Source organism: Emys orbicularis, chromosome 13 (genome assembly GCF_028017835.1).
Source record: "Emys orbicularis isolate rEmyOrb1 chromosome 13, rEmyOrb1.hap1, whole genome shotgun sequence".
In the NCBI taxonomy this organism is placed as follows: domain Eukaryota; kingdom Metazoa; phylum Chordata; order Testudines; family Emydidae; genus Emys; species Emys orbicularis.
The window spans coordinates 11,540,223-11,678,511 of NC_088695.1; the positions used below are offsets into that span (position 1 = coordinate 11,540,223).

At 51.0% G+C, this 138,289-nt stretch overlaps 6 protein-coding genes, 3 non-coding genes and 1 pseudogene across 9 annotated transcripts; 6 read left to right on the forward strand and 4 right to left on the reverse strand.

Moving 5' to 3' along the window:
- Window positions 1-13,039: 13,039 nt before the first annotated feature.
- LOC135887413 (E3 ubiquitin-protein ligase TRIM7-like) lies at window positions 13,040-40,088 on the forward strand. The gene is made up of 6 exons (XM_065415182.1): window positions 13,040-13,465; window positions 19,309-19,404; window positions 22,071-22,301; window positions 26,569-26,591; window positions 28,901-29,016; window positions 39,577-40,088. Exons 1-6 carry the CDS (start codon window positions 13,040-13,042, stop codon window positions 40,086-40,088), a joined length of 1,404 nt encoding a protein of 467 aa, XP_065271254.1.
- A 10,942-nt stretch (window positions 40,089-51,030) lies between these two features.
- Window positions 51,031-57,927, reverse strand: LOC135887414 (butyrophilin subfamily 2 member A2-like; annotated as a pseudogene).
- A 102-nt stretch (window positions 57,928-58,029) lies between these two features.
- On the reverse strand, window positions 58,030-64,112 carry LOC135887415 (zinc finger protein RFP-like). Its single transcript, XM_065415183.1, has 5 exons — window positions 63,566-64,112; window positions 61,803-61,895; window positions 60,299-60,535; window positions 58,887-58,909; window positions 58,030-58,060 (listed from the first exon to the last, which is right to left on the reverse strand). The coding sequence occupies exons 1-5, from the start codon at window positions 64,037-64,039 to the stop codon at window positions 58,030-58,032; spliced, it is 858 nt and encodes a 285-aa protein (XP_065271255.1). The 5' UTR covers window positions 64,040-64,112.
- A 219-nt stretch (window positions 64,113-64,331) lies between these two features.
- Window positions 64,332-72,386, forward strand: RACK1 (receptor for activated C kinase 1). The gene is made up of 8 exons (XM_065416183.1): window positions 64,332-64,585; window positions 66,170-66,341; window positions 67,515-67,662; window positions 68,579-68,674; window positions 69,246-69,356; window positions 70,431-70,571; window positions 71,300-71,410; window positions 72,249-72,386. The coding sequence occupies exons 1-8, from the start codon at window positions 64,477-64,479 to the stop codon at window positions 72,312-72,314; spliced, it is 954 nt and encodes a 317-aa protein (XP_065272255.1). The 5' UTR covers window positions 64,332-64,476; the 3' UTR covers window positions 72,315-72,386.
- A 6,377-nt stretch (window positions 72,387-78,763) lies between these two features.
- On the reverse strand, window positions 78,764-91,687 carry LOC135888405 (E3 ubiquitin-protein ligase TRIM41-like). Its single transcript, XM_065416213.1, has 7 exons — window positions 90,800-91,687; window positions 86,818-86,913; window positions 84,402-84,632; window positions 83,690-83,712; window positions 81,689-81,816; window positions 80,271-80,660; window positions 78,764-79,513 (listed from the first exon to the last, which is right to left on the reverse strand). The coding sequence occupies exons 1-7, from the start codon at window positions 91,685-91,687 to the stop codon at window positions 79,152-79,154; spliced, it is 2,118 nt and encodes a 705-aa protein (XP_065272285.1). The 3' UTR covers window positions 78,764-79,151.
- Window positions 91,688-101,415: 9,728 nt separating this feature from the next.
- Window positions 101,416-103,851, forward strand: LOC135888406 (zinc finger protein 501-like). Its single transcript, XM_065416214.1, has 3 exons — window positions 101,416-101,542; window positions 102,144-102,260; window positions 102,635-103,851. The coding sequence occupies exons 1-3, from the start codon at window positions 101,416-101,418 to the stop codon at window positions 103,750-103,752; spliced, it is 1,362 nt and encodes a 453-aa protein (XP_065272286.1). The 3' UTR covers window positions 103,753-103,851.
- Window positions 103,852-111,652: 7,801 nt separating this feature from the next.
- On the forward strand, window positions 111,653-111,725 carry TRNAK-CUU (transfer RNA lysine (anticodon CUU)). The gene has a single exon. It is a non-coding gene; the product is annotated as a tRNA-Lys (tRNA).
- Window positions 111,726-113,791: 2,066 nt separating this feature from the next.
- TRNAV-CAC (transfer RNA valine (anticodon CAC)) lies at window positions 113,792-113,864 on the forward strand. Its single transcript has one exon. It is a non-coding gene; the product is annotated as a tRNA-Val (tRNA).
- A 1,738-nt stretch (window positions 113,865-115,602) lies between these two features.
- Window positions 115,603-115,675, forward strand: TRNAK-CUU (transfer RNA lysine (anticodon CUU)). Its single transcript has one exon. It is a non-coding gene; the product is annotated as a tRNA-Lys (tRNA).
- Window positions 115,676-127,691: 12,016 nt separating this feature from the next.
- On the reverse strand, window positions 127,692-134,023 carry LOC135887416 (zinc finger protein 845-like). The gene is made up of 2 exons (XM_065415184.1): window positions 134,014-134,023; window positions 127,692-130,105 (listed from the first exon to the last, which is right to left on the reverse strand). The coding sequence occupies exons 1-2, from the start codon at window positions 134,021-134,023 to the stop codon at window positions 127,692-127,694; spliced, it is 2,424 nt and encodes an 807-aa protein (XP_065271256.1).
- Between the last annotated feature and the right edge of the window lie 4,266 nt (window positions 134,024-138,289).

The window sequence follows — 138,289 nt, forward strand, 5'->3', positions numbered from 1 at the left end:
GGTCTTCTGGTAGCCTTGTCTCAGCTCCTTGATTTTCACGCGGCACTGCGTTGCATCCCGGCTGTATCCTCTCTCTGCCATGGCTTTTGAGATCTTCTCGTAGATCTTTGCATTCCGTCTTTTCGATCGCAGCTCGGAAAGCACGGACTCATCGCCCCACACAGCGATCAGATCCAAGACTTCCCGATCAGTCCATGCTGGGGCCCTCCTTCTATTCTGCGATTGCACGGTCACCTCTGCTGGAGACTCTGCATCGTTGCCAGTGCTGCTGAGCTCGCCACGATGTCCAAACAGGAAATGAGATTCAAACTGCCCAGACAGGAAAAGGAATTCAAATTTTCCCGGGGCTTTTCCTGTGTGGCTGGTCAGAGCATCCGAGCTCGGACTGCTGTCCAGAGCGTCAACAGAGTGGTGCACTGTGGGATAGCTCCCGGAGCTATTACCGTCGATTTCCATCCACACCTAGCCTAATTCGACATGGCCATGTCGAATTTAGCGCTACTCCCCTCGTTGGGGAGGAGTACAGAAGTCGAATTTAAGAGACCTCTATGTCGAACTAAATAGCTTCGTTGTGTGGACGGGTGCAGAGTTAATTCGATGTAACGCTGCTAAATTCGACATAAACTCCTAGTGTAGACCAGGCCTAAGACATAAAGTCATGTTATGTTGCAAACTTGCATCAAGAGTAGTTATCTTTTTATATAACTTCTCTGTGTTTTATGCCATGAACATAACAGTTTCTTCCTCTCTCTCCCCTCTACTATGTCATAAACCTCTCAGTCGGGTATGTTGCTCCTTTTCACTGCCCCCCACCCCCGATTTCACTATGTTGGCAAGCTGCTTGGACACAAGTGGCCATATTTTCATTGGGAGCAACTGGGAGGCTGAGCCGTGTCCCCAAGGAGAACCACCAAATGTGTGAGGCAGGGATGCACTTTAGATACAAACCACGTCCCATGTAATTGACTCCTGGAGCTGTTGCTTTTTTATAAGACTGGATTTCTCCACCCCTAGGTTGGGATTCTTAACCTGGGACTCTGAACTAATTAAGTTTTACCCCTGGAGAACTGGCTGCCTCAGGATTTTGGGGATGGAGTATAGGCCCTTCACTTCTAAATCTCCAGCGCCACCTTGCGATCAAATGTCATCACACTGCTACAGCTGCCCTATGTGTCTTTGGGCACTGGGCCTCCATTCCCCATCTGTAAAATGGGCATAATAATATTTCCCTCAGCTCACAGATGTCTTATGTAGATAAATGCATTAAAGACTGTGAAGTACTCATGCACTATGGTAATGACAGCTCTATGGGTACCTACATAGCTTACAACTAGGCTTGGCAGAATTTGATATTTTCTTATTTTTATATAATTTTGATGAATAATCTCTATGTTTATTTTTAAGCCTATTTTTAAATTTTTATCGATTTTAAATTTTCAGTTGTGGAAAATTATGGGGGAGGGTCAGACAAAAGGGGTGGGTCATGACTGTCGATGCTGAGATTCAAAAAGCTAAAGCCATATAACCATTAACACACTCATTGTTGACCTCATGTATCAAAATATACAGATTAAATTTCCTTAAATCAAACTCTAAGAAGTTCTCACGCAGCGTTTTCTTACTTTGCCCATCTGTACATTTTGATTGTTATCGATGGAAATATTTTTTCATTGGTTTTTGTGTGTATGGTGAAATGGACATGTCCCAATTGAAATCTAATCCCTCCAAGGCTACTTCCAACCCAGTGAGTCTCTGGTAACCTGTGTGAAATGAGCTGGAGGGGAGCCGTCTGAGTCCAGTTGGACAAGTGGACAAGTGCTGCCATACCAAAGGCTAGGAGGTCCATTGGCTCTTCTTGCCTTGCTCATTGACATCCATGGTATAGAGACCAAAGAGTGAACAGGACATGGAGGCAGAAGTCCCATCTTATCCACAGAGATGCCTTTCCTTTCCCAGTTCAAAGGAGCCATTCATTCTCCTGGGCGCGTTCTCTGACATCTTTCGCAAGAATGAAATTCACATAAAAGTGGATGACAATACAAACCATTAGCAATACATTAAAATGACTATAATTTTCTTCTTTCTAGGTGGGAGAAGTGGAAGTCCCAGCAGCCAGTGGAGATTTCTTCTGGGCTGGAAGAGGGAATCCATATTTTCATGAATAAATATACCATTCTAAAGAAGACTCTTCAGAAATTCAAAGGTACTAAGGAGGGATCTAGGATGTCAAACTGAGAAGGGGTCTGTGATCCAAATCCACAAAGGTACTTAAATTCATAGGTGCGGAAAAAAAATTAGTGGGTGCTTAGCACCCACCGGCAACCTGCCAAACTGCCCCCTTTCCCCCCAGCACCTCTTGCCTGCCAGCGGCTCTGATGATGAACTCCTCCCCTCTCCCTCCCAGTGCCTCCCACCCACTGTGATCAGCTGTTCCATGGCATGCAGGAGGTGCTGGGAGTGAGGGGGAGGAGCGGCGATGGGGCGCGCTTGGGGGAGGGGGCAGAAAGAGGCAGAGAAGAGGCAGGGCAGGGTTCGGGGCTTGGTGGAAGGAGTGGAGTGGGGGCGGGGCATAGGGCTGAGCGGGGATTGAGCACCCCGCAGGACAATTGGAAGAAATGCAAGATTAGAATCAAAGGAGCAGTGTCACGTCCTCCCGTCTGACAGCCCCAAACTGGGCGTGGTCCTGAATATGCATAAATAGACAAGAGCGTAATCAACTATTATTAAATAAGAGAGAGAAACTAAACGAATCCAGCAGATGGCGTCAGGACATCTGGGTCCAATTCCAGCCACTGATTGGTTATGTGACCTCGGATTGGTTATATGGCAGTAGATTGGCTTGAGCAGACTCTGCCTGTAGGTGCCAATCATAGGGCATCCCTTCACTGCCATTGGGGTGTAGGATTCTAGCGCACGTAGACACACCATGGTAGCATTAATCTACTTACCTTGGATACCAATAGCAGTGAAGCTGCGCTGCCGCACTTCAGTGAGGGCTAGCCACCCAAATAATTACAGGGTCCCAGGCGGGCTCATACAGCCCGTACTGAGGCCCATGTTGCCGAGGCTTCATTGTTATCAGTACGTGAACTAGCTAGATTGATGCTGTTTATCGACACATACTGCAATCACACACTCCAACTACAGGATAGACATGCCCACAGATGAGTGGCATACAGTGCTGGGGGTGAGAGTCTCACTCCGTAACTTCCCTGAGACAAGGAATATGTCTCAGGACACGTCTACACTAGGAGCACTTTGCCAGTGTACATATACCGGTACAGCTTATTTCCCCTTCCTCACCCCTTCCTCACCCCTGTCCTCCAACACATGGACACACAAAAGCAAAATAAGCTATACCAGCAAAAGCACAATTTTGCTAGTATACATGCATCTACATTAGAGTCTTCTGCTGGTACAGCTGCGTCAGTCACAAGTTATACCTCATCACGCACCTGACTGACATACCTATGCTGGAAGAATTTTGTAGTGTAGACCTGGCCTCAAGTCTAGGGGCTGCAGGGACTGGGAGACCGCTTCCCAGGAGCCATGGAAAGCGCCACTGGGACCTCACACCCTCTCCCACACCCAAAGCTCCTGCCCCAGACCGGAGTCCCCTCCTGCACCCGAACTCCCTCCCGGAGCCCGCACACACCCCAACACCTCAATTCTGCCACAGCCCCCTCCTGCACCCCAACACCTCATCCACGGCCACACCCCATAGCCCACACCCCCAGCCAGAGTCCTCACCCCCCACACCCCAACCTCCTGCCCCAGCCCAGAGCCCCCTCCTGCACCCAAACTCCCTCCCATAGCCCACACCCTGAACCCCCCTGTACCTCAACCCCCTGCCCCAGCCCAGAGCCTGCAGCTTGCAACTAAACTCCCTCCCAGAACCCACCCCAGCCACCTTCTGGCCTCCTCCGGAGCTGAGCTCCAGCCTACTTGGGGGAGAGGACAGAGCATGGGCGGGGCTAGGGCCTGGATTAGGGGAGGTTTAAACTCCCCTGGCCTATTATACCCACTGCCCATGATCTTCCTGAAAGAGACTCTGAGAACTGACAAGGGATCTAGGAGGGGAAAGTGAATTGTGTTTCTGTGCGGGTCTGTTTAGACTGCAATCCTGGGCTGTGAACGCATTATGTGTAGACGTATCTGAGCTAGCTTTAATTTAGCCAGCTTGGGTCCTGGAGCAGTCAAGCTGTGGCAGCCGGAGGGGTACAAGTGCACTCCAAACCTTGGGTAACTAGTCGCAGGAATCGCCCATGCTGAAGTGTGCGCTGCTGCGGCCTCATAATGCTTTGAGATACCCGAGATAGCTAGCTAAGGTATATCTATGTGAGCTGCAATCACACCCTGTAATTGCCATCTAGACATGCACTGAGGGTATGTCTACAGTACGACATTAGATCGAATTAATAGAAGCCGGTTTTATAGAAATCGGTTGTATACAGCCGATTGTGTGTGTCCCCACATAAAATGCTCTAAGTGCATTACGTCGGCGGACCGCGTCCACAGTACCGAGGCTAGCGTCGACTTCCGGCGCATTGCACTATGGGTAGCTATCCCACAGTTCCCGCAGTCTCCGGCGCCCATTGGAATTATGGGTTGAGATCCCAATGCCCGAATGATGCAAAACAGTGCCGTGGGGGGGTTCTGGGTACATGTTGTCAGGCCCCTCCCCCTCCATCACAGCAACTGCAGACAATAGATTTGCGCCTTTTTACCTGGGTTACCTGTGCAGACAACATACCACGGCAAGCATGGAGCCCGCTCAGCTCAGCTCACCGTCACCATATGTCATCCGGGTGCCGGCAGACGTGGGACTGCATTGCTACACAGCAGCAGCAGCTAACTGCCTTTTGGCGGTAGACGGTGCAGCATGACTGGTAGCCTTCATCGGCGATCTGGGTGCTGGTAGCTGTGGGGCTGGCAGCCATAGGGCTGCATTGCACCAGCCCCTTACCTTTTGCCTTTTGGCAGTAGATGGTTTATTACGACTGGTAACCGTCCTCGTCATACAGCAGTGGCTGTCAATCATGGGCACCTGGGCAGACATGCTCTGTCCTATCGAACTGTCTTGACAATGATGGCTATCAGTCGTAGAATGCTATTTTCTGCCAAGCGCCCAGTATTTTCTGCTAAGCACCCAGAAGAGGCCGAGGGCGATCTGGGTGCTGGCAGACATGGGGCTGGCAGACGTGGGGCTACATTGCTACACAGCAGCAACGCCTTGCCTTTTGGCAGTAGATAGTATATTATGACTGGTATCCGTCGTCATCATACTGCAGTGGATAACAGATCGTGCAATAGGCCTGAAGGCTAACTGCCAAGCGCCCAGTATTTGCTGCCAAGCACCCAGAAAATGCCCAGGGCTATCAGTCATGCTGCACCGTCGTCTTAAGATGTAAAAAATAGATTTGTTCTGTATTCATTTCCTTCCCCCCTCCCTCCGTCAAATCAACGGCCTGCTAAACCCAGGCTTAGGAGTTCAATCTCGGGGGGGGGGCATTCTGTGTGACAGTTGTTTGTGTTTCTCCCTGATGCACAGCCACCTTTCTTGATTTTAATTCCCTGTACCTGTACGCCATGTCGTCACTCGCCCCTCCCTCCCTCCCTCCCTCCTTCCCCTGGTCCTTCAGATACTAGTTTCGCGCCTTTTTTCAGACCAGACGCCATAGCTAGCACTGGGATCATGGAGCCCGCTCAGATCACCGCGGCAATTATGAGCACTATGAACACCACGCGCATTGTCCTGGAGTATATGCAGAGCCAGGACATGCCAAAGCAAAACCAGGACCAGCCGAGGAGGAGGCGATTGCAGCGCGGTGACGAGAGTGATGAGGAAATGGACATGGACCTAGACCAAGTTACAGGCCCCAGCAATGTGGAAATCATGGTGTTCCTGGGGCAGGTTCATGCCGTGGAACGCCGATTCTGGGCCCGGGAAACAAGCACAGACTGGTGGGACCGCATCGTGCTGCAGGTGTGGGACGATTCCCAGTGGCTGCGAAACTTTCGCATGCGTAAGGGCACTTTCATGGAACTTTGTGACTTGCTTTCCCCTGCCCTGAAGCGCCAGAATACCAGGATGAGAGCAGCCCTCACAGTTGAGAAGCGAGTGGCGATAGCCCTGTGGAAGCTTGCAACGCCAGACAGCTACCGGTCAGTCGGGAATCAATTTGGAGTGGGCAAATCTACTGTGGGGGCTGCTGTGATCCAAGTTGCCAGGGCAATGAAAGACCTGGTGATATCAAGGGTAGTGACTCTGGGAAACGTGCAGGCCATAGTGGATGGCTTTGCTGCAATGGGATTCCCAAACTGTGGTGGGGCGATAGACGGAACCCATATCCCTATCTTGGCACCAGAGCACCAAGCCACCGAGTACATAAACCGCAAGGGGTACTTTTCAATGCTGCTGCAAGCCCTGGTGGATCACAAGGGACGTTTCACCGACATCAACGTGGGCTGGCCGGGAAGGGTACATGATGCTCGCATCTTCAGGCACTCTGTTCTGTTTCGAAAGCTGGAGGAAGGGACTTTCTTCCCGGACCAGAAAATAACCGTTGGGGATGTTGAAATGCCTATCGTGATCCTTGGGGACCCAGCCTACCCCTTAATGCCATGGCTCATGAAGCCGTACACAGGCAGCCTGGACAGGAGTCAGGACCTGTTCAACTACAGGCTGAGCAAGTGCCGAATGGTGGTGGAATGTGCATTTGGGCGTTTAAAAGCGCGCTGGCGCAGCTTACTGACTCGCTCAGACCTTAGCGAAAAGAATATCCCCATTGTTATTGCTGCTTGCTGTGCGCTCCACAATATCTGTGAGAGTAAGGGGGAGACATTTATGGCGGGGTGGGAGGTAGAGGCAAATCGCCTGGCCGCTGATTACGCGCAGCCAGACACCAGGGCGGTTAGAGGAGCACAGCAGGGCGCGGTGCGCATCAGAGAAGCTTTGAAAACTAGTTTTGTGACTGGCCAGGCTACGGTGTGAAACTTCTGTTTGTTTCTCCTTGATGAAATCTCCGCCCCCCCACCCACCCGGTTAACTCTACTTCCCTGTAAACCAACCACCCCACCCTCCCCTACCCTCCCCCCTTCAAGCACCACTTGCAGAGGCAATAAAGTCATTGTTACTTCACATTCATGCATTCTTTATTAATTCATCACACAACTAGGGGGATAATTGCAAAGGTAGCCCGGGATGGGTTGGGGAGGAGGGAAGGAAAAGGACACACTGCAGTTTAAAACTTTAAAACTTTAACACTTATTGCTCGGGAAATCATCTAGGGTGGAGTGACTGGGTGGCCGGAGGCCCCCCCACCGTGTTCTTGGGCGTCTGGGTGAGGAGGCAATGGGACTTGGGGAGGAGGGCTGTTGGTTACACAGGGGCTGTAGCGGCGGTCTCTGCTCCTGCTGCCTTTCCTGCAGCTCAACCATACGCAGGAGCATATCAGTTTGATGCTCCAGCAGCCGGAGCATCGACTCTTGCCTTCTGTGTGCAAGCTGACACCACCTCTCATCTTCAGCCCGCGATTCAGCACGCCACCTCTGCTCTTCAGCCCGCGATTCAGCCCGCCACCTCTCCTCTCGCTCATATTGGGCTTTTTTATAATCAGTAATTGACTGCCTCCACGCATTCTGCTGTGCTCTGTCAGCGTGGGAGGCAGTCTGTAGTTCTGTAAACATTTCATCATGCGTCCTTCGCTTCCGCTTTCGAATATTCACTAGCCTCTGTGAAGGAGAAAGATTTTCAGCTGGTGGAGGAGAAGGGAGAGGTGGTTAAAAAAGATACATTTTAGAGAACAATGGGTACACTCTTTCACGTTAAATTTTGCTGTTCACAGCACACAGCACATGTGCTTTCGTTACAAGGTCGCATTTTTCCTCTTATATTGAGGGCCTGCCGGTTTGGTGTGAGAGATCACTCACGCAGTGCCAGGCCACAGATTTCAGCTTGCAGGCAGCCATGGTAAGACACAGTCTTTTGGCTTTTTTAACCTTGTTAACATGTGGGGATGGTTTAAAACAGTACTGCTCTCATTAACCATACCAAGCACCCGTTGGGTTGGCCATTTAAAATGGGTTTGCAATGTAAAAGGAGGGGCTGCGGTTTCAGGGTTAACGTGCAGCACAAACCCAACTAATTCCCCTCCCCCACACACCCAATTCTCTGGGATGATCACTTCACCCCTCCCCCCCACCGCATGGCTAACAGCGGGGAATATTTCTGTTCAGCAGAGCAGGAAGGGGCACCTCTGAATGTCCCCTTAATAAAATTGCCCCATTTCAACCAGGTGACCGTGAATGATATCACTCTCCTGAGGATAACAAAGAGCGATAAGGAATGGATGTTGTCTGCATGCCAGCAAACACCGGGACCATACGCTGCCATGCTTTGTTATGCAATGATTCCATACTACGTACTACTGACCTGGCGTGGTAAAGTGTCCTACCATGGCGGACGGGATAAGGCAGCCCTCCCCAGAAACCTTTTGCAAAGGCTTTGGGAGTACATGAAGGAGAGCTTTCTGGAGATGTCCCTGGAGGATTTCCGCTCCATCCCCATACACGTTAACAGACTTTTCCAGTAGCTGTACTGGCCGCGATTGCCAGGGCAAATTAATCATTAATCATTAAACACGCTTGCTTTTAAACCATGTGTAATATTTACAAAGGTACACTCACCAGAGGTCCCCTGTGTGCCCACAGGGTCTTGGGTGAGTTCAGGGGTTACTGGTTCCAGGTCCAGGGTGATAAACATATCCTGGCTGTTGGGGAAACCGGTTTCTCCGCTTCCTTGCTGCTGTGAGCTATTTACATTATCTTCATCCTCATCTTCCTCGTACCCCGAACCCGCTTCCCTGTGTGTTTCTCCAGTGAGGGACTCATAGCACACGGTTGGGGTAGTGGTGGCTGCACCCCCTAGAATGGCATGCAGCTCCGCGTAGAAGTGGCATGTTTCCGGCTCAGCCCCGGACCTTCCGTTTGCTTCTCTGGCTTTGTGGTAGGCTTGCCTTAGCGCCTTAATTTTCACGCGGCACTGCTGTGCATCCCTGTTATGGCCTCTGTCCTTCATGGCCTTGGAGACCTTTTCTAATATTTTGCCATTTCGTTTACTGCTTCGGAGTTCAGCCAGCACTGATTCATCTGCCCATATGGCGAGCAGATCCCGTACCTCCCGTTCTGTCCATGCTGGAGCTCTTTTGCGATCCTGGGACTCCATCACGGTTACCTGTGCTGATGAGCTCTGCGTGGTCACCTGTGCTCTCCACGCTCAGCAAACAGGAAATGAAATTCAAACATTCGCGGGGCTTTTCCTGTCTACCTGGCCAGTGCATCTGAGTTGAGAGTGCTGTCCAGAGCGGTCACAATGAAGCACTGTGGGATAGCTCCCGGAGGCCAATAACGTCGAATTCCGTCCACACTAACCCAATTCCGACCCCCTAAGGCCGATTTTATCGCTAATCCCCTCGTCGGAGGTGGAGTAAAGAAACCGGTTTAAAGGGCCCTTTAAGTCGAAAGAAAGGGCTTCGTCGTGTGAACGTGTCCAGGCTTAATTCGATTTAACGCGGCTAAAGTCGACCTAAACTCGTAGTGTAGACCAGGCCTAAGACTGTCAAGGAGATGGACTCAAGCCAATTACCTTCTGTTTCTCCACCTTCCAATTAGGACGAATATTTTACACAGAAACAAACTGTTGTAAAATGGAGTTACGCAGTCGTGGCCTATCAGTAAAAGAGTGTAATAAATTACTTGGCAGGTGGCATGTAATTATTCCAACAACAGGCGATATAAATCCAGGAAACTCAGAGTTAAGTTCAACGTGTCTGCATTTCTTTAAATGTAATGGCTGGAACGACCAGGTAGGACAGCGAAAGAATCTTAACGCTGCAGTGTGTCTGTAGTGACAGCATAAATAAAAGACTGCATAATTAATGCCTATCGGCATTAATGGAAAATAGGCCTGTCAAACTTAATATGGGGCAAAATGTTTAGAAGTGCATTGAAAGTCAGTGGGACTTAGGATCCCTCAGGGTACATCTGCACTGTGATCAAAGAGCCAGGGCACAGCAGCGATTGGGCCGGGTCAGCTGACTTGAGCTCATAGGGCTTGGGCTGCTGGACTATAAAATTGCAGTGTAGACACTCAGGCTGGAGCCTGGGCTCTGGGCCCCTCCCCCAGAGCCCAGGTCCCAGCCCGAATGGGGTCCTGCAGGGTCACTGGGAAAACTCCTCCCTCTAGAGTCTGGGGTTTTGGGGGATGCGAGGTGCCCTTTCTGGGGGTTCGAGACATGCCAGATTTTTTTAGAAGGTAAATCATCGAAAACACAAATTAAGCACAGGCACGTAAGTACAACTACTTTGTTTCATCAGACCTATGTATTTATTAACATTATACATTTTTTAACGATTATTGTAATATAGAAACAAATATAGTTATGATATATCTAGGTTTAAAGAACTCACCTACTTCAACGATTTTTGAAAGGGGTGCGAGAACATATTTTGAGAACCAAAGAGGTGCAGGCTGTAGTAAAGGTTAAGAACCACTGCTCTAGACACTGTTCCATTAGAACTGGAGACAGAATGGGATAAGGGGTAAGGGGAGTGGCTTTTTTCCTAAAATGAAGATAGAAGAACAGCTCATGTGTGTGTGATTCTGGCTTGACTGTCAAAGAAGCTCTTGGGATCAAACAAAACAGAAGCTCTTGTACAGATGGAGCATTACAGGACCAGGAAAGGACCTTAAACACCCCAAATAACTTCCTAACCCCCAACTATTAGTGGGTGGGGGAGGTTTTGTGACCTGGGATGGGCAGGGGGTCAGACTAGATGATCATGATGGTCCCTTCTGACCTTAAAGTCGATGAGTCTAACTGTTCTTATCACATAGCAGGCACGAGAGGTGAGAGAGAGAGAAGGGGGCTGCTTTGCTATTTAGAGACTGATTCTGACCGAGAAGGGGAGCGATACACCGCCTGGCCCTGGAGTGGTACTGACCCTGTTTTCACGTGACCCTCCTGGCATCGTCGGTGATTTTCCCCGCCCTGCCCCCCCCAGTATCTCCATGGACATCGTCCCCATGACCGAGCGCAGGTAAGCCTGCACTCTGGTCACTCGGATGTTAATCAGTTCCCCTTGTCAAAGCTGACAGGGAGTAATTAGACAATCAGGCTGGATGGTCTATGGAGCCAATTATCAGTCCAAGGCTGATAAAGAGGCAGGAAGGAAGTGAAGGTGAGGAGAGAGAGAGGGGACCAGGGCTAGTTGAGCTCAGTAACATGGAGGCCTCAGGGGGAGGAAGACCTCTCTTCCCCTAAGGTCCTAGGGAGAGGGCCAAAAAGTGCTGTTGATGCTCCTGTAGAAATGATGGAGGGAAGGCTACAGTGAAGGCACAACCACTGGGTTTGGTGCAGTTACCACGGGGAAGAAGGCAGGAGAGGAGCCTATCAGTAAACTGTGACGGTCCCCTTCTCTGTCGCTTCCCCTCCCTCACTGATCCCATGGATCTCCCTTTTCCCTTCCTCCTGGGATGCTGGGTCTCCAGCTAGACCCTGCCCTTCACCCTGTTCTTGGGGGCTCTCCGCTGGGGGCTGCCTCCTCTGTGCTTCCAGCTGGGTGAGGAGGGGTCTCTTCATTCTGTGCCCCCGGCTATTCCTTTCTCCGGGGCTGGTTGCCCGGCCCTGGTGTTCCCCCTGCATCCATCTCAGGGAGCAGGGCTCACTCCTCTTGCAAGATCCATTGCATCTTACTCTTACCCCACCCGGACTGCACAGACTGTACGCTCCCCTATAGATTGGGGCTTGCCATGTCCTCTAGGGCCTCCAACGTGATTTCACCCTGGGTCTGCTGCCTCCTCTGCTGTGTCCCGGCCACAGGCGTCTGGTTAGTACATCTGACCAGACACTGTACAGGTCCCCTTTCAACTGGACTTTCCAGTCAAAAACCAGACACCTGGCACTCCAGACAAACGCAAGTCTAGGATCCATGGCTCACATTTCCCCTCCAGCAAAGCAAGACCAAGCAGTAATTCCAAACTCAGTCTTGGTCCAAGGGGGAAGAAATGGGGGGAAAGTATTTTCCCCCTCCTCTATACTGAATGTTGTAAAAAAATTAAAACTACGAGCCTCTTTCTGAATCTTATCTGCAGTCTCCATGGGTTGGGCTATACATTGACATGGTAGAGTCATAAAATTTAAAACTTACAATTGCCCTTCAGTTTAAAGGTTGCTCCCGATTTAATTATTTACTGAATTTCATGGTCAGGATGCAGATAAGAGAACGTATTTATCCGTCCTAATCCGAATCAATGAAGTGCAACCACCATACACCTCGCTGCTGATCCACAAGCTCTTAACGCTGGAAGTGACTGTAACGCTGACAGTCCCAGGGACAGGTTAGCTGTTCAGTGAGACACAGCAAATCAAGCACGACATTGTTTTTTTTAATTCAATCCCATTCCAGCAGTTCTCAAACTGTGGGTGGGGATCCCAAAGTGGGCCATGACCCAGTTTTAATGGGGTTGCCAGGGCTGGCGTTAGACTTGCTGGGGCCCGGGGTTGAAGCCCAACCCCAAACCCCACCACCTGGGGCCGAAGCCCGGGGCTGAAGCCAAAGCCCAAGGGCTTCAACCCTGGGCAGTGGGGCTCAAGTTACAGGCCCCCCGCCCAGGGCTGAACTCCTGGGCTTTGGCTTCGGTCCCCCCTCCTGGGGTCATGTAATAATTTTTGTTCTCAGAAGGGGGTCGCAGTGCAATGAAGTTTGAGAACCGCTTCGTAGACTTTCCAGTGTCCGTGTCTGTGACTCGCTCATTTCAGATTAAGAGTGTCCTTGTTCAATTTAGCTTGAGGGCTTTTTGTTTTTTCCCCGTCTATTCATCACCCACCCTTTCATTTCCTGTGTTCTTTCCAGCTTCCTCCCCTCCCATTCCTCCTCTTCCTCCTCATCCCATATTGTTTCCACTTCCTCCTTTTCTTATCTTTTACCTTGCTGCTCCTCCCAGAGTAGAGAGCAGAAGGCAGAGATCCCAGCAGCCATGGCCTCAGGGACTCCTGAACAGGAAATCACAGAGGAACCCATATGTCCCATCTGCCTGCAATATTTCACAAAGCCAGTGAGCGTAGACTGCGGGCACAACTTCTGCCGGGGCTGCATCACTCGGTACTGTAAAGAATGGACAACGGGAGACTACGGGCCTTTGTGCTGCTCCGTCTGCAGAGCTCGGATCCGGACAGGGAATCTCCGGCCCAACCGGGACCTGGCGCATATAATAGAAAAAATCCAAGAAGAGGGTTTAAAAGCAGACGAAGCGGGAAAAGAGAATCTGTGTGCGAGACACAAGGAGAAACTCAACCTGTTCTGTGAGAAGGATGGGGAAGCCGTGTGTGCGGTTTGCGAGAGATCCCCAGAGCACAGGTCTCACCCGGTGCTTCTCCTTGAAGTGGCTGCCTGGAAATATAAGGTAGGAAATGAACTGGATCTTGGTTAATTCAATCCTTCCCTTTTCAGCACGATATGGACATTCCTCCCAGAGGAGCTGGAGTTTTTCCAAGTCTCTCAGAGCCACCAAGTCCCCAGTTTCCCAGATTTCCCTCCCCCCCTCAATATCTCCAGCTCTGACAAAATCTCTCCCCTGCAGGCCCCACTCTTCTGTCAGTTGCAGAGAGCCCTGGCCATTGATGCTGTCCCAGCCAATCAACCCGGCTCTGTTCATTAGGGCATTAGAGCTCAGTGTGTGGTGCTTTCTCCACCAAGGGGGTTGAAGCAAGATGTGGCCGTGCTGCTGGCAGGCCAGGAATAGAGAGAACAAGCTGTTCTCCCTCCACACCCCTGATAGCCCAGGCACCGCCAGCAGGCGTTCACATTCAGGATGCAACCCTCACTCTGCTGCATGCAGCATTTACAGTGCTGCGTTAAGGCAGAGACACTAAGGACACCTCTCTAGAGTCCCAGCTCCTGGAGTCAGTTGCTTTGCACCAGAACCTCCTCGGTTTCCTTTTAAAAATAATAAAATTAAGTAAGTGGCTAGCCCTCCTGTTTGCAGAGGAAAAGCTTGAAAATGGGAACCCACCATAAATTCTAGCCCTCATAGTTATGAAGCAGAGGCATCGACTTCCTGCTTTCCCGGGGGGGGAGGGGGACTTGACTCGCGCTTGGGCCCAGGCCCCACCGCCCACTTCACCCCTTCCCTCAAGGCCCCACCCACGCCCTGCCTCTTCCTGCCCCTGCTCTGTCCCTGCCCTGCCACTTCCTGCCCTGTTCCTCCCCTGAGCGCACCCCTCCCTCACTTCACCTCTTCCTGCCCTGCTCCTCCCCGTCCCCCCAGCACCTACTGCTTGCCGCTGAACAGCTGATCCTCAGCGGGCAGGAGGCCCTGGCCGGGGCAGGAGGAGTTGATCAGCAGGGCCTACCAGTGGGTGCTGAGCACCCACTATTTTTTTTATGTGAGTGCTCCAGCACCCATGGAGTCAGTGCATATGTTATGAAGAAATCTTGAAACTATTCCCCAAGTTTAACGCACGCAGCAACATTTGCCTGAGTCTTCAGAGAGCCTGAGACAATAGTCCTACCCCATAGATTTTTTTAAGAGAGTGTTAACTACCACCCACAGCACCCCAGCACCGCACCAAAGGGCTTTGTGCCTGGCAGAAGTGGAGGAGCACAGGGGGTCACCCACCCGCCCAAGCAGATATGGCCTGGCTACAGCGAAGTCCTGAGTGATGGGGGCCTGCTGAACCCAGGACTCTTGTGGGAGAGGATAGTGGGGGTCTCTGTAAGTAGTGGGGCACAGGGGTCTTCTTGCCATGGGGATTGTCAGCAGTGAAGTGGGAGATGTCTGTGGGCTTAATGAAGGGTAAGTGAAAGTTGAGTGTTGGATGACCATGTGCGTGAGGGTGCAGGGGTTGTACAACTGGTCTTTGGAGTAGGCTAAGTGTTTGAGTAGAGGGCAGATGGTAAACGTCTCTCCTTTTTATCATGTTCTTTCTTCCCTCTTAGCTCCCCTCCTCCCCCCCCTTTCAGAGTCAACTGACCATTAGCTCATCGTAGTCCCAAACTGACCAAGGGAAGGGGGAGTGACTCACTGGAGAGTCCAACAGATCTTTTGTTGTTGCCTAGGCCAGTGTTCTTTGTTCCTGTGAGGCTGAGCTGGGTTTGTCCCATACATGCCCTGATGAGGTGTGAACTGCCCCTCTGCTCCTGGAGAGTTTTGCCTGGGCTTGTTTTAAGCCATGGGGGCACATTTTCAGCCTCATAACTATATATATGAAATTACAACCTATAACATCACTGTAACAATAACAACAATGCTCAGTGCATCATGAGCCTTCCGAAGACACCCAACATGACAAACTTTGCATTGGATACCACACAATCCTATTATAAGAATGAACATGGGGGTGCAGGGTGTTCCCCCGAGGTACAGAGCGTCATACTCCCAGTGGCCCTGGCTGGGGTGAGGTGGGGGGGCTGAGAGCTCAGTCGGGGCCACTGGGGGAGGTGGGCTGAGAGCTTAGCCCCGGCTGGGGTCGAGCTCTCAGCCTCGGCTGGGACCACAGCACAGCTCTTGGCCCTGGCTGGAGCTCTGAGCCTGGAACCCCTCCCCCGTTCCATCACTTGCCCCCGGCCCTGACCCCATTTTTCCCACGGCCCCAGTCCCATTCCTCCCCTTCCCCTGTGGCCCTGCCCCCGTTCAGCCTCCATTCCGCCCCTTCCCCCGTGGCCTCATTCCCATTCCGCCTTCATTCCGCCTCTTCCCCCCTAAGGCGCCGTCCACACTCACTCCTTCCCCACCCCCGCTGAAGCCTCAAGACCGGAAATGCTTTGTGCCCCAACCTGCATTACGTGCCTCCCCTGGGTATTGGCACATGGGGCAGCGTTCAAAGAGGACGTAGCTAAAGTTGCGTAGGCACGTACTGGAAGTCGGTATTTCTGGTTTGCACATATTTGCATTTGGCTGGACTTAGTGTTCTGGAAGGACACGCTATGCCTCCAGACAACCTGAACTCTGCCTTGAGTAGGGTGACCAGACTTCCCGATTTTATTGGGACTGTCCCGATATTTGCTTCTTTGTCCCGCGTCCCGACCAATGTTTGGTCGGGACACTGAACAAAAAAGAAATTTTGCCCTCCCGGAGGGACTCTCGCCCCCCGCCCCAGCTCCGCCCCCTCCTTCCCCCATTGGCTCCCTCCCCAAATCCCCGCCCTGGCCTCGCCTCTTCCCCAACCATGCAGCATTCCTCCTCCCTCCCAGGCTTGCAGCTGCATGGCAGCGCAAGCCTGGGAGGGAGGAGGGTGGCGACGGTGCCTGAATCCTGGAGCTGGTGAGTCAGCTCCGGTACCCGGGCACCGGGCGGGCGGGCAAAGGGGGGCTGGCAAGGGAAGGAGACAGGGGGGCTCAGCTCTGAGCCCTCCGCTGTGCCAGAGGGCTCCTGCCCAGCCCCCAGGCCGCTGCACATGGGGGCCGGGGCCGGGAGCGCAGCCTGGAGGCTGCTCCAGCCCTGCAGCCCGCGGGGCAGCGCAGTGGGTCCGGGCAGGGACAGCGCGGAGTGGGCAGGGGCCGGGTGGGCGGCGCGGGGGCGTGGGCCTAATCCCCGCTGCTGCCGGGGAGCCCTGTGCCTCTCCCTCCCGCTCGCAGCTGCAGCTCCTTCCCGGCGGGAGGGAGACTAGGCGCAGGGGATGAGTGTCGCATGTGGGCGGGGCAGCGGGAGGCGCGTCCCGCCGGGAAGGAGCCGCAGCCGCGAGCGGGAGGGAGAGGCACGGGGCTCCCCGGCAGCAGCGGGGATTCGGCCCGCGCCGCCTACCCGGCCCCTGCCCACTCCGCGCTGCCCCTGCCCGGACCCACCGTGCGCCGCATATGCCCGTGGCGGGCCAGGGGGCGGGAGGCTCCGGGGGAGGGCAGCACGCGCAGCTGGGGCCTGCCAATGCCCCCGGCTCCTTTGAAACTCCCTTTTTTTTTTTTTTTTTGCTCCGCCCCCCCTTTTTTTGCTCCCCCCCCCACCCCGTGTCCTGATATTTTATAGTGCTGATCTGGTCACCCTAGCCTTGAGGGAGGTTTTAAGGGGTGAATTTCAAGATTTTGACCACAGAGAGCAATGTTGTGGGTAGGCGGTAGGGCCCTTTAGGCAGTTATAATTATTATGTAAGTTTGCACTTGTGACACGACTGTGGCCAGATAATGATGATAATACTTAACCAGGGATGCTGGAACGGGGCGGAGGGCCATGGCCCCCCCTTTTAAAAGTGGGGGGAAGAGGCGGCACGGAAGCGGGGCCTCGGGAGAAGGGACAGTACGGGGGTGGGAGCTTGGGGAGAAGGGGCAGCGCAGGTGTGGGGCCTCGGGGAAGGGGTGGTGTCAGGGAGGCCTCGGGGAAGGGGCCTCATTGAAGTCCTGCATCTAAAGGCCCCTCTCCCAACCTTACAGGAGGAGCCACTGAACCCGGGGTTCAACTGAGTGCGGGGGACAACTAAGAAATAACAGGATCGGGAGTGGGGGTCATAGGTTCAAAATTCCCAATTTTCAATTTTGCTGCCCCAAAAGGGTTATTTGGTAGACTCTGAAAAGCTGTTTTCTTCAAGGGTCTGTATCTTAGAAACTCCTTGGTCAAATGACCCCAACTTTAGATCACTAGCTCGACCACACAGCCTCATGAAGCACAACAAATTTCAATGCAGTCTGAGCAACTGGGCAGATTTTACAGGGGTTATAATAAGCACCCTTTAAACAGAAAGACGTGCTTAACCTTCACTACAGCAGAGGTAGTCCTCTGCTATGTTTATGTCATATCTGTGCTGAGAATTTGCATGTGAAGAGTGTCCCGCTCTAAAGGATTCACAGTCTATAAAAAAATATAGAGGAGGTAGAAAGTGAACTGGGAGCTGCACCTCCCATCTGCTCTCTGTTTGAAACATGCTCTGCAGGGTCTGCACGCACTTTGCATTAAATAGACCAGAGTCATTTACTCTCCCTCCTGGTGTCACGTTCTCTGGAGTGGCTTAGGAATGTGAGTGCCGACCTCAGGGCAGACGGGCAGAAAACCGGGCAGACACCCCATACTGATGGTGAGTTCTATAATTAGATTTTACCAAGACAGTAACAAAAATGAACTCCTGGATCACTCCACCAGTCTTACCATGGAGTCACAGACATGCCCCTTAGGCTCTCCAGTCTATCTTTCAACCCAGACAAACTGGACTTTGTGATAAATGGTCACTTATACCAAAAAACATACCTTATTTGGGTTGCTTCCAGTCCCAAGAGACCAGTCACTTACCCCAGATCAACTGGATCATCCAACCAAAGATGACACCTGTAGCCAATCCTATCTAAATATTTATTAACTAGGAAAAAGGAATAGGGTATGCTATTCAATGTCCTTCATTTGCATTCCATGCAGCTTCTTACGGGGTATACACAATGGAAATGTTCGCTACTCCATTATAACAGGATACAGATAAGTGAAAACAATGCAAGTAACATCCCATTAGTTCTCATGAAGTTTAAACACCAACTACGTTCTTATACGTTTAACAATCGCTTTGATCTATACTACTACACAAGTGAATTGGTCTGGCATGAGCTGGCACCTGGTCTGCCAGCGTCACACCCGGCACAGCTGAGTTCAGTGCAGGATCAGAGAGTGGGGGCAGAGGTGGCTGTCTGACACCTTTCCAGCTCCTGGTAGTATCTGCTCCTCCAGGGTCCTGCCTGGACCCTCAGCCCCAGGGGCTGCTCTGACTCACCCTCTGTTCTCTGGGTGATTGTAGCAGCTGAGAATAGGCAAAGTGCAGCATGCTTCAGCCACAACCCCTGCCTTCCCAGCGGGCCCCTATGAAGGAGGCTTTGAGAGAGCTGGTGAATGGTCATTCTGCTGGCTCACTGCCATAAAGGATTCCCCCTGATGCCGGGGGATTCCCCCATTTGTCTATGGTGCTCACTTCAATTCCAATAAAGGAATCACCCATTTCTGGGACCAAACTATCCTGATCACTCAGAGCCAGGGCATCGCTGGGTGCAGGGCCCCTTGCTGCTGTGCATTGGGCAGCCCAGAACGATCGCTGTCAATATTACTGCCGGGGAAGGGGATCCAGGGGAATTACTAGAGACAAACCTCCTCCCACCCAGCACCTCCGTCTGGCCAGTGGGTTTTCAGGGAATTGGCATCACATCCTCCTGCCGATGGCGACAGTTTAGAAAGAGTTTCATCAAAGACCAGATTCTATCCACACTGGATATATATTTTTTGTTGTGGTAGGAACAAGTCCCACACCATCACACAAATCACACGCATCATTTTTCTCCACTCAGAAACAAACCCTGACCCAACTGAAGACTCTGAAGAAAGAGCGAGAGGAGCTTCTGGGATTTAAGGAGACCGAAGAGAGGAAAATGAAGGAGTACCGGGTAAGTGCCCATAGTCAATACCCAGCATTTCTCTGTAGTGTTGTGGGCATGGGGGTGTGTTTCTCTGTGACCCTTCTGGGTCACGGTTGCAGAGCTAGCAGCACCTCTGTCCCCTTTCTGGTGTCCCTGAGTGCACGCCTTGCACCTTTACCTGTCCTGACATGGAATTCTGTAATTTTCCCACTCGTAGATTGGGCCCTGGGCTACATAACCTTGGGTATCGACCATTCTCACGCTGTAGGCCCAGCTGTGTTCTGGCACCTGTAGTTCTTCCCTCCAGGCAGTGGCGAATTAATGAGCCCCTGCCTAGGGGCCCTAGCCAATTTGGGGGTTCCTGCAGGAGCGCCGGAACCTGAGTAAAAATGGGGGGGCCATTGGGGCTCTCTCACCTGGGAACTGACGAAGGCTGGAAGTCAGAGAGGAAGGCAGAGCATGGGGATGGAGTTCACTACAGCTTGGCTAGTGCCTTGCCCCAGAATGGACTGTGCTTTAACCTGTATGTCCCTGTGCTAACCTATGGGCGTCCCATGCTGTGTTCTAGTCCACTAATAAACCCTACGTGGTTTGGGGTGTCACTGCAAATGTTGGGTGCCTGAAGAGTGGACAAGTCTCTATCAGGAGGGCTGGAGCCCAGGATCTTAGTCTAAGGAAGTGGTGAGGCCGCGTGGTCCATCCTGAAGGAAGAGTGAGACCCCTCGGGGGGGTCTGGCACATCTAAGGGGTTCCTCCAACCAAGAGACTGTTCAAAAGCTGGGGCATAGCACCGATCCTGTGGACCTGTGACAGCTCAGTGTACACCTATACTGCAGCTGGAGGCATAACTTCCAGCTCAGGTGGGCGTATGCACGCTAGCTTTGGTTGAGCTAGCGTGCTAAAAATAGCAGTGTACTCACAGTGGCAGGGTTACCTGCCTGAGACCCAACCTAGGGTCTCACACAGGACTGTACTCAGGCAGGGCTGGCTCCAGCATTTCTGCCGCCCCAAGCAAAAAAAAAAAAAAAAAAAGCCGCGATGGCGATCGGCGGCGGCAATTGGAGAAAAAAAAAAAAAGCCGCGATCGGCGGCGGCAGTTCAGCGGCAGGTCCTTCACTCCTAGAGGGAGTGAGGGACCTGCCGCCCCCGAATTGCCGCAGGTGCCGCCCCTCTCCCTTGGCCGCCACAAGCACCTGCTTGTTAAGCTGGTGCCTGGAGCCGGCCCTGTACTCAGGGCAGCTACGTTGTCCCACCGCCTGAGTCCTCTCCAGCTGGAAATGACCCCTCCAGCTGTTGTGTAGATCAGTGGTTCTCAACCAGGGGTACATGTAACCCTGGGGGTGCACAGAGGTCTTCCGGGGGTACATCAACTCATCTAGATTTTTGCCTAGTTTTACAACAGGCTACATAAAAAGCACTAGCAAAGTCAGTACAAACTAAAATTTCATACACACATCTTTATTTATACTGCGCTATGTACTATACACTGAAATGTAAGTACAATATTTATATTCCAATTGATTTATTTTATAATTATATGGTAAAAATGAGAAAGTCAGCAATTTTTCAGTTGTAGTGTGGCTGTGACACTTTTGTATTGTTATGTCTGATTTTGTAAGCAAGTCGGTTTTAAGTGAGGTGGAACTTGGGGGAATGTAAGACAAATCAGCCTCCTGAAAGGGGGACAGTCATCTGGAAAGGCTGAGAGCCACTGGTGTACATGTGCTTCAGTCTGGTTTCCCCAAAGAACTCCCCCCCCCTTCAAAGAATTTTTTTTGCCAGGGGCTATATTCCTTTTGATCGTGTGTGTGTGTGTGTGTGTGTGTGTGTGTGTGTGTGTGTGTCTTATTTGGAACCATTCTATTTCCTTCCTGCTAGATTTTTTCCCCTTTCAGCTCCCCATGAAACTACAGCAATACATTCATACAGTAAACGTTCTAGTAAACACAAAGCAGTCACAATTTTTACAGAACAGCTCCATTTCCATCTCACCTTGTATTACCACATCTGAAAATGTGTGTATATTTGTGTGTATGTCTGCTACTCCCTGTGGGTGTAGCTATGTTTCTGTTTAACACTTTGTGTGTGTGTGTATTATTATTCAGTTACTGTTGTCAGGATAGCATGATTTCCTCACTTACGTTTTGCTGCTGTGCAGTTTTGCGTGTGTTCCCCAGTTCTCTCTCCCCAGCCACCCATTCCTGTGTGGTTCTGAGTCCGGCTCTTAGATCAGGATTGTCAGAGGTCGGTGATATCACATTATTCCAAGCATGCCAGACGTTGCACGCCGGTAACTGAAATTAGGCCTCATGAGGGAGTTCTAGAAAAAAATTATTTCGCATCCACAAGGAATGTCTCACAAAGTGCTGAATTGCAGAGGTCATGGGGAAGTACTCCCCTGGCATAACCAAGGCTCTATGAAATGCCTCATGTTTCTCTCCTTGTCCCTGCTCTTCCTTTTCAGTTGGTCTGGCTACTTCCACCTTTTCATGTTCTCTGTATGTATAAATATCTTCTTGCTGTATGTTCCATTCTATGCATCCGATGAAGTGGGCTGTAGCCCACGAAAGCTTATGCTCAAATAAATGTGTTAGTCTCTAAGGTGCCACAAGTACTCCTGTTCTTTTTGCAGATACAGACTAACATGGCTGCTACTCTGAAACCTTTTCTCTATTTGTGTCTCTTGACTAAAGGACAAAAAAGAAGCCGAGAGGCAGAAGGTTGTGTCTGAATTTGAACAGCTGCACCAGTTCCTGGAGGAACAAGAGCGACTCCTGCTGGCCCGGCTGGGAGAGCTGGAGCAGGAGATTGTGAGGTGGCAGAACGAGACTGTCACCAAACTCGACAAGGAGATTTCCCATCTCAGCGAGCTGATCAGTGAGATGGAGGGGAAGGGGCAGCAGCCAGCGAGGGAATTCCTGCAGGTGAGACTGAGATAGAGACACCTCAGATCCCTCTGCCTCTCTAAGTATTTATCCACAGTTGAACAGGTTCAACAGGAGAGACTGTGAAAAAACCCATGTAAGAATATTCAAGGGCCCAGTGGTTAGAGCCCTCTCCTCAGTAGCGGATTTGCCATGGAGCCACTGGTGCCATGGCGCCGGGTCCACACTCCAGGGGGGCCCCGGCCAGGGCCACTCTTCTCTGCCCCCTGCTCTCTCCTGTGGGGGGCAGAAGCTTGGTGCTCCTGGCACTGAGGCTCCTGCTGCAGTAGGGCAGCCAAACTCCCCCTCCCCTGCCTCCTCTCACAGCTTGCTCCGTTCCTGCCCTCCCCCTCCCTGCCACCGATCAGCTGTTTGCCGGCAGAGGTGGGGCGTTGGGGAAGGGGGGTGGAACGAGCATACCTACTCTGTGACTGCAGAGCTGCACAGCCAGGCTGAAAAAAGAAGGTGCTGCTCAGCTCTGGGGACTTTGCAGCTGGACACCACCTTCTGGGTCCTAGGGCTGGTTGAGCTCCCTTCTGTGTGCTGGGAGCCATCCTTCATCTTGTACAACAGTGAGTGCCCATGGTGGGGCAGGCAGGGCAGGGGGACAGAGGCAGTGGGGAAGGAAGGGGGTGGGATGGGGAGGAGATGGAGTAGTGGGGAAGGGGCATGGGATGAGGAAGGGAAGGGGACAGGGCAGGGATCGGCAACCTTCAGCACGCGGTAAGCCCCCTGGTGGGCCGGGCCAGTTTGTTTACCTGCCGCGTACGCAGGTTCAGCCAATCGCGGCTCCCACTGGCTCCAGTTCGCTGCTCCAGGCCAATGGGGGGCTGCAGGACAAGGGATGTGCTGGCCGTGGCTTCTCACAGCCCCCCATTGGCCTGGAGTGGCAAACCACGGCCAGTGGGAGCCGCGATCGGCCGAACCTGCAGACGCGGCAAGTAAACAAACCAGCCTGGCCCACCAGGGGGCTTACCCTGGTGGGCCGCATGCCGAAGATTGCCGATCCGTGGGATAGGGGAAACGGGGGCCCAGCATGCGGATCCCCTTGGCAGCAGCTGGGGCTCCCCTGTTAAGCAGGTCCATCAAACCCTCATCCTGACAAGCCCCACCTCCCCTGAATCTGTACCACCCAGTGAGCCTCCCCAGATACCCTCCCCACTGAGCCCCAACCACCTACACCTAGACCCCCACCCAAATGGACCCTGTAGATAAATCTCTGTATTAAGCATCTTCACATAACTTTCATATGACTTTGTATTATGCCTCTCTATATAACCTTATATTAAGCCTATCCATATGTAACCTCTAACTTTCATATGACTTTGTATTAGGCCTCTTCATATAACCCTGTATTAAGCTATTTTCATACAACTTTGTATCAAGTCCTTTGATATAGGAACTTTGTATCAGATCCCTATGTAGAAAAACTTATAGAAAACTTTGTGTTAAGCCTTGGTATAATGTTATAGCCCCTAAGAATAGTTAAAGTAGAAGAAAAATGTCTTTTTGCTAGGAGTAGAATAAGATCTCTCCCCCCTCCCCCTTAATCAATTGCCATGTTGAATGAATGAGGTGTGAATGAGCAAGGCGTGGAAGGCAAGCACCTCCAGACAGCTAGTTGGAGAGGGGATGGAAGCCAGACCCAAGGACAATAAAACTTGTCAAGTGGGCTCACTAAAGAAGAGCAGACATATTGATGGCCTGGGAGGGGGGGGGCGGGAGCGTGTTAGAAGCAAGCACCTTCTTTTGGAAACACCCTCTTTGAACAGCAGTGGGACAACACCCAGAAGGAAGCAGCACAAAGGACCAACTGACACAGACACAGATTTTGAATCTGGTACAGATTTGCATGAGAGGGAAGCTGCTATAAATGTGAGGTGTCTTGCAGAGGACCCCGGGTCTCGTCTTGTCAACATCGGAGCATCGATCCGGATTGGCAGAAGCTCGGCTCCACCCCTCCCCCATCTAACTCACCTGGCCAGTGAAGTTAAGGGGAGCAACTAGTTGGTAACAACAACAAGACAGAGTGTGTTTGTATGTGAGTGCATGAGTGTAATATAGATCAGTGTTTTTCAACCTTTTTTTGGGCAAAGGCACACTTGTTTCATGAAAAAAATCACGAGGCACACCACCATTAGAAAATGTTAAAAAATTTAACTCTGTGCCTATATTGACTATATATAAAGTAATTCTCTTGAATAGGAATCAAATAAACACAAAGAAAGTATTTTATAATTACTTTATTATGAAATAGTAAGTAAACAGAAATATGAAAAATTATAAAATACTTTATTCAGTGCGCAACCTGGGCCTGTTTGGCTGAACACAAAGCTGATATTCTGAGCTATTTATAGTCCTTAACATCAGTGGTGGGATTCAAAAATTTTAGTAACCAGTTCCGACATTCAAGCATGGTTTAATATTTTTTTCCCACGGCACACCAGGCAACATCTCGCGGCACACTAGTGTGCCGCGGAACAGTGGTTGAAAAACACTGATATAGATCATATGCATATGATACAGTGTTGATTGATGCATGTATTACCAATGAATGTGGTGTTTGCCTTATTCCCCCTGAAAAGATCCTGTGCAGTACTTTAAGTACAACAACCCCCCCCCCCGCCCCGCCCGCTGAGCTCCAACCACTTTCACTTGGTCCCCCCTGCCGACTCCCATTGCCCCTGCACCTGGCACCTCCCTGTGCATCCAGATCCCCCACTGAGCTGCCTGCACCCAGACTGCCCCCCACAGATCCCTCTTACCCCCATCTGGATCCCCCCACACTAAGTCCATCTGCACTTGGATCCTGCTGCCGGGCTGAGCCTCCCTGCCCACATCTGGTGTGCCTGCACAAAGGGGCAGGGCCCCAGGGTGTTTCTGTGGCAGGCCTGGCCCTTGTGCTGTGTCAGGGTCAGGGTCAGTCTCACTGCCAAGTCCCTGTCCCAGAGGGGTGGGGGAGGCTGCAGGGCTCTCCCATCTCCATGCAGCCAGTGGCCTGTGCTCCCCACTGCCGTGGTGGAGCTTCCACATTTATTTATTATAAAAAAAATTCAGAATTTTAAAATATTATGCACAGAATTTGATGCAGAATTCACTCAGGAATATGGGGCACTGTACAGCTGTGCTGGTGGGACTGTGAAGGGGATGCTGGACAGTAGGGGATCTGTGGGTGGGGGAGCTGGGCAGGGGGATGGTGTGCAGGGTGCTGTGCAGTTGTGGTGGGAGGTCAGCGGGAGGGGTCTCTAGGCAGGGGGTGCTGGGCATAGGGATCTGTGGGGGAAGTCTCTGGGTGAGGGGGCACTGGACATAAGGGCAGGGCACTGGGGGAGGCAGGGGGCAGTGTGGAAGGGGCACACTGGCAGCACTGGGCTGGGCAGGCCAGTGTGCATCTAGCAGTTTTGGGTTTGTAAACAGTGCCCTTGTGCTGGGCTGAGTGGGGCCACTTCCACTGTGCCTCATTGCCCACAACCGGCCCCTCGCTCCGCGAACCACCCCCCCCCATCACATGCCCTATTTGCCCAATGGGGGCCCACAAATATGTTTGGCGCCGGACCCACAAAAAGTTAATCCGGCCCTGGTGGGGGACCCCCTGTTTGAACCCTTTCTTGGCACAGGGGGGAACTGAAAGTAGGTCTCCCACCTCCTGGGTGAGCGCGCTAACCACTGGGCTAAAAGTTATATGGGAGCCACCCCTGTTTCCTCCTGTCTTCCACAGAGATCCGGCCTCCCTGTAGTAAGGTGAAAAACTCTGTGAAAGGGATGGGGCTTAGGGCACACCCCACTCGTCAACTTCTCCCATTGGCTGTCGCCGCCCAGCCTGCTGACTTTGTACAGCCGGGCGCCTGTCTCTCTTCATGCATGGCATTGGGAGCCTAGGCACCTAACTCAGGCTTCCTGGGGCACCTGGCATTGGCCACTGTTGGGAGACAGGATACTGGGCTGGATGGACCTTTGGTTTGACCCAGCCTGGCCGTTCTCATGTTCTCTTATGTTCTTTGTGGATCCTGTCACTCTAGTGGTTTTCTAGGTGCCCAAAAGTTAGGCACTGCAGCGCCTCGGTCCGTTTGTGGATCCAGGCTGTAGCTCGTTGGTTTCCATGTGCTACTTACACACACACGTCCCAATTCCAGACAATAGAATGTGACCAAATAATTGCAGGAGATACACAGTGGCCAGTTAGGAAAATCTGGCCAGAGCAGGAGGGAGCCCCCGTGTGTGGTATATGGGACTGAGCTTCCTTCTCTCTCTCTCTCTCTCCCCATAGGACTCCAGAAGCACCTTGAGCAGGTACGTGGCTCCTCACTTTCCGTTCACATTTCTGCATGGGTGGCGGGTGAATGACCCCCTTCAGGGAGGCTAGCCTTGGCCACGCGCCTACCACCCAAGGCCTCTCCCCCCACCCGCCAGAGCCTCGCGCACCCCCCGCTGCAGCCAAAGGAACCCCGGCTGGCCCGCCCCAGCCACGCTGGCTGACCCGACCCCCAGGCCAGGCTGAGCTGTCCCAGGCCACTGTCTGGCCTGAGCACTGTCCCAAGCCACCCCCACCCTGGCCAACAGCCCGAGCCCAGGCTCCAGGCCGCTGGCAGTAGCTGAGCCCCCGCCGGCTTCAGGGAAAGGGGGAGGGAGAGCAGGGCCTTGGGGTTGAGCGTGGGTGGGGCCACGGCAGGGGTTAGGGGAGGCTTAGCCTCCCCTGACCTTCGATAGCCACCACCCATGCACGTCTCTGTGCCACTTAGGGGCTTGAATAAGATGTTTAAAAAAATCATCCCAGGACACAACAGTAAAGCAGGGCAGGGGTGACAAATGGGGTCAGAATCTCCCTCTGTTTAATACAAATGGGGGATTCCTGTGTTTCCTATAAAACTAAACGAATATAGATATTTTTATAATCACCTGAATTCCAAGGGCGGGGGAGATGCCCCAGGGCTCTGGGGGTGGAGTATGGACCTTTCACCTCTAGGGGTACGTCTACACTACCCGCCGGATCGGCGGGTAGTGATCGATCTATCGGGGATCGATGTATCGCGTCTCGTCTAGATGCAATACATCGATCCCCGAACGTGCTCCCCGTCGACTCCGGAACTCCACCAGGGCAAGAGGCGGAAGCGGAGTCGATGGGGGAGCAGCGGCCATTGATCCCGCCCCACGAAGACGCAAACTAAGTCAATCTAAGTCGATCTAAGATATGTCAACTTCAGTTACACTATTCTCGTAGCTGAAGTTGCGTATCTTAGATTGATCCCCCCCTAGTGTAGTCCAGGCCTTAGACTCTGGTTCTGTCGTGTCCAGGTCAGGAGTGAAGAGAAGTCTTTATGACCTGTTAATTATTTGGAGACTTGTGTGCAGGGGCAGTCAATAGGTGGACTGTGGGCCAAATCCAGACCACTGATGCTTTTGAACGGATCCCAAAATCTTTTTCATTTACTTCTTCTTATCATTATTGTAATTACCGTATATACTCGTTCATAAGCTGAATATTTTTGGTAAAAAGGTGACGCATCGAAGAGTGGGGGTCGGCTTATAAACGGGTCTACCCCCAAATTTTATGATTTTAAACTCTATGGAATCATTGAATTGAATATCTAATATATTGTTGTTTTGTTTACCTGGAGCGTCTGCAGGCATGGAGCCCCTCGGCTCCCTGTGGCCGCGGTTCGCCATTCGTGAATGCTCCAGGTAAACAAAATGTCCAGGCCCGCTAGAGGCCTACCCTAACGGGCCAGGAGTCAAAGTTTGTGAACCCCTGAAATATAGGGTCAGCTTATGAAAGGGTCATACAGTTTTTGCTATTTTTACCTAACCATCTTGGGGGGTCCGCTTATAAATGAATGGGCTAATGAACAAGTATATATGGTATTTCTTTTATTATTTTCTCTGGAGTCTGGACCTTGACTATACCTTGACCAAGTAATTTGGACCATGACAAAAAATAATTGACTACCCCTGAGGAACGAACTAGGGCAGTGGTCCCCAAACTGTGGGGTGTGCTCCCCTGGGGGGGGTGGAGGAATTTTGGGGGCCAGGCCCCATAGGGTGGGAGCGGGGAGGGAGCACCACCCAACTCCTCTCCATGCTGGGCCCAGCTCTGCCCTCATTCCCTCTCAGCCCCCAGGACAGATCCACCTTCAGCCCAAGCTCTGCCGCTGAGCCAGTATTGGGAGTGGGAATGGGGTGGGACAGATTCCACTACTGGTAAGGCGGAGGCACAACAGGAAAAGTTTGGGCACCACTGAACGAGGGAGACAAGAGTTGATCTCAGTCCAGCCTCTGTGGCGCAGAACACAAATTTCATCAGGAATATTGGAACTGATTGGCCATCAGAGCAGGAAGGCCAAGGAGTGGACGGCCATGGGGATTGAACTCCCTTCCTATTCCTTGAACTGGTCTCCCTGGATCAGAGTTGAAACAAGTTAATGGGCTACTGGTGAGGGGACCTTGCACTGCCATTGCCTGGACTGTACCTCATCTGAGCACTGGTATGTACAAAGCAATTCATTCTCCAGCCTCCTTAGTTCAGCAACATTCGCTAGTTCGACATTCGGAGTCAAATATGAAAATCCAATGATCTTCCATTAACAAAATCTGTTGCGGTCTAGGTGCAAAAAAGGGAAGTTCCAGGTGCCGGTGAAGATCTCTCCTGTGCTGGAAAAAAGACTCAGCATTTACTCTCAACAAACTCTTGCTCTAAAGGCAACTTTGAGGACCTTCAAAGGTATTGAGAAGGGGAAACCGAAACGTGTCCGTGACGCTGAGAGACGAAGGGCTCTGGTCAATTATTTCATGGTTAGATGCTGATGGAAAGTAGAAATAAATGAAATTGACGCATTAAATCAGGAGAATGGGCTGGGGCTGGGGCATTGGAATGGAGGGGGAGCCAGGGGGCCATGGCACCACCACATTTTACTGGCCGTAAGGGCGAGCAACGGCAGGGAGAGGGCAGAGAGGAGTGAGCCGGGAGCAGGGCTTTGGAGGAAGAAGTGGCTCAGGGGTGGGGCCTCAGGGAGAAGGGGCAGTGTGAGGGTGGGGCTTGGGGGAGAAGGGGCAGGGCAGGGGCAGGAGAGAGGGATGGCACAGGGGCGGGGCCATGGTTTTAAGAAGTTTCTGCCGCTCCTGGCCTGGGGGGGTTTCCAAGACAAAATAAATTATTATTCAAAGTCAATAATCCGTGTGAAGGGGATTCATTTTCCCCGCAAACAGATTTCTCCTAAACCATGGAAATATGGGGTCCAGGTGAAGGGAGCCGGATCATATGTTCCTGTCTGACAGATTCAGTTGTGGCATAATCCTGGTCATACATAGAGCCCTGCAAATCTGCAGATATCCGCTTTATATACGTGGCTGCGGATGCGGATATCCGCGGACCATGTCTGCGATCGGATGTGAATACAAATTTTGTATCTGCACAGGGATCTCGTTATAAATGGAGACTGGAGCCGATAAACCGCTATTTAATAACAGAGAGAAACTGTGACCGGGGTCTCAAGGGGGTCCACAGTGAGGTTACTTAATTAGGGAAAACTGCAAAGAATGGGGCAGACAATCCCCAAAGCTTGTGGTCATTCCAGTACTTAGATCCACCAAGCTAGCCTCAAACAATTTTATAATACCTCTCCGGTTACCCAGAAGCCAAAACACAGTTCCCTTAAAGCAACCCAGCCTTAGGCCTCCATCCAGACACCCAAGTCAAATATAATGAGGATTACTGAAAGTCTTATTCATCATATAAGAAAGTTCTACCAATCCCAAAGGATCGGACACATCACCTCCCAGGTTAATGAATATTCCAGATCTTACCCAAATACATGCTTACAGCCAATAAATTAAAATTTATTAAAAAAGAAAAACGAGAGATTATTGATTAAAAGATCAGTATGCATACAGACATAAGTACAGTTCTGAGATAAGATTCTTAGTAGAGATGATGAGCTTTGTAGTTGCAAAGAGTTCTTTCAGAATTAGTCCATAGGTTATAGTCCAATGTCCATATTCTGGGTGATCCGATGGGACTGGATATCTCAATCTTATGACTCAAGCTTCCCCTGCATAAAGCATCGAGCAGATCTGAGATAAAAAGGATCAGGACCCAAGAGACCTTTATACAGTTCCAGGCCTTCTCTTGACAGCTAGGAGTTCTTAGGTGAACAACAGACAACCATGGAGACTTTGAAGTAGACCTATTTCCTAAGCATCACTAATTAGCTAAAGGGATTAACAAAAGACAATTGACTGTTTTCCACCATTTGCAGGTGATTTGCTGTACATTTCAAAGAGAGACGAATACAGTAATATCACTATATTTACAGTTCATTTAAATATTAAGATCTCCTTTTGATCTCTGAATTAACAGAATACAGCACAGACAGGACTGTTTTATTACATTGTTAACCTCTTGATTACATTGTAAACACACAGTTAGTATCACCTCTAATTCTCTAACAATACAGGTTTGCATTTCAAAGTTCTAGCCTATCTAACATGAAATGGCCCTAATTACCATTTACATACTTTTCTAACATGTCACTAAAAAATGACTCTGGGTCATTTATCCTGCAGGATGCTTAACCCTTTCTGGCCATGCGTCACAGAAAGTAAACAAATCCAGCAAATAATGCATGGGTCTGGGAGTCAGGAGAGCTGGGTTCTGTTCCAGCTCTACCACTGATTCACGGTGTGACCATGGCCGAATCAAGTAATGGCTCCCTGCCTCAGTTTCCCCCATCATCAAAAGCAGGGAGGGTGATCATAACTGCAGACCTCACAGGAGGGTGTTAGTCTGATGCTTAACCTGTGGCTGTATTAAAATGCTTCCAGCTCCCTGGATGTAAGAAGCTCAATGGACCTGATTCTCAAATGTAATTTTCCCAGTGGGTGCTCCACCCCCATGGCCCATCCTCATTCCGCCTCTTCCTGTCCTGCTCTGCCCCCTCTCCTGAGGCCCTGCCCTCGCTCTGTCTCTTCCCACCCCTGCTCTGCCCCCTCCGCGCGGGCCCCCCGCCAACCCACCTCTCCCTCCTCTCTGCCCCCTCCCCCGCGTGCCGCCCACCCTCGGAACAGCTGATTGGCGGCCAGCCCCAGGGCCGGAACCAGTGTGGCTGGCGGGTGCTGAGCACCGCCTGTTTTTATTTTCCATGGGTACTTGGGCCCCGGGGCACCCATGGAGTCGGCACCTACGGTTGTGGGTGATCAAAGCCTTAGAAAATGAGATCCTGTGTGTGCAGAGGGTCTATGTGAAATCCTTGGAGGAAACAAGTGATATAGGTCCTGTTTCTTGTTTATGTTAAGGGTTCTTTACACCTTTACCTCCCTGGCAGTTTAAAGGGGCTTTAAAGCTGGTATAAACATCTCACTACGCTGCCAGAGAGGCGTAAATGACAATCAGGGCCCTAGTCATGCGCAGTGTGCAGAGAATATCTGTGATTCTCATTTATTATCTTTTGTCCTGTCCAGAAATTTTCCCAGAGTGTCTTCATTTCTCTGCCTGGTTCCATATCTCTACCATTTTGTTTGTTTCAAAATCAAAGCACAAATAAATCAAACAGTAAAAATTTTGCCATAGACACAGCAGCATGAAATCTCCCCTCTCTCCTCTCTCTCTCTAGACACACTGTCATCTGACCTGAAGAGAGACTGGGGACTGTCTCCAGCAAGGGGTGTGAAAAAACTATACAAAAAGGGTGAGTTTTCCCAGCGTTTCCCCCTCCACACACACACACTCAGATTAAGAGTAAATTGGACTCTCAATTAATGTGCAAAAAAACTTTCTGGGATCAACCCCCCAGAGGCCCAGCTCACCCCGATCTAGGCACCACATGCAAGTGAGAAGGGAGCTGCTGTGACACACACCAACCGCCTCTCCCTGCCCAGGGGTATCCAGTGCTGAACACACACTGCCTGTGATCGATGGGGGGCTGCTGTACCCCAGACAGGGCTGGCTCCAGGGTTTTGGCCGCCCCAAGCAGCCAAAAAAAAAAACAACCCGCGATCGCGATCTGCAGCGGCAATTCGGCGGAAGGTCCTTTGCTCGGAGCGGGAGTGAGGGACCGTCCGCCGAATTGCCGCCGAATAGCTGGACCTGCCGCCCCTCTCCGGAGTGGCCGCCCCAAGCACCTGCTTGCCAAGCTGGTGCCTGGAGCCGGCCCTGACCCCAGACAGATGGACACTGATGGAGAAGGGGGCACCTGGACAGACTGACTCTTGCTGGGGCTGGGCTGCAGAAATAATATTAAGTCTAAAGTCTCCGTTTCTCTCCCTCTCTTGTAATCAGTGGCAGTGATGTGAATTGCTCTGTAACCCTTTCACTGCCAGGTCAATGTCTGAGCAGGAAACACTGAGGCAATTCAGGGCTTCCCAGCTGTTCTGTTCGTTTCGAGGCCCTGAGGCCCACATCGGGACACGGGGGTTGCCATGCTCAGCTTTGCAATGCCTGACATGGAGGCACTTAGGAACTGGGTTAGGCGAAGAGGTGACACATAGGGAGGGCATGGGGCGGGTCAAGTGCCCCCCCAGATTGGTCTTCTGGGGAGGGAGAGGGGCTCTGTTCTTCTCTCCCTGTGCCTCCCCCTGGCACGTTGGGCCCCTCTCCCTGGCAGCCGGGCGGGGAGCGGGACGGAGCCACTTCTGCCTGAGAGCGCCTGGCTGGAGAGGCAGCTTTGTCCCGCTCTCCACCCAGCTGCCAGGGAGAGCAGCCGAACGTGCCGGGGGGAGACGAACGGAGAGAAGGACAGAGAAGTGGCCCACCCCCCGCAGGTAACGTGGGGTGGGGAGAGCGCTATGTCCTGGCTGGGCGCAGGGCGGGAGGGGTCACTGGGCAGGGGAGATGTGGGGCAGTCACATGTCCTCTCCATTAGCTTGCGCCTCGGTTATGTATGAGGAGAGAGAGGTGCCTGAGAATGGGATCCACAAAAACCAGCCTCCTAGCTAGGGAGCCACCGAAGCTAGCCAGTGGGAGACCCCCACTCCTGAGCATTTTATGTGGAGTTAGTAACCCCCAAGCAGGCTGTCAAACTCCTACTATGCCAGTGCAGGCTGTGTGGAACAGCTCAAGAGCATGAGTGCCAACCTCGGGGCAGACTGTTAAGAAGCAGGGCACACCCCCCAACCTGGCTGTGCGTTTTACAACACTTAGACTTCACCCACCAAGTATCGAGTGTGAACCCCTCAGGCACTAGAACAGTCTTCACGTGGAGTCACAGACTGTCCCCTTGGGTGCTCCAGTCTATCTTGCCACGCAGGCAAGCCGGCCTTTGCGATAGAGGGTCCCTTAAACCAAAAATCACACCAATATTCAGGTTATGCCCAGTCCCAAAGAACCAGTCCTTTATCCCAGGGAAATTGCACCTTAGATCTTACATCTTATATTGGATTTGTAAAAGGTTCAGAAAAGGGCCACAAAAATGTTTAGGGGTATGGAACAGCTTCCATATGACGGGAGGTTAATAAGACTAGGACTTTTGAGCTTGGAAAAAAGACGACTAAGGAGGGATATGATAGAGGTGTATAAAATCATGATGGGTGTGGAGAAAGAAAATAAGGAAGTGTCATTTACTCCTTCTCATAACACAAGAACTAGGGAGTCATGAAATGAAATTAATAGGCACCGCACAGTCAAACTGTGGAACTCTTTGCTAGAGGATGTTGTGAAGGCCAAGACAATAACAGGGTTCAAAAAAGAACTAGATAAATTCATGGAGGATAGGTCCATCAATGGCTATTAGCCAAGATGGGCAGGGATGGTGTCCCTAGCCTCTGTTTGCCAGAAGCTGGGAGTGGGCGACAGGGGATGGATCACTTGATGATTTCCTGTTCTGTTCATTCCCTCTGGGGCACCTGGCATTGGCCACTGTTGGAAGGCAGGAGACTGGGCTAGATGGACCTTTGATCTGACCCAGTAGGGCCGTTCTTATGTTCAAAGACAATGCTAGTAGCCAATCCAATAATAAACTATCTAAAGATGTAGTAATTCAGAAAAAGAAGTGGGAGTTATTTACAAGCTTAAACACACACACAAATAAGTCAGAGTCTTAGTTTCCGAAAGGAGGTAGAATCTTCTTGTAATAAGCTCCCACATCTCTGGGCAATGTTGAATAGACTCAGGCCTGGTCTACACTAGGAGGTTATGTCGAATTTAGCAGCGTTAAATCGAATTAATCCTGCACCCGTCCACACAACGAAGCTATTTAGTTCGACATAGAGGTCTCTTTAAATCGATTTCTGTACTCCTCCCCGACGAGGGGAGTAGCGCTAAATTCGACATGGCCATGTTGAATTAGGGTAGGTGTGGATGGAATTCGACGCTAATAGCTCCGGGAGCTATCCCACAGTGCACCACTCTGTTGACGCTCTGGACAGCAGTCCGAGCTCGGATGCTCTGACCAGCCACACAGGAAAAGCCCCGGGAAAATTTGAATTCCTTTTCCTGTCTGGGCAGTTTGAATCTCATTTCCTGTTTGGACATCGTGGCGAGCTCAGCCATGCAATCGCAGAATAGAAAGAGGGCCCCAGCATGGACTGATCGGGAAGTCTTGGATCTGATCGCTGTGTGGGGCGATGAGTCCGTGCTTTCGGAGCTGTGATCGAAAAAACGGAATGCGAAGATCTACGAGAAGATCTCCAAAGCCATGATGGAGAGAGGATACAGCCGGGATGCAACGCAGTGCCGCGTGAAAATCAAGGACCTGAGACAAGGCTACCAGAAGACGAAAGCGGCAAACGGACGCTCCGGATCCCAGCCCCAGACATGCCGTTTCTACGAGGCACTGCATTCCATTCTAGGTGCGGCCGCCACCACTACCCCGCCACTGACCGTGGACTCTGATGATGGGGTATTGTCGACGGCCGCTTCCTCTGAGATGTTCGCGGACGGGGAAGATGAGGAAGGAGATGAGGACGACGAGGCAGTCGACAGCGCATACAACGCTGATTTCCCCGACAGCCAGGATCTCTTCATCACCCTCACGGAGATCCCTTACCAACCCTCCCAAGGCGTTAACCCTGACCCTGAATCAGGGGAAGGATCAGTCGGTAAGTGTTTTAAACATGTAAACATTTATTTTGATCAGAACAGTAATGGAATATTAACAATGGGTTTTTCATGATTACTTTGCCCTAGGCGCTTTACTTTTTAGTCCTTGCCAGTGCAACGACTGCAAAAGTATCTCAAAATGTCCGGTTTTGCATGATTACTTTGCCCTAGGCGCTCTACTTTTTAGTCCTTGCCAGTGCAGCTACTGGAAAATTGTGTCAATATGTCCGGGGATAGAGCAGAAATCCTCCTGGGACATCTCCATGAAGCTCTCCTGGAAGTAATTTGAAAGCCTTTGCATTAGGTTCCTGGGGAGAGCGGCCTTATTGCATCCTCCATGGTAGGAAACTTTTCCACGCCAGGCTAGCAGCAAGTACTCCGGGATCAGTGCCTCGCACAGCATGGCCGCATACGGCCCTGGTTTTTGCTGGCATTCACGCAGCATGAGGTCTTTCTCTGTGTCCGAGATCCTCATCAGAGTGATATCACTCATGGTGACCTGCTTTAAATTAGGGGAATGTTAGTATTGGGACTGATTGCCTGTTCCTTTACATAAGTGTAACTGGCGGTTTACCGCCACGCGGTGGAGGCGGGTCAGGGGCAGCATACAGGGATCTTTCCCGGGGACAGCCGCGAGGGGGGTGGGACAGGGGCAGAGTTCATGCTGGCCGGATTGCCGGCAGCAGGAACTGGCCAACGCTAGGGGCATTGCTTTGAACGTGAAAGGAGGGCACTGCTATAAATTAAGCTTTCAGCAGCCAAAAGTCTACGGCTTACCATGTCTGCCTGCTACCCGAATTCCGCTGTCCTGCCCCGCTTCTGTGATCTGTACTCCAAGACCCCAGGCACTGAATGGGAAGGCCGAAAATTCGACCTTGTCCTGAGTGCGCATGTGATAGGTGTTGTGCATGGTCTTGTTCACAGAGAAAGACTATGTTCATTGTTCACAAAAATGTATCTTTGTGAGGAATTCACTCCCTTTTCCCCATCCCACAGCTGCGAGTGTCTCCCGACCTACCCCGGCATCCCCCTCCCAGAGGCTGGCGCAGATTAGGCGCCGAAAGAGAAGGACACAGGATGAGATGTTCTCCAAACTTATGGGCTGCTCCCGAGCCGAGGCGGCACAGCAGACCCAGTGGAGGGAGAACATGTCGCAATACCAGCGATCACACAGCGAACGGGAGGACAGGTGGCGGCAGGAAGACCAGCAGGCGACTCAAACGCTGCTTGGACTAATGAGGGAGCAAACAGACACGCTCTGGCGCCTTGTAGATGTTCTGCAGGAGGCAGAGGACAGAGCCCCACTGCAGTCTATCTCTAACCGCCCTCCCCCGCCACAAAGTCCCATCCCCCCCTCACCCAAAGTCCCAAGAAGGAGGGGCGGCAGGGGCCGTGAAAACAGTCACTCCACCCCTGCAGACTGCTCAAGTACCAGACGGCTCTCACTCCCAAAGTTTTGATAAGTCATTTCCTTCACTCCAAAAGCACCTCACCCAAGCCCCCGTCCCAGTGTCATCCCCTAACTGTGTAGTTGTTAATAAAAAATACGTTTCTGTTAATTACTGTTCCTGTCAGGTTCTTTTAGAGGAGAGTGTGTTTGAAGGGGGGAAAGGGGGTTGGTAATTGGAGAGGACAGTCACCTTTACCAGGGTACAGACACGGGGGCAGGTTCAGCAGCAGGTCACACGCACATTACAGTCACTAGGCACCCTGGTCAGTCTGGGAGGTGGTTTTCATGTTCTGTGGGGGGCGGCTATGTGAGTTTGTGGCGGGGGAGGGCGGTTACAGATCTTATGCACCGGTCCTTAGCCTGGATGACAGAGCCACGCAGTAGGTGATCTGTAACCGTCCTCCCCCGCCACAAAGTCACATAGCCCCCACACACAGAGTCCCGAACAGGAGGGGTGGCAGGCTCCGTTGAAACAACCAGTCCACCACTGCGGACCGCTCTAGGAGCAGGAGCCTGTCATTCCTCGAGTTTAGAAGCGTCCTTTCCATCGCTACACCCGCTCCCCACCACAGTCTGCGTCCCAGTTTCAACCCTTTACCACGAAACCCTTAATAAAGAAAACGGTGTTAATGAACAAAGTTCCATTTATTTTATTTTTAAAGGTGTGTTGGAAGGGGGGCAACGGGGTGAAGGGGGTATGTCACTGGAGAGGATAGTCAACATTAAGTGGGTAAAGAAGTGGGTAAAGGGGTCAGGTTCAGCTTCTCTTTAAACAAACTTAATAGTCACAGGTTACCCTGCTCACTGTGGAACCTAGCTTTCAAAGCCTCCTGGATGCACAGCGCGTCCCGCTGGGCTCTTCTAATCGCCCGGCTGTCTGGCTGGGCGTAATCAGCAGCCAGGCGATGTGCCTCAACCTCCCACCCCACCATAAACGTCTCCCTCTTGCTCTCACAGAGATTGTGGAGCACACAGCAAGCTGCAATAACAATGGGGATATTGGTTTCGCTGAGATCAGAGTGAGTCAGTAAGCTTCTCCATCTCCCCTTGAGACGTCCAAAAGCACACTCCACCACCATTCTGCACTTGCTCAGCCGGTAGTTGAAGAGTTCTTTTTCACTGTCCAGGGCGCCTGTATAGGGCTTCATGAGCCAGGGCATTAGCGGGTAGGCTGGGTCCCCGAGGATCACTATAGGCATCTCCACATCCCCAACAGTTATTTTGTGGTCCGGGAAGTAAATACCTTCCTGCAGCCGTCTAAACAGACCAGAGTTCCTGAAAACACGAGCGTCATGAACCTTGCCCGACCATCCGACGTTGATGTTGGTAAAACGTCCCCTATGGTCCACCAGTGCTTGCAGCATCATTGAAAAGTAGCCCTTTCTGTTAATGTACCAGGCCAGCCTGGTGCTCCGGTCCCAGGATAGGGATGTGAGTTCCATCTATAGCCCCACCGCAGTTTGCGAATCCCATCGCGGCGAAGCCATCTATGATGACCTGCACATTTCCCAGGGTCACTACCTTTGAGAGCAGTAGCTCAACGATTGCGTTGGCTACTTGCATCACAGCAACCCCCATGGTAGATTTGCCCACACCAAAGTGGTTCGCGACTGACCGGTAGCTGTCTGGCGTTGCAAGCTTCCAGAGGGCTATGGCTACTCGCTTCTGGACAGTCAGGGCTGTTCACATCCAGGTGTCCTTGTGCTTCAGGGCAGGGGACAGCAACTCACAAAGTTCAAGGAAAGTTCCCTTACGCATGCGAAAGTTTCGCAGCCACTGTGATTCATCCCAGACCTGCAGCACTATGCGGTCCCACCAGTCCGTGCTTGTTTCCCGGGCCCAGAATCGCCGTTCCACAGCATCAACATGACCCATTGCCACCATGATGTCCAGTTCTTTCCCCCAGTTCAGTCTTAGTTGTTTCCAGCTTAGTTGTTGTTGGATGGGGTAGCAGGGGAAAACTGACCATCAGGATTACCTCACTCCCCACCCTTAAATAGCATTTGCATAAGGTGGGAGTTCTTTGTTTCCCTAGATTGACCCCCGTCTCCCCCTCTTACAATGGATGGTTACAAGAAGTCCCAGGTAATGTTTTTGTATCAGGTCACAAGACCACCTGACTATGTAGGATTACAGCATCCATGATTCAGGGGCAATATGGAGCATCCATGGGAAGGCCAAGCTTTTCACAGTTCATTGTCCTTACTGATGGGCCATCCGCCCTGTCTGGCTTTTCCATTGTTGTACCTGAAGTGTTGGCAGTGGGCGTCACCCAGAGTAGCATAGTTGAACTACAGATATATAGTCAATATTCCTAACGTCAGGTACAGAAATGATACATGCATACAAATGGATAATCACATTCAGTAAATCATAACCTTTCCAACGATTTCTCACATGAGCCATCTGGCATAAAGTATATCTCAGTTATGTCATATTCATATCATAAGCATATTTTCATAAAGAATATGGAATGACACGTCACACCGAGTGTGAAATACTGGTTTACCAAAAGAGGTGTCATCTCCTGCCCCACAAAAGGAAGGCCCTTGGACACCAGACAGGTCATTGTGTAACATCAGAGGACAAAAGACTTTGTTGATTGATCCCCCAAACCCCCATGAAAAGGAGACCTTCATGAGGACACGTCCCATCAGCTTGAACTCTAGGGCCAGGACAGAAAGGCAGAAAATCTGGGAATGTCCCAACCAGAATAGGGCTGCTGGGGAGTGTGAGAAATGGTCCCAGTCTCCCACAGGGCTGAGCTCTGCCCCTAATGCTCTGATTCTCTCTCTCCCCAGAGAATGTGACTCTGCATCCAGACACGGTTTATCCCGGACTCGTCCTGTCTGAGGATCGGAAAAGTGTGCAATGTGGAGACACCCGGCAGGATCTGCCTGACAATCCCGAGAGATTTGATCCCGTTCCCTGTGTGCTGGGATGTAAGGGGTTCACTTCGGGGAGACATTGCTGGGATGTGGAGGTGGGAGGTGGGGAACGCTGGGCCGTGGGGGTGGCTAGAGAATCACTGAGGAGGAAGGGACTGATCGACTTTAACCCTGAGGGGGGGATCTGGGCTGTGGAGCGGTGTCTGGATCAGTACCGGGCTCTCACCTCCCCTGAGGTCCCTCTCTCCTTGAGCCGGAACCCCAGGAGGATCCGGGTTTCTCTGGACTATGAGGCAGGGCAGGTGGCATTCTGCTATGCAGATAACGAGGCCCCAATCTTCACTTTCCCACCAGCCACTTTTTCTGGGGATAGAATCTGCCCTTGGCTCTGGGTCTGGAAATCCCAACTCCAACTGTGTCCCTGAGACGGGGCGGGTGGTGGGGAGAGAGATATCCCACTAGAATCCCATCAACAGATGGGCTTCTCTAGGACCTATCATCACCTGGAGGCTACAGAGGGCTTCTGCCTCATCAGAACAGGAAGAAGATTGTGATGAGGCTAGACCAGAAACTGATACTGACCAGCTTGTTCAGCACTTGTTCTCTGCGTCCCTGGAGGACTCTAACATTCAGCAGGGTCAGAGACTGAGATGGGCAGATCTGGTGGAGGGGAGGAGAAGGTGAGGACTGGAGAGGAAACCTTTTGTGCTGGGCGGGGGGAATTAATAATCTCCACAGAGTAGGAATGTTGTATATAGAATTTTACAAGATTATTTTTTATTTTTATGCAGTGGATCTTACATTGTTGTTATTCACACAATCGTTGTTGTCTACAGGGAAAGGTTTGTTTGTTGTTTGGGTTTTTTATGTATATTAATTCTATAAAACCTCCCTTTCTTCTGGGTGTGGGGTTTAAGATCCCAACTCCATAGGCGCCGACTCTGTGGGTGCTCCAAGGCTCAAGCACCCCCGGAAAAAAATAGGGGGTGCTCAGCACCCAGGAGTCAGAGCTTGAGTGTGGAATGTGATGAATTCTGTGCTGCTAGCAACTTCTGTCCGTGGGGCAGGGAGTTTGTTTATAAACAGAGGCAGGGTGATTTAAGATAACAAAAGGCTTGTCATTAAATTAAATTAAATTAAATTAAATTAAATTAAGGATCATTAGATGATCCTGAAAGCATTTCCAGGCACTCCAGCTAAAAGATAGGAAACAAAGGATAGGAATAAATGGTCCATTTTCAGAATGGAGAGAAGTAAATAGGGGTGTCCCCCAAGGGGCTTGTACTGGGGTCTGGGACCAGTGCTGTTTGACAATATTCATAAATGATCTGCAAAAGGAGTAAACAGTGAGGTGGCAAATTTTGAAGACGATACAAAATTACTCAAGATTGTTAAGTCCAAAACAGACTGTAAAGAATTACAAAGGGGTCTCACAAAACTGGGTGAATTGGCAACAAAATGGCAGATGAAATCCAATGTTAAATGCAAAGTAATACACACGGCAAAATATAATCCCAATCATACATACAAAATGATGATACCCAAATTAGCTGTTACCCATCAAGAAAGCGATCCTGGAGTCATTTACAGAACTCTTCAAATTCATAAGAATCCTTCTCACTGTGCCTGTATCATCCTGAACTCATTCTCCAGCTTCAGAAGATTTAAAAATTATCTCCTGTTAACAATGGGACAGATGCAACTGAATAATGTAACTGTCCTTCACGTGCATCAAAACAATACCAGGGAACTAGATGTAAATAAGATTGCTGACAATTTCATCCAGAAAGCTACAGTGAGACGTAATGTTTTTAAATGGGGATGTTAGGTGATTGCAATGATTTTAATATACTGTAATTCAGGAGAATGTAATTATGTAGTTCATAACAATTGAATCATTATTAAAATTTATTTATTTTTATTTTTTATTTAATTTAAAATAGTAAAGATACCAATGATAGACTGTGACGCTCTGTACCTCGGGGGAACACCCTGCACCCCCATGTTCATCCTTATAATATGATTGTGTGGTATCCAATGCAAAGTTTGTCATGTCGGGTTTCTTTGGAAGGCTCATGATACACTGAGCATTGTTGTTATAGTAATGTTATAGGTTGTAATTTTGTGTATATAGTTATGAGGCTGAAAATGTGTCCTCGTGGCTTAAAATAAACTCAGGCAAAACTCTCCAGGAGCAGAGGGGCAGTTCACACCTCATCAGGGCATGTATGGGACAAACCCAGCCCAGCCTCACAGGAACAAAGGACACTGGCCTGGGCAGCAACAAAGGATCTGTTGGACTCTCGAGTGAGTCACCCCCCTTCCCTTGGTCAGTTTGGGACTGCGATGAAGTAATGCTCACCTGACTCTGAAGCGGGGGGCGCAAAGCCAAGAGGGAAGAAAGGACGTGATAAAAAGGAAAGACCTTTGCCATGCTCTTCTCTCTTCCACCTCCATCTACAGACACCACCACCAAGTGATTGAAGTGCTGATCAAAGGGAAGAGCCTGGCTGACGGGCAACCAGCCAGCCTGTGGTGAGAAGCATCTAAATTTCTAAGTATCAGGGGGTAGCTGTGTTAGTCTGTATCTACAAAAACAACAAGGAGTCTGGTGGCACCTTAAAGACTCACAGATTTATTTGGGCATAAGCTTTCGTGGGTAAAAACCTCACTTGGCATGGAGTGAAAGTTACAGATGCAGGCATTATATAATGTGTCAGACTCCTTGTTGTTTTTTTAAGTTTCTAAGGGCACTGAAAGTGTTAAGATCAGCTTAGAATATGTTTTGCTTTTATTTCACTTGACCAAATCTGACTTGTTGTGCTTTGACTTATAATCACTTAAAATCTATCTTTTGTTGTTAATAAATTTGTTTGTTTATTCTACCTGGAAGCAGTGCGTTTGGTTTGAAGTGTGTCAGAGGTTCCCCTTGGGAGAACAAGCCTGGTACATATCAATTTCTTTGTTAAATTGATGAACTCATATAAGCATGCAGCATCCAGCAGGCATAACTGGACACTGCAAGATGGAGGTTCCTAGGGTAGTGTCTGGGACCAGAGATATTGGCTAGTGTCATTCGGTTGCACAATTCAAGCACCTGCTGGCCAAAAGTGCTCACTGCCATTGCTGGGAGCAGCTTACATGCCAGAGGCTGTGTGTGAACAGCCCAGGATTGGGGGTTCTCACAGCAGAGCAAGGTAAGGCTGGCTCCCAGAGTCGAGGATTGGAGTGACCTAGCAGATCACTGGTCCAGATAACATCAGGGGAACATCACATAGGCACATATTCAATAACTAGAATATGAAAGAAGTGTATAAATACGCTGAAAATAGCTTTCCCCCCCCCCCCAACCCCAAACACACACACCTCTTCAAAAGCACCCACTGACAAAAACAAGTCAGCACTTATGCCGAACTCAGATGTGCCGCTGAGACATGGGATGGGAGGAGGGGGGAAATACCTGTCTCCAAGGCTCATGAAATGGATTCTCTGGGCTCTGACATCCCCATGTCTCTGACCCTGCTGGAGAAAGTATGCTTCTGACCTGCCAAAGAGCAGAGAGATGTAACTGATCAGGCGAGAGATACGCTGGGCGTTGACCAGCCAGTGTGTATAAAAAATACTCTGTGAGTGCAGGGCCGCTGCTGACCAAAATCAGAGCATTGGGGAGGTCAGGAGATGGGGCCTGGACAGCAGAACCTGGGAGGAAATGGAGGGTACTAACCACCTCCATGCTTGAAGATGGTTCCCCAGCTGTGCCCCAGGTTTTCAGCTCAGCTTCCACAGCTCTTTGCCATGTAGTTTTGGGGCAGCCGCGTTTTCGCTTGCCTTCAGGTGTCCATCTTATTGCTACTCTGGTGATGGAATCAGTTTCCATCTGAAGCACACGACCAATCCATCTCCAACACCTCCTGGCAATGATGGTGCTCCGATTCTCTGTGCATTGAACCACTGAAAGACTTGCCAGAAACAGACAGGAGTGGAGGAGCTTTGTCGCTGCCCTAAACACCAGAGGCGTAATGGGGACAGGATCATGATGCTTGAAGAATAATATTGCTTTTACAAGGTGTTTTTTAAGCAATTCCCAGCTGAACAGAGAAGCTGGACTTCTTCAGCCACTGGTCCAGTGTCATAGGGGGACACTGGTCCTTTAACGGGGAGCTGGGCCTGTGCCTTATCAGCTCACTGCAGCATGGGGCTTAAAAGAGGGCAGCTGGGCCCTAGATGAGGCGGGTCCGGGCCCCTCTCTACCAAAAAACTTCATGGCTTCATGACTTGACTTGTGCATCTAAAGTGGGAACTTCAGCCCTGAAGTCACAAGCCCCGACCCCTTGCCTTAAAGCAGAAACTCCTTTGAGCTGTGAGCCATGAGCAGGTTGTTCATGACTGGGGCTGGCCACTAGGGGGACATGATCTCTTGCACTCAGCCAATGTATGAAATAACCACATAAAGCCAACCAGAGGGGACGTAGCCTAGCACTGCCCTTGTCTCCTCCAGCTCTGCTTTTCCCTGGCGGTGCCCTGAGGTTTCTTCTCTGCAATTCTTTCAGCAGGATGTGCAGAGAGGCAAGGGGCTGCAGGTTTGTGAGCTAGTGGCCATGGGGCGAGCCCCTAGGATGAGCAGGCAGGAGATGGGGAAGCTGAGGCTGGAGGAGAGAGAAGTCCTATCAGACTCCAGTCTCCTGCTGTTCAGATCAATGAGGAAATAACTATCAAAGCCTATGGGATTAAGGTAAAGGCAGCGGGTGGAAGGGAAAAAAAACACACACAAACCAGGGTCAAGGGATCATGTCTCAGACATTCTGAATGAGGCCGAGACACATGGGCCAGCCTCTCCATGGGAAGCTGTAGCCATTTCTGTTTAAGGGCAATGGACCAAATTCATCCCTGCCCCTAAGTGGGTGTGTGATGGGATCCCCGGGGTGCATCCTGGGACCATGGGACCACTGTACCCCCTTAACTCTCTCCAGCCTGGGCTGTCTCTCCCAATGCCTTGCTAGTGACAGCAGCAGGCCCCTCCAGGTGCTGTGAACACTTAGCACAACAGCATGTGGAGCCCAACACCCAGATAGATTGCATGAATGCTCCCAGAGCTACTCATGAATCAAACAGAGAAAGGCACCAGAGCCAAATCCCCCCAACTCCCAGCACTGTACCTCAGGAATATACCGTCTTGCACTGCTCAAGATGAGCAGTGCACATTTATTAATTGGTTCACCACTTCATCAATGGAAAGTGGATATACACCAGCCTTTGTCAAACCTGAGCAAAGACCCTTACCAAACGCTTCAGGCAAACTCACTAGTAAAGATAAACAGTTAAACAAATTTATTGACTACAAAAGATAGATTTTAAGTGATTATAAGTGATAGGCAAGAAGTCAGAGTTGGTTACCAAAAGAAATACAATATAAGCACGCAGTCTAAACTCTCAACCCTATTAGACTGGGCAACAACTAGATTAAGCCTTTTTTCTCACCTCACTGAATATTGCAGTCTTTAATATACAGGTTTGTCGCTTAAACCTGGTCCAATCTCCTCTGCTGGCGTCTTCAGTCTTGAGTGTCCTTGTTGCTTGCAGCATAGGTGAGGGCAGGAGAAAGGCCAAGCATGTGGCCACTGTGCTCTGGGACCATTCAGGCAATCTATCTGGGTGTGGGGCTCCACATGTGGTTGTGCTGAGTGATAACAGCGCCTGGAGGGGTTTGTTTCTTGTCACTAGCACCAGGGCCGGCTTTAGGCCGATTCAGCCAATTCCGCTGAATCGTGCCCCGCGCCTAAGAGGGCCCCGCAGCTGTCCACCCCGCCCCCAGCTCACTTCCCCCTCCTCCCCTCCCCTGAACGCTCCGCCCCCTGCTCCTCCCCCTCCCCTTCCTGCGAACATCTGATTCACGGGAAGTCTGAAAACAAGCAGGGGCAGGCGGCAGCAGGTAAGCTGGGGGGGGGCATGAGGAGGGATCCGGGGAGGCGCGGCCCAGTCCGGCCCCGGCCGAGCGGCTCTCTCCGGCCCCGGCCGAGCACCCCCGGCCCCAGCGGCTCTGGCTCCGGCTTGGACCCCGGGGTGCCAGCCCCAGTTCCAGGTGACCACGCCGGCCTGGCCCTGCTGCTCCGGCCCCGGCGCCAGCCGAGCACCCCCGGCCCTAGCGAAGGACCCCGCTTCAGGGGCCCCGGAAAACACTCGTGGGGGCCCCTGCAGGGCCCAGGGCAAATTGCCCCACTTGCCCCCCCCCCCCCCTCGGGGCAGCCCTGGCGCAGTGAGCAGGCTGAAATACACAGCTTGTTGTACTGAGCAAGATTTGCACTTCATACACTGGTGTAAAGATTTTAAGTGAGGCTTTCAGTGTGGTGGCTAAGGACAGTCAGGAGAAGGCTACCGGTTTGTTATTTTCTGTTTGCTTATTTTGGGAAAGGGAAGTAGGAACAGAAAAGCAGGAAAATGAGTGAAAGCAGTGAAGCGATTACGAAGTTGGAGCTTTTTAGGCTGCAGGTTACAGAAAAGGAGAGAGAGCACCAGAGATTACTGCAACCGAAAGAACTGCAGATAAAGGAGAAGGAAAAAGAGTGGGAGGAAAGAGAGAGAACAAAAACACCAACTGGACCTGCTAGAGAAGAAGAACCAGAACCCAGTGACCCCAGCAATTCCCATCACTACAAAAATCCACAATTGGGACCATTTATGTCCTGCATACAATAAGGCAGACAATATTGCTGAATATCTGACTACCTTTGAAAGGCTGTGTGCAATGCATGAGATCCCTGATGCCAAGAGAGTTCCTACCCTGATTGCAAAATTAACTGGTAAAGCTCTAACTGTATTGAAAGAAATGCCCATTGAAGATGCTTTAGACTATTGTAAATTCAAAAACACCGTTTTACAAAGGTTTCAAATTACCCCTGAAATGTAAAGAATTAAATTTAAGAATCTTACGAGGGATATTGGTATGAGTAATGGGAAATATGTGAACAGAATGAACGATTTGATGGGAAAATGGGTGAGGTGCAAAGGTGTTAGAAGCTTTGATCTGGTTGCTCAAGAGCGTTTCCTAGGCATATGTAAGGCGGATGTGAAGCAGTGTCTATGGGACAAAGACATGAAGTCTGTGGCTGAGAAGGCGTCTCTACCTGATGCCTTTGAACAGACCCAGGCATCTACTGAAAACAAACCACTGAAAGAGGTGTTTAAAGCTGGTGGGAAGGGAGGATCCCATTTTATCCCTAGCAAAAAGGAGGGTGGCTGGGAGGCTGGGCACTCACCTCCCCAAAACCATTCCTCTAACCCTCATCCCAAACCTCCTGTAAAAACAGAAGAGCCCAAAAGGTGCTATCAGTGTAATTCCACTGACCTTCTGAGGAATAAATGCCCTGTGCTAGGAGGAACAAGGCAACCAATAGCTCATGTTAGTTCTGCTGCCTCAACACAGAACCCCCCCCCCCCCCCCCCAGGCAATTGGAACATATCATATTGGTTTTGTGAGATTAGCCTCTGCAAAACCAGATATGGAACATGTTAAGGCTGCCAGAATTAATGGCAAGGAGAACATGGGGCAGAAGGATACAGGGGCCCAGATCTCTGGTTAAGCAGAGGGCAGTCCCAAAGGCTAGTATATTACCTGGCCAAATGGCAGAGATTGTGGGGTTGGGCAAAACCAGATTTCTCCTACCACTAGCTAAAATCCATGTGGTATGGAAAGTGTTTTGACCGGGGGTGTAATGGAACACCTCCTAGTTGACCTGCTTCTTGGTAATGATTTTTTCCGTGTAGCTCAGGTTAAAGTATTTGCCTGCAGCAGGAGGGAGTTTTATGCTGGGACCCCCGAGGGAAAGGGTAAGGTCTCAGGAACTGCTGAGGGAATGGGAGAGAGTCTCCTTGATTCCTCTGCAGCAGGGGGAAGCCACCTGCTTCCAGGTATGGGGTGGTTGAGACCAGGTCCTGTATTGCAGCTGGAGGCAACACCACATCAGGAAAAGATGGGGAAGTCAGCACCTATGGCCACTACTGGAGCAAGCCTGGGTGTTATGCGATTTAACTCTCGGTAGCCAACCATGAGGCACCAGGTTTTTCGGTCTGCCTTTAATACCAGCCAAATCAGAGAGTTGCAGGGACTCTCCACTTCCACAAGCACCCCTTGCTGTGAAAAGTGGTATTTGTATGTTTGTTAATATCACTTTTCACAGCAGACTTAGTAGCTAGCTAGGAGGCTGTGAAAATATTAACAAACATACAAATATCACTCTTCACAGCCATAGAAGTACTAGCTAGCAAGTCGGGGGGGGGGGGGGGGAAGCAACCAAAAAAAGCAAAAGAAACAACAAAAGACAAGAACATGCAAAGCACCTTATCTGTGTTTCTATTCTGTGTAGGTCCAGTAAAGAATAGAGACAACTGTACATTATTTTTATTATTGAGTCTGCAAAATATATCCTACATAAATAAATGACAATGATTTGGAAATGGATATGTGCATATTTGTTTTTCCTAAAATTCATTATTTTAGGAAAAATTGTCAGAGTGGCCACCAGCAAGAGCCCACCAAAAAATGTGTTGTGAGAACCCCACAGGACCATATTCCCCTTCGTAAGCCAGGAACAGAACCAAAGAGGCCTAATTTTCTCACAGCTGCTCTAACCCCCAGTTCATTCTTCCTTCCACATCTGGGAATAGGAATTTGGGTTCTGACTCCTAGGCCTTTTGCTCTAACTAGTAAAACACGCCCCCTCTCCCCCCAAAGTCAGGAATGGAACTCAGGATCCTGCTGTCTCGTTCTGTCTTGTTCACTGGACCCTGTTGTCTCCTCGATGCCTGCAGTAATACTGGCAATGACGGTCCACATCCAGAACCTCAAATCACAACTTCTTCCAAAGGCAGGGGGTGGATGGGCAGCCTCGGATCAGAGCTAGTCACTGTGAAAATGGGAGAGCTGTACGGGATGAAGGTATCTTGTGAGATAGACTCCTCTCTATCCCTGAAGCAATTTGAGGGAAGAATCTGGACACATCTTCCTCTCCCCCACATCTGCTCAGATTTAGGGTAGGGGAGACACAAACACACCCATAAAGGAGTAAGGCCCACATGGTATTCAAGCACCTGACTGCTACTGAAACCAAAGGGAGATCGGCACCTTTGAGGATCTGGGCCTAACTCCTTTAGCACCAGAGGTAGGAGCAAGTCATTTTGCGGCTGAGGGTCCTAGTTTGGATCCCTATTAATAACCATTTTCAGAGGGGTAGCCATGTTTGTCTGTGTCAATAAAAATGAGGAGTCCTGTGACACCTTTGTCAGGGTTCCCTCCCCACTCTGAACTCTGGGGTACAGATGTGGGGACCCACATGAAAGACCCCCTAAGCTTATCTCTACCAGCTTAGGTTAAAAACTTCCCGAAGGCACAAATTCTTCCTTGGCCTTGGAACGGTATGCTGCCACCACTAAGTGAGTTAGACAAAGATTCAGGAAAAGGACCACTTGGAGTTCCTGTTTCCCCAAAATATCCCCCCCAAACCCCTTCACCCCCTTTCCTGGGGAGGCTTGAGAATAATCTACCAACCAGATAGGTAAACAAGGTGAGCACAGATCAGACCCTTGGCTTTTTAGGACATTAAAAACCAATCAGATTCTTAAAAAAAAAAGACTTTATAATAAAGAAAGAAAAAGTAAAAGAAGCACCTCTGTAAAATCAGGATGGAAGGTAACTTTACAGGGTAATAAGATTCAAAACATAGAGGATCCCCCTCTATGCAAAACTTTAAAGATACAAAAAAACAGGGATAAACCTCCCTCTTAGCACAGGGAAAATTCACAAGCTAAAACAAAAGACACTCTAACGCATTTCCTTGCCGTTACTTACTATTTCTGTAATTTTAGATGTATCATTCAGTAGGAGCTGAATACTTGCTTGGTCTTTCTCTTTGTCTCCCAAGAAGCGCGCGCGCGCACGCGCACACACACACACCCCCCAAAAGCAAAAATCTTCCCCCACAGATTTGAAAGTATCTTCTCCCCTTATTGGTCCTTTTGGTCAGGTGCCAACCAGGTTATCTGAGCTTCTTAACCCTTTACAGCTAAAGGAGGGATTTTATGCTACCCTTAGCTGTATGTTTATGACAACCTTAAAGACTACCAGATTTATTTGGGCATAAGCTTCAGTGGGCTATAACCCACTTCATCAGATGCATGGAGTGGAAATTACAGTAGGCAGGTACAAATATACTAACACATGACTAACTGTGATGTCTGTCCCGATGCCTGTACCCGGGGCCTTGACTATGCTCCACCAAGGCTTCGAGATACGGCTCTAGCAGGCTAAACAAAGCACAACAGGGCAGGATACGTCGTAAACTGACAAAGGGGGGGTGTGGCTCGTCTGGCTGCAGCTGCAACCCATCTTGGGGACAAGGAATGTTTCAGAAAAGAAAGAGAAGGCGGCAACTCTTTTTTTGTTCGCTCCCATGTTTATTTCTGTATTTAATGCCACACGGCCCAGACAAGAGAGCCCTGTAGCATCCCCTAGAAATCCTGTTCTAAAAACACTTTGGTCCCGGATTATGTGAACCATAAAAAATAAAAATAACATTTGCTAAAATAACCCTGTCAAATGCCCACCAAACCCTCCTTGCAGCTGAGGATTCTTAATTTCTAATTGGCAGGAAATCCTGTAACACACAAAAGGTGCTGAAAAGAAACAAATGCTTCAAATGGCAAGTCATTCATTAGTGTTATGATGTGTTACTTGGATCGTGTTAGCACGTGCCGGTACAAGTCGGGGCTCTGGGGCCCATGGTGCTGTATTTCAAGACAGCCTGTGCCCCGAAGAGCTCACAATCTTTGTATGTGAGGAGAGGAAAGCAGGGAGATACAAACAAACAAACAGAGGGAGGACTCCGGAACGAGCATGCTTAGCACAATAAGCAGCCACTGCACAGCCGCGACCTAGGCCCTTGCCCATAAAATAAACAGAGCTGTACAGTACAGAAACCCCAGCCCTGTTCACACAGTGACTGACACTCCAAACTCTCCCGAGTAGAGGGGCTCTGCCCCCTCTAGTCACACAACTGCCCAGTGCTAGTTACCACCCTCATAACCCAAGGAGTGACTCTAGGGCGGCAGAAGAGAGGCTAGTTCTTTAGCTGGAAGGTGAGTTACAGAATTCCAGCTCCTCCCTGGCTGGCCATCCCCAGCCGCCAGGGCCCACATGGGCCTATCTCCCTCCGCAGCACCCAGCTTCTCTCCAGGGAGAGAAAGTGGCTCGTTCTGGGCTCTCTCACTGGGAGCCAGTTTCTAGCGGGTGAAGGGGAGCAGAGCAGCTGGGGACTCGAGATCGTTACATGGGGGCACAGGGACAGTGAGGAGCAGGGCAGTTGGAAGCTATTTATATCACCACAAATTGAACAGGGAATCCAGAGAATCCCTTTCTCTGGGCCAAAGGGGCTCTGTCCCAGCTGCAGGGCAGGTGGCACAAGCTGGCCAGCGGTGGATCCCCCTCTGGGGACGACGCATGTTTGGCCTCGGTTTCCCTTGTTGGAAGGCACTGGGCTGAGAGCTGCCTGAGACAGGGGTTGCGCACTCCGCTGAAGCAGTGGCTAGGTTTAATTTGGTGTCGCTCTTTCTTTCTGGACTGTGGAGAAATCGTGGGGGTGCAACGCAGACATGACGGTGACCTTTATGGGGAATGACTGGTGGGGTTGTGGATTTAAACCCTCATCTCTGAAGGAGGCAGTGTGAGCTGGACACTTTCCCCACACACACAAAAAGGGAGGACTCTCTCCCCAGTGAAAGAGGCCCTCTGGTAGGGGAAGATGAGGGACTCATTATCACCATCAAAAAATGTCACCAGCCCCTCTTCGTAATCCAGAGAAACCCAGATCCTCTGGGGGACCCAGCTCAGAGGCAAGATGACTTTCTTAGGCGAGGTGAGAGCCCAGTACTGACCTCCAGCCTGACCTCCAGACCAGATCCCCTCCTCGGGGCTAAGGCTGATGTCTCCCTTCCTCCCCACAGACTCTCTGGCCACCCCCACAACATACACTCCCCCACCCCCCACCTCCACCTCCCAGCAATGTCTCCCCGAGGTGAATCCCTCACAGCCCAGCACACAGGCCCAAGACTCAAATCTCTCAGGGTTGTTGGGCAGATCCTGCCATGTGTCTTCCCATCTCACACTTTTCCCATCCTCAGACAGGACGAGTTGGGGATGAGCCGTGTCTGGATCCAGAGTCACATTCACTGGGGGGAGAGAGAATCAGAGTGTTAGAGGCAGAGCTCAACCCTGGGGGACACTGGGACCATTTCTCACATTCCCCAATAGCCCTGTCCTGGCTGGGGCCCTCCCTGATTTCCTGCCCGTCCCAGGTTCTAGGGAACTGCCCCGCTGGGGGCTGAGCAGTGATTTCACTGCAGCTCCCCCTGACACTGGGTGGAAGGAGAGACCTCCCCCGCCCATGGGGAAGGAAGACTGGTCTCCCACAGGGTTCCCGCTCGCAGCCCATGGAAGGGCAGGAGTGTGGGAATACAGCAGCTGAATCCAGGAGGAAAAAAAGACAGGAAAGCCATGGGACTGGAGCAGAGAACGATGGGAGTCGTGCCCCCCTGAGACACTGGGGGATGGTCAGGCTGGCCCACCACCCTCACCCAGAAGAGGGCGGAGACATCACATCACTGACTCCCAGTCCACCTGTATATGGCACCACAACCCCCTCCTCACTCGTGTGCTTAGATCGGTGATGGCCTCTCAGCCCCGCCCCATTCCTACAAGTCTCCAGTGGTGGGAAACTGCCATGAGGAGCCCCGCTCCTTCACCACAGGTCCACGGGCCTCCAAGTTGGGACCCAGCTACCACCTAACAGCTTGTTAGTAGGGGGTGGGTGAGTGGCCGATAGAACCCAGGCCCCACCGGTGGCACGATCCACAGGAATCTCGGGCAGAGGAACACCCAGCTCCACCCCTGGGTCCAACTAAACTAATTAAGCCTGACTCTTGGCTGGAATCTGACTATGGCTCTGATATTTGGCATTCAGCCTCTGACTCCAGTTCTGACCTTTGGCTCCCGTTCCTGGGTTGGACTTTGGCTTGACCTTTGACTCTAGCATCTGGCCACTGACTCGGGTGCTGACCCTCCGCTTTGTTTTCAGGCCCCTGTTCTAACCACCCTTGTCCTGGTCCCTAACAACGGCTCTGTTTGAGCCCAGAATTTTCTTCTGCAAGTGAATCTGAATCCACAAATGCATCTCCTCTTTGGTGGTTCTCCTCATGACAATATCCACAGGAAAACTTACCCCTTTCACCTACGTTTTCCCTCTCCTTCGCCAAAAATTGATTCCATTTCTTCTCCGTGCCAGATAGCAGACTGTCTAGAGAGAAGGGGGTGGGGGAAAATGTGTTTTCATACTCTCATATTTATGACAAGATTTCCAACAACTAACATGCTTCATTTCTGTGACACAAACACAAGGGAAGGGAGCTCAACTACCCCGAGAGAAATGAAGGGAGACAGTGGAAAATAATGAATTTCACTTATTGTTGTTGGTTCTTTATTGTATTTTCTCTTCCCTGACCCTTCCCAGGGTCTCCCGGGAACGTATAATCTTTTTATTTACTACTGTTGAGTTGGGCTTGACATTAACAGTTTAGCCCAGGGGTTGGCAACCTACGGCATGCGTGCCAAACACGGCACGCCAGCCAATTTTGAGTGGCACGCTGCCTGCCCGGTGAGAGGAGGAGGAGGAGGAGGGGCGGAGGGGCCAGAAAGCGCCACGCTGGGGGAAGAGGGGGAGGAGGGAAGCTTGGCTGCCGCAGGACCAAGCTTCTGCCTCCTGCCCCGGCAGGGGAGAGCGGTGGGGGGGGGGGGGGTGTTCCCGGCCCCCTGCCCCACTCAGCCCCCCCGCTCTCCCCTGCGGGGGCAGGAGGCAGAAGCTTGGTCCTGCGGCAGCCAAGCTTCCCCCCTCCCCCACTTCTTCCCACAGCTTGGTGCGTTCCGGCCCCTCCTCCTCCCCCTCCCCCTCCCTGCCCGCGATGGCCCTTGCAAGGGGAAGGGGGAGCGGAGCAGAGCCGAGCGTGCTCGCTGCTCCGTAGAGCAGGCAGAGAGAGGTAGGGACGGAGCCTGGGGGAAGGGGGTGGAACAGGTCATATCCCTCCCAGCCCCCTGCCATGAGCCGCTCAGGGCAGGGGGCTGGGAGCACCCCCATACCCCCCAGCCCTCTGCCCTGAACCCCCCCACCCAACACACACCCAGCCTTCTACCCTGACCTCAAGTCACCCCCAACACCCAGCCTTCTGCCCTGCACCTCCACACCCCCCCAGCCCTCTGCCCTGACCTCGAGTCGCCCCCAACACCCAGCCTTCTGCCCTGTACCTCCACACACCCCAGCGCTCTGGCCTGAACCCCCCCACACCCAGCCTTCTGCCCTGCACCTCCACACACCCCCAGCCCTCTGCCCTGACCTCGAGTCCCCCCCAACACCCAGCCTTCTGCCCTGTACCCACACACACACCCCCAGCCCTCTGCCCTGACCCCTGAATCCCCCCACACCCCCAGCCTTCTGCCCTGAACCCCCCACATTCCCACTGCTCTGACCTCTGAACCCCCCCCACACACCCAGCCTTCTGCCCTGCACCCTCTGCCCTGACCTCTGAACCCCCCCACACCCAGCCTTCTGCCCTGCACCCTCTGCCCTGACCCCTGAACCCCCCCCCCCCCCCCCCAGGTCTGGGGTCACGGCTGTTGGCCCCTTGCCAGCCGGTGTCCCGGCCACAGGCCCTGCTCAGCCCGCTGCAGGCCTAGGTGAACAGAACCCCAGGCTGGAAGCAGGCTGAGCAGGCTGGCGGCGTAAGATCAGCATTTTAATTTAATTTTAAATGAAGCTTCTTAAACATTTTGAAAACCTTGTTTACTTTATATATAACAATAGTTTAGTTATATAATATAGACTTAGAGAGACACCTTCTAAAAAACGTTAACATGTATAACCGGCACGTGAAACCTTAAATTAAAGTGAATAAATGAAGACTCAGCACACCACTTCCGAAAGGTTGCCTACCCCTGGTTTAGCCAGAGCCCATGTCCTCCCACCGTCACATTTTGATTCATCCTTCTTGATACCTTTGATACGCCTCACACAATCATTTAGACTCTTCATGGAAAGGAAGAACTTTTTCCACCTAAAAGGACTCTCCACCACCTGCGGGACCTTCTCATTCTCACACCTAGGAAGAAACAGGCTTTGCTAAGGAATCGCCGTTTGCTGGGTAATTATTTCTTTTAGACGCGACTCTCTCTCGTTCACTATGTTCTGATCCTCTTTAAAGCGAAAACTGTGGAGTCAAGCAGCCTGTAGAATAACTTGCTCTATTCAGGGCAGGTAGACCCAGGTACTTGGGCAACAAAACCCCAGACTTTGGTGCCCATGCCCCGATTTCAGGCGCCATAGCCATCCACAAAACCCCTCTCATCTGCCTTCTAAATCTGTAGGTGCCTAAACTGACTTGGGGCTAGATTCACAAAAGGACTTAGGCACCTGACACTGTGTGCCTAAATCCCAGCATCAGGCCTCACTGAGATCCACAAACTGGCCCCCTCAGCTGCCACCAAACCCTACAGGCACCTAAACTCACTCAATACCTACATTTTTGCAGTACAAGTGCCCAAGGTGCCTATGTTCTTACTTCAAACCAGGCATAGATTCATAGATTCTAGGACTGGAAGGGACCCCGAGAGGTCATCGAGTCCAGTCCCCTGCCCTCTTGGCAGGACCAAATACTGTCTAGACCATCCCTGATAGGCACTTATCTAACCTACTCTTAAATATCTCCAGAGATGGAGATTCCACAACCTCCCTAGGCAGTTTATTCCAGTGTTTAACCACCCTGACAGTTAGGAACTTTTTCCTAATGTCCAAACTAAACCTCCCTTGCTGCCGTTTAAACCCATTGCTTCTTCTTCTATCCTTAGAGGCTACGGTGAACAAGTTTTCTCCCTCCTCCTTATGACACCCTTCTAGATACCTCAAAACTGCTATCATGTCCCCTCTCAGTCTTCTCTTTTCCAAACTAAACAAACCCAATTCTTTCAGCCTTCTTTCATAGGTCATGTTCTCAAGACCTTTAATCATTCTTGTTGCTCTTCTCTGGACCCTCTCCAATTTCTCCACATCTTTCTTGAAATGCGGTGCCCAGAACTGGACACAATACTCCAGTTGAGGCCTAACCAGCGCAGAGTAGAGCGGAAGAATGACTTCTCGTGTCTTGCTCACAACACACCTGTTAATACATCCCAGAATCACGTTTGCTTTTTTTGCAACAGCATCACACTGTTGACTCATATTTAGCTTGTGGTCCACTATAACCCCTAGATCCCTTTCTGCCATACTTCTTCCTAGACAGTCTCTTCCCATTCTGTATGTGTGAAACTGATTGTTCCTTCCTAAGTGGAGCACTTTGCATTTGTCTTTGTTAAACTATACCACATCCACAGCTTCTCCCTTATCCACAAGGCTCGTTATCCTATCAAAGAAAGCTATCAGATTGGTTTGACACGATTTGTTCTTTACAAATCCATGCTGGCTATTCCCTATCACCTTACCTCCTTCCAAGTGTTTGCAGATGATTTCCTTAATTACTTGCTCCATTATCTTCCCTGGCACAGAAGTTAAACTAACTGGTCTGTAGTTTCCTGGGTTGTTTCTATTTCCCTTTTTATAGATGGGCACTATATTTGCCCTTTTCCAGTCTTCTGGAATCTCTCCCGTCTCCCATGATTTTCCAAAGATACCTCCTCTATTAGCTCCTTGAGTATTCTAGGATGCATTTCATCAGGCCCTGGTGACTTGCAGGCATCTAACTTTTCTAAGTGATTTTTAACTTGCTCTTTTTTTATTTTATATGCTAAACCTACCCCCTTCCCATTAGCATTCACTAGGTTAGGCATTCCTTCAGACTTCTCGGTGAAGACCGAAACAAAGAAGTCATTAAGCATCTCTGCCATTTCCAAGTTTCCTGTTACTGTTTCTCCCTCTTCACTGAGCAATGGGCCTACCCTGACTTTGGTCTTCCTCTTGCTTCTAATGTATTGATAAAAAGTCTTCTTGTTTCCCTTTATTCCCGTAGCTAATTTGAGCTCATTTTGTGTCTTTGCCTTTCTAATCTTGCCCCTGCATTCCTGTGTTGTTTGCCTATATTCATCCTTTGCAATCTGTCCTAGTTTCCATTTTTTATATGACTCCTTTTTATTTTTTAGGTCATGCAAGATCTTGTGGTTAAGCCAAGGTGGTCTTTTGCCACATTTTCTATCTTTCCTAACCAGCGGAATAGCTTGCTTTTGGGCCCTTAATTGTGTCCCTTTGAAAAACTGCCAACTCTCCTCAGTCGTTTTCCCCCTCAGTCTTGATTCCCATGGGACCTTACCTATCAGCTCTCTGAGCTTACCAAAATCCGCCTTCCTGAAATCCATTGTCTCTATTTTGCTGTACTCCCTTCTACCCTTCCTTAGAATTTCAAACTCTATGATTTCATGATCATATTCACCCAAGCTGCCTTCTACTTTCAAATTCTCAACGAGTTCCTCCCTATTTGTTAAAATCAAGTCTAGAACAGCTTCCCCCCAGTAGCTTTTTCAACCTTCTGAAATAAAAAGTTGTCTGCAATGCAGTCCAAGAATTTGCTGGATAGTCTGTGCCCTGCTGTGTTATTTTCCCAACATATATCCGGATAGTTGAAGTCCCCCATCACTACCAAATCTTGGGCTTTGGATGATTTTGTTAGTTGTTTAAAAAAAGCCTCATCCACCTCTTCCACCTGGTTAGGTGGCCTGTAGTAGACTCCTAGCATGACATCACCCTTGTTTTTTACTCCCTTTACCCTAACCCAGAGACTCTCAACACTTCCGTCTCCTATGTCCATCTCCACCTCAGTCCAAGTGTGTACATTTTTAATATATGTCAACAGCTCCTCCCTTTTTCCCCTGTCTATCCTTCCTGAGCAAGCTGTACCCATCCACACCAACATTCCAATCATGTGTATTATCCCACCAAGTTTCAGTGATGCCAACAATGTCATAGTTGTATTTATTTATTAGCACTTCCAGTTCTTCCTGCTTATTACCCATACTTCTCACATTACCCATACTTCTCGCATACATCCGGATGCCCACACCCCAGAGCAATCCACTAACTGGGGGTGGGAGGGAAGAGAGGCGTTGCCCTACCTAACCTGCCCGTGGGGCCCGATCCAGTGAGCGTGCTCAGAGATCACCTGTGCCGGATCTCGAGCTATGTAATCCATCCTTACTCGGTGTGGTGCTCCATCCTCCTTTAGTGGCACCTAGACCATCCAGAGATTGATGAGTCTGCTACAGCCTTGGCTAAGAGCCATGTGGCTCATACACTAAGCTTCAGAGGTCCAAGTTTGATTCCACCTGCCGACAACCAGGGTTTGTGAGTGTTACAGTTACACAAAAATGGCTGGGGAAAAGAGGCTTCCTTGTAACTTCTAGCCCAGTGGTTCGGATACTCACCTGGGAAGATGGAAACCCTCACTTCAAATCCTCCCTCCACTGGAGGGGGGGGAAAGGGTTAGGCCCAGATTAGGCTCCTAAGTCACTTTGACACTTTTGAAAATTTTATCCTCAATCTTTTGTTTTCAAACTTTTGGGGGTGGGGGTAGGAGATTGGGAAATGGAGGAAGAAGCAAAATATTGTCTTGAAACCTAAATAAATTAATGACAATTGGCGACGAAAATGAAACACTGCTTTTTGAAGCTTGTGGAATGAAGATGACTTTGCCGTGGTTGTATTTCTTTCCTTTTTTTTTTTTTTTTTTTTTAAATTCAACTCTACTCAGCACATTTTTAAGCAGGGAAAGTTAGCGTCTGGAGTCATAGGCACTGACTTCCCCTCTGGCCGGTGGATGCTCGACCCCCTGCTCCGCCCCAGGCCCTGCCCCCACTCCACCCCTTCCCTCAAGTCCCCACCCCCGGCCTGCCTCTTCCCCCTCCCTCCCGGAGCATCCAGACTCTGAGCACCACGGACAAGCAGCGCTGGGAGGGAGGGGGGAGGAGTTGGTCAGCAGGACTGCCAATGGGCAAGATGCACTGGGGGGAGGGGAGAACTTGGCTGCTGGTTGGTGCCTATGTCTGGAGTGCAACCCTGCCCCACGCTGTGCCATGCTGTGGGAAGATGTGTGTGCAAGCCCTTTCCCAGCATCATGAAGGCTCAGAGAGAGAGTGAGAAGGAAGCACATACCTGGCCAAGGTGCTTCTGATGTCCTAGAGGGGAAGAGAGCGAGAGAACGAATAAAAAGGAGCTCAGTGTCACAGTGACACCAATGATAGCTAATAAGTGAGTGTGCACCGAGATAATTTAACACTGTAACCTCAGGGATATCCTCTGTACCCAACTGCTTTGTTAATCATACTTCCCAGTCCCAATTGCGTGGGAACGCAAATAAGTGTAATAGTGATTGATGACGACGACTAGATCTGTGTTTGAATGGAGTACCATTGGACTGGGGATTTGACTACTCACAACCCTAAAGCTGCTGTGCCGGTGTTGCAGTGGTTAACATAGCTGCCTTCCAAACCCTTCGCATGGGTTCTTTACCCAGACAACAGAGGTCAATGATCTTGAGAAGACAAAGTCTGGCCTTGTGACAAGGCACTGGATTGAGGTGCAGGAAATCCACCTTTAGCTCTTGGCCACAGACACAGTCAGACAGTCACTTAAGGGACGGCTACACTGCAATCCGAGGTGCGACTGCAGCATGTGGAGACGTACTTGAGCTAGCTTTGATCGAGCTAGCGCCAATCAAAATAGCAGTGAAGCTGCTGCAGTAGCACAGGTTATATGTTCCTGCCCTGGGTCAGTGACACTGGAAAAGGAGGGGGTGGGGGAGGGAGTCTTTCCACTTTTCACCACAGACCCTGCCCCGCCTCTTCCCCCTGAGGCCCCACCCCCCAGCCAGGCCAGGAGCTGGTGGAGCCTGGGCAGCTGTGGGGAGCCGCAGACCCTCCACCTGCCCAGAATGCATGGGGCCTGAGAGCAGCCCCCTGGCCCATGTCCCTACCCAAGGCAGGTGGAGGGTCTGCCATGGCTCCTCACAGCTGCCCGCATGGCTCTTACCATGGTCAGGCTTCGAGATCCCATCCCCTGGCCGGAGCCAGGTCGGGGTAAGAGCTGAGCAGGCAGCTGTGAAGAGACCGGGTCCCTCCACCTGCCCTGGGCAGAAGGCCCACTAGGGACTACTTTCGGCCCCACTCCACCCTAGCTTTCAGCTTGGCCGGGGGGGGAGTAAGGGTGCTCTCCCCACACACACTTACTTTTGACTGCCCTGGGTACATATTTGAGCAGCAAGTCTATGCTGCCACCTGCATGGCCATAGCTTTGTGGTGATTGTTATTGGAACTAGTTCAGAGGAGGGGGGCTCAGGCATGTCTATGTGTGCTGCAGTCACATCTCTGCTTGCAGCACGGACATACCCTTAATCTGTGGGTCTCAGTTCCCTACTCACAAGGCTAGGAAAATTCATTAATAGCAACACAGAGAATTTACAAAATACACACGAGTTCTATACTGAGGTTTGAATCTTGCACTCTATGACTTGTGAGTTTCACCCTCTACCCCTGCCCCAAATGCCTTGCATGAATTGTGGGTCTCACCTGCAGGAATTCACTCGCTGGCTGCCGACACTTCCCCTCCATCTCGTCGATCAGCTCGCTGAGACGGGAAATCTCCGCGGAGAGTTTGGCGACATATTCATTTTGCATATTCTCCACATTTTCCATCAAAAAGTTTCTCTCTCCTACGTAGATCACCAATTCCATGTCTTCCTTCATAAACTGAAGCAGTTGCATAATTTCCAGCATATTTTTCTGTCTCTCAGCACCTGTGTTCTCCTGTAATCGATGGGCACAAATAGGGAAAGGGGCAGGCAGGGGACTTGTCATATGATACATTGCACCACATATTTCCAGTGACCCCCTTGGCCATGTGTGCACATTCAGGAGAATTTCATTGCCACTTGTGAAATGTCAACAGGGCCTTTTGACAGAAGCTCTCCCCGTGCTACTATATCGGTGTTTTCCCCAAAGATTCCCACTTTGGTCATAATGTCTGTTAACACTGTGATGGCCCTAATTTTTCCTTGTGCTGCCTCTTGGGCGCCAACAATGCAAACACAAAGAGCAGGTTTCAGATCGACAACTGCAGCAGTTTATTGTGATAGACACCAAAGGAAGGTGAAAAAAATCATCATAGATCAAGACAAACAAATTAGGAGAATCACGATGCTCGCACAGAGATGAAAGAAGAGACACACATGGATGCAAACATACATGCAAAGAAAAGAGAGTCTCCTGGGTTTGCGCAGCTAGACACTCTGGAACAGGGCAGCTTGTCCCATGAGCTAGAGAGTATGCAGCTAGGCCAATCCTGATTACAGAGCAAGCCCCACCTGAAGAGAAAGCAACTGCATGGGGGAGAAGGCAGGACATGACACCAGGAAGCTTGGAGGGTAAAGACTAATAAGGTGGAGACTTGGGGTAGGGGGGAACCGTGACTGTGTTTGGGAGTGGGCCCCATCGAGTGGGAAATGTTTGGGAGATCAGATCAGAATGCAAGAAGGGCCCTGGGTGGCGAGAGAAAGTGCGCAAGCTAAGGATCTTCCATAGTTGGTTGCAGTGTTGTAGCTGTGCTGGTCTCAGGATGATAGAAAGAGAAGGTGGGTGAGGTAATATTTTTTATTGGACCAATTTCTGTTGGTGGAACGTACAAACTGTCGAGCTCTTCTTTGGGTCCTGACAAAGAGTTCCATGCATTGGAAAACTTGTACATTCCACCAACAGAAGTTGGTCCAATAAAAGATATCACCTCCCCCATCTCATCTCTCTCTAGAGCTAAGTATGGACCTTTTCTTTGTGTTGATGGAATGGACTTCAGTTTAAGACTCTGGGTTGTTCTAAACTGGTTCTTGAATGAAAATAACCCCTGGAAGGTGTACTGGCAATCAGAGAAAGCCTCTGTGAGTTCTTAAAAGACCTGAAGAGAGGGAAAAATGGAGGGGCGGGCCCTTCAGAGACACCCCTGGTCAAGAGGGGGAAATCAGTAAGCAGCAGTCCCGTTATGCACCCCACACATACCTACAGATTAACAACAGACACATACCAGGCATTTCTGTTTTCTCCTCTCCTTGGACTGTCTGAATCTGAGATCTTTTATCTTTTCCTTCCAAGTCTGCACTTGCGTCTGGATTGGTTTCTGAGCAAAGAAACATGGTATGTGAGGCCAGGTCTACGTGACAAAATTGGATTGACTATTTATGTCAGCAGGCAGCCATCACAGTTCTTAAATTGCTTGTGTGCGCACACATTTGGCTCCTTGTGTCGGCAGTGCACACCATCACCATGAGCGCTTGTATCGATTGTACAGTCAGTGGGGGGCATTGTGCAACAGTCCCTGAAAGCCAGTAACAGTCCCAGCAAGCAACAGTGTCTGCACTGACACTGCCTCAACGTAATGACATCCACCATGAGTCTACGCCACTCGGGGAGGTGGTGTTATTAGGTTGGCATAGAAAGGCACTTATGTCAGAAGAAGCCAATTTTAAACGAAAACACTTCTACAGCTAGATCGATGGAAAGCAGCTTACGCTGACCTACCCGTAATCTAGACCAGGCCTTACATATTTTTGGCCTGAGGGAATTCTGTGCCAAAGAATTAAAAACTCTGTGCACAATATTTTAAAATTCTGCATATTTTAGGTGTTAAAACAACACAATATAATCATGCCATTTTCAATTATTTTGGTAATTTATTTCAAAATGCCCGTCAGCAAGTATGTGAGTAACAATATAGACAAACAAAAAGATTCAGGAAATGTTTTTTGACAAATAGATTCCTTACTAGTCATTTAGCACATCTAGATGGCTCCCCAGAGCAGATGGCAAAACGAATATTTCCCATGTATTTCAAGCACAGAAGAGTAGAGCCCTGCAAATCCGTGGGTAACCGTTTCATATCTGCGGATATCCATGGACCATTTTTGTGGCTAGTGCGGATGCCTAGGGCTCTGATGGTAAGAGATGGACAAGCAGCTGTGAGGAACTGTGAACCCCCTGCCTGCCCTGGGTATGAAGCCTGGGGGGCAGGGACATTGGGCAGGAGTCTGCTCGGGCCCCCACATGGCTCCCCATTGCTGCCCACCCTGGTTCATCACTAACTGTCAGGGGAGAGCTCATTCGGACCTTGCTTACAAGTCATAATTTTAAATTATAAGGTTGGCCAACATTGCCAAAAACTAATAAGTCAACGTCAGAAAAAACAACAGCTGTAAGAGGAAGCTCGTCTTTGTTTATACTTTTCAAACCTATTCTACTTTTTCAGGGACAAGTATTTTATCATGCACTGTATATGCTTTTAAAGTGTGTATTAATGTTTCAATTTCAGTTCAAATTTCCAACCAATAACTAAATTGGCAACACTGCATGTAACTAGATGAGCACTGGGTGGGGAGGTGTAGGGAAGTCCCTGTTTCACTGAATTAAGGCTCCTGCAGCACCTCAGTAGGTTACAGCAGACAAAGAGTCGCTGCAGTGACTACGCATAGGTGGTGCTGCCAATTTTGGTTGGGCATATTCCTGGAGATTTCATCACATAACACTCTTTAATTGAAGATGAATCTTTAATTCCTGGAGACTCCAGGACAATCCTGGAGGGTTGGCAACCGTAGACATTGGGAAGCCCCTGCCCCAGCACTGGGAAGCCCGTGCTTCCTGTGAACATGCTCGGTGCATTCCTACAGAGAGCTGGGTCGGGGAGAGCCGCGCTGGCAGTGAGCTATGGGGATCCTGGGTCTTTCCACCTGGCCTGGGTGGGGGGACTGGTATACTAAGGTCTAAACTTTCGGCGAGTTGTTTGTGTTTTCCTACCTTGTACTTCTGAGCAGCCTTCTTGATGGGAACCAGCCTGTGAGTGCGGGGCGCCCGGGATCTCTTACACACCACGCAGACGAGGGTTTGATCCTCCTCGCAGAACCATTTCAGGGGTTTCCTGTGTTTTTTTAGCACTCGATCCCCCTCGGGCTCCTTCAAGGGTTTCACCCCCTCCACCAGGTCCCCCAGCTGCCAGTTGGGCCGCTGGCTTCCGTGCGGGGCGGTTGCTCGACACAGGGGGCAGGAGAAGTTGGTCTCCGGCTCCCCCCAGCACTGGCTGATGCAGGCCCGGCAGAAGCTGGGCCCGCAGTGGACAGACACCGGGGCTTGGAAATAATCGCGGCAGACGGGACACTTGGCTGCACTGTGGAGCTTTTCTACCGCAGCAGCGGCCGGGGCCGGGCTGGAATATACTTCGCCACAGAGCCTTGGTCTGGGGCCCTGCTCGGAGCCCCGCTCCCGTCTCGCCATGTAGCCCCCAGCAGCCCCACGTGGCCGTCTTTCACCAGCTCCGGTCTAGCGCCACTTCAGCCGCCCGCCTTGCAGCATTGCGCATGCGGCAAAGTCACCTCAGGGGGAGCGTCACGGCAGGAGGCGGGGCAAGGAGGGAACAGTTCTTCCGATAGGACGAGCAGTACGGACGGCCCACTATTGGATCCGTTGGGATTCCCTGAGTTGAATGCCTACAAGGCCGCGGCCATCTTGCGACCTGCCTCGTCTCCTGCCGGCTGCCATCTTGCCGTACGGCCGCGCTGAGGGAAGGCTATTTCCGCTTCCGGGTGACGTCGGAACTTCCTTTCTCTCCGGGCCGCTAGCTGAGCGAGAGGACGAGCCGGGTTGGGGCTGCTGCCGAATCCGCCTCCATCCTCCTTCCCCGCTCGAGCTGAGCCCCCCGCGCCGCCGCCGCCATGACGGAGCAGATGACCCTGCGCGGCACCCTTAAGGGCCACAACGGTTGGGTGACCCAGATCGCCACCACCCCGCAGTTCCCGGACATGATCCTGTCCGCCTCGCGCGGTGAGCGCCGCGGGCCAGACCAACCGCCCGGCCGCGGGTGGGGGGGAGTGGGAGAAACCATCTCGTAGCGGGTGTTGGGGGAAGGGGAACATTGTCAGGCTGCGCTCACGGTGCGGGGGAGAATAGAACCTAGTCACCGACGATGGGAGCGAAGATCCCATCTGGCTAGGGGGAGGGGAAGAGACCAATTCTCATACGTGGGGGCAGGCAAGGGAGGGACCATCTCAGCCATGGAAGGGGGGGGCGAATCCATTCCCGGAGGTGGGGGGAGAGCCAGTGTCATCCCTGGAGAGGGGGCAGGGCTGCACTATGTGACTGGGGGGAGGAGCTCCTAGGGGGAGGGGAGGTTGGAGGAGTGTTGGGAGGGGCGATATGGGGGGGTTAGGGGTGAATAACACGCAGTAGGGGGGAGGGGTAATTCCCTGACTCCTATCGGGGCACTTCCCATCCGGGGCTCTCCAATTATCTCTCGATCTTGGGGGCATGTCAGAAAATCAGGGCCGCCCCCCCAGGCCTCAGTTTCCCTGTCAGTGACAGGGGCACTTACCCTGTCTCGCGGGGGTGACTGGGAGGGTGGAACCCAGTGAGAGGCGCTTGGATACCTGGCATATAAGGTAGATAAATAGGAGGGGACCAGCTGCGGGGAGCCAGGAAGGGGTCTCAGGCCTAAATACTATGGGGGGAGGAGTAACTCAATAGAAGAGGGGGATGGACATGCCTGTGACAAGGCCACAGGGGCAACGTTGGGGCTTTCCAAGCCCAGCCCCCCTCCTTGAGCCGTCACAGCCCGTAAGGACCCAGTTTGTTGGCAGCTCGCCGCAGACACACACACACACACACACACACACCCACCCCGCGTGTGGGTCCCTGTGGGCATCCCTGTCAGAGCATCAATATCCATCTCTGGTACCGCCATTGAGCTGCTCCACGCCTCCTCTCCCCAGCCCTGATGATTAGACCTGGCTCATCCACTGACCCTCCCGGGTTCTGATGACATGTCCTGCAATGATGAGGGGATGCCTGGAAGGAGCGTTAGCTGAGGCCTGGGCTGTGGGAGGCAGGGCTGGGCCCGTGAATATAAAAATGAGGACAGACTATTGGCTGGTTCAGGGTGGGGTCTGGGATGTGGGGTCTTTCTCCTGTAGTTGACACTGATCTGGTCATAAATGGGGAGGGGGCCAAGGAATGGGATACAGGACTGGCTGGCTCCAGTCGGGCTCCAGGTCATGGGGTGACGCGCTGTGTGGGGGATGAAGTGGGATACGAGGCCTTTCTCCTCTAAGCAGCACCGGTTTGGATCTAGCCCCAGGCTGGTGGGACTGGCTGGCCGGCCAAGGGGCATGGTGGGGAACAGGCTGTGGTGTATTTAGCTCTTGGCGCTGGCCACGGAGGCCAGTCTCCTGTGCGACAGCCCCTACGTTGGGGCTCAGGATGGTATGGAGGGGGCATGGTCATAGGGTCATGCCAGTCCTGCGTGGGAATGGCAGGTTCCCCTTCCCAGGGCTGTCAGGTCACTCCCTGAAAGGAAATGCCCGTTAGAGAGGCGACTAGCCGACTTAGACTCTCCCTGCTCCCTCCACGCAGACAAGACCATCATCATGTGGAAGCTGACACGGGACGAGACCAACTACGGGATCCCGCAGCGCGCCCTGCGCGGCCACTCGCACTTTGTCAGTGATGTGGTCATCTCCTCCGACGGGCAATTCGCCCTCTCTGGCTCCTGGGACGGCACCCTGCGGCTCTGGGACCTCACCACGTGAGTGATGGATTGGGGGGCGGGGGGACACCACAGACATCAGATGGGCTTCCTTGGCAGAGTGAGAGCCTGTACGAAGGAGGGTGGGAGGGGAGAGGGTTCCTATGGGTGACAGAGTCAGACGGGTTCCTCTCAGCCCCATGACCTGTTTGTCCTGCCCATCGCAGCTCCCCTTAGTGGGGAGGGGTTGGCGTGCCAGGGACGGGGACTGGATGCCTATCGTAGAGCCCCTTGGCTTGTTGTGGCACCCCTTAATGGTGCCCTAGGGCAGTGTTTCAGAAATGGGTGATCACGACCCCTGGTGGGGGTCATCGAAGGCAGTCGGGGGGTGTCATGAGGCATTGACACTTATAACCTAAAGCAAAACAAAAGTTCGCTCCCCCCTCACACCCTTCCCCTTTCAAGTCAAGTGTTCTCTGTTCTTAGTCATTTATACAGGTTTAGCTGTGTCATCACCGACCCTTTATTTATTCATTCATAGTCAACGTCGGGGGGCTGCGAACGTTTTTGACATCAGATCAGGGGTCTTACACCTGAAAAGGTTGAGACGCTGCTGCAGGGAAATGGCCAGAACCAGACCACAAATGTGTGGGGTAGTTTCTTGCTGGGCCCAGGATTGGATGTACCCAGTGGCCAATCATCCCTGATTCCAGCCATTGGGGCATCTGGATTTTTTGAGGCACCCCTTCCTTTCCTCCCAGTCCCAATGATTAGATCTGACACATGTCTGCTGACCCCTCAGGGGCGTGATGACATGTCCTGCAATTATGATGGGACAACGGGAGAGACAGGGAAGTGTTGCGCTGTCTCTTGGCTTTTATCCCCCATGACATCACAATCCTTTGTTCCTTTGTCTTAATACCCTGTCTCATTCTTCCTCGGATCAACCCCTTCTTTATCTGGCTGAGCTCCCTCCGCTGCTGGATCTTGGGTTCCCCTTCGTGTTTAATGTCCTGGCTAGTTCCTGGCATGTGCTTCTGTCTCAGTGGGATCCCCTGTCACTTGGCCGCCACCCTTTGTGCTCCTCTCTGTGGAAGTTAAAGAGGATTTTTCTCTGGGTGGCTTGGGAACAGGACCTGCTCCTAGCAGGAGGGAGGCCGGCGTAGCTGGGATGTGAGGAGAGGTTCCCGTAGCTGGCCTGGGAGTGACTTAGGAGAGTCTATTCCCTTGCAGAGGTACCACCACCCGCCGCTTCGTGGGCCACACCAAGGACGTGCTGAGCGTGGCCTTCTCGTCCGACAATCGCCAGATCGTCTCGGGCTCCCGGGACAAAACCATCAAGCTCTGGAATACCCTGGGCGTCTGCAAGTACACAGTGCAGGTGAGACATAGGATGGGGCTGCTGAGTTGTGGGGTGGGTCAGGCGTCTGCCCTAGACCCCGATCACCTCCCTGAGTCAGGGACAGAGAACCCAGGAGTCCTGATTCCCAGGCCCCTGCTCTAACCCACTAGATCCTGCTTCCCTACCAGAGCCGGGGATAGAACCCAAGAGTCCAGATGCCCAGCCCCACTCTGCTCTAACCCACTAGGTCTCCCTCTCCTCCCAGAGTCAGGGATTGAACCCAGACATCCTGATTTCCTGTCCTATGCTCCTGACTGTTTCTCTTTGGGTTTGGTGGTGGTAAAAACCCACTTACATTTTGAATGCAAACCCGCCGCTCTGGTCATGGGGGGGGGGGGGGGGGGAGAAGGGCCTCCGAAGCCTTGCAGAGAAGGGAGTGGTTGGCAAACAGTTGGCTCAGAAGAGCTGGGGGATGGGATCTGGGGCCTTTCCTTTCTGCAGAAGGGGCCTTCGCAACAGTCCCTGGGCTCCCATGCATTAATTTAGAAGCATCTCTGCAATTGCCCCGTGTGTGTCCCCTGCTGGGAACTTGCCCTGCTCCCAGCTGGCAGAGGATCCAGGGCTCTGTCTTGCCCCCCCAGTCCCGATGATTAGATCTGACACGTCTGCCGACCCCCCTGGGGCCTGACGACATGTCCTGCAATTATGATGGGACGCAGGGAGGGCCGGCAGAGCCCTGGGCCGGGGGTTCGAGCAGCAGCTCACATTGGGGGGGAGGGGGGGGAGGTCAGCAGAGCCCTTGGTGGTGGGGGGCTGTGAACCTAGGGCTGGTGGGGTGGAGCCCCTAAGGTGTGGGGAGATGAGTGGAGGGTTGAGAGCAGAGCTCTAGGTTGAGTGAGAGATCCCTGGTCTCCGATCTCTCTCCTCTAACTCCTCTCCCTCCTTCTCTCCCCAGGACGAGAGCCACTCGGAATGGGTGTCCTGCGTCCGCTTCTCCCCCAACAGCAGCAACCCCATCATCGTCTCCTGCGGCTGGGACAAGCTGGTGAAGGTGGGTTTGAGGCCACGGTGCACTGCAGGGGGTTGGGTCCCTCTGCTGACCCGGGGCTGCTTGGAGCGGGGAAGGCCACAGACCATTGTTGGGGTCTCGGCCTGGGCTGTTGATCATTTCTCTTCCTGCTCCCAGTGCTGCTGGGTCTGGGACAGGGAGCATCAGCGCACAGACACCCAGGAATTTGCATTGTCCCACAATTCCTAGGTTGCCCTAGGGCCAGGGGATAAGCTGGGGGTGGATGAGCTCTTGGTTGCCTCTGGGTGGTGAAGGGGGCATTTCAGCGCTGGGGACTCGTGTCTCATCTCCGCAGCTTGTTGTCCTGTCCTTGAGGCGCTGGCGTCCTGCCCTCTGGGTGAGTTGGTCTCCGAAGAAGCAGGCACTCCATTGCTGGGCTGCTGAGTGCCATAAAAACTTGGATGGGTGGGGAGGTTCCTAAAGTTCCATGCTTCGGGGGTTCGATTGGTTGCCTGCCTGGGAGATGCTGGAGCTCCGACTGGATGATCCGTGGGTTCCTTCTTGGCCTGGAACGCGCTCTGCTGATCACGTGACATTCTTCTCCTGCCCCCAGGTGTGGAACTTGGCCAACTGTAAGCTGAAGACCAACCACATCGGGCACACCGGCTACCTGAACACCGTGACGGTCTCCCCTGACGGCTCCCTCTGCGCATCTGGTGGCAAGGTCCGTTCCCAGCCCGGTTCCAGTGCGGATCGGGACTGGGAAGCACGGGGGGGATGGACAGCAGGACTGGATCGAGGTCACTTTCCTCTCTGGGTTCTGTCGGCCCTGAGGGGTCGCAGATCTCGGCTGAGCTACCCGCACCGGGAGGCTGGGGGACATTCTCTGTCTCTGTCTCTCTCTCTCTCAGCCTGTCGGAGCGGGGCTGAGCCGTGATGAAACCCACTGAGTTTCTGATTGCATCTGCGTGCGGAAACCCAGAGGCTGTTTCTGAGCTGTCCCTGCCCAGCTCTCCCTGGGCTGACTGGGATTCACCCCAGCTCAGCTGGATACTAGTGGGGAGGCAGCTGCTGTGCTTAGATCGCTGCTTCCTTGTGCTCCTCTGTCTGTATCCGCCTGTCATCTCGTGCCTTCTGCTGACGTTATGAGCTTTTGGGGGGCAGAGGGCTCCCTTGTCATTCACAGCAGCATCCTCTGTGCCCACACAGACAGACACACTATTGATCCCTTCACCATGCTGCTACTAAACTCCCCTTTCCTCGCCCTTTGGTCTGATCCATATTCTGGACCCCTCCCTTGACTCCCCGACCAATGTTGGCTCCAACTCCAGTTTCTTGCAACCATCATCAAAGCTCTGTGTGATCAACCACCCTGATCCTGCCTGTTCCCCTTCACCACTGCTTCCAATCTCATTCTACCCTGTCAGAGTCTCACAAAGCCACCGGACAGCCACTCTGAGCCCCTGCCCCAGTCCACATGGCCCCACCTCTGCCTAAGGGGAACCTTGTTGGTTTTGAATCTGAGCAGTTTGTTACTCCCCTTCTCCTCATCTGAGTCTCTCAGTGCAGGACCTGTCCTTGGGCATCAAGGAAGTACATAGCAGGCAGTAATAAATATTAGTTACCCTTTCTCTCAGTGCTATCCTGCAGCAGGGAGTGCCACAGGTTAAAGGTTTGCTGCCTGACTCCCAAGGTGCGTCATTTCCTTGGTACATGTTGCAGGCTGCTGGCTGGTTGATTATGGGATGGGTGTGGGTGAGGGACTCTTTCTCCGTCTGACGCTCTCTCTTTCCCCCAGGACGGCCAGGCCATGCTGTGGGACCTGAACGAGGGCAAGCACCTGTACACGCTGGATGGCGGTGACATCATCAACGCCCTGTGCTTCAGCCCCAACCGCTACTGGCTCTGCGCTGCCACCGGGCCCAGCATCAAGATCTGGGTGAGCGGGCGCCCCCTGCTGGCGGGGGTGGGCCTTTCAGGGGACTTCACCCCCCTCTGTGCTCCTTTTTATACAGAGTGCATAGCCTGGGGTTTCTAGGGGCCACTCCCCTGGAATTCTCTATCTCCGTGTCTCCTTTCCGTAGGGCACAGGGATTCCTTCTCTGTCTCCTTTCTATAGGGACTAGGGACTGGGGGTGTGTAGAAGACACACCTCTGGGAGGCGTGTCTGCTATGCTTCCTTTATATAGGGAACAGAGCTTATGCTTTTCTATAGGGAATACCCAGAGAGTTGCCTTCCTTGCCGGTTTCTATAGGGGACCTGGCCTGGGGTTTCCATGTGGGGGACACCCTTGGGGGTCACTTCTGCCCCAGGAAATAGGTCTTGGGTTTTCCCGTAGGGTAGACGCCTCCACCATAGTGATCTCTGGGCCCTGTCAGATCTGCAGTCCCCCGTGGGGAGTGGGATATGGGATGGGGCTGTGCTCTGGTATCTGGGTGTGGAGCCCCCGGGGAATGTGGGGTGAGGCCATGCTGTGGGTCTGGAGCCCCCCAGGGGCTGTGATGAAACATCATGCCATCTGACTGCATCTCCGTGCTGAAACCCAGAGGCTGTTTCTGAGCCAGCTCCCAGCACCTGCCCTGGTGTGGGCACAGCTGGGAAGGGGGTCCATGGCCCTCCCAGGGGGTGGGGGTCCTTTCTCTGATCTTTTCCCCTCTCCCCCGCAGGACCTGGAGGGGAAGATCATCGTGGACGAGCTGAAGCAGGAGGTGATCAGCACCAGCAGCAAAGCCGAGCCGCCCCAGTGCACCTCACTGGCCTGGTCCGCGGACGGACAGGTAACGGAGAAATGAGCCCTTTAACATCCCGCCTCCCTCACCGCGGGGGGGGGGGGGGGGGGGGGTGTCCGGAACTCAGCGCCAGGGCAGAATCTTAAAGGGCTGGGGCCAATATTTCAGTGGGGGCTAGAGGTGCCCTATGCATCCTCACCACTGGCCCCAGGGGGCAGAGGCAGCCAAGGGACCTGCTCTCGGCTCAGCCTGTGGGAAGATGGTCCTGTGAGCCACTCCCCTTCTCACACCCCATGGGAGGGCAGATGTGCCCATGAGCACCCGAGCCCCTCCTTGCACTGACAACAGCCCTGATACTTCCCAGGGCCTGGCCTTCGTCCTCCACACTGCCAGGAGACATGAGCCCTCTCTGCCTCTGTCCCTGCCACCATCCCGATCCTTCCAATGGTCCAGCCCAGCCCCTCCCAGCCTCCAGCCCTCTCCTAGCAAGAGATTCAGCCCCTCCAACATCACCCCTTTCTTGTCTCCACCCACCTCCCTACCCTCCAGCACTGCTACTCCTCCCCCCCGCAAGAGACCTGACCCCTTGCCTTCAGCCCCCTTCCCACCAAGATTCAACCCCTCCCAGCCTCCATACCCGCCAGCATCCTGGCTCTCCCCAGAGCCCCATCCCCCCATGTCGCTGATCTGCTGATGCCCGGCCCTTTCTCCCTGCCCCCTAACATACCCTGTCACCACTTTCCCAGCTGGGCACTGGCATCAGGCGAGGGAGCTTGAGCCCCTCCCAGATGCAGGCCCTCAGCCTGACTGTTCTCCTGGGGGCTGATCTGTCTCCAGGCCTGCTGTAGCTACCCCGTTACTGACACATCTTTTCTCTCCTCTCCAGACCCTGTTTGCTGGGTACACAGATAACCTGGTCCGCGTCTGGCAGGTCACTATCGGGACCAGATGAGAGCCCGCCTACAGGACGCAGCCTGCCTTTGTGTAAAAAAAATAAATCAATAAAAAGTACATTTTGGAGGTTGGGGATTGTTTGGGTGTCATCTTTGCCATCCGGGGCCTGTCTGCGAGAGCTGGAACTTCCGAGGAAGCATGGCCCAGTGCCTATGGACCTAGCCCCGGGTTCAGGTCCCTGGGGTCCAATCCTTGCTCTGCCAGAGATCTTGAGCAAGTCCCGTAGGCCTGGATGTGTAAAGGTATTTAGCCTGCGTTGCACTCAGTATTGTGAAGCCGAAGGGTAGAGGGTTTTCCGGCATCTAAAATTGCAGCTAGACACCTGGCATGGGCAGTGCTAATGGACGCTGGGGGAGGCTAAGTCTCCCCAAACCTCGTGCCACCGGAGGGGTGGGAGCAGTGGCGGATTGGGGGGCTCTTGAGAAAAATCTCCCCCGTCTCAGTCCCAGGGCTGGAAGAGCACAGCTTTTCCGGTCTCAGGGCTGCAAGGGGCGGGGGGTCGTGCTTGGTGGGGAAGAGGTGGACCAAAGGAGGGGCTCTGAGCTCTCAGCCCTTCCTTCCCCCCCCCTCCCCCCGCCCCAACTGAACTCTCAGGTCCCCACCCTGGCTGGGCCACGGGAGGGAGGAGTCTGAGAGCAGCGAGCTGGGCGTGGCCTCAGCAGGAAGAGGCAGACCTGGGGTCTCCAGAAATTAAAGATGAATCTTTAATTCCCAGAAGCTGGGAATGGGCGACAGGAAATGGATCACTTGATCATTACCTGTTCTGTTAATTCATTCTGAGTCACCTGGCATTGGATGGACCATTGGTCTGACCCAGTCTGGCCGTTCTTATGTTTTAATGAAAGTTTCTGTCCTGTGATGAAATCTCTGGAAATCTGTCCAACCAAAACTGGGAACCCTCCACCTAGTGGGATTTTCAAGTGTTGGAATCCTGCTGCTTTCGTGTGGAGGGAGGTGGACTTCAATCCTGGTCACTCAATTACAGACCTCAAAATGGCAATTCTTCAAAAAAAACCCTTCAAAAACAGACTCCAATGTGAAGCTGCAGAACTGGAATTAATTTGCAAACTGGATACCATCAGATTAGGCCTGAATAAAGACTGGGAGTGGTTGGGTCATTACAAAACCTAAACTTAATTTCCCCAATACTAATTTCTCCCTACTGTTACTCACACCTTCTTGTCAACTGTCTGTAATGGGCCACTCTTACCATTTCAAAAGTTATTTCTCCTCCCTTGGTATCCTGCTGTTAATTGATTTATCTCGATTAGACTGATTTAACACTTGGTAAAGCAACCCCACATCCTTTCATGTATTTATACCTGCTTCTGTATCTTTTACTTCATATATCTGATGAATGAAGTGGGTTCTAGCCCACAAAAGCTTATGCCCAAATATATGTTAGTCTTTAAGGTGCCACCAGACTCCATGTTGTTTTTGCAGCAAAGAGTCCTGTGGCACCTTATAGACTAACAGACGTATTGGAGCATGAGCTTTCGTGGGTGAATACCCATTTCTTCGGATGCATCTGAAGAAGTGAGGTTTTTACCCACGAAAGCTTATGCCCAAATAAATCTGTTAGTCTTTAAGGTGCCACCAGACTCCTTGTTGTTTTTGTAGATACAGACTAACACGGCTACCCCCTGATACTATTCCACTTTGTAGTCAGGTCTGGAAAAGGGAGTACCTTTACCAGACCTGAAGAATAGCTCAGTGTAAACTTGAAAGCATGTCTCTGTCACCTGCCAAAGATGATCCAATACAAGATATCACCTCACCCACTTTGTAATCCCTGAGACCAGTTTGGCTGTAACAACACTGCAACCATGAAATAGTTAAAGAAGGTCTGGGCTGTGGTATGCAGAGACCACCCTGCTTAGCACCCTGTCAAATACACCATTACAATTCCTTTTAACCTTTTATTAAAGTGACAGAAAATGAAGGAAAACCAGCTGAAAGGTAAAATATTGAACAAGGTTTTCATTTTAACCACTCCCTTGTCTGACAGCTTCTTAGGGCATGGCTACACTTGCAGATGTAGAGCGCTGGGAGTTAAAGCAGCCTTCGGCGACTGCAGCAGGGAAAACGCTGCCGTGTGTTTACGGTGTCAGCTGCAAGCGCACTGGTGTGGCCACATTAGCAGCCCTTGCAATGCCACAAAGAGCAGTGCATTGTGGTAGCTATCCCAGTGTGCAAGTGGCTGCAACGTGCTTTTTAAATGGGGGGGGGGGGGGGTCAGCATGCTGTCTTGTAAATTCAGACAGCAGCAGACCCCCTCCCCCATCCCCCTCACAACAGCAGCATTCCACAGTAATGGTTGCTTTGTCTCGGAGCAGATAAGCAGCTGGCTGTCAGAAACGGAGCTTTGAAAGGGGATATGCACATGCCTGCAGCTGATTCCAAAACAATGACAAGAGTGGCCACTTGACTTCTGGGGATTATGGGATGTTTCCGGAGGCCAATCACAGCACAGTAATGCAACGCCTCATTCACACTGATGCCCGGGCATTTCAGCCAGGGCGCAGCAAGCTTTATGCTTCTCGTGGAGGTGGATTACCAGGAGCGCTCCAGCTGCAGAGTCCAGGCGCTCTAAGTGCCTTGCCAGTGTGGACACCTCAGGAGTTAGGGCACCTGGGGCTGCTTTAATGCGCTCTAACTTGCAAGTGTAGCCAAGCCATTAGATGGTATCAAATATGGTCATAACGGAACAAGAGAAGTTAGGGGAGATGGGGTGGAGCTGTTGTGGTCAAATGTCCAATCCTGTTTCCAAAGGAGACAAAACAAGACAGCCACATGCAAAGGGAGAGGAAAGGGCAGCGAACACAGCTGCTGGGGCTGGGGCTGACTTTCACTTGCAACCTCGCTGCTGAAAAAAAACGGGCACGGCCCAGAGTCCAGATCAGCCCCTCAGACCTGGCAAACGTGTATCAGCATTAGACTGCGTAGGGCATTGCTTTTAGCGGCCTCTCTGTTCCCAGCAAAAATCATTGTAAGGTCTGATTGCTGCACGGAGGGGTTGTTGTGGGATAATGCTAGAACCATTCACCTTGATGTCCCCCATTCCGAGTGCTTGGGACCAGTTTGTCCGGAGGGGGGAGCCCAGCTTGTACCCGCAGGAGAATCAGAAGCCCGGAAACGTGAGCCAAAGGCCCTTGGAGGGATGAAAAGAGGCACTCTTGAGAAATGAGGGGGCTGGTGGGTGCTGCTACTGAGCAGCAGGTCTCCCCCTCCCAGACACAGATCCCAGACAGCTGGAGTGAACAGGGTCCTGCCTAGCGGTTCTGCCAAGGGCTGGCAAGTATCTCGGTAACATAGCCACAGGTGGGTTTTAAAAGCCTTGATTTTTTCCTCTTGTGCTCTGTGCTGTTTCGGCTGGGGGAAGCAAACCCTACGTTCGTCACGGCACTTACTAGGGGTCAGAACGCCCAAACGGGAAGCACAGCTGACGTGCAGGGTGCTGTAGCCCAGGGACCCAGGCTAGGAGTGGCAGAAATAAAGTTTAAGGGCAGAAGGTGCCACCCGATCATGCGGGCTGACCCTGGATCACAGACTACCGCCACCGGCCTGCTCAACCTGACACCTGGAACGAGACCACAGTATTACAGCCTGCAGGAGACTAGACTGTTACGTGCCAGAGGCAGGGACCATGAGGGACCAAGGTGCATCTGTGCCCATGGACCCCCACAATGGCAGGGAAGTGATTAAGCGAGATATACCCAGATAATCCTGGCAAGCCACCCACACCCACCTGCTGCACAGGAAAGTGAAAAACCTCCCCAAGATCACTGGTAAGCTGCCCTGGGGGGCAAATTCCTTCCTCGCCCCACATGTGGCAGTCAGTGAGACCCTGGGCATGTGCACAAGAACCAGCCAGCCAAGCACCTGAGAGAGCAAGAATGCCTGGTGCCATCTCAGCGCCCTGGCCCACCCACCTCCCTCTAATTGTCCCATCTCCAGCCGTGGTCACCCCTGATGCTTCAGAGGAAAGAGATTTGAAAAGCCCTCCCAGAAGACATTGGGGAGGGTGCAGAAGAGAAATCCCTTCCTGACCGCTGCCATGTGAAACCCTGAAGCATGAGGATTCCATTCCAGGGAGGTAAAGGCATGAGGCCCAACACCTGTGGGAGTGCCCTCAGGGAGGCAGAGGAGGGTCAGAGAGGGAGCTAGCCCTGTGGCTGGGACAATGGGTATTGACTTCCTCTCTGATAGAAGGGCTGGTTCAGGAAAGTATTTGAGCAAAATGTAAGATAACCACATGCTTCAATCTCATTGCTGTCAGGACGAGAGCAAATGTTTAAGCACTTTCGTGCATCGAGGACTGCCCTGGGGAGAGAGCTGGGGTAGCTGAGCAAAGAGACAAGTTTGGTCATCATGGAAGGGACATGAAGAGCAAAGGGTTAACACCAGAGCTGGGTTGGTATTTTTCACATGAACACTTTGGCATACAATGGCTTCCTTCTGTCCCCCCCCCCCCCCCCAGTCACTTTTTTGGTGAAAAGTTTTAACGGTTCTTGCAGAAAACTGTTGGGTTTTTTCCATTATTTGGTTAAAAATATTTGTCCCCCAAACACGATTGAAAAATGGGTTTTTCTACGGAATGAAAAAAATTGAGGACCAACCCCCCCGCCCTCCTCTTTGTTAAATCAGTGGCTCTCAACCTTTCCCGACCACTGTACCCCTTTCAGGAGGCTGATTTATCTTGTGTACCTCAAATTACACCTCACTTAAAAACAACTTGCTTACAAAATCAGACAAAAAAATACAAAAGTGTCACAGCCACACTACTACTGAAAAATTGCTGACTTTCTCATTGTTACCCTGTAATTATAAATATTGTACTTACATGTCAGTGTATAGTCTATAGAGCAGTATAAACAAGTCATTGTCTGTCTGAAATTTTAGTTTGTACTGACTTTGCTAGTGCTTTTTATGTTGCCTGTTGTAAAACTAGGCAAATATCTAGAGGAGTTGATGTACCCCCTGGAACACCTCTGAGTACCCCCAGGGGTACACGTACCCTTGGCAGAGAACCACTGTGTTAAATGTTAAGTATCTTCATTGCAGGATTGGAGGGGACAGATTCAGAGAAGGGCAATGAGGCTCATCCGGTGTCCAGAAAACTCTGCCATGACGAGAGACTGAAAAGACAGGGCTTTAGAAAAGAGACATAAGAGTCTATACAATATGGGACTGGTTAGAGGAAGGAGAGCAGGAATTTCTGTTCTCTCTGTCTCATAAGACAAGAGCAAAGGAGGCATTCAATGAAAACGAAAGGTGGCCAGTGAACAACTGATAAAAAGGACACACTTTTTCTGCACCACGTGGGATTAGACTATGGAATTTTTTACCACGGGGAGTGGTTGAAGCCAAGAATTCAGTAAGATTTTTTTTAAAAAAAGGAGTGGCTATTTATGCAGATAACTTGAATATTCAGTTAGAACAGCTGATGCTCACTTCCACCTTAATTGAATTGGCTCATTAGCACTACCCCCCGACTTGGTAAGGCAACTCCCATCTTTTCATGGGCTAGTATAGTCTGCTTACTGTATTTTTCACTCCATGCATCTGATGAAGTGGGTTTTAGCCCTCAAAAACTTATGCCCAAATAAATTAGTTAGTCTCTAAGGTGCCAAAAGGACTCCTTGTTGTTTTTCCTGATACAGACTAACATGGCTACCACTCTGAAATGCTGGAAGAGAGGCTGCAGGCCTTAAACCAATCTCTAATTACTACAGAAAGACTGATGGTGGGGTAATCAGCCCCCCCCATGACAAATGTGGACATCTTTGTGATATTGTTATGAGTGATCTGTAGACTCTACCTACCCACTTGTATTGCTACCCCTTGAAGAGAAAGAGTTCACCTTCTCCCTAATTCTAGACCATCCCTGACAGGTGTTTGTCCAACCTGCTCTTAAAAATCTCCAATGATGGAGATTCCATGACCTCCCTAGGCAATTTATTCCAGTGCTTAACCACCCTGACAGTTAGGAACTTTTTCCTAATGTCCAACCTAAATTTCTCTTACTGCAATTTAAGTCCATTGCTTCTTGTCCTATTCTCAGAGGTTAAGGAGAACAATTTTTCTCCCTCCTCCTTGTAACCTTTTATGTACATGAAAAGTGTCATGTCCCCCTTCAGTCTTCTCTTCTCCAAACTAAACCACCCCAATTTTTTCAATCTACCCTCACAGGTCATGTTTTCCAGACCTTTAATAATTTTTGTTGCTCTTCTCTGGACTTTCTTCAATTTGTCCACATCTTTCTTGAAATGTGGTGCCCAGAACTGGACACAATACTCCAGTTGAGGCCTTATCAGTGCGGAGTAGAGCAGAAGAATTATTTTTGTAGCCTTTGAAACAAATTCAACATCCTTTCCAAAACCCCTTTTTGGATTTTACCCTTCCACCAGCTCCAGCCAAGGTGGGACTGAAGAGGCAGAGACTAAACTGTACAATCTTCTCTTTATTATTAATTATTATTATTATTATTATAACATTTCAAAAAACTAAATCTCCATTTAATTCTTGGTTTAGCCAAAAATATTTCAAACTAGCTTTGTAACATCAACAGAAAAACAACCAACCAAACCTTAACACACAGCAGGTATGGGCAGTGTCTTTCCAGTGGGGAGAGGGATGGGTTGCTGGAAACCGGACAGCGACCGGGGGGTGGGGGAGAACAGCTCAGAGAACAATTAAAATAAATACCCAACCCTCAGAGAGTGCTGGAGGTGGCCTAGGATTTCCAGAACAACAGGGCTCGCAATGAAAGCATCTCACATGATTCTTGCACCTCCAGACATTTTAGCCAGTGATTCTCTTGTAGCATCTCAGCTTAGGGAGGAAGTTGCCCCATTTGCCTCGGTACCACAGGCTGTTTTGGACGTCCACGAATAAATGCAATGTCCAGGGCCACGAAGGGTGGTGACAATGTGGAAGAGAGATTCAGGAGCACGCGTGATGGTTCTGGAGAAGACCTGGGGACCAAGACCGGCAGACAAGAGGACTGTTGTGGGGAAGAACCAGAGGACAGATGGACACTGGGACGGTTCTGGGTGGAAAGCACTGGGCTCTGGAGGCTGGACACAAGGGGCGGGGGGAAGCAATGTTTTTGCAGGGCTGGATCTTGGTCTGAACACCAGCAGGGAAGGGAAGGCAGCATTATGGGACTGGGCAGAGAGCAATGGAGTCTTGTGCCTGTGGAAGAAGAGAGAAGATGGTCTGGAACTAGCTCCAAATGCCACCAGGAAGTGAGGGAGGGGGAAGTTGGATGGCTGGAATTCTTCCAACAGGGCCAAAGGAAATTCAATGAGATCTGGGTGGCCAAGTCCCTTGGGAGCTTGAGTCATTACGGGACAGAGCAGGGAGCCAGCGCTTCCGGGGATGCTCAGAGCTCCCTCTCCAAGTCTGGGGCCTAGATCTTCCGTGAAGTCGCTCACCTCCGCCTGCTCGGCCCACAGACACGAGCGAGGGTTTTGCAGGAGCACCGGAGCGCTACAGCGTGACGGCAGAGGGACAGATTGGGGGGTGGTTACAGTGGTGCGGCAAGAGCAATTCACACATTGTGCATTGGACAGGAGGGGGGATCGCCTGACAGCAGCATGAAAACCCACCCGTCATCCCCGGAACCAATCCCTCCCCTGCCCTCACACTTTAAAACAGAGCAACGCAAAGGGACGAGGCAGGCTTTGGAATGTCAGGCCGGCTGAGGCGGCCTCCCCCCAGGCCTCTGTGCGGTGCCGGATCCTGGGACAGGGTGGGGAGGATCCGTGCAATGGTGGAAGGGACCCAGCGGGGGAGGAGGCCCGAGGCAACGGGGAAGCGGGTCAGGTGCAGATCTTGATGCGTGTGCCCTTGGCCAGGATGCGGAAGAAGGGGAAGATGCGCTCGCGGAAGGTGGCATTGAAGGTGTGGATGTGGGCCATGTTCTCGGCATTGTAGAAGCACAGCTGACCCCGCTCGTAGTCCAGGTAGACCCCAAAGCGCCGGAGCTTCTCCCCGGGGGGCAGCGCTGTCTGCTCCGTGGCCGTCAGCGCCTGGTACTTCTTCCCGTTGGCACCCACGCACCAGATCTCCCGCTTCTGGTAGGGGCCGCCCGTCTTCTCCTTCCGCCGGGCCGTCTCCCGGGCCGCCCCCACTGCCCAGCCCCGCCGGCCCCCCACCTCCACCTCCCAGTAGTGGCGCCCCGTGCTGAAGCCCTGAGAGCCCAGCACGCAGTAGTCGGAGTCGAAGCGCTTGGGGTTGTCGGGTAGGTCCTGGCGACGGTCGCCCAGCTTCACGCTCCGGCGATCCAGGGACAGGCTCAGGTGAGGGTGGGCCGTGTCGGGGTCCAGGGTCACGTCAGCTAAGGAAAGAGACCCACACACAGTCAGGAGAGTTAGGGTTAGGGGGGCAGCATGATCCAGTGAACTCAACTCTGTGCTGAGTGTCAGGAAACCTGGGATCTATTCCCAGCTGACCCTGGGCAAGGTAGGTACGGCCTCCGTTTCCCTTCCCACCCTGTCTCATCTATTTAGACTGTGAGTACTGTCTCTCGCTGTGTGTCTGTGCAGCGCCCGGCACAACGGGGCCCTGATCTCAGCTGGGGCAGGGACTGTCTCTCGCTGTGTGTCTGTGCAGCACCCGACATCATGGGGCCCTGATCTCAGCTCAGGCACTGAGATAATACAAATAAACAGTAGGCTTGGTATTTGAGACCTCCCCCTGCTTTCCCTGCATCGAGAGGCCTTACCTCATCATGTGACACGCCATAGGCCAATCAGCAAACCTCCAGTGCTAGGTTTATATTTACTACTACTGGCTGGGAGCTGCTCCCAGCACTGGCACTGGTTGTCCAGTAGGGGGCATCCTCCTCCTGAGCAGCAAAGAGCTGCTGCAGACTGCCCGTGCCAGGAGCACGGTGAGCTCAGGGACAGGATAGCAGCAGGCTGTGGGTCAGGATTGAGGGGCACCAGCAGAGCCGGGCAGGAGCCTAAGGCTGGCAGGATAGGGAGCTGTGGGTCAGGACTGCAGCGCATTAGCAGAGCTGCATGGGAAACCAAGTGGCTGGGATGGCTGGGCACTGGCAGAGCCTGGAGTTTGGGGGGCAGAGCCCAGGGCTGGGACAGCAGGTGAGGGCTGTGGGTTGGGATACAGGAGAACCAGCAATCGTGTGCACTGGGGGAGCCCAGGGCTGGGACAGCAGGGGGATGTAGGTCAGGACAGAGTTGTGAGCGAGTGCTGATGCACATCAGCGGAAGCAGCCTGTGGGAGAAACTCATGCTACCGCTGCCTGCGCTGTACAGCTCCACTACACACAGGACGTCAGTGTAAACAGAGTCCTGGCTCTCCCCGGTCTGCTAAAGAAGGGAAGAAAGAGCTGATCTCCTTTACCTTGAGGGACTTTCCTGAAGACCTTCTCCATCTTCCTCATCACCACGTCCTGCAGGAAGTAATTGCGGTATTTCTTCCCCACGTCTACCGGCACGGTCTCCGGCTCCTGGAATTTGACGCTCTCGCACCTGGCAAAGGGAATACAGCAGTGAGTCAAGGGCTGGGTATAGTGGGAAGCGTGGCCTAGTAGGCAGAGCACTGAACAGGTCTCAGGCTCTGCCGCTGTCTCACTCGACGACCCTGGGCAAGTTAGTTTCCCTCCTCTGTCTCTTTAGACTGTAAGCTCCAGGGACAGAAAGCCTCTCACTGTGGGGGTGGGCCGACAATCTTCTGTCAAAGCTCTTTTGCAACAGAAATGTAGGTTTTTGACTAAGCAATTTTCTTGTCTCCTTTCTGCAGAAGATTTTGATTTTTTTCACCCAAAACCAGACCACCCCCAAATTGAAATATTCGACTTAGAATGCCGCAGGGCCTCCTGGGAGTTGTAATTCAATTGCCTCATGTCTCCCTTCTCCTTTACTGGCTGGGTTCCCAGGCAGACTACATCCCCCATGATGCATCGGGAGAGTCCCTGAGCATGGTGTACCGCCTCCCCTCTCCAAGAGGAGAGCCTGTGGTGCATCATGGGAGATGAAGTGTGGCCAGGAACGCCAGCCTATACAGGAGAAGGGGAGCATGAGGCAGCTGAACTAAACTCCCATGAGCCACTGGGGCAGCACTTCCAAATTGAGTTTTCTGGTATTCAAATTTTCCATAAGAAAACATTCCCACGAGAAAAAACATTTTCTGAGCGGCCTTACGCATTACGCACGGCTACCATATCCAACACAGTGGGTCTCTAACTCTAACACAAATGACCTAACAGTACCTAAGATCAGAGAAGTCTGCATAGAGACACAAGTAACATCTTTAACTACAGTCCATGGACCAGGTCTACAATGTTCGGACCGCATGTGACCCGCTAGTAATAACGACCAAATCTGTTTGGAAGACTGCTCCTTGAAGCACCATAATTCGATTCCAGAGTTAATACAGCGTGATGTAAATGGGGAGAGGTGGCCCCTGACCTGTTTCAGGCAGTATGAGGCCAGATCTACACTAGAAATTTTGGCTGCTATAGTAAATTCAGTTAGGGATGCGATTTTTTTGTACGACATTTCTCTACCGACAAAAGCCCTGGTGTAGACCAAGTCTCAGCATAAGAATCCTTGTGCTGGTATTTTGTTCGGGGAACCAAAATAAGCTATACTCTTTTGCCTGGAGAAACTGCATCTTCACTAGGCGGCTTTGTTAGTATAGCTATACTGGCAAACCCTTTGCTAGCATAGACTGGGCCTAAGACAATGCCACTTTGGTTCATGTTTGAGAGTTTCTCTTTGCAGCCGCAACGGCTGGGATCCGGTTTAGAACGAAAGCTTGACTCAGGACCCGTCATGGGGGCTGAGTAAATACGTCACGTCAATACATCTGGCACGACTGCCTCAGATCAACTGTTCTCTTGGGTAACTTTCCACTCTCTTTGCGTTCAAGTCTAGGCAACACAGAAGTCCAGCTGCCATTACTGTAACTGCATTGTGGGGACACCAGAGATGTTTAAAGCCAACCAGGACACTGGGTTAAGGTCTATAGTGTGCAGAGGAAGCAGTGTGGCCTAGGAATAAACTCTCCTAGCGAGACGCAGGAGACGTGGGCTCTATTCCCAGCTCTGCTGCTGCCCTGCTAGGCAAGTCACTCCCCCACACACCCCCATGCTTCAGTTGCCCCATCTGTAATATGGGGAAAATGAGACTATCCTCCTTTGTAAAGTGCTTTGTGATCTATTGACGAAACGCACTATAGAAGAGCTAGAGATCACTATCCTTCAGTGCTAACCATGGCTAGTCAGTTTCAACAAATGACATCATGGAGCATTTCCACATTTCTACAACACAACATTCTTAAAAGCAATCGGTTTCCTTCCTGTAGCAACAGGTGCATCAACAGAATTAGCTCGGGACTGACCTGATGAAGGTGTCTTTGATGTCCTGAGAAGAGTGAGAAAAAAAGAGAAAAAGATTACTAACAAGCCAGCGACAAACACCACCGTGTCTCATAAAACACTTTGATCAGCCACGACTCAGCTAGATCTTTGAGCACCTCCCTCGCTTTGAGCGTGGGAGTGACCCCATTGCAGTCAGGGGGACTAATCACGTCCTTGAAGTTAGAAAACCACCCCTGACGTATGTGCCTAAGGCATACAGCGGAGTTAAGCGAGGTGCTTTTCAGTGGGCGTTGCCATCTGTGCCCTTGGAAGTCTCCCCCTAAGTACAGCTGGGTGGGGAACATTTTCAGCGCAATTTGATTTCACCGGAACATGCTGTTTTGAAGCCGGGGATGTATTGGTTTCAATGAAGTGTCCCTTGGGGACAGAGAGAGATAAAAATAGTGTTGGCCTGGGACGTGGGAGCAGAACAGGTTCAAGTCCCCTGCTCTGAGTCAGAGCAGTTTTTTGTTCCAGATCATAACCCAAATCAAGGACTTGAAGCTTGGTCCCCCTGCCGGCCGGTGCCCCCCTCTCAACCTTCCCCGCACGCAAACACTCTCCCAGGCTGTGGAAAGGGTCCAAATATTTCATTTTCATTCCAGCAGGGATCTGGAAAGGGTCTGGGGATGACAGACCAGGGCTGGGAGGGTGTGGGGGGCAGACATGAGATTGTGCGCTGGGGGCTCTCACCTTGAGCAGCTGCAGCCCGTCCTGCCTGCTCTTGTCCTCAGCCTCAGCGATGAGGCGCCCGAGGGTGGCGCCCTGCTCCTCCAACTGGCTGATGTTGCTGCTCTGGCGGGCCAGCAGCGCCTCGTAGCGCTCCTCCAGCTGGTGCAGCAGCAGCACCTGCTCCCCGATCAGGAACTGGTGCAGCAGCTCGAAGTCTGACTCGAACTCCTTGATCTCCAGCTTCATCTTGTTCTGGAGCAGCGAGGGGAAGAGTTAGACACAGCTCCTCCCCGACCTCCTGCCTGCCTGGGCCACCCACTGCTTATCCAGCCCGGGCAGCTGGCCCCGAAGTCCCAGGTTCAACCCCTGTTAAGTGACCCGTCCTAGGGCATCACTCCACCTGCAGGGGAATATCTGGAGAGTGTCAGCAGAGCGAAGCCAACACTATAGTCTGTCCTTGCCAAAGAGCAGTGGGATAAAATCCCCTAGTGCATGGCTAACACTAGGCCAGCTGAGCTACATGTAGCAACAGGCTGGGCAGCTCTTGGCCTGTTAAACCTGCTAACAATGGCAAAGTCCAGCCTGGCTGCCAAAGCCTAATCCGCACTGGGCTCCGGCTAGTTCAGCCGGTGCAGGACTGGTGGGAATCTTCCTGCAAGGTAGAGCCCTGCAGTGGGACTGGGATCCTGAGGTTCCTACAGGACCGCTGACATAATAGCGGGTAGAATGTACTTTGTTGCAGACGGGATTGAGTGGGCAAAAAACCCCAGAATGCGGTGATTTGCGGGAAAACACTCAATCTTTCGTCAATTTGCCAGAAGCTGAGAATGGGCGACATGGGATGGATCACTGGATGATTGCCTGTTCTGTCCATTCCCTTTGGAGCACCTGGCATTGGCCACTGTCAGCAGACAGGATACTGGGCTGGATGGACCTTTGGTCTGACCCAGCCTGGACGTTCTTATAAACAGAATTTCAGCCACGTAAAGCAAGTTTTTTTCTTTTCTTTTTTAAATAAAGGTTTTAAGGCTTAAATTTAAGGCAGGGATAGAAAGAGATTTGATGTCTATTATAACAGGAGTTAAAGCTTTTTTTTTTACATGGCTTAAGCAAGATTTATTTTATTCTTTTAGTGGTAAAAATTGTGTCTGAATTCCATTTATATTAACTGACTTTTTTTTTTATTAAAGGAGCATAGGGGAATCTGTCTCTCTTGCGGGATTTGCAGGATCCAAGTTTTTGCAGATGGGAGCAGGATAAAAATGCAAGAGACAATGCGTAAGTGGATGTTGCGGGAAAGGAGCAGGATTAAAAAAAATAGTCCCCTGCAGGGCTCTGCAGTAAGGTTTCCTAGTGCAGACACAGCTACAAAATCCATGGAAGGCGCTTATGTGGAAACACAGAGTGGTTATCTTTGGCAGCATGCTACAGATAAGGTACAGCAGTCTACAGCGGGGATGCCAGATATGGGGGGATCCAGCTCACATGGTTTATTTAAGTGTGCAAAAAAAAAACCTCTTAGATCAGTGTTTCCCGAACTGTGGGTCATGGGAAGGGTCCAGGTGGGTCGCCCGGTCGCTGCTCCTCTCCCCCCAGGAGGGGGCAGGGCTGGGAGGCCAGAGCAAAGGGGCTGGAAGAGTGGGGAGCAGGAGGGAAGAAGGGATACAAAAAGATATAAACAGTTGGTGGGTCACCTTACTAAAAAGTTTGGGAACCACTGCCTTAGGCGAACCAGAGGACTTTGATATCACAGGACTCTTGGGGAGGCTGTATATCAGGAATCCTGTGCTTAAATGACCCCAAATTTGGATCATTAACCCTACCCCACCATCCCCACACAGCACAGCAAATTTCAAGAAAAGCTGAGTCAGTGAGTGGATTTTAGGGCACTTAGAAGAGTTATCTGTTAAACAATAAGTGAGTCACGACGTTAACTCTACCAACGCCTGCATGACATGGTCAGATTGGCCAGTATCTCAGCTTCCATTAAAAAGAAGGGGGGAAAAAAAGAAGAAGTCTCTAGCCCTTGCGGTTGTCAAGAAAACCTGCTGAATGTGACCCGAGCGTGAGTGACGTCTGCCTGAGTCTGCAGGCATGAGTCTGAACCAATAGCTCAGAGGAGAGAACTCCCCTGTCCGCCTCACTGAGGCATCAGCTCTAATAGGTCAGTGACAACGCTTCAATAACTATTTCAGTGCTGATCATCTGAGCAGCTGGAATAGGGAAGGAGATAGGAGCCTCAAGGGAGATGAGACTTAGGAATGGCTGCAGAAAGGGAAGAAGAAGAGACACCAAGGAGATATGCGGCAACAATGGAAGGGCAGGATGGACGTAACCTCTCATCACCTGACCCTCAAGTTGAGAACCCCCCTGAACCATGCAATCCCTGGTCGGGGTGGAGAGCACAGGTGGTGGGGAGGGGGAGCCTGGCACCTGCCTTCAGCTCAGTAATTTTCTCCTCTTCACTTGATTTCTGTTTCAGAACCGCATCCAGCTTCTTCTTCAGCGGATCCAGGTGGCCCTGGAGTTTCATCTACAAAGAAAAGACAATAAACATAGTCTAGCTTCAGTGGACCAGGAGGTAGCATGGTCTAACGAGTAGGAGCAGCAGAGCAGGAAACCTGGGGTCAATTCCTGGATCTGTCGCAAACTCTCTGTGTGACCTAGAGCAAGCCACTCGATTTCTCTGGCCCTCAGCTCTCTGCAACTCCCCACCTGCACATACAGAGCCTAGAACAACAGGGCTGCCATCAGCTGGAGCTTCCAGGCGCTGCTGTAATATTCAGACTCACGAAATCTGGAGAGACTCCAGCCTGGACTATTCTGGTTTTGCTGGAGGACTAGAGAGGGCGAGAGCGGGACAGTAACATCGCAACAGGTTGAAACCTGAGCTGCGGTTGCACGCACTTAGGGCTTGTCTACACTTGAAATGCTCCAGCGCAGCGCTTCGGCGTAGACACTGCCTACGCCGATAGGAGGGGTTCGCCCATCAGCATAGGTCCTCCACTCCTTCAGAGGAGGTAGCTAGGTCGAAGGAAGAATTCCGTCAACCGAGCGCTGCCTACACCAGGGGTCAGGCCAGCTTACCCACATCGCTCAGAGGGGTGGATTTTTCACACCCCAAGCGACGTAGCTGGGTCGACTGAAATTTTTAGTGTAGGCCAGGTCTACACTTACATCACAGTTATACCAGTCTGATGTAACACAAGTTGGTCCAGTAAAAGATATGACCTCACTCTCCTTGTCTCTCTAGTATCCTGGGACCGACACAGCTACAACAACACTGCAAACGCACTTTAAGCCTCGTTACAAAAGCCAGTCTGGGGTCCGTTTAAAAACTCTCCTTGCCCTGCTTCAACCCAGGTGTTTTGATAACAGTTTTCTGGTTTTGTTTTTTCCTTCCCTTTTAACAAGTGTTTTTCCCATCCCTGCTGCTGTGGAAAAGCCCCCCAACAAACAGGAAAAGGACTAATTATACAGAGGGCCAGCCATGGAACTGGCAATCCACACAGTGCTGTCCATTGCACACAGGAAAAGCTGAGACGAGAAATAAAATATCCCCCCTCTCCCGATCTCTTCTAGTTACAGGAATATTGAGTCTACATCCTGCAAACACTTATGAGGGTAATTTTACACAGATATGTAGCCCCCCTGAACTCAGCAGGGGTTAGTCACTCTTTGCAGGACCAGGGTGTTAGCTGTAACTTTTATAAGTATTTATGTTTTTATCTGTGGCAGCACCTAGGAGCTCCAGCCAGGGATCAGGACACCATTGCGCTAGGTGCTGTACAAACGTAACAAAAAGACAGCCCCTGCCCCAAAGAGCTTACGGTTAGAGCCCTGCCCGGATACAAAATTTATATCTGCAGATGTGGATATCCATGGATATAAAGTGGTTATCCGTGGAGCTGTAGGGCTCTACCAGGAATACAGACCGCTGTGTGGACGGGACTCCTGTCTGGGAGCATGCAAGCCACTTGCACACACTCGCGCGACCAGGGACAGCTGCTGGTGAGCCTGGTGCCCGCTCCAGTGTGCAGGGCTGGGGGCAGCACAGCCATACCGGAGGAGCTGCCTGGGCTGGGTGCTAGCTCCTGCGAGCGGCGGCCCAACATGCTGCTGCTTTCGCTGCTGTGGTTCCTGGTAGAGCCCTGCAGTTCTGCGGATAGCCGCCGCCGCGGATATAAATTTTGTATTCACGCAGGGCTCTACTTACAGTCTCCAAGAGACAATGTCAGCTTGTGGGACTACTCCAGCCAGCCACAAATTTTCATCTACGTGCAGCCCCATAGGCCCCGTGCGCCCCCTCTCCCTGTGGTGGCTTGCCCCAGGGTTGCCATTTTCACCCCTCCCTCCCAAAAAGCCCCCAAAATCCCGAAGGCAAGCCCAAGCCCACCATAACCCACAGCAACATTAGGAACCTGCAGTCCCGAGCTCACTGCGCTGCACCAATATCTGTCTGTCTGCATTCCAGCGAAGGGGTCCCAGGGGCAGCGTGGGCCTGCCCCCACTGCGGTCATACCAGCAGGGGTGGGGTGGCACGCTCTGCAGAATGGGGTCCCTCTTCCCAGCGTGACCTCTGTACGGGGACCACGGAAGTGCCCCAGAACTAGCAACTCACACCACTGAAAAGGTCAGATCACCCTCGCGACACTAGCAGTTGCTACATTTCCAGGCAGAGTTTTAAGCCCTCTACAGACTTCCTTCTTCTACAATGCCCGGAAGAGTCAATGATCACAGAAATAAGCTTTTCAGTTGAACCCAGACACTGAGGTTCAGAGTGTTACAGGTATTTAGATGTCTAAGTCCCACTGACGTCAGCACCTAAATGCCTGTGATGCTCTGGGCCTGAGTAACTGATGGTCTTATTGGTCTGATCCTCTCCCAGCCCATCCCAGTCTTGTTGCTTGTTAGCCCCCATCGTGATGTCAGACCCTGCTCTCAGCTCTGCTCAGTGGGACTCAGGAGCTACCCAGAGCAGCGCTGACTCCAGGGAAAGGCCTGCGCAGAGCCCCTCCCACGAGGGAGGCCTTACAGTGTAAGCCAGGGGTGGGCAAACTTTTTGGCCCGAGGGCCACATCTGGGTATGGAAATTGTATGGCAGGCCATGAATGCTCACAAAACTGGGGGTTGGGGTGCGGGAAGGGGGTGAGGGCTCTGGGGTGGGCCAGAAATGAGTTCAGGGTGTGGGAGGGGGTTGCGGACTGGGGGAGGGGGTTGGGGTGCGGGGGGGGGGTGAGGGCTCCATCTGGGGATGCGGGCTCTGGGGTGGGGCTGGGGGTGCAGGAGGGTGCTCTGGGCTGGGACCGAGGGGCTCAGAGGGCAGGAGGGGGATCAGGGCTAGGGCAGGGGGTTGGGGCACAGGAGGGGGCCAGGGGTGCAGGCTCTGGGTGGCGCTTATCTCAAGCAACTCCCAGAAGCAGCGGCATGTCTCCCCTCTATGTGGAGACGCAGCCAGGCGGCTCTCCTTGCTGCCCCCTCCACAGGTGCTGCCCCTGCAGCTCCCATTGGCTGCGGTTCCTGGCCAATGGGAGCTGCAGAGCTGGCGCTTGGGACAGGGGCAGCATATGGAGCCCCCTGGCTGCCCCCACCGTAAGAGCTGGAGGGGGAACATGCCGCTGCTTCCAGGAGCCACGCGGAGCCACAGCACACGTGGAGCAGGGCAAGCCCCAGACCCCGCTCCCCGGCAGGAGCTCGAAGGCCAGCTCAAAACATCTGAAGGGCCGGATGTGGCCCCTGGGCCATAGTTTGCCCACCCCTGGTGTAAGCTGCCTATGATCTGAGAAGGGCCCAGAAAACACACCTGTGGGAGCTGGAAAACAACCAAACAGCTCCCATCTAGCCCATCCCAATGCAATCCAGCACCAAAAGTCTCTGACCAGCCTTACCAAACGCCTCAATTCGGCCAACCCCATCCCATTGCGGATCAAACCAACTCCCCATCACACCCAGCTGCGTAAACACCTGATCAAGCCAGCAACTCCCAGCCAACCACACAACCCACCATCAGCCACCAAGTGAACCCAACTCCCTCACTGAAGCAACGCAACAACTCCAGCCACTAACTAGCTTTACCAAAGCCATACTGCCAACCCAATCCCTCTGTAAACCAAGCCAATGCAATCTCTCCTATTCAAACCATCTGGTCAAGCCAACACCTCCCAGCCAACTAACCCCCAACTTCTTCTTAGTGTAGCCGCAACGTGCCTCAGGTAGCACGTGACCAAAATTCATCACCGAATTTGGTCTGCTGGTTGGACCATTAGCTTCCCTGGCTCGGTCCGGGTACTGATGAAGAGTGTAACATAAACACTGATCCATGCACGCTCAACTATCATCAGTTAAGCAACCAGTTCAACTCAACCCAACCCACCAGCCTCTAGCTAGCCTTTACCAAACCAACACTGCCAACTTCATACCTTGTAATCCTGCACCACCTCCTCCAGTGGGACAACGCTGTGGTGCTTGTGGCTCCGGGACTCCCGGCACACCACACAGATGGCATGCTCGTCCACCTCACAGAAGAGCTTGAGGGGTTCCTGGTGTTTCTCACACAGGGCTCTTTTCTCCAGCCCCCCTGCCACTCCTGCCGCACTCCCAGACCTCCCAGATGCCGAGGTCCCAGCGGCCGGTGATGCGAGTCGCTGGGGGTGTGGGTGCATCTGTCGGATGATGTGCACCATATTGGCCAGTTGGAGGTTGGGCCGGAAGTTCCTCTGGGGGAAGGTCTTGCGGCACTGGGGGCAGGTGAAAGTTGGGGGGTGTCGAGGTCGCGTGGCCACTGCTGCTGGGGGAGGCGGTGGCAGCGGCTCTTCTTCCTCCTCCTCCAGGTCCTCCTCCTCCATCACCTCCTCATCGTAATCGTCCTCCTCGAAGAAGAGCTCATCTCCCACCTCGTCCTCCCACATGTCATCCTCCCCTGGGTCGTCCCACAGGTCGGTGTCCTCGTCTTCCTCGCTCCACATATCGTCTTCCTCCTCAGCCACGTCATCCCCGTCCCCCTCCTCTTCCTCCTCATTGTACTCTACGTTGTCGTCATCGTCCAGCTCATCCACGTCGTCCTCCTCGCCGCCCATCCCCACGTCGTCCCCCACAGCCTCGTACTCGGCCTGGCCCTCGCCCTCTTCCTCACCTCCCCAGAGCTGAGTGATGCAGACGCGGCAGAAGTTGTGGCCACAGCCGATGGAGACAGGGTCGGTGAAGTAGTCGAGGCAGATGGCGCAGACGGCCTCCTCCTGCAGTGTCTCCACCGCGTTGGGCCGCCCACCTGGGCCCCCCATGGAGCCGCCTTCCCCAGCTACTGCCATGGACCCTCTACACCAACAGGGCCTGCAGCCCCCACCCTCACCTTCCCCCTGGGGTCCTGAGCCTCCTGCCCTGAGCCCCCTGCTCTGAGCCCCCCTCCAGGATCCTGAGCCCCCCCACTGGAACCTGAGCCCTATCACTTATCCTAGGCTCCCCTCTGCCCCAGACACCAGCAGGGTCCTGAGCTTCTTCCTTCTCCTCCCCACAGCTCCTGCCCCCCCCTCAGGGCCCTGAGCCCCTCCCCCCACTAGGGCCCTGCCCCCCTCAGGGCTCTGAGCCCCCGAAGCCTCCTGCTCCCCCGGGCCCAGCTGACAGCTGCCCCAGCCAGCCCAGTGTTGCGAAGGACGCTCTACCCTCCCCGTCCACTACTCTCTATGGTGTGCGAGGCTTTTTTTTTTTTTTTTTTTTTTCTTCACCGGAAGTGGCTGCGAGACAATCTATCCCCCACAGGCGGGCTCCCCCATGCTACTATGTGGTCATGTGATCGGAAGTGGCAGTGAGACACTCTCCCGCCACTCTGTGGGGAAACGGTCTTTTGAGCGGAAGTGCCCGCCGGACGCTCTATCCCCGCCCCATCCCCCAACACTATAGTATAATGGCACGTGACCGGAAATGCATGCGAGACGCTCCATCCCCTCTCTCACTCTCTATGGTATAAGGACATTTGACCGGAAGTGCTTGCTCTATGGTGAAAAGTTCTTTGCGCGGCAGGCCCTGCGAGGCGATCTAGCCTCATTGACTCGATACTCTATGGTGCGATTCTCTCGCCCTCCCCCGATCTGCGATGCCTGCAGGACGCTCTATCCGCACCCCGCGCCTCTCTATGGAGTTTTAAAAAAGACCGGAAATGAGTGGGTGGGACGCGCTATCTCCCTTTTCTCTATGGCCTCTTGGCGGGAGGGGTATGACGCTCTGGTTCCAGCCTCCCTCTAGTCTCTATGGTCAAAGGGTGCGGGGCCGAAGTTCTTGGGGCGGGGCCGGCGTAAGCCCCGCCCTCAGCTGAGTGGGCGGAGCCACTGAGCCCATGAGCGGGGGGAGGGACTTAGTGGGGGGCGGGGAGGTCAGAGGCAGCCCTGGAGCCTCCGGGGTGGAGGTCAGAAGCAGCCCCTGTGGTCCCAGCCTTGCGGAGCTGCCTGCCCTGGGCCTGGTGGCGGGCAGTGGGTCAGGCCAATGAGGGTGTTGTGGGGCCACGAGAACGAAGGAGCTGGTGGTGGGAGGGGGTCATGGCCCGAAGTATTAGGGTCTCCCTCTCTCCGCCTATGGGGCAGGCATTAGGGCACTCTGTGAACCATGTCCCTGCTGAAGGAGTCATATACCCCGTGGGCCGTGGGATCAGGGTGCAGTGGAGGCTGGCCTGCCGGGGCTCCCCTTCCACCGCAGGTGGCTGCAGGTCCCCCCTACTTGGCTTCAGGCCTGTGTCCAAGGCAGGTCCCCCCAAAGGGGATCCATCCACCACACCCTTCTACAGGGCAGCGGGGAGGGGGATGACGACAGAGGGATTCCGAGTCTGGGGAGAGGCCAACAAATGAGAAAACAGGAAGAGCGTGTGGGTACAAGGTTCAGAATCAGGGATCCAGAGAGGGCTGCCGAGCAGGGAAGTCCAGAGAGTGCCCATTGGTCTTTGAAAGAGTCCACAGAGCTGGTGGATGCCATCCAGAGGAACTCTGCCTGGAGACAGGAACAGACAAGTAAACGTATGTCAGCCCCACAGTCACAAAGAACACCCACCCCTGCCCAACCTTCTTATCCTCAATGGATAGATGGCCATCTTAGCCAGGGCAAGGAGAAGGACCCCAAGGATAGGGGGTGAACAAATGAAGAGGTGTGGGGGAAAGTGCAGTTGGGACCTTGGCAGGAGGTTCTGGAGTAGATGGAAAAGGGACTGCAACCAGGCCGGCTGCAAATACTCGTGCAGCAGGATCTCCTTGCCACAGAAAGAACAACCGGGGGGACTCTGTAAACCGTGTCAGCATCACATCCATGCTAACAACTCCATGAAGGAGCTTCCAATTTATATCCCCAGTGGACTGTGGGACCAGGGTGCAATGTAGGTTGGCCCACCTCCGCGGGTGACAGCAGGTTCCCCCACATGGTGTTGGGGCGAAGCTGGCTGAGTACCCACCTCTCACGAGTATCTCACAAGTGGAAGCAGGTGGGAGATGCTCTGTGCCCCTAACCTTGTAGTCTATCTGGTGCCTGCATTGAGGAGCTGGATTATCTAGCCCCCATTTCACTGGCCTGGGAGGTATCCAGGGGGAATCTCTCTCCCCAGCCAGAGGGGGTGGGGATAGTGGGGGAGGGGTCTACTGGAGGGGAAGGGGTTTAAAGCAGAGGGAGGGGGTGGAGCTTGTATAGGGAGGTGGAGGGGTTTAATAGAGGGAAGGGACTGGTTGGGGGAGGGGCCTAATTGAGTGGGTGTGGCTTGTGTATGGAGGAGGGAGGAGTTTCAGTGAAGGACCCTAATGGTGGGGTGGGAACTGTGCAGGGGAAGAACTTGTGTGAAGTTCCTCGTGGGGGGGGGAAGGAGCAGGAGCCTGTAGGGAAAGGGGGTGGAGTAGAAGGAGAAATGGGGACTAAATCCCCCAAGTTAGAGGAGTAAGAGAGCAAGGGAAATAAAGAGGCCAAAGCAAAAGGAAGAGCATGATGGATTTGAAGCTGCCTGTAATAGTCTATGAATACTACATGCTCTGAGTACAGTGGAGAGGTTTACTGGTTGCAGATGTTGGGTTAATTCAATAATCGGGTGATCAGGACACTCCCCAGAAAGATGGGCAATACACAGATAAGAAATCCTCAGCAAATGGCCAGGACTAACCATGAGATGTTGCCTTTGTCTCCCAGTGGGCTGCAGAAACTGCTTTGACCAGCTTCAAGAGACTTAAGTGGAACAAAGAACTTTGCAGCGAATCAAAGGGCAACCCAGTGAATGGAAGGAACAGGGAACTGGAACAGGGTCTGCTGGTGTGCAGGCGTGTGTTCTTAAAAGCACGGCATCCCAATGCCAAGACAAGACATGAAGTATTGAGCAGCAAAAGGAGACTCGATCCAGTAAAATATTTTACATCCACCCACTGCCAAAAATTGCAATAGTCATACATGATTTTAGTGTGAAAGAGAATCTCGTATCTGTCTGCATAACGCCTCTGAGCACTTCACAAATTTGTCTTACCTGGTGTGCTGATTTCCTGAGTTGGACTGGTTTTTTTGGTAATCCACTGTCCATAGAGTTTCACTCCTTTAAATTGGTTACTTTTTAAAATGCTATTTTGATGACTCTTAGCACTTCATCATTTCCCTTCATTAACATGGTGCAGATGGATGTCTGAGTGTTCATTCATTTCTATTTTCATAGCAAATAATCTTTGGAAATATTATTAGTTGCTAGTAGCTTCAGCAGTCACCTCTCACAGTGTTTCTAGTGTAACACTTCCTGTTTGTATGGCAGATGGCAGCTTGAGTTTTTAATGCTAAATTTTTGTTCTTTTTACCCAGTTTATTCTTTGGGATCATATGACTTCAAGGCTGACTGATTTCTCTGATGCTGATTGTGTAGTGAACACTTCTCTGGGATAGCTCAGTGGTTTGAGCATTGGCCTGCTAAACCCAGGGTTGTGAGTTAAATCCTTGAGGGGGCCGTTGGGGGCAAAAATCTAGCTGGGGATTGGTCCTGCTTTGAGCAGGGGGTTGGACTAGATGACCTCCTGAGGTCCCTTCCAACTCTGATATTCTATTATTCTTTCCTGAGCAGAGGTATTTGCATCTGAATGTCTGTGACCCCCCGCCCCCCACCCTGTTCATGTGGATGTCATGGAAATTAAAAAAAAACAAATTTTAAACTAAAGGAATTAACCGAGGCTTCAAGCCCTTCAATTTCCCTTCTTCAGGGCTTGTCTACATGGTGTGATGCTAAAGGTGTGAACTCAATGCGCCGTAAACCCCTGTGTGGATGATCTCGTTCAGAAGTAAAGTCACCTTAGTTACGACTATAGCAGTCTTGGCAACCATAGCAGATTGCAAGAGTCCTTCCCAAAAACGCTATTATTCATCAGACCTTTGATGTGTCCGGAACACTTAAAAAATTTTGTATAGTCCAGGTGTTACACGCATTTAATTTTTCAAAGAGAAGGAGCAAAGCAGTGGGGCACTCATCTTAATTTCCCTGAGTGTTGCCCTGTGTGGAAAAGTCATTACGATATTTCCCAGGTCTCAATTTTGGCCTGACAAAATTTCAATAAATGGTTTAAGGTTGAAATTTAAGATGATCTCGCCTCTTCTCTCTGCCCTCCGCTGGTCTGGGCATCTGTTATGAGCAGGAGAATGAAGGCCGGATAGTGTTCACATGGTAGATCCAGCTGTGCGCACAGAGGGTGTTGGCCTGGCTGTATAGGGATACCCTCTATAAGCGATGTATAGAAATTCTTGTCCCAATAGAATTAACCAATCGATCCACATTTTTGGTGCTCTGACTGTGAAATTCCTCTTTGATCTCAGCCACTAGCTGCTCACTAATCACATGTCATATAAAGCTTATCTGTTACTATGTGCTCCCTGGGGAATTTAGCTCACAAACACAGCATTGTCTCTGACACCTTTCTGACATTTTCATGGTAATATTAATGGCTGCGATATCTGTATAGGTGTGAGAACACAGCTTGAGAGGCTGTAATAAAAATATTTTCAGCTCACTTAACACGTTGTGATGTTGTATCTCAGCCCACATGCACAGCGCAGGGCCGATCACCTGGCCCAGAAACACCCAGCAATAGGCTGTGACTGCAGTTACTAGATATGCTCTGTACTTTGTTTCTGAAGCTGTATAGGATGTTTTCATTGTAGGCAAACCACCCGGCAGGTGGTCCCCTCTTTACTCACCTGACAGATGAGCTGATCAGACATCAAGGGGGGAAATATTATAAGCATATCTGCTTAAGACAGCCCTGTGATATCAGCGGCTGCTCAGTGCAAGAGTATGCCGGTGTGCTGACAGCGCTGAGAAGTGTTTTGAGAAGGACGGAGGTTGCTGACATTCTTATGAAGAGCTGAAGAAGCCAGGTGCACACAACTACACGTTACGCCCACACTACAGAGATCCTGGGCAAGATTCACAAAGGTACTTAGATGCCTAAATTTGGGTTTCAGAGCCTAAGTCCCAAGTTTTGGCTCCACAGCTATTCCCACAACTCCTGTCAAATTGTCTAGGCTCCTAAACTCACCCAGCGCCTACATTTTCAGGGTAAAAGTTCCTTCGGTGCCTGCCCCTGGGGTGAGGGGACATGAGGGGGTTTGGGCCCAGGGATGGCTTAATCCAGCCCTACAAATAACTCCAGGAACCTGGTGGCAAAGCACTGGCAGCTCCATGACCTGAGCTAGGGGAGCAGAGCTGGTAGCTCCGGCCCAGGGCTGGTAGCCAGTGAGTGTGGGGTGCAGACAAGAGACCAGCTCTGGCCAAGTGCTCCCTGTACCAGTCTGTTACCAGGGCGGTCACACACGGAGTGTCATCAAGAAGCATGTCGCCTGCAGCTCCAAGCTCTGGGCAGCCTCTCCAGGACCAGGACCCCCATCATCCCTGTGTCCATGTAGACAGGAACAATCCCCAGTCTCCATAGAAGCCCCCTTCTCCCCCCTCCCCGCGATATGGACGTCTCCTTTATCTAGTCACTGACACAGTGGCTTCTATGCACGATGCCCCCTAATGCGGAGAGAAGCTGCCTGTGCCTTCTGGGCCCCAGGGGGCAGGGGGCTGCAGCGCGGTGGGTTGATCGCTAGGACCCAGGAGCCGCTGGGAGGCGGCTCTGGGGGGAGCGATCGCTGGGCTCAGTCCCGGCAGCAGGAAGTGACTCGCGGCCGCTGCGGTGACTCTGGCTCCTGGCGAGATCCCCGAGCCCCGGCGGCTGGTGCTGGGAGCCCGGAGCCCTGGCTGCAGCCGGGAGAGGGGAATCTCCAGCAGGGCCCTTCCCGCTGCTCCCCAGGAGCCTCTCCCAGGGCAGAGCCCCCAGCCTGGCCAGGCCCCTGCCCCAGGGGGCCCCGCTCGGAGGGACGGTAAGAGAGACCCGCCCCCCGTCACACCCGGGCTGCAGGGGGAGGTTTGGCCCCAGGCTGCTCCCAGCGGAGCTGGCTGCGAGTCCCTGCCCTGGGCCCGGGAAAGCTGCCGCCGGCTCCCGGTGTGTGCGGGGCGGGGGGAGCCAGCCCGGGCCGTGCTGGGACAGCCACGGCCGTGCTGGGACAGCCACACGTGGGGGTAGCGGGAGAGGGTTGAAGAGGGGTAGGGGGAATTGAGGGGGGAACAGGCATGTGTGAGGCCAGGGGCAGGAGGGGGATGGATGGGGCAGGGGGAGGTGGCTTTAAGAGAGGGTTGATGGGGGCTTTAAGAGTTGCCCAGCCTGGTGGGGACTTTCTCCAGTGTCCGGAGCCTGCAGGTGAGGAGAGAGACGCGGGGGAAAGGACTGGGGCTGGGCAGGACAGTGACTCTGCACAAAGGGCCACTTTCAGGGACCAACTGGTGAGTTTGTAGTAGACGGACAGCGAGTGTCTAAGTCCCAGAGCTGCTGCCCTCGGTGACACCCCCAGGCTCACACTCCTGCTAGTAGACGGGTGTGGAGACAGTAAATAAGGAAGTGTTATTTACTGCTTCTCATAACACAAGAACTAGTGGTCACCCAATGAAATTAATAAGCAGCAGGTTTAAAACAAACAAAAGGAAGTATTTCTTCACACAACACACAGTTAACCTGTGGAACTCCTTGCCAGAGGATGTTGTGCAGGCAGATGGTGTCCCTAGAAGCTGGGAATGGACAACAGGATGGATCACTTGATGATTACCTGTTCTGTTCATTCCCTCTGGGGCACCTGGCATTGTCCACTATCGGAAGACAAGATACTGGGCTAGATGGACCTTTGGTCTGACCCAGTATGGCTGCTCTTATGTTCTAGATGAAGTAGCTGATCTGTGTACTGGAGAGCAAATGTCCAGGGGAACAGGACAGTCACCAGTTGTCCCAGGCAGAGGGGAGGAGAGGAAAGGAAGGGGACAGAAAGGGAAAGAGAAGAACCTGAAAGGGGCAGCAGGAGCAGTAAGTGAGGAGGGAGGTTCCCAGCTCCCAGCCCTGCCCGGATCCATTCCCTGCATCACCCTGGGCCGACTGACTCTCCTGGAACAAGGTGAGGAGCTGACAAACGAAAAGTCAGTTCCTGCCCCAGTCGAGTCACTGCCACTGCGTGCTGGACGCTGCCCTTGGGACCAACGTCAGGGGGAATCCACCAACGCAGCTCCTTTGATTCTGGTCTTTTCTAGTGTTTGGCTCAGACAGTCTGTTACTGAGGGGGGCAGAGTGGGGGCGATTTAAAAGTGTCTCAGGGAGTTCAGTGCTGGTGGGAGGGACTAGGTCAGTGTTGTAATAGTGACTGAAGGTTTTCCCAGCATGGCAGAGTCCAGAGCGTCTCTCTGCAGGGAGAGAGCCTGGGGGGAATCGGGGTGTGAAATGGACTCAAGCGCCTTCTGAAACCTCCCCCATCACTCCTCTCGCCCTGACAGGCTGAGGAATCACGTCCACGTTTTGCTCCAGATTGTCCCGTCTTCGGGAGACAGGGAAGGGAAATGGCTGTGATGAAGCCAGCTCAGGGAGTGGATTTTCAGGGCGCTGCAGGGGAGATTTGTTGTAGAGGGGGAGGGGCAGGAAACACAGGGTGAGGCACAGGGAGGGGACAGGGTGTGACAAACCTGCTGGGGCATGATTAACCTGGGCATGATTTTCTGAACAGGCCCATTGGCAGGGGTGGGAGGGAAACATTTCCCCATTTCTGAAACAGGAAACAGCCCCCTGGGCAGGGCTGGGAAAACTGACCAGACTCCCAGTGCCGGAGCCTGAACCCACTAGCCAGAGGCTGCTGTGAAATTTTGATAAGTCCATAGATTCCAGGGACTGTTTTGATCATAGTCTGACCCACTGTATAACCCAAGCCAGAGAACTCCCCCAAAATAATTCCTAGAGCAGATGAATAACATCCAATCATGATTTAAAACTTGTCTGTGATGGAGAATTAGTAAATTCTTCCAGTGGTGAATTACTCTCACCATTATAAATGGACGCTTTATTTCCTGTCTGAATTTGTCTAGCTTCAGCTCCCAGCCCTGTGTTATATCTTTCTCTGCTAGACTGATGAGCCCATTATTCAATATTTGTTCCCTGTGTAGACTGCAATCAACTCACTCCGTAATCTTTTCTTTGTTTACCTAAATAGATAGAGCTCCTTGAGTCTATCACAATAGGGCTGGTTTTCTAATCCTTACTGTCAGTACCAGAACTGGACACAGGATTCCATCAGTGCCTGCACCAGTGACAAACACAGAGGTAAAATAACCTCTCTACTCCTACTCAAGATTCCTCTGTTTATACATCCAGTCGCATTAGCTCTTTTGGCCACAGCATCACGCTGGGAGCTCATGTTCAGCAGATTATCCACCGTGGCTCCCATAGAGTCACTGCTTCCCAGGACAGCGTCCCCCATCCTGGAAGTATGGCCTTCCGTCTTTGTTCCTAGATGTGTACGTTTACATTTAGTCATATTCAAATGCATATTTTTTTGCTTGCACCCAGTTTACCAAGTGATCCAAATTGCTCTGAATCAGAGACCTGGCTTCTTCATTGTTTACCCATCCCCCAATTTTTGTGTCCTCTGCAAACCTGATCAGTGATGATTTTGTTTTCTTGCAGGTCATTTCTTAGAAATATTAAATAGCGTAGGGCGAAAAACCAATCCCTGTGGGACCCCACTTGAAACATGCCCTCGATGTTGATTCCCCTTGTAAAATGACATTTTGAGATCTATCCATTAGCCAGTTTTTAATCCATGTAATGTGTGCCATGTTAATTGTGTATCATTTGAGATTTTGATTCAAAATGTCATGCGGTATCAAGTCAAAATACCTTACAGAAGTGTAACTAGATTATATCAACACTGTTACCCTTGTCAACCAAGCTTGTGATCTCATCAAAAAATGATCTCAAGTTAGTTTGAAAGGATCTATTTTCCATAAACCCATGTTGAATTGCATTAATTACATTACCCTCCTTTAATTCTTTATTAATCAAGTCCTGCATCAGCTCCTCCATTATCTTGCCTGGGCTCAGTCACAGGCCTATAATTACCCATATCATCCTGTTTACCCTTTTAAAAATTGGCACATTAGCTTTATTCCAGTCTTGTGGAACTTCCTCAGCACTTGAAGACTTATTAAAAAATCAACATTAACGGTCTGGCAAGCTCCTCAGCCAGCTCTTTTAAAATTCTTGGATGCAAGTTATCTGGATCTGCTAATTAAAAAATGTCTAGCTTTAGTGGCTTCTGTTAAACATCCTCATGAAATACTAGTGGAATGGAAAGAGTGTATATGATGAGACTGTATCGTCTGTTTTCCCCCCAAATACAGAAAGGAAGCTGTTGGGATTCCTGTCCCTGTCCCCTGCTCAGAGCTCTGCTTCCTGTATCAGCCTGTGGCTGGTAGGCATGTGGTAAATAAGAAGACTCTGCCTTCCTCCAGCTGCTGGGGGGACAAGGCGCTCTCACCTTCTCCCCACCCCCTGAAGCCTCCTGGCTGCTCTGAGCGGGGTGGGGGTGGGATTCTGCTACTCTGGTCCTCCGAAAGCTTCTGTTTTTTTGCCTTCCTCTTATGTGAGTAGTGAGAAAGTGGCTGGGGCAGCAGGGGCTGAGTGGGGGACTCTTGTTGTTTCAGATGCCGGTGACCTTCGAGGAGGTGGCTGTGTATTTCACTGAGGGGCAGGGGGCTCTGCTGGATCCCGCTCAGAGAGCCCTCTACAGGGACGTCATGCAGGAGAACTATGAGACGGTGACCTCATTGGGTAAGGGATTCCTGTCCTCTCAGCTATTAGAAGCCGTGGGGTCTGCGTGTGAATCTGGTCAGGTTCTTCCCTGGTCAGTTAGATTAGAGGGGAATGGGTCCCATAGTCCACAGCTCCAGTGTGAGAGAGACTTGCATCTCTGTCCCCTCCAAAGCGGTCAGGGAGTCGTAAACCTAACGGACGTGCTAATTCATCCCCATCCCTCCAGCTTTCAAGGGGGCAGAAGCCATGTATTGTCCTATCTCTATTAACTCTAACTCACATGCAGAATCCCTGTTGGTCTCCTTTCCCAGGACTAGTTCCATCCATGGGGAGGGCTTTGGAGGTTTAGAACTAGGCAGGGGTTTAACCCCAGAGCTGTGTCTGCATCAGCAAATCCCCTAGAGTGCACAGACCCTGGAAACTCCTAGTGAGGGGATGGTCTCCCACCCCCAATGTCTGCTTCTCTCAAGGGTGCTCAGTGATCATGCTCCCATCTGTTCAGATTAGTCATGCTCCCAGCACAGCGCACGGGGCAGGTTAAACTCAGGGAATGTTCCTTGTGACAGATACTCTCCCAGTACTCCACGCACCCTGATCTTGTTTGATTTCATGCCCCGAGCAGGATTTCCCATTCCCAAACCTGAGCTGATCGCCCGGCTGGAACGAGGGGAAGAGCCGTGGGTCCTGGATCTCCAGGCCTCTGAGAAAAAGGAGGTCATGCGAGTCACCCACACAGGTGAGGCGTCGGTGAAACGGACATAGAAACTGTGTGGTGAGTGAAGGAAAAAGTCGAGACTCCCAAAGATGTGCTGTGAACGAGCTCCTCCAGGTCTGCCCCATCTCACCCAGGTCAGGGCTGTAATTGACAAGTCGTGCCTCACCATGACAGATATCACTCACAGCTTCCCACCCATCCTTTAGCTGTATGCAGTTTCCTTCCCAACTTTACTCCTCTATGAGTGTTTGGGTGGGATGTGGAGGCAGAATTCAATTTCTCAGTCTCCCCAGCAGTTACTGTGTTGTGTTTTCTCTCTTTGCTATTCCCCATTCTCTCCTTTCTCCCCGGCACAGACAGTGACTCCTGTCTGGATTTTCTCTCTCTCCCAACAGGTGATGAGACCCTGAGTGAGAACAAGGAGGTAAATTGGCAGGTGGAACCAGAGAGGGCCTTTCTGAGAGGAGCTGAAGGGAATTTTTCCCAATGCTTGGAACAGGGAGAAGCCTGGGGAAATCGGGATGGGTCAGAGAGGCAGCTGGGAAACCAGCCAAGGAAGAAAGTGGATGAATCAATTCAAGGTGGGGGAGGATGCACAGATCCCAAGGAAACCACCGCCCAGCAGACAAATCCCAAGGACGAGAAACCCTACAAATGCCTCGACTGTGGGAAAAGCTTCAGTGTAAGAACGAACCTTATTACGCATTGGAAAAACCACACTGGAGAGAAGCCCTATAAATGCTTGGACTGCGGGAAAAGTTTCCGTCAGAGCTCACACCTTATTACCCATCAGAGACTGCACACCGGAGAAAGACCCTATAAATGCCTAGAGTGCGGGAAAAGTTTCAATGTGAGATCGGCCCTTATTGCACATCAGAGAACGCACACGGGAGAGAAACCCTATAAGTGCCTGGACTGTGGGAAAAGCTTCAATGTGAGATCAGCCGTTATTAGACATCAGAGAATCCACACGGGAGAGAAACCTTATAAATGCTTGGACTGTGGGAAAAGTTTCAGTCAGAGCTCCAGCCTCACTAAACATCGGAGAACCCACACGGGTGAGCGACCCTATAACTGCCTTGTGTGTGGGAAAAGTTTTAGCGACAGCTCGTCCCTTATTAAACATGGGAGAACCCACACGGGAGAGAGACCCTATAAATGCCTGGACTGTGAGAAATGTTTCAATCTGCGATCAGCTCTTCTTGCACATCAAAGAACCCACACAGGAGAGAAACCCCATAAATGCCTGGACTGTGGGAAAAGCTTCAGTCAGAGCTCAAACCTTGTTACGCATCAGAGAACCCACACGGGGGATAAACCCTATAAATGCTTCCACTGTGGGAAACGGTTTAACGTCAGTTCAGCCGTTATTACACATCAGAGAATCCACACAGGAGAGAAACCCTATAAATGCCTGGACTGTGGGAAAAGCTTCAGTCACAGTTCAAACCTCACTAAACATCAGGGAATTCATGAGGGAGAGAGAACCTGTAAGTGGGACATGTTTCAATAGGAAGTCAACCCTTAATACTCATCAGGAGACCCCAGCATGGAAGAGAGACCCCAGAAGTGTCTCTGTTGAGGGAAAAGTTCCATTCAGAGATCAGCCCTTGTTACGCATCAGACAATCCACAAAATAGAGAAACCCCATAAATGCTTGGACTGTGGGAAAAGCTTCAATAATAGCTCAGGCCTTACTTAATACTGGAGAACCCACATGAGAGAGAAAAACCTTGAATGTGGGGCAAGCTTCCCTTAGTATCTGGCAACAGCAAATCCGTGCAGGGAAGAAACTGCTGAGATGTCGCTAGCAAGGAAAATGCTCCAAGTGGAGCCAACACCATGTCAGACATCAGAGACTCCTCCGCACATGGGAGAAATTCTTTCAGGGCCCTAACTAGGGCTGGCCATGGTGACAAACCCATTTCCTCATTCCCACACACATCAGGGGCATTTGGCTCCCAAGGATCCAGCTGCCCATCGCTGCGGTGAGGATCCAACAGCAGCCGAGCATCAGTTGGTCAGAGACCCTCTGGCTCTGCCTGGTCTAAGCAAACCCCAGGCAGAGGAGGAGAAGCCCCAATCAGCTCCTCCCCCCTGCTGCTGAGCTGACGGGCCACAGGTGGAGGAAGGGAAAGAGAGAAACTCCTCCAGCTGCTCCCTCTGCCTGGCTGAAGTTCCCCCCTCTCCCTTCCCCTCCCAGCCAGGATCCCCCTGCCATGGAGATGAGGAGAAGGACCCTTGGGCCAGGCCCCACCTTCACTCTAGACACCTGTCCCCACCCCCCATCTTCCCAGCCCCTGGGCTGGGCTCCCCCACTTACCTGGAGCTGTTCCCTGCAGGGGGAGTGTCCCTGGGGGCTGGTAACTCCTCCCCTCCCCACATCCCCCAGGGCGCTGGGCTCTGGGGGATCAAACGTTAAGGGACCAGGCCGATGGGTTGTGGGGAGGAAACTGGGGATTGAATGGCTGGGGCTGAGGGAACTGGGAAGCAGGGGGAGCTGGGTGCTGGGGCTATTGAGTGTTTGGGGCTCATGGGATAAGAGGCGAGGGAGAGCACAGGGGCAGAGAGGTGCTGCCTCATCACTCATCCCCTCTCCCCATCTCCCTGCCCCCTCTGCATTCAGACAGCACCACTGAGTGGGACTGATTCCCACAGGGCCTTTTGTGGGAGGCCTGGTGATCCCACCTCTGCCTCCGCAGCATCAGCCTCTGAGCGTCCGTCTGTGGTCGGGATCAGCCAGCTCGTCTCCTCTGACCCTCCCCCACTCATCCTACCCTAGACTGAGCCTGAGCATCTAATTCATTCTGATCCTCACCATTAGCAGAGTGACTGTTAGTCACGGAGTTCCTCCTTTGGGGGTAGATTCTCTCACTCCCAGCTATTCTCACCTCGATCCAGGCCGTGCCGGCAAGCATTTCTTTTTGTACATTTTCTCTCTTACAGACGAGAATTAAATGGATTCTAGAAGAGTTGGAGCAAGGGTAGTAAAAGGCAGTGTTTTAGGTTCTGTGCTGTTTGAGAGCGATGGCGTGAGTCTGAGGGATTCCCTCCTTCCCCAGTCACTGTCACGCTCCATCCTTGATGCAGCAGCCTCTGTCCAAGCCTTGGAGAATTTTATCCTGTCCCCATTCTACTCCTCCACCTCCCAAAGTGTCACTTACCACAATGTCCCTGGCTCTCCATGCATAGGAATCACACTTTGATCCTAAATTAGACTCCTGGAGGTGAAAGTGTCACCGACCTGGGCTGGGGTTGGGGGAGGATTCAGATCTGAGGTTTCTGAGATTAAATCCCTGTTTCCATCTATCGGTAAAGTGGCTTCTGGGCTTTTCACAGCCAAGTACAGATCATTTGTCGAGGGGAAGGTTTTGGTTTTATTTATTTTTTTCTGTTTCGTTGTGAGGATGCTAAAATTTTGTAACTAACACAACCGAATAGCGAGGAGGCGCTGAGGGAAGCAGGGTTAGCCAGCTCAGAAGAAAATGAGTCAATTTGTTCTCCTGATTGTGAATCTGAAGATTCTCTGGGATTTCACTTTCTGAATGTAAAAGTGTTTCGTAGCCCACCCTGTATCGTGGGGTTTTCTTTCCTGAAGGTGTTGGGTCACGTACTTTGATATTAGTTTGGTTTGATAGGATGTAGCTCAGGTGTATTGGAGACGTGATGAGGCAAATGAATATTTGCCAGAATAGTTCTTTCCTATTTTAGTTTCACCTCTACCCCATCGTGAGATTTTCATGTGGTTTGAACAATGCCAATTGTCAATATGTATCGGCACAAACAGGGTGAGTGCTAGATTTACCCTCCCAGAGGCAGAGACTGAAATGGAGAAGGAAGTTACTGCCTGATCCCTGCAACAATGCGAGATACAGTTGGGAGGGAGATGGAGTGGGAGGTGAGGGGTACAGAGCTGGAAAACTGCACATTTCGCTGTTGACAGCCAGACAGCCAATGCTGAGAACTGTGAGCTTGCTGCAGCGGGGCTAGAGAGAGACAGGAAATGTCCTATGATTGCCATGGGAAGACACCCCTGAAATCTAAAGGGCTATGAATGACGCCCCAAGAGGAGAGAGGCGGGGAGAGGGCAGCGTCTCCTCATTGCTGAGAGGACGAGGCTGGGCAGATGCAAGAAGGAAGCCGGGGAAGTCACGAGGCCTGAGCTCCTCGGAAGCCAGGCTGACCCCCATCAATGAGGCCAGAGGGAGAGGAGGACCCTGAAATTTTAGCTCCCCCCCATCCACTGCAGAGTCCTGGGTGCAAATGAGAGAACCCCACGCGCCCCACACTGCATCCCTCGAACCTGAGCTTGTGGGGTTTCCTGCTCTCCGAGCATTTGCTCTTGTGACTGGATCCCGGCGTCTCGCACGGACTGTCTGTGCTTTTCTACCAGCTTTAACTTGTTTCTCTTTCCCTGGTGCCCGCGGGAGCTGGGAGCAGCACGGTGCTGGCCTGGGACAGAAATGCACTGCGCTGCGCTGGGCTCCGGGCCCTGGCTGGGGAGGTGGGTTTAGCTTGTATTTCTCATTTGGAAATGATAAAGCAGAACATAGTTTCTCAACCTCTCAGCGTCTCTTGTCGTGAATAATGAATCAAAATGGGCTTTCATGGAAGCCTCTTGGAGGTGTTATTTCTCTTTCCCTGAGCACCACAGACCGCAGATGCCAAAGCAGCCAGCTCTGTGGGATTTCAGACTCTTCTATGGGTCTGTGGGGGAAATCCATCTGGTTGTCCTGTCCCATTCACCCGCCTTCTGCGGAAGAAGAGTTAGTCAGGCTGGGGAGGCATTTTTTTTTTTTTTGAACTTCTGTGGAGCAGTGATTGAGAGGAGTCATGATAACCTGTTCTTTAAAGTGGTGGTTCTCAACCAAGGGTACACGTATCCCTGGGATTACACAGAGGTGTTCCAGGGGGTACATCAACTCATCTAGATAGTTGCCCAGTTTTACAATACAGGTCTGTTGCATCTTACGCGCATTTAACATGCGCAATTTCAGCTTTACACGGTCGGCAAAAACAAAACAAAAAAAAAAAAGAGGAAAAATAACAATTTTAATACTGTACCTGTAGTGCGGGCGATTCTGCCCGCCATTGAATTCAATGTAATTTTGACTATACGCGGTTTTCGCTTCGATTCATTTTATAATGATATGGTAACGATGAGAAAGGAGGCAATTGTTCAGTAACAGTGTGGCTGTGACGCTTGTATTGTTATGTCTGATTTTGTAAGCAAGTCGTTTTTAAGTGAGGTGGAACTTGGGGGTACGCAAGACAAATCAGCCTCGTGAAAGGGGTACTGTCGTCTGGAAAGGTTGAGAGCCGCTGCCTTAAAGCACCTTGAAATCCACCAATGAAAAGGGCTATCTGAGAGCCAGGTATTCTTCTGATTTATTTTTGGCCATGCAAAGTGAGGCCCTGCACTCAGTGCAATGGCATTTGTCCGTTTGGACGCAACGCAATAGCTTTTGATGGCTGCACCTGATCAGTTCTAACATTTCCGGGAGTGTTCCAGGCAGCCCTCGGGAGGAGGCTGCTGAGTTCGGTGAACGTCAGAAAATTCTGATGGGTAATGGTGGATGCATGGGGCTCTCCAGGCATCTGGTCCCTAGCCCCCTGTGCTTCAACCAGTTCTGCAATTGTCAAATGTCTGGTGCTTGGCTGCCACTGAGCCCTGGAGGGCCGAAAGGACGGTGATGTTGCAATACCTAACATTTAGGTGTCTAGAAAAATCACTGAAACGACCCTGGGATCCAGAAAGGCTGAATTAGTCAGCTCGGCTCCCTGTACCATGCATGGGGAAACCGAGTCACTTAAGGATGGGATCGTCAAAAGCCAGCATGCTAGGCAGGGAGCCTCCTAAGCTAGGCGATGAGAGATGCTGATATGGGGGGGGGGGGGTGTCCCTCAGTCTCTCCTGCAGAACCTGTCACACTTCGCAGCAGTCATTACAGAGTCATTGGGAAAGGGGGCAGGGCCTCCCAGGCAGGTGCCCCGACCCCCAGACTGCAGAGTCGATCTCTCGCTGTGGCGCAGTGAGCGTTCCACCTGGGCTGGGCACGGCACAGAGGGGCCTTTGATGAAGGTCTCCCCAGCACAGACCCTGCTGGGGGAGCAGCAGCTGCTCAGTGTCAGCTCCCAGATCCCAATGGAGGAGGCAGCAGCTCATGACCCAGGACAAAAAACAGAGACAGATGGAGTGCAGCCTCCTCTCTCTGAGCAGGGACACAACAGCTACTGAATAGCTGCCCCCACTCCTCTCCCTGCCAGACCCCCAACCTGGGAGGGGATCAAGTGTAGTTAGGGTTGGATTAAGGCATAGGCTATTTGCTACCCCCATCCCAGGTGATAGGGAAAGGCAGAGGTAGCACATTATAATAGGTGGACCCTTATCCGTTATAATTTGCTGCCCCAGACGAGGAGATGGAGAAAGGTGAGAGAGGAAATTATGACGGGAAAGCCCCCCATCCGTCACAATATGGTACCCCTGGACCAGAGGATGGGGAAAGGCAGACACAGCAAATTGTGACAGGGCAGCAAAAGCGATCAGCAGCAAATTGTGCTGGCAGCTGTTCGCAGCGTGACTCTGGCTGGGGTCTGGGAGATCCCAAAACCGGCAGCTGTCACTTTCCATCTAAATTCCCGTAAGGGAGAGTGCATCCTGGACACACTCGGGGGGGGGAGAGGGAGGATCCTGCACAAAATCTCTTTTCCAAAGCAAATATCCCAACCTCTGGGTCATTTTCTTTCCCTTTTTCCTTCGAGGCAAAGGAAAATGCATGGAATATAGGTAAATAATGACTAAAAAGCAACCGTATTATATGTTGAGTCCTTGCCCCTGCCCTTTGCTGTTTTCAGCTAAACCTCTGTTTGCCAGAAGCTGGGAATGGGCGAAAGGGGATGGATCACTTGATGATTACCTGTTCTGTTCATTCCCTCTGGGGCACTTGGCATGGCCACTGTTGGAAGCAGGGGTGCTGGGAAAGGGGAGGGGCATGGCCCTCCCACTTTTTGAAAATGGATGGGCCTGGCCCCGAGGCCTCGCCCCCCTGGCCAGGCTAGCAGCATCACGCTACAGACCCTCCACCTGCCTGGGGGGGGGGGGGCAAGAGTAGCTCCTGACCCATGTCCTTGCCCTCCAGGTCCCCCACCCAGGGCAGGTGGAGGATCACTTGCTCCTCACAGCTGCCCGGCTGCATGGTCTTACCATGGCCGGGCTGCAGCTCTGAGGCCCGGTTCCCCAGCCGGAGCCAGGTTGGGGTAAGAGCCGCGCTGGTAGCTGTGGGGGGCCGCGAACACTCCACCTGCCCTGTATGGTGGGGCCTGCACGGCGGGGACACGGCCCAAAGATGCTTTTGGTGCCCCCATCCCAGTGGGTGGAGGGTCTGCAGCTCCCAGCCCACTCTGGCTTCCAGCTTGGCCGGGGTCAGGGCCTTGGGCAGAAGGGGTGGTGCCATGGAGGGGGCGGGGGTCCCTGGTCCTCCTCTTTTTGGCAGGCTCCTCTGCCCCTGTCAGAAGACCAGGATATTGGGCTAAATCAGGTGTGGGCAAACTTTTTGACCTGAGGGCCACATCTGGGTGGGGAAATTGCATGCAGAGCCATGAATGTAGGTCTGGGGCAGGGGGCTGGGGTGTGGGAGGGAGTGTGGGAGGGGGTGCGGTTTGCAGGAAGGGACTCAGAGCAAAGGGTGCGGGGTGCAGGAGGGGGCTAAGGGCAGGGGGTTGGGGTGCTGGAGGTGGCTCAGGGCAGGGGTTTGGGGTGCAGGCTTTGCCCTGGCACCGCTTATGTTGAGCGGCTCCAGGGTGGCAGCGGCATGCAGCGGGGCTAAGGCAGGCTCCCTGCCTGCCCTGGCCCCACGCCGCTCCCAGAAGTGGCCAGCATGTCAGGCAATGGCTCCTGGGGGTGGGGTGGGGCAGGTGGCTCCGCCGTGCACTGCCCTCCCCTGCGAGTACCACCCCTGAAGCTCCCATTGGCCGCGGTTCCCCAGCCGTAGTTCACCCTTCCCTGGGCTAGATGGAATATCGGTCTGCCCAGTGTGGCTGTTCATAAGAACATAAGAATAGCCATCCTGGGTCAGACCAAAGGTCCATCTAGCCCAGTATCCTGTCTTCCGACAGTGGCTACTGTCCAGTGCTTCAGAGGGAATGAACAGAACAAGTAGTCATCAAGTGATCCATTCCCATCTTCTGACAAACAGAGGCTAGGGACACCATCCCTGTCCATCCTGGCTAATAGCCATTGATGGACCTATCCTTCATTAACTTATCTAGTTCTTTTTTAACCCTATTATAGTCTTGGCCTTCACAACATCCTCTGGCAAAGAGTTCCACAGGCTGACTGTGTGGAGGGTGATGAAATACTTCCTTTTGTTTCTTATGTTTTGCTGAAGTTTCTTGTTTCCTTTGCTCTTATCTTCTGTTCGTAATTCCCCCAGCTCTTTGCATCTATTACTTTGCATCCTGTGGCTTGGCATTCTGGGGTTCCCAGAAGGTGGTTAACTCTGGAAAAGGAGCCTGTTGGATCTTAGGAAGCTTCCCTGGGATTAGTTCAACACAGGGCTAGAAACCTAGCAAGACAGAAATAGCAACTTAAGAAACATAGCTGTAGGTATGATGTAGAAACCACATCACTGAACAAAAACACTGACCCAGGAACCTATCCTTGTAACAAAGCCCGATGCCAACTCTGTCCACATATCTATTCAAGTGACATCATCATAGGGCCTAATCACATCAGCCATACCATCAGGGGCTCATTCACCTGCACATCTACCAATGTGATATATGCCATCATGTGCCAGCAATGCCCCTCTGCCATGTACATTGGCCAAACCGGACAGTCTCTACGCAAAAGAATTAATGGACACAAATCTGACATCAGGAATCATAATACTCAAAAACCAGTGGGAGAACACTTTAACCTGTCTGGCCATTCTATGACAGACCTGCGGGTGGCTATCTTAAAACAGAAAAACTTCAAAAACAGACTCCAACGAGAGACTGCTGAGCTGGAATTGATATGCAAACTAGACACAATCAACACAGGATTAAATAAAGACTGGGAATGGCTGAGCCATTACAAACATTGAATCTATCTCCCCTTGTAAGTATTTTCACACTTGCGTCTTATCAAACTGTCTGTACTGAGCCATCTTGATTATCACTTCAAAAGTTTTTTTTCTCTTAATTGGCCTCTCAGAGTTGGTTCAACTCCCACCTGTTCATGCTCTCTGTATGTGTGTGTATATATATCTCCTCAATATATGTTTCACTCTATATGCATCCGAAGAAGTGGGTTGTAGCCCACGAAAGCTTATGCTCTAATAAATTTGTTAGTCTCTAAGGTGCCACAAGTACTCCTGTTCTTATAGCTGTAGGTGTATTCCACAGGCTTGAATTAAAATGTTGAATAAGCAGCCCGGCTAGCTCAGTCGGTAGAGCATGAGACTCTTAATCTCAGGGTCGTGGGTTCGAGCCCCACGTTGGGCGAAGCGAGTTTCTTTTCTTTTTTTTTTTTTTTAAGTGCAAGGTGTTTTAACCATATCTTCCCTGGAAATAAATGTCTGTCTGTAAAAATGGCTGTTTCAACCGTCTTTTTTTTTTTTAAAGAAAGCAAAGAGAGAGAGAGAGACGCCAGATGCCAGTTCCTGCTCCAGGAGTAATGCCACCCTCTTTCTTACAATCAAAAGATAATATTCTGATCTCCTCTTCTTTCTTTTTCTGTCTCAGCTAGAACAGAAAAACAGTCCAGATGCAATTCCCTGTCATCTTTTGTCTCGGTTGACTGGGTTGATTATTAAGGGGGATTGCTCTGGAGACAGACAAACAGCTGATGGATAATTTGAATCACAAGAAAAGGTTCAGCAACAAAATTAGCAAATATGATTTTTCTATCCAGCAAAATGGAAAAAAGGTGGTGTGTGTTGATTGTTCTTTTTTCTGTGCATTTATTATACATGCAACCAATTATATTTGAAACAGCAGAATCTAAAATAAGACTATGTTAAAAATTTTGCTTTATTATTTTTTTTTAAAGTGCTTGAAACAAATTGCTCCCACAACTTCAGTAGATTTGCCCCAGAGCTGACTTTGGCCTAACACTGATTAAGGATTTCAGACAAACAAAAACACCTTTTTGATTTATATTGATTTGCATCGCAGTGTCCTTTATACTGTTTCATTTTTATAAATATTTATAGAGTAGATTTGTGTTAGTTAAAGTTCTTAAAGGGAGACTGGAGTTAATTTTATTTGAAACTGACTAAATTTTTAATCCAGTTTTTGAGGGAACAGCCATTAAATGGCACAATCTAAACTTTTTTTTTAATGAGGGTTTATTGAACTCCCCTTCTGGTGTATGTTTTATAAATGTAGTTTCAGGATGGGAGAATCTGACTAAACTAACTGACTATAAGGGTGGAACAATGAAATTGACTAGACACAAACTTGTCAAAGGCAACAAGTGAACACACTGAAAAAAATAGAGAAAAGTAAGATTGAATAATGCCGGCATATTTAACATATTTTATCCTCTATAACAAAACATTTTTGTTATGATTTGCTGAAGTTTCTTCTGATTCACCAAAACTACATGAGTGAGTGTGGCTTGTGTATGGAGGAGGGAGGGGTTTAATAGAGGGAAGGGACTGGTTGGGGGAGGGGCCTAATTGAGTGGGTGTGGCTTGTGTATGGAGGAGGGGGGGGGGTTCAGTGAAGGACCCTAACGGTGGGGTGGGAACTGTGCAGAGGAAGAACTTCGAACCATCCAGGTGTATTTTTTTAACCTTCTTGTGTTATTCAGGTCTTCTGAATTCAGGTGCTGACTGCACCAAGGAAGAGAAGTACAAGCAGCCTGGGTTTGAAAGCACCAGCACCCTCTGTATAAAATAGTGAGCTAGATTTTTTTTTAGAAACGCAGATGTTTTTCACAAAAGGCTTTGTCCTCCCAGTTCTGCTGAAGCCAGGTACTTGTGGGATTGAATTGCCTGGATTCTGAGGGATTCTAGCATTTTGCACAGCTGTTGTGTTTCAAATCCGCTGCTGAGACAGTACAGGTACCTTGTCTGGAATCTGAAGAAGCCAGATGTGTTCACATTGTGAACTTCACAATGACTGCGTTCAGGTTTGGTAGATACCAGGCGCTTGTACCAGTCATCCTGCTGGATGAATTACTTTGACTGGATTCTGCCAGTTGTGTCACACTTGTGCCGGGATTCCTGACTGTATCCCGGCTGTTTCACACTTAATACCCTTCAATTTTGCCACCAACGGGTGTTTTAAAACTTTCTGCCCCCTGCATTCTTACAGATCTAAGTGGTGCCCACATCTGGCTGGACGCTGGTCTTTGTTTAGAAGCCATGCTGCATGCACGGGTGTGAATGAAAGGGAATGTTACACAGGAGGAGATAAAGCAACCTCTGTGGGAGGCACCTTTTAAACAGCTGCCTGTGTGTTATTTTATCTAGCAGCAGGAAAACAGTAACACTTGGCAAGAACAGGCCTGCAACTCTCACACCAATGGCTGTAGGCGCTGTAAAGAAAAACGCAGCCAGCTGGTTTCTGTAGTGTAGTGGTTATCACGTTCGCCTCACACGCGAAAGGTCCCCGGTTCGAAACCGGGCAGAAACAGCCTTGCTTCTTTTTTTCCCCCGCTCTGAGAACGTGTCTTGTTTTGCAGTCTCTCTTCGGGTACCGTCATTGCTAGGGAATTGTCATATTTCTCCACCTTCATTTTTCTCGCATAAGGAAAGGAGAGTTCATGTCAGATCGTTAATCAGCATGTCCCTATGTCGCCTAAAGCACAGCAGACTACAAATAATGAAATAATGTTATACAACTTGATCTAATATTTAGGTATATTTGATTTTGTCCAGAATTGCTCAATTGACTTTCAATGGGATTTATGTCACATTAATGATTATGATTGTTGTTTTGGGAGGAAATGAGTGCTATGCTGTGGGTAACAATAACAGAGAACTAAACTGACCTTGGGTATTGACCAGCGTTTTCTTTGCCTTTAGATTATGTGTTAAACGGGAACGGGAATAAAAGGCATGGAGACAAGCTGGAGGAAAGGGCTTCCTGGTTATTGACAAGCTCATTCACACAGGGAGAAAATGTTCTTATAGTTCCCGCGGTTTGTGAAATCGCTGCCTGTGTGTTTTACGGGTGTATGGGGGGTTTTACCCCTCCACCTGTTTTGCTGGATTACCTTTATTATGGACAAATTCTGCACTCAACCTGTTTTCCCTCCACTTTACCTTGCCATGTATTTTCACAGTGGCTGCCTGAGTCTTTCCAGACACCGATTTTTTTTTTCATGATCACTCCCCCTGTACTGGGATCCACGTGTTTTCACCATTATTTCCCCTACACTAGGATCCATGTATTTTCATCCTTATTTTCCCTGCACTGGAATCCATGTGTTTTCACCATTATTTCCCCTACACTAGGATCCATGTATTTTCACCATTATTTCCCCTGCACTGGAATCCATGTGTTTTCACCATTATTTCCCCTGCTGTGGGTCCATGTGAGTTCAACAATTCTTTTTCTTGCACCAAGACCCATCTGTTCTCTCCGCATCAGTTAGAGTTTTTTTGTCTACATAATCTGTAGATTTTTTCCCCCATGGTCACTCCCCATGCACTGGGATCCATGTGTTTTCACCATTATTTCCCCTGCACTGGGATCCATGTGTTTCACCATTATTTCCCCTGCACTGGGATCCATGTGTTTTCCCCATTATTTTCCCTGCACTGGGATCATACATACGGTGTCATTCAGGAACAGCTATTCCTGCTTAAGCATGTGTGGACATTTTTATTCCGGATTAAGGCCCGTTTTGTGTAGTTTAACACTGTTGCATAGAGGAACAAGGTACTTCTGGACTAAGTTATTCAGGACTATCCCTGAATCACTCCATGGGTTTGCATTGTGTTAGCCCCATGCGTCTTCACCCTGTTCTTGACTAAATCCTTCCCTATACAGCCAGGCATTTGGGCAGTGAATTTTCAGGCGCTCAGATGCACACGCGTGTTCACTTTTCAGGATTTTTTCCCCGGTGTTTCCCCAGTTATCGTGTCTGGGTACTGGTAGATCCTGCCTTCTTTCTGCCTGGATTAAGTCCGGATGTTTTATAAAGCGCCTAAAATGTGTCCTGCCTTCTTCAGCAAACTGCAAATATGGAAGGAACTAGATTAAGGAGTCTAGGGTTAATCCTGGAGAGGGTCTTGTGGCCAGGCGTGTTTTCCAGGAGGTCAGCTGGGAGAAGAGGCAAACTCCAATTTGCAGCAAATCAACAGTTATAGAAACGACACACTGCTTTCTGAATAACCCTTGCTAAATCCAAAACTTTGCAACAACCGCCCGGCTAGCTCAGTCGGTAGAGCATGAGACTCTTAATCTCAGGGTCGTGGGTTCGAGCCCCACGTTGGGCGCATGTCTTTTTTTTTTTTCCTGCCCCCTTCTCCCTAAGGAATTATTTCTAGATGAGCCCAGGCACACAAAACCGTGCATTTAAAATTAGGACCGCGTTTTGATCTGCCGAAAATAACCCCCCAGCGGAGAAAAAACGTGTCACTGCAATGGGGAAAGTCTGAGAAATGAGCCGCTGCTTTTAAGTCACTTCAGTCACCCTTCCATTCCCTCTGATCATTATCCTGTTCCCCCCCTTGCTGAGATCACCGTCCCCCACTCTCTTCTAGTCCTGTAAGGACAAGGGGTGAGTTTCAGCGTCTTGTCACTTGCAGGGAATTCCCCCTCCCCCCGCCCCCAGTATCAGGGTCACACTGTGTCTATTTTACCATCCCGCCCTACTGAGAGGCAGGAACTGTAGGTAGCTCCAGTTCATTGCCTTTCCCAGCTCAGTGACAAGTGAAATTGAAAGCTATTCAGCTACTGGTAGCACAGAAATCTGCCGCCACTGAGGGCGTCATCTTGCACCATTGAAGCTCATGAGAGGTTTTCCAGTGACTTTAAAGGGAAAAGGAGCAGATTAGGGAGCTGTGAGACATTCTATTTTGACAGGAGTGTGACCACATCTGAATAAACTGTAGCCTCGCTGATTGGATGCAGTTAGATCAGATTATTTAGATGCTGATCCTGGGGTTTAATAGATGCATAGCATAGCAGATAAAACAATGTCATAAAGGAAAATAAAATATAAATATAATACATAACAGGGAACAATAAAGTAAAACAAGGATAACATTTGAATGGGTAGAAACATTTTTGAACAAAGAGTTATTTAATTGCAAAGCGGGCTTCTGTAAAAAATGGATAAAAATGCAAAAATGTTGATTTTTTTCAATTTTTATTCATTTGCCATTTATTTTTTCAACCTTTATTGTCATAGGCTTGGTCTACACTTACCCCCCAATTCGAACTAAGGTACGCAGTACCTTAGTTCGAACTTACCTCGGTCCACACGCGGCAGGCAGGCTCCCCCGTCGACGCCGCAGTTCCCCCGTCGACGCCGCGGTACTCCTCTCGTCTAGCTGGAGTACCGCAGTCGACGGCGATCACTTCCTGGTTCGACTTATCGCGTCCAGACAAGACGCGATAAGTCGAACCCAGAACTTTGATTCCCAGCCGCCGAACTAGCGGCTGGGTGTAGACATACCCATAGACATTAATGAAAGGGTTACGAAAAGCTTTTGTTTTCATTTCATGAAAACTGGCTTTTTCAGTAAACATTTTTTTTATTGTTATTTTAAAACAAGAAAAAAAAAAGGGGGCAAAAAATTGTTCAGTTTCAAAGCTGGTGAAAGGGTGAAACTTTGATATTTTTTCCCCACCAATTTTTTTTAATTGCCAACCAACTTAATAAACTAAATGAAATAAAGTAGCAAAAATAAAGAAATTAATAAAGTGGAAATAATTTTTTTTTTAAAAAAGGATACCAAATGAGTATAATAATATAACATAAAATATAATGAATAAAGGCCGGATCCAGAATACACATTACCCAGTGTAGCAATTGGTACCTTGGACCCCCAAGCCTGAAAATACTTATGCACATGGTAAGTATTTGCTACCTTCATGGTAGCAAAGTTAAACACCTATGTAAGTGGCTGCAGGATTGCATGCTAATTTAATAATATTGGCTGAGATCCTGCAAAGAGTTAAGCATATGCTCAATTTGCACACTGAGAGCTTCACTGACGGCAGTGGGATTATTCAAAGTGTATAACGTTAATCACGCGTGTGGGTCTTTGCAGCGCCAGGGCCATTGTCTATCTAGCGCTGATTCCTTCAGAAAGACCCAGCTTCACTGTTGCCTCAACTGTGTTTCATCCCACTGCCCTTCTTCCTTCCTTTGTAGCTGGCCACAGGTGCATTTTTGAAGCCCCATCCTGTGACTGTAGCACAGAACTGCTCTGGTTAACAGTTGTGATCAGAGGCATTAATGTGAATGAGAACTAACTGTATCCCCCTGTCAGGGCTGCCCAGAGGATTCAGGGGGCCTGGGGCAAAGCAATTTCAGGGGCCCCTTCCATAAAAAAAAGTTGCAATACTATAGAATACTATATTCTCATGGGGGCCCCTGCGGGGCCCGGGGCAAATTGCCCCACTTGCCTCCCTCTCTGGGCAGCCCTGCCTCCTGTGTACGACTTCAGCGACCTGCTGGGTTGAATTTATTCACTCAAGATTGACACAACAAAATTCTTCACAATGCACCAACCCCCTAAATCTAGGTAATTCCCATGGTCAACTTCTCACTTGTAGACTCTTACAGCGATCCATGAGTTTACGTTTGTTACCGGCCTGGTGAACTCTAATTATAGAACACACCGCCAGCTTGGGGTGTCTGCCTTGTTTTTGACAGTCTGCCCTGAGGTCAGCACTCACAGTCGGCAGACAGCATCACCAGCTCAGTTACATGAATTTGAAGACATTTGAACTCGATTTCTGGATACACCCCGCAGGGGCCCCCAGGAGAATATAGTATTCTATAGTATTGCAACTTTTTTTTATGGAAGGGGCCCCTGAAATTGCTTTGCCCCAGGCCCCCTGAATCCTCTGGGCAGCCCTGACAGGGGGATACAGTTAGTTCTCATTCACATTAATGCTTCTGATCACAACTGTTAACCAGTGCAGTTCCGTGCTACAGTCACAGGATGGGGCTTCAAAAAACCAGTGACACTACTGAAAGAATGCCTGACCTTCATTCCACGTAGCCTCCCTAGTCCCCTCCTTCCCTGGTTTTCCTGTTTACGAGTGTCTTGTATTTTACGCTCGTAACACCCACCCTACTGTGTTATGTCTACATCAGGGATTGGCAACCTTCGGCACGCAGCCTGCCAGGAAAAGCCACTGGCAGGCCAGGCCGGTTTGTTTACCTTCAGTGTCCGCAGGTTCGGCAGATTGCAGCTCCCACTGGCTGCTGTTCGCCGTCCCTGGCCAATGGGGGCTGTGGGAAGGGTGGGTTGCCGATCCCTGGTCTACGTGGTACCGTTTGGTTTTGTATCAGCTGGTCTTGCAGCTCTGATGAATTGTAAAACTGTATAATTCTGTTGGAGAACCTGTGCAGTGTGTTGGATTCAGAATCATACACAAGCTGTAACTCACTTACCTTTATGTGCTTTTTTATTGGTTTTGTTTTTTACATGAAAACAAACAAAAAAATGAATCTCACATCCAGACACACACAATGGTTCTCTTATTCCCAAAACAGTGTTTCCAGGCAGGAAGTGATTCCAGACTAGTGATTCCAATCAATTTCTCTGTATAGACGTGTCCTTAGCAACTAAGGTCCAGATTTTAAACATACTTAAGGACCTAGAAACCAACTGGTGTTAGGCACCTGGACACTTTGGAAAAGCCCATTAGACTCCTAGCTGCATCTTTAGGCATCTAAATACCTTCTGCAATGTAGCCTACTACTTACCAACAGTACCACGGGCTGTATTTGCAGTGCTGAAGGTCCTTGGTTCAACCCTCCTCAGTAACTATGGTACTTGTATGCATATGGCCATAGACAGGGGATACATAGGCACTGGAAAACTTTTGTTTTTTTCATAGGTGTAGTTTGACTTCTATATTTGGGGTGGGGTGGGGTGGGGTGGGGAGGGGAGGGGAGGGACCAGCGGGGCTTGGGCCAGCTCCGTGCGGCAGAGCCTGGGGAGGGAGCGCCACCTCCACCCCCGGCTCACCTCAGCAGGCCACCCAGCCTGTCAGGGATTGGGGGTGGGGTCACAACCAAAAACTGTAACTCAAAGGGGTGGGGGGTCTCAGCTCAAAAAGTTTGAAAACCGCTCAGCAGGGGCACTGGAATGCGCGCAGGGAGGGGCCTGGTCCCATCACTTTTAAAAGTGGGTGGGTCCCACTTTTTATGGGGCCGTAAGGGCGAGCTATGACAGGTTGGATCACAGAAACCCCCTTGGGAGCTGCCAACTGATGTGCAAAGACTACCTCTGCTCCTGTTTTCCCTGCCAGCTCAGGACTCCAGCACCCTGTCTTGCTGAGCCAGACACTCCCGTCTGCTCCAACACAGACCCAGGGTCTGAATCACTTGTCCCAAAGCTGCAAGTTTACTGAAAACAGCTCACAGAAGTGTGCTTGTCTTTAGCACTCAGATGCCCAACTCCCAATGGGGTCTAAACCCAAATAAATCCGTTTTACCCTGCATAAAGCTTATGCAGGGCAAACTCATAAATTGTTCGCCCTCTATAACACTGATAGAGAGATATGCACAGTTGTTTGCTCCCCCAGGTATTAATACATACTCTGAGTAAATTACTAAATAAAAAGTGATTTTATTAAATACAGATAATAGGATTTAAGTGGTTCCAAGCAGTAACAGACAGAACAAAGTAAGTCACCAAGCAAAATAAAATAAAATGCGCAAATCTATGTCTAATCAAACTGAATACAGATAATCTCACCCTCAGAGATGCTTCAGTAAGTTTTTTCTCAGACTGGACACCTTCCAGGCCTGGGCACAATTCTTTCCCCTGGTACAGCTCTTGTTGCAGCTCAGGTGATAGCTAGGGAATTCTTCATGATGGCTCCTCTCCCCCTTTGTTCTCTTCCACCCCTTTATATATCTTTTGCATAAGGCAGGAACCCTTTGTCCCTCTGGGTTTCCACCCCCCCCCTCACTGGAAAAGCAGCAGGTTAAAGATGGATTCCAGTTCAGGTGACATGATCACATGTCACTGCAAGACTTCATTGCCCACTTGCCAGCACACACATATACAGGAAGACTAACAGGTAAACACAGCCATCTGCAGACAATGGTCCTGGTTAATGGGAGTCATCAAGATTCCAAACCATCATTAATGGCCCACACTTTACATAATTACAATAGGCCCTCAGAGTTATGTTTTATATTTCTAGTTTTAGATACAAGAGTGGTACATTTATACAAATCGGATGATCATACTCAGTAGATTATAAGCTTTGTAATGATACCTTACAAGAGACCTTTTGCATGAAGCATATCCCAGTTACGTTATATTCACTTATTACCATATTTTTCTAAAACTATCCCAGTTACATTATATTCACTTATTATCATGTTTTTATAAAACCATATAGACTGCGGGGAGAGGCCTGGTCCCATCACTTTTAAAAGTGGGCGGGTCCCACTTTTTATGGGGCCGTAAGGGCGAGCGATTGGGGAGAGGGGGTGGAGAGAAGCATGCAGGTGGCGAGGCATCTGGGGAAGGGGCGGCATGGGAGGGCAGGGACATGGTTTGGGCGCTGGTGGCACCCCCACTTTTAGGGAGCTGGAGAGACAATGGAAGACCCAACAACCTTTTAATGGCTGGCAACCAAGGCAAGCAGAGTCATTGATGAACCAAAAAACCAAATTCCTTTATCTGGTGTCTTATTCTGATACGATGGAGTGGTCTAAAATCCTACACTGATGATTTTATGAACACGGGACACCTGGCTTCCCATAGATTGAGAAATGAGGAGATTCTCAGGCCAGGAGACCATGGTGATGGGTCAGTATAAGAACCCAAATGAATAGAATATCTTACACACCACAGAGGAAACTTGGAGACAAACAAGAATTTCATTTGTCAAGTCCCTTCTACCAAACAATACAGAAAGTTCAACAACAACAAAAAAGTCCTTTCTTTGTTGGCTGCTGGGAACTTTTGAATAACTTCATACTTCCTATTAGGTGCCTAAATGGAAGAAGTTGGGTGCTGAGCAATTTTGAAAATCCAGCCATTTGGGAATAATTATTGGTAACCTGAGCAGGGTCTGAATGAGCTCTCTCTTGACATCTAGTGCTGAGCTGGGGAAGAGGATTTCACGAGCTGACCTTGTTTGCATGGGCACACCCACCCAGCCTAGGTGCTCAGCATGATGGGACTGCTTTGCCTGAATGATCACTTTTGGCTGGTGTTGGATCACAAGTCACTTTGTTACTGGGGGCAGGGGCACTAAAGGGTTGTTATCCTTGTTGTGTGAATCAAGGGCAGCAGAACTATGCTTGGCATACCCTGATTGAGGACCTCACCCTCAACTATACAGCACTCACTAGGCAGGGGACATGGGTGCCAAACCCAACACCATTGGAATTGAAAGGGCAGGTACTGGTCCCATTCTCCCCTTCATTTTTCCACTATGTAATAACAAAACTGATTAAGATTCAACTGGGAGTCTTGTTACACACCAACAGAGATGAAACCACTGATAACTAGAGCCCTACCAAATTCATGGTCCATTTTGGTCAATTTTATGGCCATAGGATTTTAAAAATAGTACATTTCATGATTTCAGCTATTTAAATATGAGATTTCATGGTGGTGTAACTGTAGGGGTCCTGACCCAAAAAGGAGTTGTGGGGTGGTTGCAAGGTTACTGTAAGGGGGGTTGTGGTGCTGCTACCCTTACTTTTGCGCTGCTGCTGGCGGGGCACTGCCTTCAGTGCTGGGCAGCTAGAGAATGGCAGCTGCTGGCTGGGAATCCTGCTCTGAAGGTAGAGCTGTCACCAGCAACAGCACAGAAGTAAGGATGGTATGGTATGGTATTGCCACCCTTACTTCTGCACTGGTGCTGGCAGGGTGCTGCCTTCAGAGCTGGGTGCCTGGCCAACAGCCACTGCTCTCTGGCTGCCCAGCTCTGAAGGCAGCGCAGAAGTAAGGGTGGCAATACTGTGACCCCCTTAAAATAACCTTGTGACCCCCCTGCAACTCCCTTTTGAATCAGGACCAGTTTGAGAAACACTGGTCTCCCCCATGAAATCTGTATAGTATAGAGTAAGCACACAAAAGATCAGATTTCAAAGCAAGGTGCCCCCCCACCCCTGTTGGCAGGTGACCTCCTGAAGATGACCTCTGAACTTTGGATCTTCACTGACTAAGGACAACAACCGTGAGTGGGGTGTGGTGGAAGGAGATGGGAGCGGCACATTAAAGGAACTTTTGGTTGATGCACTTAAGAACTTGAGGCAAAAGGACACTGCCCAACGTGCTCTGGGGTGGGTGTTTTGCCCACAGTTTTATGTTTATGAATCCTGATTGCGGCCTTTTCCCTAATTAATGCCGGGTGACTTCCCTCCTTTTATGAAAAGTTTCTTTTCTATGCTCAGACTCTGTGCTTGCGAGAAGGGAAGTGTTGCTTCTTGGAGGTGGCCAGGGGTGGTGTGCAATTGTCCCAGGTTATTGGGGGTGGGAGCTCGAGCCAGTTGTGTGTTGGATCGATGGAAAGGAACCCCTAGGTATAGAACCCAGTCGTGGTTGCTGCTGACTCCACTTGGCAGAAGGGTTACAGTAAGAAATATTCTTAGAAATTGAGACTGGCTCTCACGCAATTGTACCCCTCACTCACAAAGAGTGGTTCTCTGTCCACCTCTATTGGCTAGGCAGGATATAGAAGTTTTGAGTCCACTATAGCCTTGGAGGAAATGGAGATTGCCTGCTCACACTTTTTATTACGGTGACATTTATTACAGGTTAATAAAGGATTAACAGAGCATTTCAAGAAATGGTCACTCAATTGTTGGCTGGGAGTTCAAAAGCCTGACACTCTACTACATTTCTCCGTTTATCTTTCGTAACGTGGTAATGTCGGAACACCGAATCTGATCAATTCCAACATATATGGGAATGTTCTAGACGTCAGTGGTCACAATCCGATTGATTCTGGGGGAACAAAATCAGAAAACAAGAAGGGGAAAAGTAGAGGGCACGGGGAGCCCCTTCCATCTGATTCTCCTAGCCACAGCTTCAAGCACCTCTGTAAATGTCTGTAGATCAAACAACAGGTTGATTGCACCCCCTAACACCTTCCAGCATAACAACATCCCTGCTCCTCCTCCCAACAGAGTTTAACATGTTGCTACCCCGAATGACTCATCTCCCGGACAGAACGAAAACTAACCAGGAAAGGGGGGAAAGTTACAGGGAGTCGCTGAAATAGAGGGGAAAGGAGGGTGGACTGGAGGGATGCAAGAGGTCTCTGGTATGTGCAATAAATTCAGCCTACAGAAGCAAAGAAGTATGCGACCCCCTCCTCCGCATTTAGACAGGTCGACAGATCAATAGATTGCTTATAACCATCGATACTGACTCCTACGGACATGCTTATAACCTTCAACTGATGCACCTATAGCACATACTAATCACGTCTGTAACATGCTTCTAACAGCTATTAATTGTTTATTAAAACTTTTATAAATAAAACTTGACTATCAAATGCAGCCTCCTTTTCTCCTTTAGATCAGGCTGTACCAATTCATGCTTTTAGCTCCAGAAGTCTCAAGTTCGGTTCCGGCAGGTTTTCTGAGCAGCAATGGTACATGCGGACACGGAGATTGGAATTTTTAACACTTTGTAGGGAATTTGACCATCTGTGAGGACTGAACCCCCTGACCTCTATCCAAAAGCATAAGCACCTTCTGCTTGGGCTAAAGGGCCACATCCATTAGCCAGGCCTAGCTAGCGGTGAAGTTACTAGACCTGGTTGGAAAAAGGGAATTTGTTTACTAGATTTTAAGGCTAGAAGGGACCATTTGATCATCTAGTTTGATCTCCTGCTTTATATAGGCCATAGAATTCCACACAACTACCCCTGTATTGAGTTCTCAGAGGAATTTTCAGGGGCATATGTCCTTTGGGAAGTTTTCCCAGTGGGAAATTCCAGTTTTCCCATGGGACTATTAGAAAAAGAGAGGGAGAGTAAGAGAATCCTATTTTCTCACATTTTCTGACTGTTTCCCAACTTTTTCCAGCTGGAATTCAAGTTGGAAAGTAGATTCCCACTAGCTTTCCCCCGCTTGGGGATTTCCCAGGGGGAAATGCCCAGTTTCCCAGAGGAACACTATTTTGTTTGTTTTGATGAAACGAGATTTTCCATTTGTGACGCTGTATGGAATATGGGGGACACTTTATATGATAGTGTTGATACCAATATTATAAAATTGCAAGGAATCTGACCAGATATGCCGTGTGAGGTATCTGCGAAAATGTTATACTTTGCCAAGTATGATAATCTTCTTTAGATGTTTGTATCACCTTTGCATTGTGAGTTATAGATGTGTAAGTATATCTTTATTTCCAACTTGTGCTGTGTTTCTGGCTGACACCCCCAGACTGATTGGCATCAGCACTGCCTAGCCTGTTCGATGGCTATCCAGGATCATCAGCTGTACAATGAACCCATTGAAAGAAACCAGGGACTACACTATATGAGTCAGCAAGACATGTAGAAGCATGCCTATGGAAGGGACCTCTATGGCTTTTCCATGGCATGTGCTGCGAAGCTTGTGTTTGGGACACAGGAAGTACAAGCCACATGGCAAAAGAATATAAAAGGAAGCTGCATCATCTCCATTTTGTCTTCATTCCTGCTTCTTACCTCTGGAGTAACTTTTCTACAAACTGAAGCTCTGAACAAAGGACTGAATGACCCATCCAAGCTGTGGATGTGTTCCAGAGGGACTCTCAAGCCAGCAAACTCACCAATACTGCTAAGAATCTGGTATATGGACTTTGAAGTCTCTGTATGTATCTGATTGCTTTACCATTTAACAACTCTCCTCTTGTTCTTTCTTTTTCCTTATAATAAACCTTTAGTTTTAGACACTAAAGGATTGGCTGGCAACGTGGTATTTTGGGTAAGATCCAAACTAATATTGACCTGGCAATGTGGCTGACCCTTTGGGGTCAGAAGAACATTTTCTATAGTGAGCAGAGTTTCAAATAACTTCTCACTGTACTGGATCTGGGTGCTGATTGGGAGCCAGAGAACTGGAATGCAATGAAGGGGGCTGTGTGAGTTCTTTTTCTCAACAACCAATGTGGGGGATCAGGAGCAGAGTTTGTGACTGGTTGGGGAGTCTAACTTCAGTGTTAATCACCAGTTTGGGGAGAATCTGTTCTCCTTTTGCAGCCTGCCCTGATCTTGGCATTTTCAGTGAGGGCTGCCTCAGGCACCCCAGGTCCCACCATTAACGAAATATTTTCTGCTCAGAAAATGCCAACCAGTGACTAGCTGTCAACACAATTTCAAGCATGACAAAGGTCTCTACATTCATGGCACAATAATGTATTCTAAGGGTATGTATCGGGCCCCCCTTCGCCTAGTATCCAAAGACCTCGCAATCTTTAATGAACTGTGTAGGATGGGTGCTCCTATCCCCATTGTACAGATTGGGAACTGAGGCACAAGGGGCTAGATTTTCAAAGGTGTTTCAGTGCCTAAAGATGCAGGAAAAACAACGAGGAGTCCTTGTGGCACTGGTGAAGTGGGTTCTAGCCCGCGAAAGCTTATGCCCAAATAAATTTGTTAGTCTCTAAGGTGCCACAAGGACTCCTCGTTCTTTTTGCTGATACAGACTAACACGGCTACCCCTCTGAAACCTGTAAAGATGCAGGGAGGCATTCAACGGGATGTTCAAAGGCACCACACCTGCATAAGGGACTTAACTCCCATTGACTTCAATCTTTAGGCAGTTTGAAAAATGTAGCCTTAAGGACGCGTTTCTATTAAAGCTGGAGCTGCAATTTCCAGCGTGGGTAGATGTACATGTGCTCCCTTTGATCGAGCTAGCATGCTAAAAACAGTGGGGTAGCTCAGGGGCACCGGAATGCAGGGGAACCAGGGGGCCATGGCCCCATCACTTTTTACTGGCCATAAGGGTGAATGACGGGGATGGGGGAAGAGGGCAGAGAGGAGTGAGCAGGGGGCGGGGTCATGGAGGGAAGAGGTGAGGTGGGGCGGAGTCTCAGGGGAAGGGACGGCACGAGGGCGGGGCCTTGGGGAGAAGGGGCGGCATGAGGGTGGGGCCACGGTTCAAGCGCCAATGCCCCCCCCCTTTAGGAACCTTCCGCCACTCCTAGTGTAGCTGCCATGGGATGGGGGGGAGGGGGGCAGGACTGGCTAGCCATCTGAGTACGTAGCTAGGGTCTCGGATGGGATTGTACTCCAGCTGCTAGCTCATGCTGAGGCAGCATCGCTGTTATTTTGAGCACACTAGCTTGATCAAAGCGAGGGTGTGTACATCTACCCAAACTGGGAATTACAACAACAGTGTGGATGGTCCCTAAGTACCTTGCTCAAGGTCACACAGGGAGAATCCAGAATCCAGATCTCCCCCAGTGCCCCGTTCCTCCCCTCTTTGAGCCATAGGCGCCAACTCTGTGGGTGCTCTAGGGCTGGAGCACCCACAGGAAAAAACTGATGGGTGCTCCCCCCTATCAGCGCCTCCCCCTCCCTCCCAGCATCTCCAGCCCGCCGTGGATCAGCTGTTCCCCGGCATGCAGGAGGCACTGGGGGGACGGGGAGGAGCGAGGGCAGGGTGCGCTCAGGGGAGGGGGCTGGAACAGGTATGGTGGGGATGGGGCCTTGGGGTAAGGAGTGGAGTGGGGGCGGGGCCTGGGGCGGAGCAGGGGCGAGCACCCCCCGGCACATTAGAAAGTCGGCGCCTATGATTTCAGCTACCTGAGGGTAAGGATGGTCCAATGGTAAAGGCTCTGGTTTAGGACATGGGCGAGTCAGTTTCACCTCCCTGCTGGGCCACGGGTTTCCTGTCTGACCTCGAGTTAGCCACCTAGCTTCTCTGCGTCTCAGTCCCCCATCTGTAAAATGGGGGATAATAGTGCTTCCCTACATCTCAGGGGTGCTGTGAGGATATATAGATTAGAAATTGGGAAGTGGTTTGAGCTCTACAGGTGAAAAGTGATTTATAGGAAGGCAACAGTATTATTTGTCACAGTGGAAGTAATTGGCTTGATCTGGAGCAAGGAAGATTTAGACCAGATATGTGGAAAAACTTTCTAACACTTAAGGGGAGTTCGGCTCTGGAACAGGCGACCTACGGAGATTGAGGGACCCTCACCAACTGGAGGTTTTTAAGACCAGGTTGGACAAACACCTGTCAGGGATGGGCTAGGTGTATTTGGTTCTGCCTCCGCTGGTGGGGCTGGACTGGATGTCCTCTCGAGGCCCAGTCCAGCCTGACATTTCTAGGACCACACCAGTGCCAGGTGGCTACGCCGTGTGGGTCCCTTGGTGGGCAAGGAGGTGAGAACTGGTGCTGAAGCTTTTCCCACAGTCAGTGCATTTGTAAGGCTTCTCCGGCAGATGCGATCGTTGATGGACCACCAGGTGGGAGCTCTGGCTGAAGCTTCTCCCGCACTGGGGGCACAGGTAGGGTCTCTCTCCCGTGTGGGTCCGCCAGTGCTTAACGAGGTCCGAGCGCCGGGCGAAGCTCCTCTGGCAGTCGGAGCATTGGTGGGGCCTGCCCTCCGCATGGGCCCTCTGATGGGCTGCCAGGGCTGGGCGGGAACTGAAGCCAACCCCGCAATTGGGACAGAGGTAGGATTTCTCCTCCGTGTGGGTCCTCTGGTGGGTGATGAGGTTGGAGCGCTGACTGAAGCCCCGCCCGCAGTCGGGGCAGTGGTAGGGCCGCTCCCCGGTGTGTGTCCTCTGGTGGGCGTGAAGATTGGAGCTCTGGGCAAAGCCCTTCCCACAGTGGGAGCATTTGTAGGGTTTCTCTCCCGTGTGGATCCTCTGGTGTTTGATCAGCACCGAGCTGTCCCGGAAGCTGCGCCCGCAGTCGGGGCACCGGTAGGATTTTTCCCCAGTGTGGGTCCGGCGGTGTACGATCAGCGTCGAGCTGGTGTTGAAATTCCGCTTGCAGACGGCGCAGGTGTAGGGGCGTTCCCCCGTGTGGGTCCGCTGGTGTTTGATCAGGTTGGAGCTCTGGCTGAAGCTCTTCCCGCATTCGGAGCACCGGAAGGGCTTTGCCGCTGGACGGTGCGGAGGGGCCAAGCTCGGATCAGAGCGCGCCTTGCGGCCCCTTGGCTCTGCCTGGCAGGCAGCCGGCACTGGGCTCTGCTCCGTACCAGTGCATGGAAAGGATTCCCCCTCTGAGTGGGCTCTCTGACGTGCACTGACGTTGGAGCTGGTGGGTTGGGGGCTTTGCTCAGTGCTAATGCACGGAGAGAACTCCTCCGCCAGCAGGGTTTTGGGATGTGTATTGTGGGGTGCTGGGCTCGCCTTCAATCTTTTCCCCAGATCAGCTTCCTCCTCCGGCTCAGCTCCCTCTCGTGCATTGTGATTGGAGCCACTCAACCTTTGCACGGCGTTAGCACGTGGACGAGATTTCTCCTCTGGGTGCGTTCGCCGATGCACATTGAGCTCGGAGCTGGCGTCGAACCTTTCCCCGCAGTCGGGGCATTGATGGGGCTTCCCCGCTAGGTGGGATTCCCCATCGCTGGTCTCTGCCGAGCTCTGTCCGACGCTTCCCCGGCTCTGGGTATCTTTACCGGGACCGTGTTCCTGGAGGACTGTCGGCGTGGTGCTCACACTGCTTTTATAGGGCTTTGCCTCCTCATGGAGTCTCTTATGGGTAATGAGGTGGGAGCTCTGGCTGAAGCTTTTCCCACAGCTGGCACACCTAAAGGGTCTCTCCCCTGTGTGGACCCGGCGGTGCTTATTGAGGTCCGAGCGCCGGGTGAAGCCCCGCTGGCAATCGGGACATTCGTAGGGTTTCTCTCCCGTGTGGGTCCTCTGATGGGTGATCAGGGCGGAGCGGCTGGGGAAGCTTTTCTCGCAGTCAGGACATTTATAAGGCCTGTCGCCTGCGTGGCTCCTCCGATGGGTCAGGAGCTGGGCGTTGGTGCTGAAGCCTTCTCCGCAGTCAGAGCAGAGGTGGGATTTCTCCTCAAGGTGGGTCCTCTGGTGGGAGATCAGGTTGGATTGCTGGCTGAAGCTCCGCCCGCACTCGGGGCATTTGTAGGGTCGCTCCCCGGTGTGGACCCGCTGGTGGGCGCTGAGGTTGGAGCTGGTGCTGAAGTGTTTCCCGCAGTCGGCGCAGTGGTAGGGCCGCTCCCCGGTGTGGACCCGCTGGTGGGCGTGCAGGTTGGAGCTCTGGCTGAAGCCTTTCCCGCAGTGGGAGCACTTGTAGGGCTTCTCACCCGTGTGGGTCCGCCAGTGCTTGATCAGCACCGAGCCCTCGCTGAAGCTCCGCCCGCAGTCGGGGCAGCGGTAGGATTTCTCCCCGGTGTGGGTCCGGCGGTGCACGATGAGGGCTGAGCTAGTGTTGAAGCTTTTCCCGCAGCTGGTGCATTTATAGGGTCTCTCGCCCGTGTGCAGCCTCTGGTGAGTCAGGAGGTTGGAGCTCTGAGAGAAGCTCCTGCCGCACACGCTGCATTTATAGGGTTTCTCGGCGGCGACCGCATTGCTGTCTTGGGGTCCCTTGAGAGCTCGCTGATGGCAGGCAGGTTTATCCTCTTGCTTTGCTGGGTGCTGCCTCCCTGACCTGCGCCGACTCTCCCCGGTTTTTCCCCCCTGAGAAGCAATCCCTTCGGATCTTCCCGAGAACGCCCTGCGTGGTTCCGCATGCTCCGGACCTCCCTGCCACGGATTCGTCTCTTCGTTCTCATGCTCGAGCCCGTCAGCTGCTGGGATAAAAAGAGAGAATCTGAAGGCGAGTCGTTCTCTGGGCTGGGAAGAAAGGAAACCTCAGCACCGGGGGTTGGGGAAACTCGATAAGGTGCAGAAGCAGACGCCGAATCCCTAAAAACGCCCGGATCTCGGCATAGCCTCAAGCTATTGGACCCCTTACAGGAATCATGGAGCGGAATTAAGCGGCCTGTGCTATTCGGGTGGTCAGACTAGATCTGCATTTCTCCACCCGTGGATCGGGACCCAAAATTGGGTCTCCAGAACATAGGCGCCGACTCTGTGGGTGCTCCGGGGCTGGAGCACCTGCGGAAAAAAAAGTGGGTGCTGGTGCAGCTGCAAAACAGCTGTTTGGAGGCTTGCGGGAGGGCGGAGAGCAGCCAGCGACGGGCAGGTGGGGACTCGGGGAGGGGGTGCAGCTGGGGCAGGAAGAGGCGGAAGAAGGGCAGGGCCTCAGGGGAGGGGGCAGAGCAAGGGCAGGAAGAGGTGGAGTGAGGGCGGGGCCTTGGCAGAAGGGGTGGAGTGGGGGTGGGATCTCGGGAGGGGGGTAGAGAGGGGCAGGAAGAGGCGAGGGCGGGGCCTTCGGGGAAAGGGGTGGAGTGGGGGCAGGGCCTCAGGGCAAAGTGGGGGTGGAGCACCCCCAGGGAAAACTAGAAGTTGGCGCCTAGGCTCCAGAATGTTTCAAAGGGTCGCATGGCAGCTCCTGCGGCTCCTGTCCCACAGGGCTTGCTGGGCTCGCCTCCCCACTCCGGGCACTGCAACCTCTCAGTGCCACTCAGGTTTGGCCCAGCTGTCATGGCGACGGGAGCCTGGGTAGGCCAAACCTGAGTGAGTGCCCCTGCAACCCCATGAGCCAGGGCACAGCTCCACTCACACAGATTGGGTCCAGTCAGGGGCCGGGGCCAAACCTGAGCAGCGCTGCTACCCCAGAAGTCACAGTGCCCGGAGTGGAGAGCCTAGCCCAGCCAGCCCCACAGCATGGGAGTTGCAGGAGCAGGACTGAACCCCCCCAGGGTGCAGGATCCAACTGAACCCACCCCCAAACCTCCACCCCCAGACTATTTACTGGGTCGCGACAGGCCACAAACATTGACAAATGGCTCCTGAGCCCAAAACGGTTGAGAACCACTGGGCTAGAGGATCAGAATGATCCTTCTGACCTTGAAATCTTTTTGGAAAGGGTTGCTTATTTCACACACTTTACACGTGTGTAAATGACAACACAAGGTCACAGTGCGAGGAAGGCTGATGGTCTTGAGGTTAAGGAAAGGGGCAGGGCCGCAGGACACCTGGTTTCATTCCCCAGCTCTGCTACAGACTTCCCTGTGTGACCTTGGACAGTTCACTTAAGCTGGGATGTTTAAAGGCGCCTATGTGAAATAGACATCCAACTTTCATTGTATTTCAGGAATAACTTCTTGATTAATTTTAATAACTCCTTTAGGTAACCTTTGAAAACGCCAGCCTCAGTTCCCATCTGTTAAATGGGAATAATAGTCCTTCCCCCCCCCCCTTCCTATCATGTCTATTTAGACTATAAGGTCTTTGGGGCAGGGACTGAGTCTCACTGTGTGTTTGTAGCGCACCCAGATCTCAGCTGCTGCCTTTAGATCCTATGTAATACAAATAATGCAGAGTCTAAGGCTATAAGAAACCATTGTGATCATCTAGTCTGACCTCCTGGCCAGAGAACCCAGGCCAGGGAACTTCCCCAGAATAATTTCTGTTTGTACTAGAGCGTATCTTTTAGAAAAGCATCCAATCTTGATTTAAAAATTGCCAGAGACAGATAATCCACCGCGATTGTTGGCAAATTGCTCCAATGATTAATTAACCTCGCTATTACTAAGTAAATCAATAGCAGAAAGGTTCCAGGAAAAGGAAAACAATTAGGGTGACCACCTGTCCCAATTTTATAGGGACAGTCCCGATATTCGGTACTGTGTCTTATATAGGCGCCTATTACCCCCTCACCCTGTCCTGATTTTTCACACTTGCTATCTGGTCACCTCTAAGAACAATGCCAGCAAACTAGTCCTACCACAGAGATGCCAAATGTAAGGTACATTTAGGGGTTCATCATCATTATACCCAAAGTACTGGGTCGCCGGCTAGAGCTGGCAGAAAATTTTCCAATGGAACCGTTTTCTCACCAGGAAATATTTTGACAGAATTGACATGTTCTGCGGGAATGTCCCGATTCTATTGAAACTTTCAACCGAAATCAGGCAGGTTTCTAGGGTCCTTGTTCCAAGGCAGCCTGCCCTGGAGCAGAGGAGCATATTTAGGAAACACCATTCTCACTGCGGAAACATTTCAATGTTTCTGAAGTAAAATATTGCAGGACTTAAGTTTCACGACAATTTTAACTGTTTTGGCTTTTTGTCCCAATTTTGGCCAAAATGTTTCCTGAACACTCAAAATTTCACAGAACTAAAATTATGTTCTCTAGCCAGCTTTAGTGGTGTGGTCCTCTGGATGCTACAAAGTGGTTTGAAATAAAAGGAAGTATTTCTTCACACAACACACAGTCAACTTGTGGAACTCTTTGCCAGAGGATGTTGTGAAGGCCAAGATTATAACAGGGTTCAAAAAAGAAGTAGGTAAATTCATGGGGGATAGGTCCATCAAATGGCTATTAGCCAGGATGGGCAGGGATGGTATCTCTAGCCTCTGTTTGCCAGAAGCTGGGAACGGGTGATAGGGATGGATCACTTGATAATTACCTGTTCTGTTCATTCCCTCTGAAGCACCTGGCACTGGCCACTGTCGGAAGGCAGGATACTGAGCTAGATGGACCTTTGGTCTGTCCCAGTATGGCCCTTCTTATGTCCTAAAATGAGTTTCACTCCTATCCACAAGCATAGGTCTGACCCTCAGAAGGTGCCAGAGAGTCTAAGGAGTCCACTAGGGACTTTGCTCCTGCACAGAATTTTAAATGGAAGATGATCAGACACTACGGTGATGGGCGGCTGTAGAGAACCGATAGCTAAAGTTGAAACAGGAGAGGAGCTCTCACAATGCCAGCTGAGAAGCGTGAGCTGTGGGGGAAGGTCTACTTTCTAGGCTCTTCTGCTCCTTCCCATTCCTAGTTCTGGATTTGTACTAGGAGCCTGTCGAACCAGCTCCTTAGCTGGTGCACATTGGCACTGCTCCACTAACGTCAATGGAGCTACCGGGCCAAGATTTTCCAAAGCAGCTGCTGAATTTTGGATGATTAACCTGACACACCATAAAGAAGCCCTGATTTTTCAGAGGATAAGTTCTCCGCACTTTTTGAAAATCCGGCCCCGTTAAGATGGACACTGAAAATCATTAAGTCACTTTGCAAAATCTTGGCTCAGCTAAGGAGCTGGGTGACTGTTGCAGTGATGCCAACATCTGATTTTTATCTCCAGTCTCATGATGTTTAGTGTTTTCCTCAAAGCCCCAGTGCCCAGAGTCAGATGATTATGGAAGAATCTCAGCTTTAATTTTTTTTCTTTAAAAAAAAAGTACATTTCTAGCCTCAAGGTTAAAGAGAAAAGCTTGAAAACTTGGTTCTTGAGTCTCAAAACCCAGAAGGCAAATAATAAACTATAATAAAATAATAATTATTAATAATACAATTAATAAAATTATTAATAAAATAATAATAATAATGTGTTTATTATTTAAAGCCTCATTAGTTGAAAGCAGTCTCATGATTTTGGGGGGCTGACTGGTTCTTGAATGATTTCAGCTGGGAAATACAGGGGTCCTGCAGTCCAGCACCAAACAGGGCACCTTGCTCTCTAAGCAGCTTCTTAGGGGTCAGGCTGCAAAATGCTCAACTGCTGTATTGACCTACATCAAGGTTCCTTGGCTGCCTTCCCTGAGCTGTCTGTTCATTGCACCTACCATCAATCCCCTTCCCAGCACTTACCTGGATTCATACCGAGAGGGCCCAGTGCCCAAGCACCCAGGGGTAATTGGGGAGCAGCCCCAGCCAACCAGAGATGCTTCTCTGATGCACCGGGGATAGCAGAACCTGCATCCCAGTTGCCTTTTGTGTTTCCATCACAGATGCACTGTGGGAAATGCAGTCTCCACTGCAAGGCATAAAGACACGCACTCTTTGTTGCAGAGCAAACTCCGAAGGGCAGTCTGTGTTGCAGAGAACTATGGGAAGTGTAGTCTCCCTTGCCGTGAAACAGCGTTTTGCATCGCAAGGCATTGTGGGAGGTGGTGTCTCTGGGCCTGGGCATGATCAGAAATGTAGTGTTTGTGGTGGAGCATTATGGGGAAAGCAGTATGCTTGGCAGAGCGTTATGGGAAGTGTAGTTTGCATTGCAGGGCAGTATGGGAAATGAATATCTGGGAGGCATGAGGACTACTTGATGATTGTGATGTGCTGGAGAGGAGGCTGTGGAGGGGCAGGAAGGCATCCCAGCTTTAAGAAACAAAGTGAGCCCTGCAGGATAACAAAGGGAGGAATTCTTTGCCTGCCGTGAATTCACCATTAGTTAATTCATTTTAAACACCCAGTCCAAGGGCCTGGAAGAAATGTGTTAAGAGCAGGATGTGAACCCAACCTCCACCTGCAGACCACTAATACCCAGCTCAAGAAAGGCACACAGAGCCTTAAGCACGGTCCCTTTGATCACTTAGCTAGCCTGATGCCAAGGACATCTATCTCTATCTCTGGATTTCACGGAGCCTTGAGGAAATGTCACATTCCCAGCTAGGGCTGTGATGGAGGCTTGTTTTTCTCGGTAAGCTCATTGCAGGCTGAAGAAGTCTCTGAAGATGAAGGTTGTGATGTGGAGCAACTGCACTGCTGGTCTGGTCTCCTTGTATTTAAATGTAGACCACAAAAACATCCAATCCACCCGTGTCTCTCTCTCTCTCTCTGCCTGTCCTTGTTTGTCTCTTTCACCGTCTGACTTTGTTTCTCTTTGTGCATCTGTCTCGGTTTCCTTTATGTTGTTGTAGCCGCGTTGGGGATATCAGAGAGAGGAGGTGGGTGAGGTAATACCTTTGATTGGATCAACTTCTGTTGGCGAGAGAGAGAAGCTCTTGATCCACACAGAGCTCTTCTGCAGGGCTGGGCTCCCGCCTGGTAAGCTTGAAAGCTTGTCTCTCTCACCAACAGAACTTGGTCTATTAAAAGATATTACCTCACCCGCCTTGTCTCTCTCTTTCCTTTGTCATTCTCTTATAGTAAACTCAGTACAACACTTAGTTATATCAGGATAAAGGTGCTTATATCAACATAGCTTATTCCCTAAATTTACAGGACTAAACTATGCTAGTATAGGCATCTTTATACTGGTATAACAGCATCCATACTAAGGGGAGGTGTACTGCTTTAACTATACCAATTTCAAACCAATATTGTTAAAGCAGCGCAAACACTGTGTAGACAGAAATTAAGAACTCACAAAGGAGATCATGATGCAGCATCACAGCTGCTGGGAGGATTTTCCCTAGGGGGGATTGAAAACGGCCCCAGCAGTGATTTATCCAGCACTGGAAAACAGAGAGCACTCATAAACGAGAATGCATGTTAGGGTAATTCAGTGTCACTGTAACTATTTGGTTAGTGTAAGAACTTTATTTCCCCGTGCCCTTCCCCTTGAAGGTTTGGGTGCGTGATGAAGAGGTCAAAGAGACACAGCTAAAGCAGGAAGAGTTTGGGGCTCCTGGATGCTTGTGGATTGATAGTGGACATCATGGGCTCTTTTGTGAGTCTTCCTTTCTTGCCTGTAAGGGCTTCTTTCTCTTCCCTTTGGCATAATTATTCTCATTTCATTTTGTTTTTTGTTGTTATCACATAGGAGCTGGTTGAAATATTTTGCCCGAACATTTGTCCAGTTAAAATACATGGTTTCAACGCCAAAATATTTTGTGGCAACAGGTCAGTTTTGCTGAAATGTTCTGATTTCGTGTAAAAAAAAAAAATTAAACAGAACATTGGGCTTCGGACTGATATTTTGACATGTCAACGTCGTGAAACAAATCATTTCATGTTCAGTGAAACAAAACATTTCCAGATCCAATGTTTTTAGAACTTTTCCTTCTATATAATGTTTCTACATTTTGAGGGTTTCCACCCGCCATTAAAAGCTAGCATCACATATCAGCATGTTTAGTGGGAAAGAAATTCCACTTACTGAACAGCATTGTTAAGTTTTATTTAACTTGGTGAAGGTGTAAAACGCTTTACCAAAAAGGGGGAGTCTTCCATGATGCTCTGCTGACTTGCACCAACCGAGAATATGGCCATATGTGGATTAGTTTCCAGCTCTGCTAAATGGGTATGGGTAAAAGTGAGAGCAAAGACTGATCCCCCATGACACCAGTGGAGTTACTGTAGAACCTCAGGGTTATGAACACCATAGTTACGAACTGACCAGTCATTCACACACCTCAGTTGGAATCGGAAGTACGCAATCAGGCAGCAGCAGACACAGTATGGTACAAATACAGGACAGTATTGTGTTAAACGTTAACTACTAAAAAAATAAAGGGAAATCAGTATTTTTCTTTTGCATAGTAGTTTCAAAGCTGCATTAAGTCAATGTTCAGTTGTAAACTTTGGAAAGAACCACCATAACGTTTTGTTCAGTTACGAACGTTTCGGAGTGACGAACAACCTCCATTGAGGTGTTTGTAACTCAGAGGTTCTGCTGTGTTCCTGATTAAATTAACATAAGAGGGGAACGGAGCTTCATATTTTCCTCTCAAGCTGTGCTGTAAATTGATGGCCCTTGTTTCATGGGAAAGCAAGAAAGGATAGAAATAATTCTAATACCTGTTACTTCCCCTGCTGTCGGGGATAAAGCCTTACTGCTTTAATGCAAGGGGAAGGGGTGGGTGATTTGGGGTCTGAAGTTCTGACTTTTGATCCCCACTAACAGCTGTGATGATATAGCTGCACACACAGGAGCTTCCCAGCCCCTCTCCACCTAGGTACGTGGGTGGCCCCCTGTCACCACAGTGTCTGGGCACTTGATGGACCCAGGCCTGAAAATTTGGCCTCAGCAGACATCAGGGGAAAGCAGGGTGTAGTGGGGCAACTGCCCCACTCCTGGAAAACAAGGGTTAAAAGCAGCCCTGGAGAGGGCTGTGGCTGTGAAAGGCTAGGCTAATTGAGGAAGCAGCCACAGCTGTGGCCAGCTTAATTGGGGCCCAGCTGGCAGATAAGAGGGCTGTGGGCCAGAAGCTGAAGGAGTCTCACTCTAGCCCGGGAGTGGGAAGGGGTAGCTGTCTGAGAGTGAGGTACCTGAAATGGAGCAGTGCTGGGGAAGGGCAAAGGGAGCTGGGGAGCTCCAGCCTGGTGAACCCCCAGGCTGCAGGCCTTGGTGAAGGCCTACAAAAGGTACTGGGGCTGCAGAGAGGCAGCCCGGGGATAGGCAGAGGCAGCTGATCCTACCCCCTTGCCAGTGATGAGCGGCCATTACAGACTGGTCTGCCCCAGTGAGTGGGGGCTAGATGATGACTGGCAGTAGCCACTGAGGCAAGGTGGGTTTAGTGGTTGGGGGTTTCCCTGGGAGGGGAGAGTCAGATTTTGGGGTACTGCTGGGGGCAGAAACCCAAGGGTAAGGGGCACCGGGGTCCGGGAGGGACATGGGGCCAGCAGCAGGAAGACACTGGTCTGCAGAGGGCACTCCATAGGCTGGAAAAAAGATAATTCCTAGACGACCAGCAGGAGGCGCCGCACCGGTGAGTCTCAACCTCGCTACACAGGGATTGAGAGCAGGCACTGTCTTTGTGTTCTGTTTTCACACTATCTAGCACAAGCTGTGACTGAGGTCCCTAGCTACTATGATAATATGAATAAATAAAGATTTATACAGTAAAAGCTTTGTTATCTGGCATGTTGGGGGAATGGAGGTGCCAGTTAGTCAAAAATTCCAATTAACTGTTATACTTACCAATGGAATACCAATTTTCAAAGAATAAGAATACAATAAAATGAATACAGTATAAAATAGTAGACAGGTACTCAGCAGTACTCAGTCGTAGTATTGCACGGCAGATTGGTTGGTTTCTTGTAGCACTTAGGTGTATACAGGGAAAGTTTTCTATATAGTAGGTTATCTTATGACACTGCATGTCACTATGGGCCGCGCATGGTGTACACCCAGATCACTAAAGCGATATTGAACATCGTTTAATCTTTCTTCGATGATTCAGAAGGCACTTCAGGATCTTGC

Bases quoted from the DNA above. Each gene is read 5' to 3' on its own strand.
- LOC135887413 (XM_065415182.1), top strand. From the start codon at position 13,040: ATGGCCTCAGGGACTCCTGAACAGGAAATCACAGAGGAACCCATATGT. The intron at 22,302-26,568 runs GTGAGACTGAGA...CTCTCCCCATAG, and splicing joins CAGCGAGGGAATTCCTGCAG to GACTCCAGAAGCACCTTGAG. The intron at 29,017-39,576 runs GTATTGAGAAGG...CTCTCTCCCCAG, and splicing joins AACTTTGAGGACCTTCAAAG to AGAATGTGACTCTGCATCCA.
- LOC135887415 (XM_065415183.1), bottom strand. From the start codon at position 64,039: ATGGCGAGACGGGAGCGGGGCTCCGAGCAGGGCCCCAGACCAAGGCTC. The intron at 61,896-63,565 runs GTAGGAAAACAC...TTCTTTGCTCAG, and splicing joins AGGCTGCTCAGAAGTACAAG to AAACCAATCCAGACGCAAGT. The intron at 58,910-60,298 runs GTGAGACCCACA...CTTCCCCTCTAG, and splicing joins CAGCGAGTGAATTCCTGCAG to GACATCAGAAGCACCTTGGC.
- RACK1 (XM_065416183.1), top strand. From the start codon at position 64,477: ATGACGGAGCAGATGACCCTGCGCGGCACCCTTAAGGGCCACAACGGT. The intron at 66,342-67,514 runs GTGAGTGATGGA...ATTCCCTTGCAG, and splicing joins CGGCTCTGGGACCTCACCAC to AGGTACCACCACCCGCCGCT. The intron at 68,675-69,245 runs GTGGGTTTGAGG...TCCTGCCCCCAG, and splicing joins GCTGGGACAAGCTGGTGAAG to GTGTGGAACTTGGCCAACTG.
- LOC135888405 (XM_065416213.1), bottom strand. From the start codon at position 91,687: ATGGCAGTAGCTGGGGAAGGCGGCTCCATGGGGGGCCCAGGTGGGCGG. The intron at 83,713-84,401 runs GTGAGAGCCCCC...CACTCTTCTCAG, and splicing joins ACGGGCTGCAGCTGCTCAAG to GACATCAAAGACACCTTCAT. The intron at 80,661-81,688 runs GTAAAGGAGATC...CTCTTTCCTTAG, and splicing joins CTTCAGGAAAGTCCCTCAAG to CTGACGTGACCCTGGACCCC.
- LOC135888406 (XM_065416214.1), top strand. From the start codon at position 101,416: ATGCCGGTGACCTTCGAGGAGGTGGCTGTGTATTTCACTGAGGGGCAG. The intron at 101,543-102,143 runs GTAAGGGATTCC...TCATGCCCCGAG, and splicing joins TGAGACGGTGACCTCATTGG to CAGGATTTCCCATTCCCAAA. The intron at 102,261-102,634 runs GTGAGGCGTCGG...CTCTCCCAACAG, and splicing joins CATGCGAGTCACCCACACAG to GTGATGAGACCCTGAGTGAG.